At 34.6% G+C, this 144179-nt stretch overlaps 2 long non-coding RNA genes across 4 annotated transcripts, besides 6 other annotated features; both read right to left on the bottom strand.

The window, feature by feature from the left end:
- Positions 11656–12464: an enhancer, noted in NCBI's record as "OCT4-NANOG-H3K27ac hESC enhancer chr6:94545145-94545953 (GRCh37/hg19 assembly coordinates)". NCBI's record gives its function as "activates a minimal SCP1, AML or CMV promoter by ChIP-STARR-seq in naive and primed H9 embryonic stem cells {active_cell/tissue: H9 hESC(naive and primed)}" and the evidence as "EXISTENCE:reporter gene assay evidence [ECO:0000049][PMID:30033119]".
- Positions 12465–13274: an enhancer, noted in NCBI's record as "OCT4-NANOG-H3K27ac-H3K4me1 hESC enhancer chr6:94544335-94545144 (GRCh37/hg19 assembly coordinates)". NCBI's record gives its function as "activates a minimal SCP1, AML or CMV promoter by ChIP-STARR-seq in primed H9 embryonic stem cells {active_cell/tissue: H9 hESC(primed)}" and the evidence as "EXISTENCE:reporter gene assay evidence [ECO:0000049][PMID:30033119]".
- Positions 17323–18133: an enhancer, noted in NCBI's record as "OCT4-NANOG-H3K27ac hESC enhancer chr6:94539476-94540286 (GRCh37/hg19 assembly coordinates)". NCBI's record gives its function as "activates a minimal SCP1, AML or CMV promoter by ChIP-STARR-seq in naive and primed H9 embryonic stem cells {active_cell/tissue: H9 hESC(naive and primed)}" and the evidence as "EXISTENCE:reporter gene assay evidence [ECO:0000049][PMID:30033119]".
- On the bottom strand, positions 57488–59786 carry LOC124901496 (uncharacterized). Its single transcript, XR_007059928.1, has 2 exons — positions 59731–59786; positions 57488–57790 (listed from the first exon to the last, which is right to left on the bottom strand). It is a non-coding gene; the product is annotated as an uncharacterized LOC124901496 (long non-coding RNA).
- Positions 60046–60571: an enhancer, noted in NCBI's record as "NANOG-H3K27ac hESC enhancer chr6:94497038-94497563 (GRCh37/hg19 assembly coordinates)". NCBI's record gives its function as "activates a minimal SCP1, AML or CMV promoter by ChIP-STARR-seq in primed H9 embryonic stem cells {active_cell/tissue: H9 hESC(primed)}" and the evidence as "EXISTENCE:reporter gene assay evidence [ECO:0000049][PMID:30033119]".
- Positions 60572–61096: an enhancer, noted in NCBI's record as "OCT4-NANOG hESC enhancer chr6:94496513-94497037 (GRCh37/hg19 assembly coordinates)". NCBI's record gives its function as "activates a minimal SCP1, AML or CMV promoter by ChIP-STARR-seq in naive H9 embryonic stem cells {active_cell/tissue: H9 hESC(naive)}" and the evidence as "EXISTENCE:reporter gene assay evidence [ECO:0000049][PMID:30033119]".
- Positions 61097–61623: an enhancer, noted in NCBI's record as "OCT4-NANOG hESC enhancer chr6:94495986-94496512 (GRCh37/hg19 assembly coordinates)". NCBI's record gives its function as "activates a minimal SCP1, AML or CMV promoter by ChIP-STARR-seq in naive and primed H9 embryonic stem cells {active_cell/tissue: H9 hESC(naive and primed)}" and the evidence as "EXISTENCE:reporter gene assay evidence [ECO:0000049][PMID:30033119]".
- Positions 71271–143874, bottom strand: TSG1 (tumor suppressor TSG1). Of its 3 annotated transcripts, NR_015362.2 has the most exons (10): positions 139164–140889; positions 127598–127728; positions 123777–123868; positions 111219–111270; positions 107442–107486; positions 103661–103775; positions 89694–89783; positions 79675–81876; positions 72552–72663; positions 71271–71723 (listed from the first exon to the last, which is right to left on the bottom strand). It is a non-coding gene; the product is annotated as a tumor suppressor TSG1 (long non-coding RNA). The 3 variants fall into 3 exon arrangements; NR_152794.1 differs by lacking the exons at positions 71271–71723; positions 72552–72663; positions 79675–81876; positions 89694–89783 and adding exons at positions 101133–103184; positions 143699–143874 and having other exon boundaries at positions 139164–139175; NR_152795.1 differs by lacking the exons at positions 71271–71723; positions 72552–72663; positions 79675–81876; positions 89694–89783; positions 139164–140889 and adding exons at positions 101133–103184; positions 129127–129588.
- Between the last annotated feature and the right edge of the window lie 305 nt (positions 143875–144179).

Below are 144179 nucleotides of genomic sequence, written 5' to 3'. Positions count from 1 at the left end.
ACAGTTTTTGCTCATACCGAATATACCTGGGTGTCTATGATCATTGTATTGCACATAATGTTACCACTGTGGGTGATCATTATATAGCTTTGTTAAGGCTGCATGTAAATACCTTGCACGCACTGAGGTTTAAAAAACTGTCTGTGGTGCATGCATTAATCAGCATTTATTTTTAATGAAAACAGTGATTTATAGAGGAAGAATAAATGAAAGGTTTTGTAAATGAAGAATAAAATTGTCAATAGTCTAAGTCTTTAGCTTAGATTCCTATCTGGAATTTATCTTCTTACATGTATAGTCAGTGTACAGTAATGTAATTTTAGTCTCCGAAATTCTTAATTTTTGAAGCATTTCCACTATGCTCACGAATCCTTCTGTAATATTAGATTCAAACAATTGCAATTACACAAAATTTGTAAAATTTTAGCACCAAAAATATACTACAGACACTATTTTACATAGGTTAAAGATTACAATATATAAGCTTAAACAAATGAAGTACTTATGCACAAATAAAATGAATCTGCTAATGATGGTAGAAAACTAATTGTCTCACAAATATTATAGTATTATTTCTGAAATATAAGAGCTAGATAGAGAGACAACTAGCTCAGGTCCCAGCATTCTTATGTTCCTTAGCCTAAATGACTAAGTGGACATCACAATACAAATGACAAATATTGTTCCCTTAATTTCTATCAGCATTTTGAAACTACATTAATCAAGACAAAGAGTAGTTCTTTGTTAGTGAGTGTTTCTATAGCACATTCCTGAGTTCCTAGAGTCAAAGAGCAATAACAAATAGAAGATATGTATAATGGCTAATATAGAGTGTCAACTTGATTGCATTGAAGGATACAAAGTATTGATCTTGGGTGTGTCTTTGGGGTGTTGTCAAAAGAGATTAACATTTGTGTCAGTGGGCTGGGGAAGGCAGATCCACCCTTAATTTGATGGGCACAATCTAATCATCTGCCAGTGAATATAAGCAGGCAGGAAAACGTGAAAAGGTGAGACTGGCCTAGCCTCCTAGCCTACATCTTTTTCCCTTGCTGGATGCTTCCTGCCCTCAAACATGGGACTACAAGTTCTTCAGTTTGAGGACTCGGACTGGCTCTCCTTGCTCCTCAGCTTGCAGGCAGCCTATTGTGGGACCTTGTGATAGTGTAAGTTAATACTTAATAAGCTCCCATAAATATACATACCTACATATATATATATATATATATATGTGTGTGTGTGTGTGTGTGTGTGTATATATATATATATGTGTGTATATATATATATATATATATATCCTATTGGTTCTGTTCCTCTAGAGAACTCTAATACAATATGATAATGCAATAATAAGGCAATATCAAATTAAAAACTAATTTCTTCAATAAATTCTGTCTTTAAAATTAACCCCATATGGTTGTTATACAAATTTCCATATGGTACTATTAATTAAAATATGTGGAAACTCTTCTGATAAAAATGTTTACATAGCCATTGGATATGCCAGAGAAAAAATATTTTTATTATATGGAAACTCAATAAAAATGATTCTATGAAATTTGATAATTACCCTTATTCACAGGACAGTTGCTCTAAAAATGCTGGCACTTTCTAAAATTGTATCTGCTATCAAAATACAAAGAGTAGTTATCATTCTATTCATTCAGAGCCTTACTGTATACTGAAATACATGCCCATTCATCTCCAAATCTTGCAATCATTTCCTAAATTACTTAGAATCTGTCTTCTCCTTCTTAACTATTTGAGTTTTGACTCAAGTTTTATATTCTTTTCCCTGAATCACCATTGTAGTTTCCTATACAGATAAACTTCCTTCAGTAGATGACCTACTTCCTGAGATGGCTTAAAAAAAAATGATTTTTGTTTGTTTGTTTGTTTTTCACTACACCAATACCAAACTGTTCACACTTTTCTGGACGCAAAACGTAATTTCACATTTATCTGCCTCATGAACTCTTATTTAATATTCAAAGACCTAATGAAGACATTTTCCACTCTTATGAAACTTTGACAGTTTCCATAAACATTGCCTCTCTTTTTATGTATATTTATGATTTACATTCCTTCAGCAATCATTTATTGAATTCTTACTTGGGGTCAGTCCCGGTGCTGGTTTCTGGGTAATCCCTGCTCTGTATAAATGTCAATCAGATGGAAATCAAAGATGCATGTCAGTTATGGCTCAATGTCAAAAATTCTGTACTGAAATACAAGAGGATGCTATGCTATGGTGCTTATTTGTGACTTCTGTTTCTCCTACTGGACTATAAGCATTTTGAGGAGGGAAATTATGCTTACTCATTTTTCATTGCCAGCACCAAGAATAAAATACCTTGTATATTGTATATGTTGAGTATTCAATGTGAATTGAAGATCTTTGTTTTATATGATTTGAACGTGGTTTCAAAGGAAGGCCTGCAAATAGGTTTTGAGGAATGATAGCATCAGTGGAACTGGGGCAAAGGCTCCCAAAGCCACTACAGGCATTTCTCTTTTCTAACACTTTGAGTTTTAATAATTTATACAGACAATAATTATAAAGCTAACATTTGTTGGAAGCATACAATATTCCAGGCACCATTATAAATATTTTACATATATTAACCTATTGACTTTTTTAATGCTCACAAGTTCCATATAAGCTGAGTATTCTTATTATGTAATATGTTTCCACATTTATGACTTTATAAATGTGGAAACATAGTTCAATAATGTACTCAAATTTTTGTAACTAGTTAGCAGCAGAGCCAAGGTTTAACCTTGGCAGTCTAGCCATTCCCTGATGTACCTTTCCCATGCCTTTGATGGTTTCTGCCTTAGGGCCAATGACACTAGTGCTAGGTTTTTCTGACGAATGCTATCAACAAGCACTTTTTCAATACATAGGTCAAAACTGACGATTAGCACACTTAAGATTATGTGAGCTCTCCCTCAAAATATTCTATCACAATTGTATCTTTAAGTTTCTATTAATAAATATCAGGGGTTAACAAAATTTTTATGTTTTCTTTAATTCTCCATCTTGAAGAAAGATTTATGAAACAAGCTTTGCTATATTAATTGAATTAATATCAGTTTAGACAGGTGGCCGATACATTAAAGGTTATATATCTTTAAAATTTAACGTTTATTAAATTGAATTTGGTTTATAAAAGTGAGTACATTTGATTTGTTACCTTAGAGAAATTTTCCACATTTTAACCCAATATTGTATTTTTACATGTTGTTTTATATTGAATCCCTTTTCATCTCAGTGTCATGACTTATTAAACTCAAAATATATTTTGGGCCCTGTGAGTGAAGGGATATAAGCTTGGGAGCTGTGTTGATCTTACTCTGGTAAGCAGTGGGTTGCAAAAGTTGTCTTTTTAGTTCTTTTATCACCATATAAAAACCACAGTGGGATTATTAAGCAGTTGAAAATTGGAGGCTATAAAAAATTAAGCATGAAAATAGAGTTGCAGTAAAATAAAAACCTTCATTTTAAATATGTAATAATATTTAAATGAACAATTTTTAGGTTAGTCATAATACATAGCAAATAGCTGAGCCCAATTTAGGGGAAAAAAAGCAGGAAGAGCAATTTGTGTACTAAAAGGACCATGGTTTTAATAAGCTCACAATCTGATGCTACAATATAATTCATTAGGCCATGGAAGCAAAATTACAAGGATATGGGTCGTATGCTAAGATTTCCTGCCCAAAATGCTCTAAGTATTATAGAAATTAGGAGTAATATTTGTATAGTGGCTTCTGTCTTGTTCACTATTTTTTTCTGTTATTTTTCTTCTCTCATTTATGGAATTAAGACCTCCCTCCTAACCCTTAAAGGAGATAAATATGTATGTAATTTATTAAGGATAAAATAATAATTGTAGTACTTAAGGGAAACAAAGCAGCAAATAAGCATTGAAAGTAATTCAAGGTAGCTCTCAGCAAAATTGAGAAACTGGTGGTATTGCCAGTAATAATTCTCACTGGGCTCTGTGTTCCCCTAGGCACCTGAGACCTGTGCCCTGGCTCCTGAGATTCAAGGAAATCCCTTTACCCCATAGTCAATACACACATATGTATAAAGAGACAACCAATTAGGTATTCTATTTTTACACAGCATGCCATGTGTAAGCATTTCCTGGCACCTTTTCTTCCAAATGTTTATTTGTCCCTTAGAGTCTTTCTCCCTATCAAGAGCTATTTGGAAAGTTTAATTCCTGTTCTATATTACTTGATGTTGTATTTTTGGTATTATTTTACAATAATATAATGTGGAATTTAATTGAATGCTTTAAGAAATAAAATATTAATGAAATAGTGAATTTAAAAGGAGACCCTACCTTTTAAGGTTCCTGCAAGGAACATCTTTCTGCTATTTTCCTTTTCTTTGTGAAATTTTCTTTAAATTCATCACTAACAAATATTTAATTTAGTCTACTCTTTAGAAGTCATTTTACTAAAATTCGTGAAGAATGAAGATGCTGACCATACTGAGAATTTAAAATACAGGAAAACTGGATAGATATATACTTATGATGTTGAAAAAGCAATTTATACAATAAAATAAAAATAAATTCATCTGATAAATCCAAAGATTTCCCCTCAACACATCACTACAGATTTTGCCCCATGAACGTATCAATGATAGATGAAACAGGAAAACAAAATGAAACAAAAACACTTTTAAGGGAGTTAAGGAAGTAGGACTGGGCAGAAGGACAATATGGACTGTGATGCATTTGCAAAAAAGGACTTGGCCGGGCGCGGTGGCTCACGCCTGTAATCCCAGCACTTTGGGAGGCCGAGGCGGTCGGATCACAAGGTCAGGAGATGGAGACCATCCCGGCTAAAACGGTGAAACCCCGTCTCTACTAAAAATACAAAAAATTAGCCGGGCGTAGTGGCGGGCGCCTGTAGTCCCAGCTACTTGGGAGGCTGAGGCAGGAGAATGGCGTGAACCCGGGAGGCGGAGCTTGCAGTGAGCCGAGATCCCGCCACTGCACTCCAGCCTGGGCGACAGAGCGAGACTCCGTCTCAAAAAAAAAAAAAAAAAGGACTTAGCAAATGCTGCAAAGGATGCTGTAGAGCTGAGATGACATTTTAGAGTTGTTCCAAGTTAAGGGGCTCACATATTTTATTCCCTCATGAAACAATCATTAGAAGCAGGCAGTCCCTGGGATAAGGCCATAAACTTAGTTGAGGCAGGTCACTTTGGTCAAGGAAATTCATGGGCAGGGACTCAACTGTGAGCTGTCAGCAGTCAGCTCTTCAAGCAGCTGGGGAATGAATTTCCCAGTCCAGAAGAAGGAATTAGCATTCATTATAGCCCACCACATATGAGAATAGCCTTTTCAGGAAGATGGTTATTGTCATTTCCTGGGAAAACTAAGAGGAGTGGTAGAGAGGTGACCTACAGCCCTTCCTGTCGGTGCTGATTTCACTGACAATCATCATATCCTTCCTCTACCAATCCTCCAAAATCTTCATCTTCAGAGGCCACCTCTGTTTATCTAAGTGGCTTACTTGATGGCATGTTCAGACCAAGACCTTGAAGGTTCTGAGTCTGAGTCACCAGGCCTTTTTTTATGCTGTTGCTTTTACATCTGTCAATTTATCAAAATTGATCAAAGAAACACTGAGAGACATTCAAGTGAATGAATCACTTAGGTATCATATATATTTTTTTCTGACTCCATTGTGAATCAGAAACAATATCTCCTTAGAATACTAGAATCAATTACCTCTGTAAGAATCGTGAATTCTTTTCTCTTCCTGGTCTCTTGGCATAAGGAGATCAAATATACTATGCAGTTAGTAATTGGTTAACATGAAACTAGATACTTTCTGTAATTTTCCCTGGTGGAAGCATATATCTCTAGGAACAGAGACACATAAACCTGCAGAGCCTAGAGTTTTGGGGAGGAAAACAAATTATCCAAGTAGATCACTGGAAGTCATTATGAGTAGGATGGTTCCTACTTATGTCTGTCAGTTCTTGAACCTATGTGTTCAACTTCTTAGGGATACAGCATTATGTAACAGTTTTTAATTCAGGATGTATCCAGCATCCTAGAGGATGGCTCTTTATCCTAACAGTGCATCATCTCTAAGCTGGTGCTTCAGCTATGCCTCTGTTATTCTATTACTCCAACATAGTTGCAGTACATAATAGAGTCAATAGTGACCATATGCTCACTGGTACATCTTTTTTCTGATAAAAATGTTACTTTGGTTCTCTGTAAGACTGTGGATCCAGTGTTCTAAGGCTCTTAAAGAGTGATGTTGCCTTAGATCCTTAGGTCCTTCAGGTTGAAATTTATAAACTTGAAACGTATGTTGATTCCAGTCAAGATGAGTCATTGTTCCTTCCAGGGTAAAAGGGGTACAGTGTAATAAACTGGACACCAAAAAGCTGGTTGGTCCCCAAGAGATAATGGCATACTGAGTCTTTCTGATGTGAAAATTTTATGTTTCCATTTGACTGTACCATCAGAGTGCTCAGACATTTTGACAAATATTATTTTCAGTGTGTCTGTGAGGGTGTTTCTAAATGAGATTAACTTTTTTTTTTCTTTGAGACAGGGTCTTACTCTGTCGCCCAGGCTGGAGGGCAGTGGTGCCATCTCAGCCCACTGCAACCTGCACCTCCCGGGTTCAAGCGATTCTCCTGCTTCAGCCTCCCAAGTAGCTGGGATTACAAATGCCTACCACCACACCCGGCTAATTTTTGTATCTTTAGTAGAGACGGGGTATTGCCATGTTGTCCAGGCTGGTCTAGAACTCCTGACTTCAAGTGATCCTCCTGCCTCAGCCTCTCAAATTCATAGGATTACAGGCATGAGTCACGGCACCCCGCCAAGATTGACTTTTGAATCTCTAAACTGAATAAAGTAGGTTGTCTTCCTTGGTATGAGTGGGCCTTATCTAATCAATTGAAGACCTGAATAGAAGAAAAAGGCTGATTAAGAGGGAACTTCTGCTGCCTGACTGTTAAACTGAGCAATGGGTGATTTCCAGCCTTCAGACTGTAAGCAAATCATTGACTCTTCTTGAGTCTTGAGCCTGTCGACATTCAGACTGGAATTTATATCGCTGGCCCTCCTGATTCTCCAGATGGCCAACTGGAGATCTTGGGATTTCTCAGCCTCCACAACTGAATGAGCCAATTTTTTATATAGTAAATCTTTATATGCATATATACGCACACTACACACACATACACATGCACATATATACATACATACATTCCATTTATTGTTTCTGTTTGTCTGGATAACCCTGACTAATACAGTTTCTGAGCATTGGCCACTGAAAGATATGCTATTTGTCATTGGCTGTAACTGAATCAGCTTTAGGAAATGGGAGTGCATCCTCTTGGGTCCACTTATTACATCCTTTAATGTCATCATTGCTACTTGATTTATGTGTCCATTGTGCCAAACTTGAAGTCTGGCTGATGGCAACTTGTCAAAACATACTTTCTACTTGGGTTTTTAGTGATATATATACACACATATATACATATATATATGTATATATGTGTGTATATATATGTATATATATATACATATATATATATTCTCTAGTGGGCATTAACAAAAGAAACAATAATCTTCAGGCATTACACCCACAGGACCCTCTATGACTCATCCCCAGTCCTCTTAGTCCATTATTTTTTGAGAGGGTGTTTGTTTTATTTTATATATTACAAGGTTTTAAAATTCCTCTATTTTGCAAATTTGTGCTGTCAATGGAGAATTTGAAGAATTCCCAAGGCCTGAAGAGAACAATGAGTCAAAACTGAGCATCATGCTCAGTTATGGAAACAAATAGGTTTATTACTAGACATTGTTAAGGCGATTGCTATCTATAACCTCTGCTTTCTTTCATCCAAGGTTGGTAACTTCCACTCAATGACAAGGGCACGACATTTTAGTTTAATTCTTCCAATCTTTTTCTTTTTAATTGCAGTTAATAAGAACCCCACATAACATAAAATTTACCATCCTAATCATTTTTAAGTGTACATCAGTAATGTTAGGTATACTCGCATTGGTGTACAAGAGATCTCCAAAACTTTTTCATCTATCAAGACTAAAATTCTATACCCATTAAACAACTAAAATTTCTCCCTCTGTCCAGCACCTAATAAGTAATATCCTACTTTCTGCTTCTATGAATTTGACTACTTTATATACCTCATATAAATGTAGGCATACATATTTGTCTCTCTGTCACTAGCTGATTTCACTTAGCATAATTCCTCAAAGTTTATCTATGTCAAAGCACGTGACAAGATTTCTAAGGCCAAATAATATGCCACTCTATGTGTGTACCACATTTTGTTTATTTATACATCTATCAAAGGACATTGACTTTGCTTCCCCTTCTTAGCTATTGAGATTAATGCTGCTATGAACATGAGTGTTCAAATATCTCATTTCTGCCTTTAATTATTTTAGAGATATATCCAGAAGAGAGATTGCTTGATCATATAGTAGTGTCATTTTTAATTTTGGGGGGAACTACTATACTGTTTTCCATTGCAGTTGCTTCATTTTATAATCTACTAAAAGTTTGAAAGTATTCCAATTTCTCCACATACTTTCCAACACTTGTTTTCTGCTTTGCTTTTTTGTTTGTTTGTTCATTTGTCTGTTTGTATTGATAGTAGTTGTTATGGACAGAAATGTATCCCACAAAATTTATATGTTGAAACTCTAACCCCTAGTACTTTCAAAATGTGACTATATTTAGACACAAGTCCTTTAAAGAGGTGATGGAGCTAACGTGAGGCTGTTAAGGTAGGCCCCAATTCAGTCCGACTTGTATCCCTATAAGACCAGAAAATTTGGACACAAACTGAAAGACCAGGTATGTGCACATACAGGGATAAAAATGGGAAGACACAGAGAGCAGATGGCCATTTGCTAGTCAAGGTGACATGGTTTGGCTGTGTCCCTACCCAAAATCTCATCTTAAATTATAATTCCCATAATCCTCACACGTCAAGGGCAGGATCAGGTGGAGGTAATTGGATCATGGGGGCAGTTTCCCCCATGCTGTTCTCATAATAATAAGTGAGTCTCATGAGATCTGATGGTTTTATAAGCTTCTGGCATTTCCCCTGCTTGCACTCACCCGTCCTGCTGCCCTGTGAGGAAAGTGCCTACTTCTCCTTTGCCTTCCACCATGATTGTAAGTTTCCTGAGACCTCCTCAGCAATGCAGAACTGCAAGTCAATTAAACCTCTTTTCTTTATAAATTATCCAGTCTTAGATATTTCTTATAACAGTGTGAGAAAGGACTAATACACAAGGAGAACAGTATGGGGAGAAATGAAACATGCTGACACCTTCATCTTGAACTTCTAAGCCTACAGAACTTTGAGAAAATAACTCTCTGTTGTTTAAGCCACCCAGTCTGTGGTATTTGTTATGGCTTCCTTAGCAAACTTAATATAGTAGCCATCCTCGTGGGTGTAAGGTGATATCTCATTGCCGTTTGGGTTTGCATTTAACTGAGGACTAATGATATTGAGCATTTTTAATATGCCTGTTGGCCATTTGGATATCATCTATGGAGAAATTTCTGTGCAAGTCATTTGCCGATTTTATAACCAGGTTATTTGTTGTTGTTGTTGAGCTGTAAAGAGGTACTTTTTAATATATTCTGGATACTAACCCTTTATCAGATATGTAATTTACAATTTTTTTCTTCTATTCAGAAGCCCATGATATTTTATATTTTCTTCTTCCAAGCCCCTAAACGGCCCTATGCAAACAGGATATTCATCCAAGTTACTCAATAAAAGTGTTAAAGAAGTATTCCAACTACAGAGTATAGGCCTCTAGACTGCAAAGTGGCCTGCCTTTTTTCAGGTGAAGTTACTGGTGAGATAAAATACTTTATTTTTGATTTTGAATGGGGATATCCTGGCATTCTCAAAAATGCTAACTTTTAAAATCTTTATTTAAATAATGAATCTCTGAATCATCATAGGATTTATCAAAGTACCTTCTGAGTTCCAAGTAAAACAAAAATAATATTTTTTAAACTTTTGTTTTAAGTTCAGGGGTTCAAGTGCAGGTTTTTAACATATGTAAACTTGTGCCATGGGGGTGAGCTGTACAGATTGTTTCATCACTCCAGTATTAAGCCTACTACCTATTAGCTGTTTTTCCTGAGCCTCTCCCTTCACCACCCTTCACCCTCTGAAAAGCACCGGTGGGTGTTATTCCTCTCTATGTGTGCATGTGTTCTCATCAATTAGCTCCCACTTATAAATGAGGATATGTGGTATTTGCTTTTCTGTTTCTGTGTTAGTTTGCTAATGATAATGACCTCCAGCTCCATCCATGTCCCTGTAAAGGACATGATAATCATTCTGTTTTATGGCTGCATAGTATTCCTTGGTGTATATGTACCACATTTTCTTTATGCAGTCTATCATTGATGGGCATTTAGATTGATTCCATGTCTTTGCTCTTGTGAATAGTGCTGCAATAAACATACACATACATGTATCTTTATAACAGAACGATTTTATATTCCTTTGGGTATATACCCAGAAATCGGATTGCTAGGTCAAATGGTATTTTTGTCTCTAGGTCTTTGAGGAATTGCTACACTGTCTTCCACAATGGCCAAACTTCTTTGCACTCCCAACAACAGTGTATAAATGTTCTACAACTTTGCCAGCATCTGTTATTTTTTTATTTCTTAATAGGAGATATTCTGATTGGTGTTAGATGGTATCTCATTGTGATTTTGATTTGCAATTCTCTAATGATCAGTGATGTTGAGCATTTTTTTTTTTTTTGTATGATTTTTGGCCACACGTATGTCTTCTTTTTGAAAAGCGTCTGTTTTGGGTTTTACATTTAAGTCTTTAAGCCATCTTGAGTTAATGTGTATATATGGAGTAAAGAAGGGATTCAGTTTCAATCTTCTGCATATGGCTAGCCGGTTATGCCAGCATCATTTATTGAATCGGGAGTCATTTCCCCATTTTTTTTTTTTTTTTTTTGGTCACGTTTGTCGAAGGTCAGATAGCTGTAGGTGTGCAGTCTGATTTCTGGGACCTCTAATCTGTTTCACTGGTCTATGTGTCTGTTCTTATAATAGCACTATACCTTGCTGTTTTGATTATTGTACCCCCGTCATATAGTTTGAAGTCAGGTAGTGTGATGCTTCCAGCTTTGTTACTTTTGCTTACAATTGCCTTGGCTATTAGGGCTCTTTTTAGGTTCCATATGAATTTTAAAATAGCTTTTTCTAGTTCTGTGAAGAATGTCAATGGTAGGTTAATAACATTGAATATATAAATTGCTTTGAGAAGTATGGTCATTTTAATGATATTAATCTTTTCTATCCATGATCATGAAATGTTTTTCCATTTGTTTGTTTCATCTCTGATTTAGTTGAGCAGTGGTTTGTAGTTTTACTTGTGGAGTTCTTTCACCTCCCTAGTTAGCTGTATTCCTAGGTTTTTTATTCCTTTTATGGCAAAGATTAAAAAAGACAAAGAAGGGCATTACATAATGGTAAATAATTCAATTCAACATGAAGAGCTAACTATCCTAAATATATATGTGTGTAACACAGGAGCACCCAGATTCATAAAGTTCTCGGAGACCTTCAAAGAGACTTAAACTCCCACATAATAATAGTAGGAGACTTTAACACCCCACTAACAATATTAGATAGATCATCAAGGTAGAAAGTTAACAAAGATATTCAGGACCTGAACCCAAAACTAGATCAAATGGGCCTGATAGTTATCTGCAGACCCTGAAACGATAGAATATATATTCCTCTCATCGCTGCATGGCATTTCCTCTAAAATCAACCACATAATTGAAAGTAAAACAACTCCTTAGTAAATGCAAAAGAACTGAAGTCACAGAAAATGGCCTCTCAGACCACAGCGCAATCAAATTAGACCAAGACTAAGAAATTCACTCAAAACCATATAACTACATGGAACTCGAATAACTTTCTCCTGAATGACTTTTGGGTAAATAATGACATTAAAGTAGGAATCTAGTAAGAAAAAAGCACAACATACCAGAATCTCTGAGACACAGCTAAGGCAGTGTTAAGAGAGAAATGTATAGCACTAAATGTCAGGCCTCTGAGCCCAAGCCAAGCCATCGCATCCCCTGTGACTTGCACGTATATGCCCAGATGGCCTGAAGTAACTGAAGAATCACAAAAGAAGTGAATATGCCCTTCCCCACCTTAACTGATAACATTCCACCACAAAAGAAGTGTAAATGATCGGTCCTTGCCTTAAGTGATGACATTACCTTGTGAAAGTCCTTTTCCTGGCTCATCCTGGCTCAAAAAGCACCCCCACTGAGCACCTTGTGACCCCCACTCCTGCCCGCCAGAGAACAAACCCCCTTTGACTGTAATTTTCCTTTACCTACCCAAATCCTATAAAATGGCCCCACCCTTATCTCCCTTCGCTGACTCTCTTTTCGGACTCAGCCCGCCTGCACCCAGGTGAAATAAACAGCTTTCTTGCTCACACAAAGCCTGTTTGGTGGTCTCTTCATATGGACGCGCATGAAATTTGGTGCCGTGACTCAGATCGGGGGACCTCCCTTGGGAGATCAATCCCCTGTCCTCCTGTTCTTTGCTCCATGAGAAAGATCCACCAACGACCTCAGGTCCTCAGACCGACCAGTCCAAGGAACATCTCACCAATTTTAAATCAGGTAAGTGGCCTCTTCTTACTCTCTTCTCCAACCTCTCTCACTGTCCCTCAACCACTTTCTCCTTTCCACTCTTCAATCTCTCCCTTCTCTTAATTTCAATTCCTTTCATTTTCTGGGAGAGACAACGGAGACACGTTTTATCCGTGGACCCAAAACTCCGGCGCCGGTCACGGACTGGGAAGGCAGCCTTCCCTTGGTGTTTAATCATTGCAGGGACGCCTCTGATTATTCACCCATGTTTCAAAGCTGTCAGACCACGCAGGGACGCCTGCCTTGGTCCTTCACCCTTAGTGGCAAGTCCCGCTTTTCTGGGGAAGGGGCAAGTACCCCTCAACCCCTTCTCCTTCACTCCTAGCAGCAAGTCCCGCTTTTCTAGAGGAGGGGCAAGTACCCCCAGCTCGTATCTCTGCGCCCCAATCCCTTATTTCCGTGCCCCTACCTCTTATTTCTGCGCCCCATCCCTTATTTCCATGCCCCGACCTCTTATCTCTGCGCCCCAACCCCTTTTCCCACTTTTCTGGAAGGTAAGAACCCCCGAACCCCTTCCCTCCATTTATCTACTCTCTCTTTTCTCTAGGCTTGCTTCCTTCACTATGGGAACCTTCCACCTTCCATTCCTCCTTCTAGTCCCTTGGCCTGTGTTCTCAAAAACTTAAAACCTCTTAACTCACACCTGACCTAAAACCTAAATGCCTTATTTTCTTCTGCAATGCCACTTGACCCCAATACAAACTCGACAGTAGTTCCAAATAGCCAGAAAATAGCACTTTGAATTTTTCCATCCTGCAAGATCTAAATAATTCTTGTCATAAAATAGGCAAACGGTCTGAGGTGCCTGACGTCCAGGCATTCTTTTACACATCAGTCCCTTCCTAGTCTCTGTGCCCAGTGCAACTCGTCCCAAATCTTCCTTCTTTCCCTCCTGCCTGTCCCCTCAGTCCCAACCCCAAGCATCGCTGAGTCTTTCTAATCTTCCTTTTCTACAGACCCATCTGACCTCTCCCTTCCTCCCCAGGCTGATCCTCGCCAGGCTGAGCTAGGTCCCAATTCTTCCTCAGCCTCTGCTCCTCCACCCTATAATCTTTTTATCACCTCCCCTCCTCACACCTGGCCTGGCTTACAGTTTCGTTCCGTGACTAGCCCTCCCCCACCTGCCCAGCAATTTACTCTTAAAAAGGTGGCTGGAGCTAAAGGCATAGTCAAGGTTAATGCTCCTTTTTCTTTATCCCAAATCAGATAGCGTTTAGGCTCTTTTTCATCAAATATAAAAATCCAGCCCAGTTCATGACTTGTTTGGCAGAAACCCTGAGACACTTTACAGCCCTAGACCCTAAAAGGTCAAAAGGCTGTCTTATTCTCAAAACACATTTTATTACCGAATCTGCCCCGACATTAAATAAAACTCCAAAAATTAAATTCCGGCCCTCAAACCCCACAATAGGATTTAATTAACCTCGCCTTCAAGGTGTACAATAACAGAAAAAACTTGCAATTCCTTGCCTCCACTGTGAGACAAACCCCAGCCACATTTCCAGCACACAAGAACTTCCAAACTCCTGAACTGGAGCGGCCAGGCGTTGCTCCAGAACCTCCTCCCGCAGGAGCTTGCTACACTTGCTAGAAATCTGGCCACTGGGCCAAGGAATGCCCGCAGCCCGGGAGTCCTCCTAAGCCGCGTCCCATCTGTGTGGGATCCCACTGAAAATCGGACTGTTCAACTCACCTGGCAGCCACTCCCAGAGCCCCTGGAACTCTGGCCCAAGGCTGTCTGACTGACTCCTTCCCAGATCTTCTCGGCTTAGCGGCTGAAGACTGACACTGCCCGATCGCCTCGGAAGCCCCCTAGACCATCACGGACGCCGAGCTTCGGGTAACTCTCACAGTGGAAGGTAAGCCCGTCCCCTTCTTAATCAATACGGAGGCTATCCACTCCACATTACCTTCTTTTCAAGGGCCTGTTTCCCTTGCCTCCATAACTGTTGTGGGTATTGACGGCCAGGCTTCTAAACCTCTTAAAACTCCCCAACTCTGGTGCCAACTTAGACAATACTCTTTTAAGCACTCCTTTTTAATTATCCCCACCGGCCCAGTTCCCTTATTAGGCTGAGACACTTTAACTAAATTATCTGCTTCCCTGACTATTCCTGGACTACAGCTATATCTTATTGCCGCCCTTCTTCCCAATCCAAAGCCGCCTTTGCGTCCTCCTCTTGTATCCCCCCACCTTAACCCACAAGTATAAGATACCTCTACTCCCTCCTTGGCGACCGATCATGCACCCCTTACCATCTCATTAAAACCTAATCACCCTTACCCCACTCAATGCCAATATCCCATCCTGCAGCACGCTTTAAAAAGATTAAAGCCTGTTATCACTCGCCTGCTACAGCATGGCCTTTTAAAGCCTATAAACTCTCCTTACAATTCCCCCATTTTACCTGTCCTAAAACCAGACAAGCCTTACAAGTTAGTTCAGGATCTGCGCCTTATCAACCAAATCGTTTTGCCTATCCACCCCGTGGTGCCAAACACATATACTCTCCTATCCTCAATACCTGCCTCTACAACCCATTATTCTGTTCTAGATCTCAAACATGCTTTCTTTACTATTCCTTTGCACCCTTATTCCCAGCCTCTCTTCGCTTTCACTTGGACTGACCCTGACACCCATCAAGCTCAGCAAATTACCTAGGCTGTACTGCCGCAAAGCTTCACAGGCAGCCCCCATTACTTCAATCAAGCCCAAATTTCTTCCTCATCTGTTACCTATCTCAGCATAATTCTCATAAAAACACACGTGCTCTCCCTGCCAATCGTGTCCAGCTGATCTCTCAAACCCAAGCACCTTCTACAAAACAACAACTCCTTTCCTTCCTAGGCATGGTTAGCACGGTCAGAATTCTTACGCAAGAGCCAGGACAACACCCTGTAGCCTTTCTGTCCAAACAACTTGACCTTACTGTTTTAGCCTAGCCCTCATGTCTGCGTGCAGCAGCTGCCGCTGCTTTAATACTTTTAGAGGCCCTCAAAATCACAAACTGTGCTCAACTCACTCTCTACAGTTCTCATAACTTCCAAAATCTATTTTCTTCCTCATACCTGACGCATATACTTTCTGCTTCCCGGCTCCTTCAGCTATACTCACTCTTTGTTGAGTCTCCCACAATTACCATTGTTCCTGGCCCAGACTTCAATCCGGCCTCCCACATTATTCCTGATACCACACCTGACCCCCATGACTGTATCTCTCTGATCCACCTGACATTCACCCTATTTCCCCAAATTTCCTTCTTTCCTGTTCCTCAACCCTGATCACACTTGATTTATTGATGGCGGTTCCACCAGGCCTAATCGCCACACACCAGCAAAGGCAGGTTATGCTATAGTACAAGCCACTAGCCCACTTCTTAGAACCTCTCATTTCCTTTCCATCGTGGAAATCTATCCTCAAGGAAATAACTTCTCAGTGTTCCATCTGCTATTCTACTACTCCTCAGGGATTATTCAGGCTCCCTCCCTTCCCTACACATCAAGCTCGAGGATTTGCCCCACCCAGGACTGGCAAATTAGCTTTACTCAACATGCCCTGAGTCAGATAACTAAAATGCCTCTTAGTCTAGGTAGACACTTTCACTGGATAGATACAGGCCTTTCTTACAGGGTCTGAGAAGGCCACCGCAGTCATTTCTTCCCTTCTGTCAGACATAATTCCTCAGTTTAGCCTTCCCACCTCAATACAGTCTGATAACAGATGAGCCTTTATTAGTCAAATCAGCCAAGCAGTTTTTCAGGCTCTTAGTATTCAGTGAAACCTTTATATCCCTTAAGGTCCTCCGTCTTCAAGAAAAGTCAAATGGACTAAAGGTCTTTTAAAAACACACCTCACCAAGCTCAGCCACCAACTTAAAAAGGAATGGACAATACTTTTACCACTTTCCCTTCTCAGAATTCAGGCCTGTCCTTAGAATGCTACAGGGTACAGCCCATTTAAGCTCCTGTATAGACACTCCTTTTTATTAGGCCCCAGTCTCATTCCAGACACCAGACCAACTTAGACTGTGCCCCAAAAAACTTGTCATCCCTACTATCTCCTGTCTAGTCATACTCCTGTTCACCGTTCTCAACTACTCATACATGCCCTGCTCTTGTTTACACTGCCAGTTTACACTGTTTTTCCAAGCCATCACAGCTGATATCTCCTGGTGCTATCCCCAAACTGCCACTCTTAACTCTTGAAGTAAATAAATAATCTTTGCTGGCAGGACTATGCTGAATCTCCTTAGGCACTCTCTAATCAGATATCCAGAGTCATCCCAATTCTTAGCCAAAACCGTATCCAGGCCATCACCAGTCATTCTATACGACAAATGTTTCTTCTAACATCCCCACAATATCACCCCTTACCACAAGACCTTCCTTCAGCTTAATCTCTCCCACTCTAGGTTCCCACGCCGCCCCTAATCCCGCTTGAAGCAGCCCTGAGAAACATCGCCCATTCTCTCTCCATACCACCCCACAAAAATTTTTGCCGCCCCAACACTTCAACACTATTTTGTTTTATTTTTCTTATTAATATAAGAAGGCAGGAATGTCAGGCCTCTGAGCCCAAGCCAAGCCATCGCATCCCCTGTGACTTGCACGTATATGCCCAGATGGCCTGAAGTAACTGAAGAATCACAAAAGAAGTGAATATGCCCTTCCCCACCTTAACTGATAACATTCCACCACAAAAGAAGTGTAAATGGTCGGTCCTTGCCTTAAGTGATGACATTACCTTGTGAAAGTCCTTTTCCTGGCTCATCCTGGCTCAAAAAGCACCCCCACTGAGCACCTTGCGACTCCCACTCCTGCCCGCCAGAGAACAAACCCCCTTTGACTGTAATTTTCCTTTACCTACCCAAATCCTGTAAAACGGCCCCACCCCATCTCCCTTCACTGACTCTCTTTTCGGACTCAGCCCACCTGCACCCAGGTGAAATAAACAGCCATGTTGCTGTGTAATTTATATTAAAAAAAGAGGATTAATTGACTCAAAGTTCAGCATGGCTTGGGAGGCCTCAGGAAACTTACAATCATGGCATAAGGGGAAGCAAATATGTCCTTCTTCACATGGTGGCAGCAAGGAGAATTGTAGACAGAAGATGGGGAAAGCCCTTTATAAAATCTTCAGATCTTGTGAGAACTCACTCACTATCATGAGAACAGCATGGAGGTAACTGGCCCCATGATTCAATTACCTCCCACTGGGTCCTTCCCAGGAAATGTAGGGATTATGAGAATTACAATTCAAGATAAGATCTGGGTGGGGATACAGCAAAACCATATCACCTACTAACTAAAAAGGCCCAGATCTAGACAGATTCACAGTTGAATTTTACCAGATGTACAAAGAAGAGCTGGTACCTTCCCTTCTCAATGTATTTCAAAAAATTGAAGAGACTCCTCCCTAACTCATTGTATAAGGCAAGTATCCTGATACCAAAACCTGGCAGACACACACACACACACACACACACACAAAAGAAAACTTCAGGCCAATATCCTTGATGAACATCAGTGAAAAATTCCTCAACAAATTGCATCTAGTGGCACATCTCAAAGCTTATCCACCACAAACAAGTAGACTTCACCTCTGGGATCCAAGGTTGGTTCAATATATGTAATCAGTAAATGTGATTCATCACATAAACAGAACTAAAGACAAAAAAAAAAAACATAGTTACCTCAATAGATGCAGAAAAGGCTATTGATAAAATTCAACATCCCTTCATGTTAAAAACTCTCAATAAACTAGATATTGAAGGAACATACTTCAAAATAATGAGAGCTATATATGACAGATGTACAGCCAATGTCATATTAAATGGGCGAAAGCTGGAAGCATTCTCCTTGAAAACCAGCAAAAGAAAAGGGTGCCCTGTCTCACCACTTCTATTCATCATAGTATTGGAAACTGTGGCCAGGGCAATAGGTAAGAGAAAGAAAGAAAGTCATTCAGCTAGGAAGAGAGGAATTCAAAGTATTTGTGATTGCAAATGGCATGTCTTATATCTAGAAAACTCCATCCTTTCAGCCTAAAAGCTTCCTAAGCTAATAAGCAACTTCAGCAAAGTCTCAGGATACAAATGTGTGCAAAAATCACTAGCATTCCTGTACATGAGAAACAGTCAAGAAGAGAGCCAATCATGAACAAACTCTCACAATTGCCCCAAAAATAATATTAATAATTTTTAAGAGCTAGGCACTTAGTATTACAATTACAGAACATCAAATATAAAAGTAATATTAAACGCTTGCAGTGAATAGAGATACATTGCTTATGGGATATGTGACATCAAAGAAAACATCAGAGACTTTGTTAAAGGCAGCAAGACAGATTTTATTCAGTTTATTTAAGTTTGGGAGACTGACTCCAGTATAAACAGCTTAAATTCAACTAAGACAAAGATGGCCGAAGATTTTTTTGTCAACTTTTATTTAAGTAGTACCAATAGGTAGTTTTTCAACCCCTCCTCTCTTCCCTCCTCTCCTGTTTTGTAGTCCCCAGTGTCTATTGTTTCCCTCTTTGTGTCCATGCATACCCAATGTTTAGCTTCCAGTTATAAGAGAGAACATGCAGCATTTATTTTTCCATTTTTTGCATTAACTCACTTAGGATAATGGCCTCCAGTTGCATCCATGTTGCTGAAAAAGACATGATTTCATTATTTTTTATGGCTTTGTGATTACATCATGTGTATGTTCCTCATTTTCTTTATCCAATTCATCTTTGATGAGCACCTAGGTTGATTCCATGGCTTTACTATTGTAAAATAGTGCAGTGATAAACATACAAAGCCATGTTTCTTTTATTTATTTTCCTTTGGATATACGGCCAGTAGTGGGATTGCTGGGTTAAATGATAGTTCTTTTAGTTGTTTGAGAAATCTCCTAACTGCTGTCTAAAATGGCTGAACTAATTTATACCCGCACTTGAAGTTTTTCAAGAGAAAAAAAAAAGAAGAAAAAGAGACAATGGGAAGGTAAAAAAGGAAGAACAAAATGGACTGGGGGATCTGGAGATATCAGGAATTACAAGAAGGGGTCAAATGAACAATTATTAAAAATGTTTTGACAAAGTCGGTAAGGACAATTGACAATTTGCAGTTTGGCAGCATTGCATTTTATTGAGCACAGGACTAGAGTCACCTTTAGGAGAATGCACAGGACTCAGCACAGGACTGGAGTCACCTTTAGGAGAATGACCTAGAACAGGTGGAAACCAGAGTAAAGTTTGGTCAAATCTGTTAGCACAGTGTTCAAAAAAGTCCCTGATGCCATGTGGGAGTTCAGGTTTACATTGATAATTGACTGACAGCAGAATTTTTATCAACAATAAATACCTTAAAATTAAGGAGTAATATCATCCACAATGTCCAATAGATATTTTTTTAAACCGAGCTAGACATGCAAAAGAAAATTTAATGACTAGGAACAGACCTAAAAAGTACTCAGATGTTTCATTAATATAATCTGATGAAGGAATTATTTGGAAACTATATTAAAGCACCTATATATTATACCTGAAAGCATATTAAAAATAAGATAGAAGAATGAATTTGAAAAAGCATCAGATTAAAACAAAGATAAGAAAAATTAGAATTTCAGATGGACAAAACAGAAAGGATATTATATGGAAAATACTTGAAGAAATATTGTTTGAACAATTTCAAATTTGATTAAAAGCATTAGCACCTTCATTTAGGAAGTTCAGCAAACACTATGCAGGATAAATCAAGAAAACCATATCTAGGTAGAGTATAGTCATAATAGTCCTAAAACAAGAATTAATAAAAGTGTCTTTAAATATCCAGATAAAAAATACATTACACACAGGAGAATGTGTGTAGAAACAAGGAGCTGGGAAGACAAAAGAAATGATATAATTGGAGGGTAAAAGAAAATGCTTTCAACTTAATACTCTTTAGCCACCAAAAATATATTTTAAAAATTAAGGCAAGATGAAGGCAACACCAAATTACTGAAATTTGAGATAATTATATCACCATAATCTATAGAAACTGCATGCTGGATTTTGCAAATGCTAACACAAAGTTTTTCAGGAAGAAGGAAATTATATCAATGGAGATTTGAATCAGTAGTAAAGAAGTAATAAAAAAAAGCATTTGAAAATATAAATACATATTAGCTTTTATATTATTCAGTTATTTAAATTTCCATAAGCCCTGTAAAGCAAAAATTATCATAGGATACTGTGAGTTTATAAGTATTTTGAATAAAACAAAGAAAATAATAACACAGAGAGTATGCAAGTAGAATTATATGGTTTTAAGTTTCTTAAATGTGAAATGGGTCGTATTAATTCAAGATGGAATGTGATAATTGCAAATGCACATTTTAATCCCTTTAACAATATGACCACCATCGAGAGTTACAGATAAAAAGCCAGTAGAAAAGACAGAGTGGAATATTAAAAATTTCTCATTTCCTAAATGAGGTTAAGATGCTAGATTTAAACCTAGACCATCAGAAATTACATTAAAATGAACAAAAACATACTAATTAAAAAACTGAGATTGTCAAACTGGAAGGATTGGAGAGGTGTCATTTCAAAATGATAAAAGGGTTAATCCTTAAAATGTACATGCACTTAATTACAAAGTTATAAAAAATGTATAAAGCAGTGATTGACATAACTAAATGAGAAATAAAAAACCACAGGCAGAATTAGAGATTTAAATATTCTTCTCTCAGTAATGATATAACAAGTGGACAAAATATGAATTAGGAAATACATTAGTTTTCTATTGTTGCTGTAACAAATTATCACAAACTTAGTGGTTTAAAAATCACAGATTTATTACTTGTCAACTCTGAAAGTCAGAAGTCCAAAGTAAGCCTTATGTAAGACAAAATCAAAGTGTGAGAAGAGCTGCAGTCCTTTTGGAGGAACCCACAGAGAACTCATTCATTGTCTTTTCTAGGTTCTAGAGGTTGTCAGCATTTCTGGGCTCACAGCCACATCACTCCAACTGTCATTACATATTTATTGTAACACCTCCTTCTCTTAGTTTCCTACCTCCTTGTGAGCCCTTCTAATTACATTTGCCTACCTGGATAATCCAGAATAATCAAGAGCCTTAACTTAATCACACCTGCAAAATCCATTTGCCACATAAATTAACATATTCACAGGTTCTGGGGATTAGGACATGGAAATCTTTGGGGGATCATTATTTATCTTACTAAATATACAGTATAATTTAATACTGTTTCCAATGAATATGCAAATAGATATTTATAGAAAATTTTATTTAGCAACTTCAAAACATATATTATTTCAGTGTTCATGGAACATTTATCAAGATAGACCATATACTAGGCCATAAAATAAATCTTCATAAGTTTCAAAGGTTTGAAATTATTTAGAATATGTTTTCTAACTACAAGTAAAATGATTAGAAATATATAAAAACAAAACAATGCATCTAGAAAATTCTCAAATATTTCAAAATTAAGCAACTCACTTCTAAATAACTCATAAGTAAATGGAGAAAACACAAAGCCAATTAGAAAATAGTTCACCAGAATGATAATGAAAAGACAAAATATAAAATATATGAAATATTGCCCAATTAATCTTTACAGAGAATATAAAAGCTTCATATACAAGGAATAAAGATCTAAAACTAATGTTCTAAATGTCTACCTTAGTAACCCTAGAAAGTAAAGAGCAAATTAAACCCCAAAGTAAAGACAATGAAAAATATGTTAGAATAAAAATTAAAGAGAAAATAAATAGGAAAATTAATAGTCAAAAATTGATTCTTCAAAAAGAGTAATGAAATTGGAAACTCCTAATAGACTATTTTTTTAAAAAGTTAAAATACAAATTAACAATATCAGGAATAATAAAATGGCCATCATTACGGATTCCACTCTTATGAAAAGAGAAACAGGAAACATTAGTGTCTCAGTACATAAAGCTAAGTCCATTCCTTTTATAACAAAATAACAAAGACTAGCTTCTTGTTAAAGAACATAAATTTATTTCTCCAGTTCTGAGAAGTTGGACAGTCCAAGATCAAAGTGCTGGCAGATTAGTGACTGGAAATGACCCACTTTGTAGTTCATGGATGGCTGTCTTTTTGTTCTGTCCTCACATGGTAGAAGAGGCAATCAAGTTCTTTTTGGCCTCCCTTAAAAGGGCACTAGGCCGGGCGCGGTGGCTCACGCCTGTAATCCCAGCACTTTGGGAGGCCGAGGCGGGCGGATCACGAGGTCAGGAGATCGAGACCATCCTGGCTAAAACAGGGAAACCCCGTCTCTACTAAAAATACAAAAAATTAGCCGGGCGTAGTGGCGGGCGCCTGTAGTCCCAGCTACTTGGGAGGCTGAGGCAGGAGAATGGCGTGAACCCGGGAGGCGGAGCTTGCAGTGAGCCGAGATCCCGCCACTGCACTCCAGCCTGGGCGACAGAGCGAGACTCCGTCTCAAAAAAAAAAAAAAAAAAAAAAGGGCACTAATCCCATTCATGACAGGGCCACCTTCATGACCTAATCACTTGGCAAAGGCCCTCTCTCCTAGTACCATTACATTGGGAGCTAGAATTTCAACATATGAATTTTGAGGGATCACAAAAATTAAGACCATTACTATTAGGAAATTCTTTATGTATAAAATTCTCCAATTTAGATAAAGCAGACAAATATCTTGAAATTACAACTTACCAAAATTAATGAAGAGAAAATAGAAAATGTCAATAGTCCTTATGTGCATTAAAATAAATTTATAATTTAAAACCATTTCAAAAAGAATATTCCAAAACCGGAAGCATTAAATGATAAATTATATCAAATGCTTAAAGAAAATACTGTCAATAAAGGTGAAAGAAATCTTCCCAGCTTGCTTTATGAAGCCAGCATAACCTGATAAAATAAGCTGACACAGATATTATCAGAAAGAAAAATTACTGTCCAATATTGTTTGTGACATAAAAGAAAAATCCTCAATTAAATATCAGCAAATATAAATGCATCTATTATATGTAGAAACGATAGTAGATCACTAGAGAGTGTGATTTATCCCTGAGATATAAGGTTATTTCAACATTTGAAAATCATCCAACAATATTAGGAGAATAAAGAAGAAAATCCACAGGATCATCTCAATAGGTGCAGAAAAGGAATTTGACAAACTTCAACAAGAATTTACAATAAAAATTCTTAGCAAAGTCAGAAGGGAACTTCTCAAATTCGATGATGGTTGTCTATTAAAATCATCTACAGCTAACTTACAAACACTTAATAGTGAGACAATGAACATGTTTTTCTTGAGACCAGAAATAAGTCAAGAAGGTATACTTTTACAACTTCTATTCACCACTGCAGTGGAATTTCCAGCTAGGCAATATGGCATCAGGAAGAAACAAAAGTCAGAAATTTTACAACAGACTGTGTAAAAATCTACTTATTCACATATTCAACTCTATATAATTTCTGAAGCAAAACCGCACTCCGTAGTGTAGACGGGTGCCATCGATGTAGGCAACCAAAGGAGATGCAGTTTAAGTTGGAAAATAATGGAAAAAGAGCCTATTAAATTGCTGGTTATTATAGAAACATAAATTAACAACTACATACAAACATACACAATTTAAATAATACTAAATATTTACAAAAATAAAAATCACTAGAACTAATAAGTCAATTTATCAATGTTTCATTAGAAAATATCTGTATTTTAAAACAATTGCATTTTACTTTTACTAAAGAAAAAAATAGGTAATAAAAATGAACTCTTTGCAATAGCATTAAAACTTATGAAATACTTAGGAACATAATATATTAAAAAGTATATACATCAAAATCTATAAAGCAGAAAGAAATTTAAAATAACCTAAATAAGTGGAGAGACCATGTTCATTATTTGGAAGACTCAATGTTAACAAGAAGTCCATTCTTCCAAATCGGTCTTTAGATTTAATGCCTTCCTAATCAAGTTCAAGGAGGGTTTTTTACAGTAATATTTAGTGAAGCCACAATTTACATGATAAAACAAAGGACCTATAGGAGCAAAAGAATCTTAAAGCAGAAAGGCAAAATTAGAAGACATTCTATCTGATTTCAACTCTTACCATAAAACTACAGAAATCAAGACAGTGTAGTATTGGGTAAAAAATTGCACACTGAGTAATGAAAGAGAACAGAATCCAGAATGGACCCACATACATACAATGTATTTTGGATGATGGCACTAGGATATTCAATGAGAAAAGTACAGTGCTTTCAACAAGTGTTAATGGAACAACTAGGCATCATTATGAAAAAAACATTCAAACTTAATTTCTACATCACACCATATTAAAATTATTACTTTAAAATAATATGTAAGAATAGCTTCCTAATGCAAAGACACTGAGACAAGATTAAATTTTACATGTTTGAAATGTAGGAGAAGCCCAGTCTGATTCAAGGGTAGAGAATGTATACAGACTAGATTGTGTAGAATAGGCAGGGAGGGACAAGATCATGTAAGGTTTTATGAACCACATTCAGGAGATACATTTTGTTACATGTATAATTGGTAGCCGTAAGTATGATTTTAGCCGGGGAGTGATGTGATCTGATTTATGTTTTACAGAGCTCACTCTCGCTCTGTGGAAGGTGGACTGCAGGGAGACCAATGAGAAGGTTATCATATGCCCTGAAGAGAGAGAATAACATTTGGATTGGGATTTTGATAATGAAAATGGTTAGAAGTGGTTAGGTTAATGATATATATTGATGGAAAAGTTTTTTAAAAAGTTGCCAGTGAATTAGAAATGGGACATATAAAATGAGAAATATCAGAGCTGATTAAAAAGGGAAAATATCAGAGGAAAGCTGATTTGTTGGGGACATCTGATCATTCATTTCATTTTGTCTATAGAATAGTTGTAATTACCTGTAGGCATTTAAGCCTAGGGTCAAGTAAGAGTTTTGATCTGGAAATATACAATCAAGAATGATGAGTGCCTAAACCTTACCTGAAATTTAAGACAGGAACATTGGAGATGGAAAAACAATAAATAAGGCTAAGAAGAAATAAATAATTAGGATAAAAATTGACTAAGGCTCAAGAATATAGTGTTTAAAAAAAAATGGAATGGCTATTTTTTTTCAAATTTGCATAGAGGTTGATTGAATAAATCCCTGATTCCAGAAAGATACAGAACCCTTTGATTAACTTCAGATATAGATATTCAAATGTCATGGGGGTGTAAGTGCTAATGAAGAGACACATTGGCAAGCAATTTGGAGCAGAGCAGCAAAACAAATTTAAGAGAAACTTTTCTGTTGAATTAAGAATGTTAATGTTTGTTTCATATAAAATGTAACTTCAATAATTGTTTTAGAGTCTTGACATAATCAAAAGAGCAATTGGGGAACATACATTAGGTGACTATATCTATATGGTGGATGGAGGAACTGATGTGGAATCAGAAGCAGAAGTATAAATCAAATTGATATTATGAAAGAAGGGATACCAGAACAAGGTACTTAAATTGACTGAAAGAAAATAATCATAGAAGGCTCTGACTTCTTGAGAGACTGGAGATTTTTGAAATAATATATATAGGAAAATAAGTTAAATAATGCTCAGATGTGTTTTATTTCTCATTAAAGAAGATGCAAGTGGTAATGTGCAACAAGGACTAGGAAATGCTGCACTGAATCTAAAGAAAAAGATGAGGAATTGGACTGCAAAGGTTAAAAGTCAATTCGTAGAAGTGATCACCTGAGCCATATAAGTAAAGAAAATTGCCCAATTTAAAGAAAATAAACTACAGAATATTGAAAAACACTCATTGTGGAGTGTGAATAACTAGAAAAGTCAGCAATAAAGTCAGAGATGCAGCAACAGTGTCACAATAAGAGAAAACATTTTAGCTCCTTAGGCAATACTTCATTTACCAGTTCTGTGACCTTGAAAAAAAATATTAACTTTCCTACATTTTACAAGAACTAATAACTACTTCATACGGCTAAAAATTACATTAGATATACTTACAAAGCACTAAGTACAATTCCTAGTAAAAAGCAAGCACTGAATACTTAAATATAATTACAAAAATGTAAATTTAAATTATAATAACAAAAGTTGTTAGAATATTTAGTCATAGATTTATAATGGTTAACACTTACTATATTTGAGGTGGATAATGTCTAATGATGGCCACTATCAACTCCTTCCCTCCCAGTATGATATGCCACCAATTAAAGATGAGACCAAAGATGTGATCTTATCTCCCTCCTCTTAAATTTAGCCGACCTTAAAGACCTGATTAAACATTAACAAGTGGAAAAAGAGACTTTTCAGGCTAGATCATAAGAATAGTTGTACATCATGAATCTCTTGGAAACTTACTTTTAGGTCACTTCCTCTGAGGACCTAAATGCCATGTATTGAGAGTTCTAGCTATGTAGGGAGATCATATACAGGTACAATGCTTAGCCTCAACAGCTACAGCAATAAGCAGCCATACAGTGAGCAATTTTTAACAACCAGTCAATTCTTCAGATGTCTTCAGTCCAATCTTCCTTTTGAACTACACCTGCATGAAGAACTCAGTAACAATCACCTTGCCAGTCTTATCACAAGGAACTGAGAGATAATCATAAATGTTGTCTTAAGCTACTAAAATTTGGAATGATTTTTTTTCCACAGCAAAATGGTAACTGATTAAGTGTTTAACACTCATAGCAGAAAGCAAAAACCAAAACAAAAAAAACTCCACATCGCCAGTCAGTTTCAGTGAATATCACAAAACTTCCCCTCATTCTTAGGCTTTAGGAGATTTTCCTGCTTTTGAATTTTCCTTTCCTTGGATACTTCTAAGTTCATAATTTCCACATTGCTATTCTGTTGAAGATTTCTTGTTCTTCTCTGCTTTATCAAAATCTCTACTTCTTACATTTTTTCCCCAAGCAGCACATTCTATACAAGATAATGTCTCGTAAATGAAGATAAAATGAAATACTTAAAGGGAAATAAAAAGTATGTTTCTGGCCTTGTATTATCATGCTAAATTTCAGTTAGAAAAAGGTATATCACAATTAAATATGACATACATATTTATTTTATATAGTTTGTTGTATATTAAGTTCTGATGAGGAATATAAGTTCTATTATCTTATTGTTTCTACAGTAAAATATATTTCAACATAAAGAACTTGACTCAGCTTAAATCATTAAAATAAAAACATTTTATAGTTCTAAACAACTGCATAAAAACCTAAGTTTTATTATTTTATTTGAAGTTCTATGTCCACAATACTACCATCATAATTTTAGAACTTTTGAAACATTCATTTTAATCTTCGGCTGCATTGATAATTTTTTTAAGTTAATTCAATCATATGCTTTCAAAAAGATTTAAGTATTGATTATTACTTAAGATAACTTGAAAGTATGATTCTATGTAATATGAGACAACTTTTGTTGAAAAAATATTTTTATCTATTTTCAAAAATGTAGAAAGCCCTTTTAAAAGCAGGATCACTAAAGTATGCTTACGTTTATTTAATGACAACATTCTGATCAGGTTTTCTTTTCTTTTTTATACTCCTTTAATTTTTGCAGTTTTCTTTAGATTGTGCCACCTCCTGGTCTAGCTGTTTCTTTGTGAATTTCGTAATAGGCTCTCTGTTTGAATTCTATGGTGTTATTCCAAACATTGCTGCCTTCTTTTTGAAGTATGTGGCTCACATTTCACACAGATCCTTTATGATGATTTCCTTGCATAGTGGGAAGTTTTTGACGTGAAGGTTTACTGGAGTCCCTTGGCTTTCAAGTTGGCTCAGAGCAGATGGTACTGCTAGAGAGAGCAACAACACAGCTTTGGGCTTGAAAATGTTAGTGTACACACGATGCTTTTTCCCCTCAGGACTGGTATGATTGATGGGACTTTGGAACTAAAAACTGAGAAAAGTAGATCCTTCACAATTGGCTATTTGCTAGCAAAAAAAAAAAAAAAAAAAAAAAATTCTCGAAGAGGAATAGGACATAGTTCATTGTTTCAGTGTCAACTATCAGTCCGCTGCCATCTAGAGTGGCTTGCCTCTAAAAATAGCTTTAAAATTGCTGAGTTTAAGGGAGCCTGTAATAATAAATGTAGGGAAAATGAAATAGTTATTTAGACCCAAAACGCCTTTTAGCATTTCTATCATACAGAATGGAAACTAAACTGCACTTAAACTTCTGCTCCAAAAATAAGAATAAAGGAAAGAAAAGAGACATAAAGCTTAAGTACTGTGTTTTGAAATTAAAGTGCACCTAAAGGAAGGGTTAAAATAGGCAATTTAGAGTAAATAATTGAAGCAATACTGTTATTGTGAGGACTGGCATGTGTGTATATATATATATATATATATATATATTTACACACATGAATGATGGCTATGAGGAGGAAGAGAGAGAAAAGAGACACTCAGGTAAATTCTTCATTATAGTGTATAATATTTTCCCATAAATCATAGAATTGAAGTATTTAAGCAGAACGAATAAAGGTTATGCAGGTAATTATACAGAACCAGCAAATGGAGATAACATTAAAATTGTAGTAGATTGTTTGCTTTCAGCAATGTTATTGCTAACAAAATAATATAAACATGTGTTTCTTAATCAGTTTATTTAGTAATTTATTTTAGCTAGTGAAGTGGCTACATACTTCTTATCAGAGATTGTGTCAGAAAATTACTTTGAAATACAAAATACTATTACACAAGTTGAGAGAGATCTTTAGTTATTTAATATAGGGTAAAGTGACACTGTGTAAAAGAAATCTTTCCTTTAAAAAAAAAATTATACAGATTTGTTAAGGCTCTAAGGCATCAAGGACTGGGTTTAAATGATAGACCAGGGAGATTCCACTGAAAATCCAGTGACAGGGAAGTAATATAGTGTAGGATGGTGACCACTATCAACACAAAAGCCAAAATTTGTGGGGTGGTATAAGTACAATTGTGGCCAATGCTGAAAGCTCCTTTGCACCCAGCAAGTCTTTTCACTCTGTTTTTTAGTAATTACTCCATACTAAGTGTTCTATGGTCATTAGTCCCTGAAATCTTCACAGCAACCATATGAATTGTTTGTTATTATTTCAACTTTATATATGAGAAAACTAAGATTTAGCTATGTGAAGTATCTTGTCCAATAAAAACAGTTATTAAGTAAAATTACAACACAGGAAAACAGATGTAAAAGTCATAATTCCTGACATATACAAAGATTTCATGCAGTGCTAATCAATAAATGTAGAGATCTTTATGTTATTTACTACCATATTCCCAATGTCAAGAATAGTGCTAACAGATACAGCATGAATACATGGAATGAAGAGTGAAATAAGTGTTTTTAAAGATAACATTTCGAATTATAGAACAAGGATACTAAATTATTATATAAATTTAGTAATATATATTCATTAAAATGTGATGTTGAAAAATAGAAAGTACAAAATACATACTTTTATAGCATCACAAACTCAGTGATTTCATAATATGTAAAAAATAAGGTTACAGAGCAATATTACACGTTAAAATAAACTAAAGCTTCTTCTTTTAACAAATTATTGTAGCCTCCCAAAATTCATCTCAGATATATTCTTCTCCAGGAACGAATTTATTTATTTTCCATGAAGATAGGATTATCTTTTCTAGATAACTGGAAACACCACATACACACAAAAAGATCTGCCTTTCTTAAGCAGTAGTTATTCATTATTTAGTTTTGAAATTATTTCACATTTTGGCATTTTGATAATAGCAATTTATCAATAACTAGCTATAACCAAATATATGTTATGTCTAAATTAGATCACTTTGAGAAGATGAATGGAGAATGTGTGGCTTGTATCTTAGAATAAGCAAAGTTTAAGTTTATGTGAAATTGTTTGCACTTATGAAACAATGAAATGGCAATTAAGTGTGCTGGGAGGTACAGTTTAATTTCAAAAGATTTCAGAAAAAGACAAATCACAGGAGAACCCCAGTGAAGAGTGGCTTTGAAATAAATGTAAGGTACAGAAAGATAAGATGAGCAAAACGGTGCAAGCCGAGAAGTCAGCTAAAATAACAATTATTTTTCAAATATAGGAAATGAAGAATATTCCATGGGGAAGACAGTGAAGAAATCAGCCAGGATGGATATAAAGACATCAAAATGACTTTGAGATCTATAAAAAATAGATGCCAAAATTTGTATATTCTACCGATATCCAGGTAACACAGTCCATTTGTTTGCACAATGTTTATTTTTTCTTTACTCCTTGCTAATTCTTCATTTCATCTAAAGCTACATGAACACTTTGACTTTTCCTACTCTTTACCAACTAATTCATATGGCTTCACTTTAAAACAAAAATAAGAGAATTTCATGGATTAGATATTTATGGCATTGCTCTTAATTTTGAGTTTCAGTTTTTAAATTACAGAAGAATGTCAGAGCTAGTGATTTTTGGAAAGAGGTATTGATACAATTATACAGGAATTATTCTGCTAACATAAGTAGAATAATCTGGTATGTTCTTTTCTCTAAAGATACTCTGATTGATATGAGAATGCCATAGAGTATTGACAAAGAGAAAAAAAGTTTCTGCCAAATTTTCAAGCTATTTAAACATGAGTTCTGTTTCATAATTTTGCCTACAATCTCTTCCAATAAAAATGTTATTGTCTCAGAATAAATGTTTAATACCTAAAGTGTTCTTTGGTCTCAAAGTGTCAAAATGTTAACAATGTGATTTGGTATTACTGACTTTTTTCTATCAGCATAGCTGAGAACCACTGATATAAAATTTCCATATATTAAAAATATATTTTCTCTCATAACTTTAAAAAGTCTTCATTTTTCTGATTAAGCACTGAAACTTTGACTTTTAATTCTTCTTTTTTGAATTCTGATTATTCAAGATAGGTTATTCACACTTTGGGCAACTCACTACATTTCTGTGGCATATCAGAAAAGTCCTTTTTCTTGGTCAGCTTATTTTAGGAATCCTATAAATATGTCCAAACTGCAATACAATGTGCTCATGAGTTTGATATGTTTATACATTTGGATAACCTTTTGGATAACCATTACTACAATCATCATATAGAAGATTACCATCATCCCATCTCCAAAGTGTTTCCTTAATACCTGCCCAATCCATTCCACCTACACTCATCATAATGCTAAACTTCATTTATCATAATGATGCTATTCATCTTTAATAGATTTTCAAATAAATGGATTCATACATTTTGAACTCTCTTGTGTATGGAGTCCTTCACTCAAGATAATGTTGTTGAGGTGCATCCATGTTATTGCATGTCATCAATAGTTCATTTCTTTTTATTTCTGAGCACTATTTCACTTATGATCATACTGTTAATTTGTTTATCCATTCAACAGTTATATATATGTTGTTTCCAGTTTGGAGTTCTTTCAAGTAAAGCTGCTGTGAACATTCATGTTCAAATGTTTGTATGGACAAATGTTTTTATTTTTTAAAATGTCTAAATTGGAGTGGCAGGGTCTCATGGTAAGTATATGTTTAGCTTTATAAGAAAGTGCAAAACTGCTTTCCAAAATGTTTGTATATTTTTACAATCCCACCAGCAATGTACAAGAGTTCCAGTTGCTCCACAATCTTGACAGAATCTGGGTTTTGCCAGTCATTTATTTTAGTAATTCTGTGTATACAGACTTTCCTCTTTAAAAAATTATTTGTATAAATTTAATGGAGTATAATCATAATTTTGTTACATAGATATATTGAGAGTGGTGAAGTCAGGGCTTTTAGTGTATCCATCACTGGAATAATGTACATTGTACCCAGTAATTAATTTCTCTTCATCCACCCCCTCCTACCCCCACCCTTCTGAGTCCCTATTTTCTGTCATTCCACACTCTACCTCTGTGTGTACACATTATTTATTTCCACTTATAAGTGAGAACATGTGGTATTTGTCATTCTGTGTCTGAGTTGTTTCACTTAAGATAGTGGCCTCCAGAGACTTTTCTATCTTATATTAAATTGCATCTTCTCTGATGACTGGCATTGAACATCTTTTGTGATGAATTTGATCTTTCTAATATCTCATTTTGTAAACTGTCTGTTAAAAATTTTTGGTTTTTTTTTCCTGAGTTTATTGTTTTGTTATGCTTTATTTTATTATATTTTATTGTGTGTTTATTGTTTTATTATGTTTTATTATTGTTTTATTATGGAGTTTTAAATAATATCTATATAATTTGTATTCAGCTGCTAGTCAAATATATATATAGTAAATATTTTCTCTCAGTTGGTTGCTTGCTTTAAATTGTCAATGATCTTTTTTTTTCCTTTTTTTTTTCCTTTTAAGACAGGGTCTTGCTCTGTTGCCCAGTCTGGAATGCAGTGATACAATCATAACTCACTGCAACCTCCAACTTGTGGGCTTAAGCAATTCTCCAGCCTCAGCCTCCCAAGGTGCTAGGACTATAGGCATGTGTCACTGTGACTGGCTAAATTTATTTATTTATTTTGGAGAAATGGAGACTCACTGTGTTATCCACGATGGTCTCGAACTCCTAGCCTCACGCAATCCTCCTAACTCAGCCTCCCAAATTACTGGGAGTACAGGCATGAACCACCATGCCAGGCTTGTCAATTATATTTTTAAAAGATTTAATATAATAAAAAAAGCATTTAAAATTTTTTTCATTGGCATTTGAGGTGCTCTACATTTGCACAGATCCAGATTTCCAAATGTTATTATTATGATTCTACCTGAATAACCTCCTTTGATACTTTTGTGCTTATATGCTGACAGTAAATTCTTTCAGCTTTTGGTTGTCTGTAAAAAGCTTTCTTTTACTCATATTTTTGAAAGATATTTTTCTGGATATGGAATTCTAAGTTGTTGATTTCTTTTTTCAATAATTTAAAGACTTGACTCCATTATCATCTGTAAAGCATGATTTGTGATGATTAGTCAGCTGTCATACATATTTTTGTTTTCATGCATTAATAAGTAATTGTTTCCTATTTCACCCATGCTCACCCCAGCTGCTTTTAAGATTTTATGTTTAGCGCTGGTTTTTCAGCAGCTTGATTATTATGTGCCCAGTGTGATTTTCTTCATTTTGTGTGTGTGTGTGTGTGTGTGTGTGTGTGTGTGTGTGTAATTTCTTAAAATTCTTGGGCATGGGTTCAACATAGTTCATAAAATTAGAAAAATTCTGGCTAGTAGTTTTCAAATATTTTGTCTATAGCCTTATTTCTCTCCTTCCTGTACTTTACTAAAAGATAACCAATTCTATCTTTGGTATATTTTTTAAAATTTACTTGTGTGCTTTGTTATGTATTCACATTCTCTAATCTTTCTTCTGAAACATGTAATCTCCAATTTATTTCACTCAAAGTATGTTTAATTTCATATATTACATTTTTATCCTTAGAAATTTGACTTGTGCCTTGTTGTAACTTCCATTTACCTTGGCATGTCCGTCCTTTCATCTACCTTCTTGAGAGTATAAAGTCTATTTATAAAAATAGTTTTAATGTGCCAATATTCTAATTCTATAATCTGTGTCATAGGACTATTTTTTATTATTTTATTACCTAAGAAAATAATGATATTAGTTAGCCCATATGTAGTCTCATTATTTTCCTGAGTAAAGAATATCTGAATACAGATGATATTTTTATATACATTTATATTTTTTCTCAAGATACCTGGAAAACTGAAAGCTCAATACTGACAATGTTTATTATTTTATTGATAATAATGGTTACATTAACAAAATTAATTGAGTTATTAATATATTAAATAGTTATCTTCAATAATATATTGTAGCCCCACTGGACTTGAGCCTACAATTTTAGAATCAAAGATATGTGAAATACAGTCCTTACTCTCACTGAGTTTACAGAGGCCAATTTGTTAGCTTTTCAGCCTCTAGGCTGAATTTCATTTATTGTATATAGAAAGGCTTCTGTCTGAGCAGCGTAAATGGTAACTGGCAGCATAAATAAAATTTAATTATGTTAATTAGGTTATTGGTTAAATTCTCATTTTATTATTGGCTGCCCAGAAACTTAAAGCCAAATCTGTGGTCTCAGTTTAGCATGTAGATAGAAATTGTATATTAATTTCAGCCTCAATTATGAAATAATTTATTTCTCAAATATAATTTTTATGAATATATTTCATTTATAATTTTGTTTTCTGTTTTTTACAATCTTTGAATTTGCCTTGATTGTCATTCCATATAAGACAATGTATAAATACATTCATGAATGTATAGGCAAACATACAGGCATACCTTGGAGTTATTGCAGATTTGGTTCCAGACTACTGTAATAAAGTGAATTTCACAATAAACCAAGTCACATAAATTTTTTGGTTTTCCAATGCATATAAAAGTTATGTTTACACTAAAGGCAATTAAGTGTCCCATATGTTTATGTCTTTTAAAAGTAAATATCTAAATTAAAAAAATACTTTATTGATAAAAATGCTAATGATTATTTTAGCCTTTAGTGAGTCGTAACATTTCCTGGTGGGGTCCTTCCTTCCAAGTTAATGGCTGTTAACTTATGTTGGTGGCTGCTGAAGTTTGGCGTGTCTTTGGCAATTTCTTAAAAATAAGACAACAGTGATGTTTGATGCGTCAATTTACTTTTCCTTTCTGAAATATTTCTGTGTAGCAAGGGATGCTGTTTGATAGTATTTTACCCACAGTAGAACTTTCAAAATGGGAGTCAGTCCTCTCAAACCTATGCCTGCTTTATGAAGAAAGCTTATGGAATATTCTAAATCTTTTGTTGTCATTGCAACAATGTTTACAGTATCTGCAACAAGAGTAGATTCCATTTCAAGAAACTACTTTCTTTGTTCATCAACAAGAAGCAACTCCTCATTTATTAAAGTTTCATCATGAGATTGCAGCAATTCAGTCACATCTTCAGACTCTACTTCTTTTTTTTTTTTTTCATTATACTTTAAGTTTCAGGGTACATGTGCACTAATTCCATTACTCTTGCTATATTCATCAAATCTGCAGATACTTCCTCTGCTGAAGTTTTGAACTGTTCAAAGACACCTATGAGGGTTGGAATCAACTTCTTTCAAACTCCTGTTAATGTTGATATTTTGACCCCTTCTCATGAATCACAAATGTTTTTTATGGCTTTTAGGACAGTGAATCCTTTCCAAAAAATTTTAAACGTACTTTACTCAGATTCATCAGAGGAATGACACTCTATGGTGCTTTACAAAACGTATTTCTTAAATAATAAGACTTAGTTGAAATTATTCCTTAATTTATGGGCTGCGACATGGTTGTTGTGCTAGCAGGCATAAATACAACATTAATCTTGTACATCTCCATCAGTGCTCATGAGTGCCCAAGTGCATTGTCAATAAGCAGTCGTATTTGAAAGAAATTTTTTTTTTTTTTCTGAGCAGTAGGTCTTAACAGTGGGCTTAAAATAGTCAATAAACCATGCTGTAAACAGATGTCCTGTCATCCAGGATTTGTTGTTCCATTGATAGAGTGCAGAGTCAATTAAACATAATTCTTAAGGGCCCTAGGAGTTTCAGAATGGTAAATGAGAATTGGCTTCTACTTCCACTAATCAGCTACATTAGCCCATAACAAGAAGTCAGTCTGTGTTTTGAAGCTTTGAAGCCAACCATTGATTTCTCCTTTCTAACTATAAAAATCCTAGATGGCAACTTCTAATTGAAAGCTGTTTTGTCTACATTAAAAATCCATTGTTTAGTGCAACTACCTTCATCAAGTATCTTAGCTAGAGCTTCTGAATAATTTGCTGCAACTTCTGCATCAATATTCATTGCTTCACCTTCCACATTTATACTATAGAATTGGCTTCTTAAACCTCATGAACCAACTTCTGCTGGCTTCCAACTTTTCTCTGCAGCTTTCTCACCTCTTCCAGCCTTCACAGAATTGAACAAAGTTATGTCTTTGTTCACAATTAGGCTTTGGCTTGAGGGAACGTTGTGGTTGGTTTGATCTTCTATCCAGACCACTAAAACTTTCTCCATATCAGCAATAAGGATGTTTTGCTTTCTTATCATTCATGTATTCACTGAAGTAGCACTTTGAATTTTCTTCAAAAATTTTATTTTTCATTCACAATTTGGCTGTTCGGTACATGAGGTTGAGCTTTCAGCCTATCTCAACATTAGACCTGCCTTCCTCACTAAGCTTAATTATTTCCAGCTTTTGATTTGCACTGAGAGATGTACAACTCCTCTTTTCACTTGAACACCTAGAAACCGCTGTAGGATTATTAATTGGCCTAATTTAAGTGTTGTTGTGCCTCAGGGAATAAGGAGGCCCAAGAAGAGGGAGAGAAATGGGGAAACCACTGGTTGGTAGAGTAGTCAGAACACACACAACATCTACTAAGTTTGCCATCTCACACAGGTGTGGTTCACCTGGTGCCCCAAAACAATTACAATAGTATCATCAAAGATCACTGATCACAGATCATCATAACAGATATAATAACAATAGAAAGTTTTGAAATAGTATGAAAATTACCAAAACATGACAGAGACATGAAATAAGCACATGTTGTTATAAAAATGACAATAGGCTTGCTCAGCGCAGGTTTCTCACAAACCATTAACTCTAAAAAGTATAATATTTGTGAAGCACAATAAAGAAAATGCAATAAAATTAGATATGCCCACAAAACTGTAAACAAATCATTTAAAATAATATATTCTCAAATAGGTGTTAAGAACATAGAAATAAATTTAAAAGTTGACCAAATGTTTACATTAAAACTGTGTCATGACAAAGATATGTCCTTATCAGAATAGAGCCAAGAAGTTTCATTTATTCTAGGTAAGAATATAAAAAATTAGTAATTATAATTGTGAGATACTGGGTTTTTAAAGAGACTAGCAATTTAATGGAAAAACATGGTTGTAAAAGGGCACATAACACATTAATTTTATTGAGTCAAATGGTAAATCATCTGGGGGAGATAAATTAACTTTCTTACTGCACACATATACAAAAGAAATTTTAGGTTGATTAAATTCTTGAAAGTAAAAGATAATGATCAGCTTAGTAATATTTATATTACATTTAGGGAGACACAATGATCTTTTATATGCATAATTTTAAAATGGGAAAGGCCTTTCTATGGCATTAAAAATTGAGAAACCAAAAAGGTAATATAACAGGTTTGATTCAGTAGTTTGGAAACTGTCTGCATGACATGAATTACCCATGGATGTATTTCAAAATAAGCAATGGACTGAAAAAGTTTTTAAGACAAATGTAACAGACAGCTTAAATCACCTATAATACAAAAAGAATCATATATCTATAAAAAAGTCTAGTAGAGAAATCTGTAAAGTATATGAACAGGTAATATGAAGAAAAAATAAATAGAATATAAATGTCACAGGGAGGTTAAAATGCATATCAGGAAAACATATTTTAAAACAATAACGTGATAATATTTTTTATCCAACCATTTTGTAAAATTAAACTAAATCCAAGGAATTATACACTTTTAATTATTTAGTCTTTGAAATGTAAAAGGAAATAAATTTTAGAATGACTTGAGATCTATTTGGCAGTATTAATAAAAATGCAAATTACAAAAATTATTGATCTAACCATTCTTCTAATAATATATAATATAAAAACTAGTTCAAGTGCTTAAGTATATATTAGAATGTTTACTTGAACGATAATAAAAATTATAATTAAAATGTTCAGTTAAAAAGATATATATAATAAAAAATAAGAGAGTAATTCTACTAATAAATAATAGACACTAAAAATGTACAAAAATCTGTATTAAGATAGATGTATAATAAATTGTCAAGGGAAGAAACAAATTACAGAAATATGTGTGTGTATGTAGATATACATACATATCTGTATATGTGTATAGGTATATGTATATGTTTGTGGAGATAAAAAGATAGGTAGTTATATTTGATAATATTGAGTTTTAAATGTTGTTTTGCCAGCTGTTTGAAATAGAAATATTCATCAACATTACTAACCCTCAATTGTGTTTAATGCTTTGTTTCGTTTATTAATTATCTTTGCATTGAATTGAATCTTTGAACTGAATTTTCATATAAATGAATTGAACTTTTACCAAATACATAGGTGTGAAACTTTTTGCCTGGTATATAAAATTTGAACAATCAAATATTAGTCCTTTTTCAAACTATTTTTTGCAACATCATATTTTATCCATAAGCTTATGATTAATATAACATGTTTCTAATTATTTCAATCAAATAACCTGACAAAATATATGCAAGTCACAATTATTACCCCAACAAGGAATTTTCTATAATATATATATGATAATTTTTGATTCAATTTTTTAATCAAAATATGTAGATATTGCATTTGTGCTTCTGTTTGCAATATTAATTTTTGAATTGTTTCTTCAAAATTATTTTGTAACAATTTATGAGAGAAAAACTAAAAGCAACTAATCAAAATATGCCTAAGCAATATTATAATTGAATATGAGAGATATTCTCAATTCTGATAATAATGAAGTAATTTGCATTAAATTAAGTACCCTTCTATTAAAAAAATACAAACTAAGAACACAACTTCAAACATACACACACAAGCATACCTACTTGAAGGTACTGGATAGCAATAAGATGCAGATGGAAACTAGAGAAACATGACCCTTGAAGGAATGGAATGGAATTTAGTGATAGCCACATAAATTTTCTTCTGAGAGATCTCACCATACGACACTGCGCATGTTGGCTGGAATTTAAAAATTTATGGAGATAGCTTGTTACAATGGGTAGAAATGTTTAAAGTTTGTAGTATGAGACCATCAAAGGAGATGAAAATTGAATAGGAAAATTATACAAAGAAACAGGCCAAAAAGGAGACAACAAAAGTCTGTGTATAAATTGCCATTAAATTCTTGAGTCACAAAGGGTTGACTACACATGGGGAATGCTCCAAATGTCCAGTTGATAGCTGGAAATTTGAAAAGTTGAGCAGATATTTTCAGCTTGTGTCTACCACAAAGAATACAGAGTTTGGAACTTGAGTCCCACACATATAGAAGAATTTTACAAACATCTTGTACCTTCCAAGTAAAACCCCATAATTGTCTTGCTTTAGGAGTAAAACTATATGTGGAGACTGAAAATTTAAAATGAGGAGTGAAAGCAAAACTTAAAGACACTTCCCTATAAAAAGCATCAACCCAAACCTACAAGTTTAGTGTGGTCAGCCAGTACTAAGTGTCTGGTACAACAAAACCAATGCTCTTCAGAGGAAGAAAACCAAACCCAGAGTTTTCATAGCGTAATGTTGACAGTATCTAGTATGAAGTAAAATATTGCCAATTTATATTTTCCTCTTTTTATATTTCCTTCTGCTTCTTTCTCTTCTTTTCCCTTCATAAAAAATTAGTCAAAAACGTATTAGGTGAAGCCAAGTAAACAAAACATCCACATTTGGGAAAGTGGGGAAGGAAGATTCACAGTTATATAGAGCAAATATAGGAGGCTGGCAAGGATGAGGAATAAGTCAATGTAGGAAGGCTTCCTGGAGTGAAGTGTCAGAGTTTAGCATAAGCGAGGCTTCCATGTGGTAGGGAAAGGCTGATGCAAGTTTTTAAGCCCAGATATGATGAGGAGGATCACGTGGAAAGATGATCTGAGGTTCCTACAAAAAGGCAACCTGGTGTACTTTATACTAATCCAAATGGGATAAGAACAACATCCACCCATGGAGGTAAACAATGAGAGTATGAGAATTATAAACTGTGGACAGGTAACCTGCTCTGATGAAGAAGACTTCTCCAGAAGAAGATATTTGCTATGGAGGGTTGGGATGCAAATGGCATAAATAAGGCTTCCAGATGAGGGTGCAGCCTGGCAGTGTATGGAGGGAGAATATAGGGTGGACTAGCCTGTTGGCAAGTGTTGAAATCAGAATTGAGAGATTGAGAAGGACTTCATCACGATGTGGTCAGTGAGCATGGGTTTTGGAATCTAAGCAGGGTGAGGAGGGAACTGTATTAGTCTTCTAAACCTGTCATAACAAAATACCATAGAACAGGTTAAGCAACACAACTTTTGTTTCTCACAGTTCGGGAAGCTCAAAGTCCAACACCAAGGTTGAAACCAGTCCACCTCAGGGGTCAGAAACAAAACAAAATAAGGTTTCAGCTGGTTTCTCCCTGAGACCTCTCTCCTCAGCTTGCAGGTGGCCACGTTCTCTCTGCATTTTCACATCGCTTACTCTTTGTGCACAAATGACTCTTATGCCCCTCTCTGTTCTTACAAGGACATCAGTCCTAATGGATTAAGACCCTACCCTTATAACCTCATGTAACCCTACATTCCTCCTGAAAGATCTTAACAACATACATAGTCACAATGGGGGCCAGGGCCTCAACTTACTGATTTTAGAGGGGGACACAACCCATTTCACTACATTGGATGTAGATACAAGAAACTAGGACTGTATCAAGGAAAAGAGGCCACCCAATGGATAGATATGGTGGTACAGTGTTAGATCCTAAGTAGGTCATGGAGAACATTCATATTGATAAAAGTGAGGTGGGACTGTGGCAGTAACAAGAACTTGGTTACTTTCTTAGAGGTTGAACAAACAAATTAAATATAGTAAAATAATAACAGCCAGGTATATCACTGCCAAATAATTATATTACAAATAGAAAAAGAGAGAAAACTGGAATAAATATTGAGAAGTTGAATTAGGATTAGAGGTATTGGTATTAATTTATAATTTGTACATACATGTTGTACATATGTATACATACATTTATAAATATAGAAGCACAAGTACATGTTTGTACATACATTACATATATTTCATGTCGATCCTTGAACAATGCAGGAGTTGGGGCACAAACCCCTGTTCCATCAAAAATTTGCGTATAACTTTTGACCCTCCAAAAATCTAACTACTAATAGCTTATTGTTGACTGGAAAGCTTACCAATAACAGAAATAGTCATTTAACACATATTTTGTATGTTATGTGTATTATATATTGCATCTTACAATAAAGGAAGCTAAGAAAAAGAAAATGTTATTAAAAGTCATAAGGAAGTGGATGTATTTTTACTATTCATTAAGTAGAAATGGATCAACATTAAGCTTGTCATGGGGAAAGGATTCCCTATTTAATAAATGGTGCTGGGAAAACTGGCTAGCCATATGTAGAAAGCTGAAACTGGATCCCTTCCTTACGCCTTATACAAAAATTAATTCAAGATGGATTAAAGACTTAAATGTTAGATGTAAAACCATAAAAACCCTAGAAGAAAACCTAGGCAATACCATTCAGGACATAGGCATGGGCAAGGACTTCATGACTAAAAAAACAAAAGCAATGGTAACAAAAGCCAAAATAGACAAATGGGATCTACTTAAACTAAAGAACTTCTGCATAGCAAAAGAAACTACCATCAGAGTGAACAGGTAACCTACAGAATGGAAGAAAATTTTTGCAATTTTACCCATCTGACAAAGGGCTAATATCCAGAATCTACAAAGAACTTAAACAAATTTACAAGAAAAAATCAAACTACCCCATGAAAAAGTGGGCAAAGGATATGAACAAACACTTCTCAAAAGAAGACATTTATGCAGCCAACACACACATGAAAAAATGCTCATCATTACTGGCCATCAGAGAAATGCAAATCAAAACCACAATGAGATACCCTCTCACACCAGTTAGAATGGCAATCATTAAAAAGTCAGGAAACAACTGGTGCTGGAGAGGATGTGGAGAAATAGGAACACTTTTACACTGTTGGTGGGACTGTAAACTAGTTCAACCATTGTGGAAGACAGTGTGGCGATTCCTCAGGGATCTAGAACTAGAAATACCATTTGGCCCAGCCATCCCATTACTGGGTATATACCCAAAGGATTATAAATCATGCTGCTATAAAGACACATGCACACATATGTTTATTGTGGCACTATTCACAATAGCAAAGACTTGGAACCAACCCAAATGTCCATCAATGATAGACTGGATTAAGAAAATGTGGCACATACACACTATGGAATACTATGCAGCGATAAAAAAGGATGAGTTCATGTCCTTTGTAGGGGACATAGATGAAGCTGGAAACCGTCATTCTGAGCAAACTATCGCAAGGAAAGAAAAACCAAACACTGCATGCTCTCACTCATAGGTGGGAATTGAACAATGAGAACACTTGGACACAGGGTGGGGAACATCACAAACCGGGACCTGTCCTGGGGTGGGGGGAGGGAGGAGGGATAACATTAGGAGAAATACCTAATGTAAATGACAAGTTAATGGGTGCAGCACACCAACATGGCACATGTATACGTATGTAACAAACCTGCACGTTGTGCACATGTACCCTAGAACTTAAAGTATAATAAAAATAATAAAAATAAATAAATTAGACATGACTAGCAGATTACTGTTTAACAATAATTGTTAAATAGGTTGTTGCCCTTCCTTGATAACTAAGTATATGGATCGTTTGTTTTACTTTTGAAAGGCGGTTTTCCTGCTTTCAAGTACGATGTCTGAATTCAAACAAAAGTATCTGAGAAATAATTGTACCTTAGCAGAATGTTAGATATTATATAGCCACTGTCAAAAGAGAGAATAATAATAAATTGCATAAGCATATGGTAAGCAAAAAAAAAAAAAAAGCTTGTCATTCTCTTTGCCTTCATTTTGAGTGGACTGAAGAAGGAGAAAAAAGAGAAGAGCTTGGTCTTGCTGTCTCAATGTTGGCAGAAAAGGAAGAGAAAGGTGGAAGGGGAGGCAGGAAAGGCAGGTACACTGAGCTTTTATTGAAAAATATCTCCATATAAGTGGACCCTTACAGTTCAATCCTATGTTGTTCACAGGTTAACTGTACACACACACACACACGTATGTATTACACACACACATGTATATACACACATATATATATAACAGATATTTATGTCTGAGAGCCTGACACAGGGACACTATAGCAGATATTTTTTACTAAACACAAATCTTCAGTTTAAAAATATATAAATCATTGGGTAAATGGATAATTCCAGGGCTGGGACATGGAATGTGTAAGATGAGTTAGAAAATAAAGAATTGCTCAAAGATTGATAGAACTATGTCACAAGGAACAGAAGTCAGCTTGAAGTGGCCTTCAAATCTTACAGTTTGAGCATTCAAATAAATAATGACAGTAACAGATTATATTTCATTGAATGAAATAAGAAAACCATTAATCCACATAAATTAAAATCGTGTGACACCCAGAAGGATGCAAAGAGAGCACAGTATCACTGCATTGCTATTCCTTCAATGATGCACAACTTGAATTTAATCTGAGAAAATATCAGATAAATTCAACTGGAGGATATTCTACAAAGAAACTGGATTCAAAAGTGTCCAGATTATAAACCTTTTAGAGGACTGTTCTAAATTGTAGAATCTAGAGAAGTATGACAACTAAATGCAATGCACTAGTCCAAACAAAATCTTTTTGCTAGAGGTATGTTGAAACAGTTGACATAACTTAAATGGGGTCTCCATCTTGGGTGCTAGTATTGCTATATTGTAACAGTCAGGTTAATTTCCTGAGTTTTATGTTTGTATTATGATTATACAGGATAATGTCATTGTTGATAGAGAATATCCACTAAATTCTTTAGCGGTTTCTTCATGCTGACATGAGGAAACATGTCAGCAACTTGCTCTCAAAAGATTCAGGTGAATAATTTATTAGCGCTGAATTTGAAACTTCTCTGTAATTTTGAGGCTGTTTTAAAAATATATACTGTGACAAGAAACAAGAAAAAGTGACCCATTGACAAGAGAAAAAGTCAACAGATGTATTCCAGGAAAGCCAGATATGGGATTTGGCAAAAAATGAAAAGTAAATTAGCCATTATGAATAATATTAAGGACTTAAAGGAAAAGACAAATAAACTGATGAAAATTCTCAGTGGAAAAATAAGTATAAATTGTGGAAATTCTAGTACTGACATGTGCCATATCTGAAATTAAGGAGAAAAAAGTCATGGTTGAATTTAATGGCTAATTTGAAAAAACAGAAGCCTTTGTTTGTTTGTTTGTTTGTTTATAAAGAGTTAAAACATTGAACAGGACACCAGTAAGCTATAGGAAATATAAGGAGTTCTAAAATAGATTTAATTAAAGTTCTCAAAGAAGAGAAGAAATAAACTGCAATATTAACATTTTTGAAAATATAGTAGCCAAAAATTTCACAAATTAAATTAAAATATCAATTTACAAAGCCAGAAACCTCAGCAATCCATGCAAAGATAAACACAAGGAAGACTACACAGAGGTTTTATTGAAAATCAAAGATAAAGAGAAATCTTTGAAAGCAGCTAAAGGGAGAAGATATATTACCTACAAAGAAACCATGATACAAATAATAGTGGATATTTCATAAGAAATAATAGAGTCAGACAGACAAGGTAATGAAATCACTACAGTGCTGGGGGAAAATCATTTCAATTATGATTTCTATATCCAGTAAATATTTAAGTCAAGAATACAGGTGAAATAAAATCATTCTCAAATAACAAGTGGGAGCAATTGTTGCTGACAGAATTGTACTACAAACAAAAGTAAGTTTTTTAGGTTGAAGGAAAATAACGCTACATAGAAACTCTGATCTAGACAAGAATGAAGAAAATAAGAAATGACAAATATGTACGTAAGCATAAATAATTAACCTTTTTCTTCAATTTTTCAAAAAGAGCTAACTCTTGATCAACTTCATAACATTGTATTTGTGCTTTAAAAAGTGTTGACGTAAAATATATGAAAACAGTAGCATTGCCAGGCGCGGTGGATCACGCCTGTAATCCCAGCACTTTGGGAGGCAGAGGCGGGCGGATCACGAGGTCAGGAGATCGAGACCATCCTGGCTAACAAGGTGAAACCCCGTCTCTACTGAAAATACAAAAAATTAGCCGGGCATGGTGGCGGGCGCCTGTAGTCCCAGCTACTCGGGAGGCTGAGGCAGGAGAATGGCGTGAACCCGGGAGGCGGAGCTTGCAGTGAGCCGAGATCGCGCCACTGCACTCCAGCCTGGGCGACAGAGCGAGACTCCGTCTCAAAAAATAAAAAAAAAAAAGTAGCATCAAAAGTGGGAGTAACTTATAGTATTTCAAGACGTATCCATCTTATATGAAAAGATAAAATATTCTAGTAAATAATAGTACAAGATTGTATATGTAAATCCTAAGAATAGTTATTAAACACATAACACAAAGCAGTATGGTAAGAACTCTGAAAAGGTATTAAAATGAAATACTATAAATTATATTATTAACTCAAATGGTGACAATAATTGAGAGACAGCAGAACAAGTGATAAAAAAAGATAAAGCAAATTAATAATTACAGTAAGTGTAAATGGAAAGCTGTCCAATTAAAATTCCTGACTAGACAAAAATGAACATAATGAGAATTAGTGCAGGAATGAGTTAAGACTCCTGGAACTGTTGGAATAGAATGGATGTATTTTGCATGTGAGAAGGATATGAATTTTAGGGGACCAAAAGGAGAATGCTACAGACTAAACTGTAAATTGTGTCTCCCTCAAATTCATAAGTACAAGCCCCAACTCCCAGTGTGGCTGCATTTGGAGATAGGGTTTTTAAGACATATTTATGGTTACATGAAGTCGTAACATAGGAGCCCTAAATTTGAAAAGACCAGTGGCCTTCTAAGAAAAGGAAGAAGAAGAGCTCTCTTTTTTTCTACCCATGCACATACCAAGGAAAGGCCTTGTGAGCGCACAGCAGGAAGGTGGATGCCTTCAAGCCAGGAAGAGAGCACTCACCAAACCCTCACTATGCTGGTACCTTGATTTCAGACTTTCAGCCTCCAGAACTGTGAGAAAATAAATTTGCATTGTTTAAGCCATCTAGACTGTGGTATTTTGTTATGGTAGTCAGAGCTAACATGAACTTATATTTATTTTATAACAAGACAAAATCAGTTTTATATCATACTTAATGGTGTTATATTACCAAAAGTTAATCCTCTTCTGGATTATGTTTTTTTTTTAATAATTTGATTTAATGGGACAAATAGATGTTTTAAATTAAGAATCGAGGGTAATACAAGGATTGTTAGAACAAGTAGTAAAACAAGTAAAACCACATTTCTCCTTCTCATCTCTTCCATCCCTCACCTTAAACTCACACTATGAATGATTTTTTTTCTCTCAGATATAGGATTGAATAGTTATTACACTCAGGTAAGCTGTTATCGCTAAGATAAGTACACTTATATATACTATCCTTCAGATAAGTACCATTATATGTACCTGAGGACAACTGTATATAAGTACACTTTGTATTGTGTACCACTTATATATATATATTTGTCCTCAGGTACGCTCTTATCCCTCAAATAAGTGCACTTATATGTAGATATATATATGTATATATGTGTGTGTGTATACATATATTTGTGTGTATATATGTATACAAATACATATATAGAATTTTAGATGGATGGATGGATGGATGGATGGATGGATAGATAGATAGATAGATAGATAGATAGATAGATAGATAGATAGATAGATAGATAACCTTCATATCCTGACTCTCACAAGCTGGAGGAAAGAAACCAGGTGTAAATTCAGTCTTCCCATTACCAGTTCAGTATTTCATGCCCCACATATATAATGAGATCTGTAGGTAGCATTTTGGAACATTCTTCTGCTATAAAGATATCTTTGTGACTCTAACTTGAATATATTTTGTCTGTTGGTATAGCTAAGTATTAGATACTTGAAACATTTTTTGTTCATTTAGAATATATATATATATATATATATATATATATATATATATATATGCACACACACATAGTTAGTAGTAGTTGAATGATGTCTAATTTGTTTTTTCTCAAACAATAGGATAGTAGACTAAGCAAGGCTAGCGCTAAGTAGCTTTCTCTCCAGAACTTAGTTCCTTCGTTGTCTCTGGACCTTAGGTCAAGCTTTGCATGGGTCAAGTGATGACTCTCCACTCATCAGAAGTGGAGAGTTTTTCCATTAGTTTTCGTTAGTTTTTCCATTCCCCTCAAAATAATAAATGAACAACTTAGCCCATCCAATGGCCTGGCCCCAATTACATAAACTACCTTTGTAGCCACATTTGCATGTCAGCCTCCCCAATCTTGTTCCCTGGTGGCTGAGAACTGTGTAATTACCTGGACACTTCATATGTTTCCGGGTGTTTGCACCTAATTCCTTATCCAGCAATGTTCTCCCTCCATCACCCACCTATCAAGAATATCACAACTGCACTTCTGCTTTAAAGCATTCTCATCATCAGATTAAATATTTTATGCCGTTGTACTCCCAAAGCATATTGCTTGTTTTTCTGCCTTCCTCTGGTTCTACTGGAATGAGATGCTTATAAATGTGTCCACGACTTGATGAAAGAAAATGTATCTTGTGTCTTTTCATTATTTGTATTCCTACAGTAACACACACACGGGCACACACACACACACACGAGTAATGCTTATTAAACAATAAGTTGAAATTGCAAGTAACTTGTCTCAGTTATTAAATAACTTTCTGTTCATTGAAAAACATTACTCATTCTGATTACCACAGGAAGACTCACAAAAATTCAAGCATAACATTCCAGCCAAGACTTTAATCTTCAACTAAGCACATTCCCTGGAATCTCAAGAGAGACTAAGTCTGAAATATATTTTATGTGAGTTTATCACCCCTAAGCTCCTTATTAGCATGAGGTCTCACAGAGTTTCTAGATGAGAAGGTCATTTTAAAAATTATTCAGCGTTATTGTATAGTTCTTTTAAAAAATAAATTGAAAAGATATGATGGAAAGGAAATCTGGAGGACATTTGCTCTGAATCCCAGCAGTCTTGACTTAAGTGATGGGCATACAGGCTTCAAACACTGCCAGTTGGAGCAGGAGGCAGTTAGGAAGACACTGATTTTTGTCCTGGCTCTGCCTGTAAGATATGATCTATGCATGGCAAAGAACTTGGATAATTTGTCAGGTAATAACATTTCTTTTTTTTCCAATATACATGGTGGGGAATTAGATATAGAGAATTATAAAATGATAATACGGCTCTAAATCACCCTCCTTTATACAGAAAGATCAGAGCATAACTTTTTGGGGATTCTAATCATGACTTAGAATATACTGTGCCATCTGGATTTGGAATTGGTTTCAGAGTAAAGAGAGTTTGAAGTTCACTAGAAATGAAGCAAATGCTATCTAATGGTTAGAAGTTTGCTATAAATGATTCAGGTTCAAGTTAAATATTTTAAGATGAGGCTGAAATCCATGGTTTATCATATTTCATTTAATCTGAGATATTATCTATTGTAAAATTCACCAATAATTTACATACAAGCAAAAATGAAAACCCACTGGCAATTATAGTTCTTATACATTTTGCTTGTGCTATGCATTTGGGTTTTGAAAATATTAAAATGTGCAAAAATGTGATTCTTAGAAGCAATAAAATATAAATGTGTGGGTATAAATCCATTCTTATTTATCATATATTCACCAAAAACTCAGGATGTTCAAAACTAAATATATCTATCACAAATATGTACTATTTTCTCCTCTTTTTTTACATTGAATAACAATTCTTTCCTCCCAGTGTTTGACCCACTTCCTTCTATTACTCCCCATCTCTTATTGGTCATAAAGTTATTTGTCTCCTCTATTCTCTCTGCCCAGTGTGTTCTTTCTCCTTTCCTCATTGTTTGGCTGTTTTTGTACCCCATGTCAGACCTCACCTTTGATACTGCTTCCTTTGAAAAAGAAAAAATCCTGAATGTGCCAAGTCTTGATTAGTTGATCTTTCTAGTTCTCAGCATAGAACCCATAAATTTCCATTCATAACACATATCTTCTGTTGTCCTCAAACATTTATTTTTCTGTATCCAACACTAAACACAATTTTTATAGGGTCAAGGATTGTCATTCTGTTTCACAATTGAGTATCTAGAATATACCAAATGTTCCACATGTATTAATTGTTGCATGTCACTCAATGATTAAAAAATAAAAACAATTTGGAATTTAAAATATAAAAGTGATTTAGTTTTCATATATTATGAAATATAGTATGTACAAATAAATACGTTTTCAAATTGGAAAAGGAACAAGAAAAAAACAGCACAACATTATGCAAAAGAGAAGTTATTTAAGCGTCAAATAAAAGATAAAATGTACTGATTCCTAACACATGCAAAGTATCTATTTTATCAATTTTGCTTTTATGCCAGACACACACTGTATATAACAGAGGAGAAAGTTTTATTTTAGCAGTTTAATTGTGCTTCCCAACTCCAAACTACCCTTTCAATCTTTTGGGAAAATGACCAATAACCTACATTGATTGCATTTCTGCTTCTGTAAGGCAAGAGACTCTCAATGGAGCCTGTAATCTCTTTGGGTCAGAGAATTAAGAATATAAGTCCATTTCTTTCCAAGACATTGTTTTAGGAAATGCAAAAGGTTAAGTATGTCTCTTGAAGATCTTACTTTAAAATGAAATTGAAATCACTATAAACAGACAACACATTTTAAATTTTTTGCTAAATATTTATTTTATTTTTAATTGACAAATAATTGTATGGATTTATGGGGTACAATGTGATGTTGTGATACATGTATACATTGTAGGGATGATTAAATCATACTAATAAACATTTTTGTGGTAAGAACACTTAAAATCTACTCTCTAAGCCTTTTTGAAATATACAACACATTATTATTAGCTATAGTCACCATGCTGTGCAGTAAATCATTAGAACTTACTCGTTCTGTCTAACTAAAATTTCATACCCTTGACCAATATCTCCTTTGTCCCTGTTCATCCTTCGCACCTCTAGTCCCTGGCACCCACCATTCTACTCTCTACTTCTATGAGCCAGACTTTTTTAGATCCAACATGCAAGTGTTATCATATAATACTTGTTTTTCTGAGCCTGGCTTATTTCACTTAGCATAATGTTCCCTAGATTCATTCATGTTATAATAAACGACAAATTTCCTTATTTTAAAGGCTAAATAGTATTCAGCTGTGTATTTTTACATTTTCTTTGTCTATTTATCCATTGATAGGTACTTAGGTATTTTTCACATCTTGGCTGTTGTGAATAATGTTTCCATGAACATGAAAGTGCAGATATCTCTTCAACATACTGATTCCCATTCCTTTGGATATGTACCCAGAAGTGGAACAAGTTTTTGGAGGAAGCTCAGTACTGTTTTTCAAACTGGCTGTAATAATTTGCATTCCTGCCAACAGTGTATAAGAGTTTATTTTTCTCTATATCCTCTCCAACACTTGTTTCTTGTCTTTTTGATGATAACCATTCTACTTGATGGGAGGTGATATCTCATGCATAATTTGAAAATATTTCTCTCTAATCTATGTGTTGTCTCTTCACTCTGTTGTTTCCTTTATTGTGCAGAAGCTTTTTAGTTTGAATGCAATCCAATTTGTCTATATTCACTTTTGTTGCCAGTGCTTTTGGGATCATATCTAGGTAATCATTGTCCAGACCAATATTGTGAGGCTTCCCCCTATGTTTCCTTCTAGTAGTTTTACAGTTTCAGGTCTTATGTTTAGCCCATTTCAAGTTGAGTCTTGAATATGGGGTGAGAAGAAATAGAACTATCTTATTTTTTGTTGGTGGGGGTGGGGTTTATTTCCCCTTCATTCTATCAAACTTCTTGCATTGTAGCTTTCACAAATAAATATTTATTTAAAATAAAGTAGTCAATTTTATAGAATTTGTATCTATCGTGTAAATTTATTATAAGGGTTTCTTCTTTTTGAGATATAGTATAAGAAATTCCTAGCTGGCTTTGTTCCTCTATAATTAGGCAGTTCAAATAGTGGAAATAGTATAGTCTCTAGAGCTCAAATTTCTTTAAATATACATATAAATATAGTAATATTGGGTAAATCAGTTAATCTATGAGCAGCAGTTTCCTAATCTGTAAAATAGAGGTGATATATGAAAAATTATAAATTTTAGAAGTAAAATTAAATGAGATTTATAGGCGAAATTTCTGACACTTAAAAGTATGAAACAAAGCAAACAAAACAAAGTAAAACAAGACTGATCTTTTTAAAATCATAGATATTTGGTGAAGTGTATCTTAATATTACACACACACAAAAATAAGACTCTTCATTTTAGCTATAAAAAATAATTCAGGTGTACTAGTTGATGTGGCTTGGATTTGTGTCTCTTCCCAAATCTCATGATGAATTGCAACCCCCATATCAGAGGAGGGGCTTGGTGGGAGGTGATTGGATGATGGGGGCAGATACTCCCCTTGCTGTTCTCATGATAGTGAGTGAGTTCTCACAAGATCTGGTTGTTTAAAAGTGTGTTGCACCTCTCCCTTTGCTTCTATTCCTCTTCCTCTTCCTCCAGCCATGTAAGGCATGCCTGCTTCCCTTTCACCTTCTGCCATGACTGAAAATTTCCTGAGGCTTCCACAGCTATGCTTCCTGTAAAGCCTGTGGAACCATGGACCAATTAAACCTCTTTTCTTTGTAAATTACCCAGTTTCAGGTATTTGTTTATTGCAGTGTGAGAATGAACAAATATGCTAGTTATATTCTATATTAATGTAGGTGGCTCATTTTTCAAAATTAAAAGAGCTATTTACTAGACATTCATAATGATTTCTTTCTAAAATAGATTAAGACTTAAATGACACATGAGATAACAAACACCCCTCATAAGCATTTCTTTATTGAATGCAAGATGCTAGAAAAATCATAGGATAACATTGTGATAGAATATAAGAGTGTATGTTGGAACAGGCCAATATTTACCTGAAAAGAAAATTAGCAAAAAATATCACCTGGTGTTACCCTATAGCTGCTTATTTATTTTTATTTTTTCATACTACAGTTGTCTTAATTTTTTTCATACTACAAGTTTTATCCTCCGTGCTCCATTAGAAGTAAAGGGCTAGAGTGACAAAAAAATAGTTAAATTTTTTCTTAATTTTTTTTTGTTCCTGATCCAACGTGTCACTTTTTTTCTTTCTCATTTTTAACATGATAGATATTTTTGTCCTTTGGGTAAAGTATTTGATTGAACATTTAAGTTACTTTTTTAGATCTTCAATTTGCACTGATTCATCTCAATAATGCCATGGCTTTTTCACCTCCCACTGCCACTAGCTTTAATATATCCCAATGTTATATGTAGCAAACTCACAAGGGCGGATAAATTTTTGTGCACTCTGTTACTAAGAATCATAAATGATCTTAAATATTTTTGCTGAAAATACTCTTTTTCTTTAAATTGTGAGTATTTGCTATAGTCTAACTGAATACTTCAGCACCTTGCACATGCTAAATATTCAATGAATTTCTCTGGTTGATACATTCATGCAACATCAATTTTTAAACTGTTTTAAGTTTCAGGTCACAAACACATTTGTCATGTTTCTTCTTTTATAAAGATTGTAAGTCATTAATCTGTCAAATAATAGTATTGGATCATGTAAACTTCTAATATTCTTAAATCTTGAAAGTTTTATTAGTCAATGACTGTAATAGTTTAAGGTTGATACCACAATACTGGACATAACCAATGGGCTCATGAATCATTGAGTGGAGATGAGGAGTTTATGGCTAATCTTATTTATTCTTTTAAGTCTTGTACACTGACTTCAAGGAGGAAGTATGACAAACTTCTGTACTGAAAACTGTAGATCCTGAATCAGCTGCACTGGATATAGCCTTTAGTATACTGATAAATCATACTGGCCTTGCTTTAAAAAGTAAAAACTTCAGTTTGTTCATCTCATGTTAAGAGAAGCAGATGAAGAGTGGAGAATACAATTGTCTATCAAAATGCTCTCAAAAAGCAAACTTGTATACCTCTGTTAAATATATTATTTTATATTTTGCTTTTTTACACTTTCTTGAATTTGGAATCCTCTCATAGTAAGTTACCAATTTTTTTTGTTATGAGCATATAAACTAAAAAACAAAGGAATAAAACTAGGGGGAATATAAATATTAAACCATGATGCTGAAAAATCACATGGAAATGTAAAACAAGGAGGTCTTCTGGTTTAAAATACATTAACCTTAGAATAACATATTTTAATCAACATATATCATTCTAGATTTAGAAGATATAAGAGAACTTATGTTTCCTTTATGGTGAATTTTGAAAATATCACACTGACAGTAGGGAATAGATAATTTTTGAAAAGAGAGAACATGTAATAGTTATATCATTTACACACAAAGTAATTGTATCTTTATTTCACTTATTAACAATGCCAAAATTAAAATCTGACTTTATATCGACATATTATTAAGTAAGAATTTAGACCAAAGACTGATGATAATTCCTTTTAACACAGAAAAGTCATTCAAAGAAAAAAATGTCCAAAATATGATGACTGCAGAAATCAATGCGAATGAAAGTAGGAATACCTTGAGAGTAATAAAACACTAACAATTAACAAAAAAGAAGGATCCCTAAAATATACGATTTAGAAAGAAAAATTACAAAGTTGCTGTTTGATCACATTTAGAATAAAGTCTCCACTCAATAAGCTAATTATAGCTAGAAGACAATTAAATGTAATCCCTAGTGAATGAGAGGAATAAAAGAGAGATGGTGAAAAAGTAATTTATTTTCTGTGGCCAGTATACTGAATGCTTTTTATAGAAAGACTATAATGATAGAGAGCTGAAAGGAGCCTATCTGAGAAGTAAATGGAAGTAAGAAACTAACTTGGAAACCACAAGGATGTCACAAGTATGTTTTGCATAGCAAGGCTTTGTATGCATTTAACAAAAAGAAATCATATTAAGGTTATTCATAATACCTCTGTCACATAATAAGAGTGTGACCCTGGACAAGTTACTTAGCCTACTAGAGCTTCAGTTTTCTCATCTGTATAGTGGACATAGAAATGGCATTTTTCACATAGGGCTTTCATGGGGAATAAATGAGAGAATGTTTTTATAGTGACCAGGGCAATGCTTGACTCACAGTATGAATTAAATAAACATTTGCAATGCTATGTGGGTTTTTTTTTTTAAATTACAGAATAATATTTTTTTTCTGTTGGTAAGCCTAGCATTTCTTATCTAAACACAGTAACAGCTGCATTTATTCAATGTTTCTTCGCACTCAAGGTCCTGTGTAACCTGAACTGCTCTGTAACTCTGTGAGTTATCGCTCACTCTCTCCATGCCACACTGCTTCTTCTTCTTCTAATACAACGTATTCCCTCTGTCGGATCTTTGCACTGGCTGTACCATTTTCTCAAGGAGATCCACATAGCCATCTTCTTAACTTATTCAATTCTGTCACCCACTAATACTACACAACATTGCATATTAAAATTTCACAAGTCACATACCCAGAACTCCTAAGTCCCTTACCTTGCTCTACTTTTTCCTTTCCAAATCACTTTCTAACAAAATTATTTGTTTATTAATATCAATTGTTCATTTTCTGTCTCTCCTCTTGAAAATGTAAATATCATTAGCTGTAAAAAAAAAAAAACTATCTCTGCTGTTTATAGTATAGCCCAAGAATGGTATTTGATTCATGGTATGCCACCAATACATTTTTGAAGTGGAATTAAATATATAAATCATGTCCAACTCATTAAAAAATAAATACAGGTAGCTGGGCACAGTAGCTCACACCTGTAATTCCAGCACTTTTGGAGGCCAAGGTGGGTGGATCACTTGAGGTCAGGAGTTCAAGACCACCCTGGCCAACATGATGAAACACTGTTTCTTCTAAAAATACAAGAATTAGCCAGTCATGGTGGTGCAGGCCTGTAATTCCAGCTACTTGGGAGGCTGAGGCAGGAGAATCACTTGAACCTGGAAGGCAGAGGTTGCAGTGAGCCGACAATGCCCATTGCACTCCAGCCTAGGTGACAAGAGCAAAACTCAGTCTCAAATAAATAAATAAAACAATAAATTAATCCATAAATCAGTATTAAGTATTGCCAGTACAAATTTAGAAATAAACTGAGAACATAAGAATTGCTTGTTCAAATGTTCATACCTAGTAAATGACTGAACTAACATTTAAACCCCAATAGGTCTAAACCCATAGTGTTTGCTTTATTTGCAATGCTATAATTTTATCTCATAAGGAAAAGTAAGAAGGTTCTTTTATTGCCTAAAAGAAATTCACTGAAGCATTATGAAACAATAGGTTCTATATTTTGGCACCAAAAATTACATGTACTCTAGTCTTTCTCTCTTTACTTCTAGTACTTACACTGTGATAACACTAGTAGTGAATAAGTTAAATACAGAAGTCAGTAATAGAGCCAAAGAGGTGATAGATCAACTTGAAAATGAAGGAACAACGGAACAGCATGGAAAATGTGTATAACAGAAGAGAAAATGAAGAGAGGTCTACAGTGTCTATTAATGGGAATATTGTCCAAAACTACATATATTCTAATTTTTCTAAGATCTGATATAGTTCTCACTCATGAATGTCAATGTGTAAATTTTTGTTATACTTCAAAGCTGTTATTTAGTGTTCTAATTTGCCATGTACCAGAAAATACAAGTATATAATTAAATAGTTGTTTAATATTCTCCCCTTAAAATGTGGAGGGAAAACACTCAGCTTATGCATGAGAACTAATATAAATTGTACCTGGTGTATAATTGTAATGATATTAAAAATATTGTCCATAGATGACTTTCATGATTAATAAATTAATGTTATTCTATACCACTTCATCATCTAGGTTTGCATTCCACTAGCCTATGCACAAAAAAGATTTTGCCTAGTGATTAAGAGGGTAGGTATGATTGAAAACAGACCAGGATTTGAGTACTGGCTTCGTCACATCTTAAATGTGGGGCCACAGGATGGTTATCTATTCTCTCTAGGATTCTGTTTCTTCAGTTGTGAAATGAAGTTGATTCACATATCTGCCCCAAAAGAGACACTGTTAAAATCAAAGAAAATAATGTTTTCAAACTAGTTGGTAAGCATTCAGTACATGTTAGTTTTCATTTTTCTTACATTGTTATACTTGATTCATCATCAGATACTCTTAATATTTTTCTCCTTTAAATACCAGAGTATAAGCTTAGATTTTTATGAAGTTTCTCGTTGTTGATGGTGGTGGTCTTGTGGATGTTAGATATTTTTTCAAAATAGTCATAAAACATTTGACAGAATTAAAGAACCTCAAAGTGGACCTTACAAAAAGAAGTAGAAAAATAATTAATGGAAAAACACTTGCTTGGGAATTAAAAAAAGAGAGAGAGGTCATTTTTATGACTCTCATGAATCATCCTAAATGGATTATATCCAGGCCAACATTAATTTGTATGATTCCTCTGCTGAAAAGGGACTATAGCAGATGGATTATTATTATTCATATCCTTTACAAACAATACCTGATAAATGCCATTAGTATTACAAGTTCTTTGGGATGCATAAATTTATATTGTGCAAACTCAAACAAACCACTGGGGTTTCTATGTGTCCAAAGTGTTAGTGAGCATTGGTCCATATACTTCATTAACATTGTTTTTTAAAAAAGACTAATGAAATTGAGATATAAATTGTCCCCACTCCAACTCTGAATAAAAGAATACTCATCACAGAAAACTTGCATTATTTTCTTACCACTTAATTTATTTTTTAAATTTTGTATAAAGTCTACAGCTGAAATTCATTTTAATCTTCATTAAATGCTCCACAACTAATACTTAATTTCATATAAGTTTAGGTTCTCTATGAATACACAAGGAAAACTTCTTCAATTATTCTGTCATATATAATTAATTGCTGTATCAATATAAACTGATTTTTGTTTAATTGAGGTGGTCTCCATTGGTGAGTTCTCATTATCCCCTTGTAATTAGCAGCGTTTCAAGAGCCCTTTGAGGTGAAGACTCACATCTTCTTAACAGACAGCTATAAGGAGAGAATTCCGTTTAGATTTCAGACTGGCAAAAGGGGAGTGCCAACCAGTTAGCACTGTTTTTATCCACAAAGAAAGCATGGAGGTACCAAAGAGCTATGATATATTAGTTATAAAGGGCTATTTATGAATAGTTAGTTACAAAAAGATAAGATTTTAAAAGCTTTACTAGAAACACATCGTTTTTATAAAGTGTAAGTTTTTCAGATAGAAGTCACTTTGAAAGAATAAAATAATTATTCAAATTCTCTCTTCGGAACTTAAAATTTCACTACTAGTGTAGGGCAAGGAAAAGTGAAATGTGTTTTATTCCCCTGAGTACATAAATAAGCTGATATTATGTGCAACTGAATCAACAATGAGCTCATGTTCAAGTCTTTCTCTCCAGTGAAATCAGTAGGGAGTCATGTGCTCATGCTTCTTAATGGTGTCCTTATAACTAGAGATTAATTTCAAGTTTCATAATAAAAAATTTAATTGTAGATAATGTTATATGTAGAATCTTGTCACTTAATTGACTACCTAAAAATTTATTAATTAAGTTTTGAAGCAGAATTATTAATAACTACATGAAGTACACATTATTAGTTATTGGAAGTTATGAGCCTATATTTTATTTCAAGTATTATCATTTGATATATATATATATATATATATATATATATATATATTTTTTTTTTTTTTTTTTTTTTTTGAGATGGAGTTTCACTCCTGTTGCCCAGGCTGGAGTGTAATGGCATGATCTCGGCTCACCGCAACATCTGCCTCCCGGGTTCAAGCGATTCTCCTTCCTCAGCCCCCCGAGTAGCTGGGATTAGAGGCACGCACCACCACGCCTGGCTAATTTTGTATTTTTAGTAGAGATGAGGTTTCTCCATGTTAGTCAAGCTGATCTCGAACTCCCGACCTCAGGTGATCCACTCACCTCGGCCTCCCAAAGTGCTGGGATTACAGGAGTGAGCCACCGCGCCTGGCCCATTTGGTATATTCTTGATTAATGCTAAGTATGCATTCATACAAAGATAGTAAGATCCATAAGGACTATGTCCATCCTGTTTTCTTGAACTTACCATGGAATTGGTCATAATTTTTATAAGTAAAAGAGTAACTGTTAAATGAACATTGAGTCCATTTTAATATGGGTAAATGGCTTAAAATAATTAAGGAAAGATTCTACAAATTTCTTGTGAATAAGCCAAGAATAGAATCCAAGACTTTGGGTTTGGCTTTGTAATCAGAAGACACCATCTGATTTGTCTTACATGTCACACTATGTTTAAATCACTTGTGCTATTCAGGAGGAGGAAAGAGAGAGAGAGAGGGAGAGAAAAAGAATGTGTTAGGAGACCAAGGCAGGCGGATCACGAGGTCAGGAGATGGAGACCATCCTGGCCAACATGGTGAAACTCCATCTCTACTAAAAATACAAAAATTAGCTGGGCCTGGTGGCACACACCTGTATTCCCAGCTGCCTCAGGAGGCTGAGGCAGGAGAAATGCTTGAATCCCGGAGGCAGAGGTTGCAGTGAGACGATATTGCGCCACCGCACTCCAACCTGACCACAGAGCGAGACTGTTTCAAAATAAAAAATAAAAATAAAAAAATAAAATGAAGGAAGGAAGAAAGAAAGAGAGAGAATGTGAGCAAGTGTATGCCTAAATTTTAATTCATCTTTCTTACTGAATCAGCTCTTTCCTCAATGTTCTTCCTTAGTTATTTCTACATCATTTAGGTCATTTTTATCCATCATGTGTCTTTTCTGATCATTGAGTCCATGGATGAAGCAATAAGTTAACAATTATTATAGAAATTGCATTTAATTTTTATTATTAAAAATCAGTAAATATTTAGTAAAAACATTGAATATGTTAAATGAATTAATTTAATAAAATTAGTCTATGCCCCGGTAAGGAGTAGCTTTTGCACCACCTACCTTCAAAAGAAGAGGGAAGACATTCTGATTCGTAGTGCTGGACAAGGCTTGTAATCACTACTGCTTCTAAGGAGCAGCTATTTAACCACACAGTTCACCAGGATTAGTCAGCCTCATGCCATGCTTGTTTAACATGGTAGCTTATGTTCCAACAGCATCATGGTGAAGCCTATTCTCAGAATGCAGCCTTCAAAACAGGACTGTGGGTTGAGGAGTAGGAAGAAGGTTCACACTGTTGTTGCAATGCACTGTAAGTCTGTCCTCCAAGGACATAAGGTTCTTTTCAACCTGTGGAGGAAAACCTGTGTGTTTTCCACGACAGATGGGGAGTGGGAGGGAAAAAATGGTGTCCTTCTTTGTGTACTCCCTTTAGCTAATATTGCTTGGATATGCATACCAAACAAATATGTTTGGGAATAGAGTGGCATTGAACTGCCCACACGAATAATTGAGGGTGAGGGTCAGTGCCAGCTCTGCTTTCTATGCTCCTGTTTTAGTTGAGTGAGAAAGTGTAGGGTTCAGCAAATACGGGGTAATGAGCTACAGGTGAGTTTTTTGCATAAACTGAGATAAATGATCAGTTTGAACAGAGTAAAAATAAGGATGAGGAATTTTTTACTTTAGAGCTTGCTACAAATGCCTCAAAAGTAAAGCAACAGTCCCTATCCAAACATTGAGAAGTAGGCAATGTATTTTAAAGTAGTGACTAGTGTTGTTCATATGCCTTGATATTAGTAATAATATTTGGCATGCAAGCTCTCTGTTGCCTAGTTCACTGCACTCTATAATTAGAGTTTCTCATTATAAGAGCAATAACTCAGGATTCAAATAAACAACTCAGGATTTTGACATTTGTGGAAAATAGTACTGAAAAATCATTACAAGAAAAAGAATATTAAATACCTATAAGTGAAATATGGTCAACTTAGTCACCTACTGAAGAAAATGAATAATTACATTTGTAAAAGCAAATTACAAAGGGAAAAAATGCAGCCCGTTAAAATACGGCTAAATCACTTTTAATCCTATTGTTATGGCACTCGGCTTTGTGGCAGAAATTAAAGTATCCTGAGAAGAATTTCTTACCAAGAGAGGGTTAGCATGTTGAAGAAGACAGTGTTTTGGATTATTCTACATATCTCTACTATAAATAGGATACTTTTAAAAATGCTGTTTTGAGCTATTCAAGTGAGTTAGTGATCATCTATGGCAGACTTCACAATAATGATGGACTGACATATGAATAGAGGAAAGGCTTATCATTTTAGATGGACAAATCTTGGTGAATTCAAACTATAACCTGTAATCTTTAATTTAAACTAGCCACTTAGCTGGTAAAGGTAATGATTTGTCATGCGGCTTATTCATTTACTGTTAATCACCAGGATTCACATATTTGAAATCCCTAGCATTCAGAAACCTGTAAGAGGATTCATGCACGTGTTCTACTTTATGCTCCTGATTTGCAAAACAATGAGGCTGGTAATGATGTGAAAGATTTAACTGGCTCTCCTTGTGTCTCCTCTATCTGCACTGATTGTTATTTGTAAAGAGGAATCTTCAGAAGCCTGCGGTTCCCACAGGATGCTGAGCAGCCAGGCACTGGGTTAAGAATGACATCCTGTGTCAGGGATCAGATATCAGTCAGTTAATAGCTTTGCACTTAGAATTGCTGAATATTTTTTTCTTGTTAAAGGCCAATTTTTTTGTAAAGTTATTTTTATGTAAAGTTATTTTCATAGTCATAATATAATGTAGACTGGAAGATTCTTTGAAAATAGCAATGGTTTAAATGATTTCTTTAAAGCAAGATAACTTTCTATTTTATGTATCAAATCAGTTCATAATTTATATTTATGCAATCCAGATTCAAGAAACACAAAACAATTCTTGCCAGTCTTTGCACTGTGTATTCAGATTTTGCTGTTATTTTACAAGACTTATGCTGTAAGAAGAATTTGTTTTAGTAAAATAAGAGTGAACTATTCTTTTCCCTCATTGTCAAGAAGGTTATGTTTGTTCTATTTCCACTTTCACTTTCCAAAAGTTATTTTAATTATTCCAAGGAAATGTGATATAGTCACATTTTAATTTTTTTTCCTAATTACAAATAAGAACAAAAAATTCTCAAGTATTAAGATGTGAAAAACTATCGTAAGTAGGTATGTCCTGTCAGTTTTAAAATCTTAAATGATTTAATAGGTAAACAGTAAAAAAGTAAATTTCTGTTAAAAAAAAAAGAAAAAAAACCTCAGGGGCAGGATTTAAAATGGACAGACACAGTTTAGAAAATGATGTTGTCTTAATGGTGAACCTGCACACGCACACATACACACACACACACACAGCGGTACATAATGGGGAAAACATTAAAAGATTTAGCCAAAAATTGTTTTAGGGATTATATAATTTGGAAAAGGAAGGAAGGGAGAAAGGGAAGGAGAGAGGGGATGGAAGAAAGGAAGGAAAAAAGAAAGAAGGAGGGAAGAAAGAGGAAAAGAATAAAAGATTGAAATAGTGACAGCCTTCTTATTCCAGAATTCAAAGTAGACTCCCTTCACCTCCAAGTGAAACATGGACCTTAAACACTGGTAAAAATATGGCTACCGTATTCAGATTGTTACTGGTTTTTCAAAACCCAGCACCATGAACCGTAAAAACGAATAAAATTTACATCTGCCATTTTCTTTCTCTTTCTGTTTCTCATTCCTTTCTCCCTTTTCCTCCTACACAGCTTCTGTGCTAGTGCTTGTGTTTCAGTTTCATAATCTGTCCATTGTGAATTAAGAACATTTATTTGGCAGTTTCTCCTTACCGACGGGGTGCATGATATATTGGCCTCTGTGACACTGAGTCAGATCCTGCTCGGATTCCTACAGTTACTAGTAAATACCATCACTCCTGAGGCAAGCAAGAGTGCAGAATCAGAAACAACAGCAGATGCTGCATCTGTTGGAAGGGAACACAGTTAAGAAGTGTCGATGACTCAGTGACAGTTCTATTGATTTTTCTTTCTTATTTTTTGATGAGGATATGATGCAAAACAAATGCCTTTGCAGTGGAGACTTCAGGGCAATGAGATTTAAAAGTTCCTATTTTTTTTTTTACCTTGTTTTGTGAAATGTGATGCTACAATTACTAATGATACTGCAATGTTCATTTTTAGTTCCTTATCTGAGGGCCCAATAGCTGTCATCGTTTAAATGCAGAAGCCAGGCCTTGCAGTTGTTTTCTAATTTAGTTTGTAGTTAGTTTCTCAAATGATTTGAACACAGTTTTTGTTTGTTTGTTTGTTTGTTTTGTTGTTGTTGTTGTTTAACACACTCATTATACCACAGTGCCTGTTTTATCCTCTGAAGCTGTTATTCGGTCCATTTTAGCCAAATAAGTGGCTAAAAAGAGTAACAGTTTTGTTTTGTTTTGTTTTGTTTACCTTGGTGACTGCAGTATTGCACTGTTATACTATTAACTGTCAATTTTTAAAAATAAATGTACAAGGTCAGAGTTGTCTGCTTTGGTCTGAAATGTCCCTAGGTGTATAATTAATAGGAAATTTACTAGAAACATTCTACTTCCCTTCTCTCAGGGAGTTTTGTTTGTTTGCTTGTTCTACTGCTTGCCTACTTGCTAGCCATAGAGGATACTCCTGAGCATATGAAAAACATATGAAAAACATATGAAAAAAATCCCCCACAGTCATCTCCCCAACCACACCTCCCTTTGGCCAAGAAGGCATCTTTTAGCTAACTAAGAAATCACATTTTGTAAAACATAAGCTACTTTCACAATCGTGGTAAAGCACATAACTTTTTTAGACTTCTGTCACATTTTGTGAGCTTCGTTCCTGCTTTTTCCGTGGTTCACACCATTAACTAGATGAGTAGGTGACCAACTGAAAAATCACTAAAGTGCACTTTACCAAGAGTCCTGTTCTGTGTTGCCCATAGCATTAACAGCCATTTTTGTTGTTGTTATTTTAGAGGGATGAAGACATCTAGAAAGAGTAAGCCATGTGTATTCTGGGAAATGTCCCATTTTATGTATGTCTCCCAGCAGGATATTTAAAAGTTGTTTCAAAATTCCCTTATGATGAATTTATATTCACAGTGTCAACAAATCTTTACTGAATGACTGCTGGATACATGGCACTGCCTCACACTACAAGGAATAAAATGATTTAGATTATTCATCATTAAAATCTATTCAGTGCAATTAGAGAACCACCATATCAACAGAGTGCCTGGAGGAAGAACTCACAAGTATAGAGCCCTTAATCAAATGTAGGTACTACTCTGAGTGCTCTACACACATTATCTATACAACTCTGTGAAGTAGTATCTAATAGTCCCATTTTAAAGATGACGGGCTTAAGATTCAGAAAGTATAATTCAGTTATGGGATTGAGATTCAAATTCATGTCTTACTGATGATCAGGATTCTCTTATGGTCAAATGCCTTAGAAGTTTGAGAAGAAATATATGTCTGGCCTAAAAGGTCAAGGATGCCTTCAACAGAACCTTTTCAAATAAATACAGGGTGAATACTTAAGATAGCTAATCATACTGGAGGAAACTGAGCAGCACTGCTGGAATAATAAAGAGAAATTTGTATTTAGGGAGAAATGGATGCTTCCTAACTGGAGCCTGTAGATAGGCAGATGATAGATAGATAGATAGATAGATAGATAGATAGATAGATAGATAGATAGACTAATGATAGATAGGTGCTTAGAAATGTAGTTTCACATCAAAGTAAGGAAATCATTGAATGCCATAAAAATGTCATATTGCACTATTGTGAAAAAAGGTGAAAAAACAGAAATCTATATATTTTAATATAAATAATTTAATAAATCCTCCCTATAAGTAGTTCTTTCTCCACCAACTATATGAAAAACTATGAGCACTATTTCCACCTCAATAAATTAATCACACATTTTATGGATGAATCATATTTTATTCAACCTTTAGTTTCTTTATATCTATTTGGTTTCTTCCATTTTCTTTTTTTTTCCTTAAAAATATTCAATTGAATATCTTTAATCATATACTTGTATATATGTTCAATTACCTCCTTAGGAAACATTTCTAAATTTGGATTGCCAGGTAAAGAGGTTTTAATATGTTTTATCAAATTATTTTATAGAAAGTTTCTACCAGTTTAGATTCTTACTATGCCAAGTTAATTTTCCCTGAATATCACTTTCAGAACATCATTTACATACTTAACAAACGCTTTCCTATTTTCCTAACCTAAGTTGCTGAAGATGTCATCTTTATCCTTATCTCCACGTGCTAAATATTCATATAACACCCTCCCTTTTGTATCTTTTCTTCAGGTTTATTGCATTCAAGTTCTAGATTTGTTTCTGCATGCAATCCAGCCGACAGCAACTTTTCCTGAGCTATCTCCATTTCCTCCATTTATCTATTTATTTATTCAGCCATTCACATATTCACTTATTCAACAAAATTTATGAGCACCTGCTGTATGTTGGCATTGCACATACACATTGGATATAACATTTAAACTACTCTTTTGATCCTTTTAATTGAAAATGTGATGAAATAATTATTTAAAAGAATTTTTAAAGACTCCACTTTCCACTATTTTTAATGACTATTTTTTATCTTACCTTTCAGATTTTACCCATGTGCATATTTTAAAATACTGAATTCAAATGACAAAACCCTTCATGATTTTATTTAATATTTTAATTTGATACTTATTACTACCTCATATTGTAATTTATCTTTTACTACATATTAAGCCTTTACATTCCAGTTTTAAACTCTTGCTGCTGAAGAGAATGAAATTGATATGGATGAAATGTGACTAGATAGAATGAAATAAATAGATGTGTTAAGTCTCTTTTTTCTCTCTCCTTCAATCTGAAGCATATCTAGATGTGTGGATAGCAGTTACGCTATAAATAACCTAGTCATCTAAGGGATAACAGGGGTCAAAACTTAAAGAATAAAAAATCATATATTTTCAGCAACAAAATGATCTAGGATTAAGTCAGAAACATCATGCATATTTTTCCTGGGTAGTTTGGCTGTCTTGTTTGCTAAGAAAGAATGAGTCAGTTTTCATATATTACAGGAAAATAATATTTGCCTTCTAAATAGCTGACACTGGGTTTTGCATTTCCTAGAGCAACGAGGAAGAGTTGCCTGCAAAAGAAGGGAGATGAATTAAATGGTTCTGAATGTAGGCCAGAATCTTAGAGAAGATATTGCAGCCTGTAAGGTAATAGCAATGTAAAGATACTCAGTTAGTAAAAATTATTCCAGAAGGCTTCTGTTTAATGACTTCCTGGGACCACATATCTTCACATAATGTCAAACAGTCAAAAAGGTGTTTTTACATCTTTGAGGGAGAAACCAACTAAATGTCTCCCCAAATTCCCACACCACCACTTGTCTAGTTTGGAATCATAATCTTCCTGGATTTCTCAACTACTAGACCTAACTCTAATCTGAAAAAGTCTTTTAGAGATGGTGTTGCTCCCACCCCCAAAGACTCTTTGAAAGCTATATTGCTCCTTTGGAGCTGTCCCATGGCTGAAACTCAATCTGAAAGTTAAACAGTCCCTATAGTATGTCAATGGCAAAGAACATTTATATGGCAGCCCTGTATTCCTATGACAACTTATGGAGGTCCATCCTTAGGTCTCTAAGAACATTATCTACAGGAGAAGGTGCTGTCCACGGTTAACACTACACAGCCAATTCCCCACTTGTGTGGCTGTGGGTAATTCCTGACAAGTGCCCAATTGCCATCTTGAAATGGGGGACATTTGGAGCAGTACATGCTCCTATAGTAAATGATTAATGTGCATTTTTCTGATCCTGACAGATTCCAAAAGAAGAGTAGATTGCTAGCCATAAAACTAAGCAGCATCAATGTGACATTACTGGAAGAATCCGAAAGTCTTTGCAGAAATGCTGTGCTTACTCCAATGTTTCTCAAAAACCAGCAATTTTAAAGAGACTAGGGTCAATATAAATGAAATAAATGGAGGCTAAGATAAAATATGTCAGAAAATTTGCTGAAAGGTTATTTTAAGGTGGCCTGTTAAAAACAATAATGGGCCATTAGGCTGTCTTGTTAAAGGCATTAAAGTCACAGGCACGATGTATGAGTCACATGGGCAAGATTTTCCATTTTATATATAAAAAATTCAATATTAAATTTCTGGTAAAAGTACAATATTAGTGTTTCTGTGTATATTATTACAAATCTTATTTAAATTGTAGGCAGAAAAATAAGCAAAGTAATTAATGCCTGTAGAGATGTCCTATCTAAATGTTATATAATTAATGTCCCAATATAGATTTTAATGTATTTTATTTATAATTAAGTATGCATTTAAAAATATTTTTGGCTGATCACTTTACACTCAGGTATACTGACTCTCTTTGTCAAAGACATCAGTAATTAATTCATTTTTAAAGCAAAATTTTGAGCACCTTCAATGAATAGGATAACTTACTAGCTAATTGAGGATATAAATGATGTATACAAAACGGTCATCTCATCATCTAATCTGGAATTAGAGACAGGTGTTTTATGTGTGGGGTGTGTCCCCATGAGCAAAGCTTCATTTATTTTGTTCACTGCTGAAACTCCAAGAAACCTCAACAAAATCTAGCACAAAGAAGACATTTGTTAGTAAAAAGAATCCTTGCTTAAATCTTGCTATTTTGAAAATTAATTCTCGTAGGTTCTTTCTGATTGTTATCCATTATTTTGGAGCCTAGATCTTAAATCATTAATTTAGTTGTTTTATTTAATTTTGCAGTAACAACACTGAGGAAATCTTGTTTCTGTTAATTTTTATGGGCTACTGATTATAAAGAAAAAATAATTTTAAGAAACATGAATCTGTCTGTGGTGAATTCCCTTGGCTAAGAAAACTGGCCTTTGCTTTTTGAATTTATTTATTTATGTATTTATTTGTAGTCTTAGACTATTGGTGTCATAGCATCAACGGTTAAAAATAAACAAAACATAGATATAGATAACTATCATTTAGATACAATCATTTATGACCCTCAGCTCAAACTCCCTCTTCTTTGTTATGAAAACTCAGGATCTGTAAACGGCCTTAGCTATTTTAATTAAATATCTTCTATCAAAGGTACCATATGGGAATTGTTGGGTTTGTCTGTTTGTTTGTTTGTTTGTTTTGCTTACAATATTTATAATGCCACAAACTGCCCGTTTAAATACTTTCTAAATGTCTGCATTGTCATATTTTTAATCATTAAAATTAATTGAATAAAAAAATCTTTATTTTCTATCCAGCAGTGCTCAGGAGTTTTGAAAGGAGCTGACTCATGAGCCATGTTCTGGGACACTGCTGATTCTCAGTGGGCAAGCTGTACTGTGTGTATTTTGGAGCTCCATAACACAGACTCATGCCTTGAATGGGGGGATGCCGGGAGGGCTGGGATGCTTGGAGAGAAAAAGAAAAGAAACAGAATATGGCAAGACACTCTACATGCTAAAGCTTACAGATGCTTTGATTACAGGAAACTTACGTAAATGATAACAGTGCGCAGAACTAGACGTGGAAGAAGGGAAAAAATATGGGATCCCGACATAGGCCTTTGTACTCATAAAATCACGGGTGAGACTGCTGAAAACAACTGTTGGGAGTTTTATGATTTAATCCCATTGACTGGATCACTGAACAGGGCATTTTTCACTTCCAGTTTTCGTGCTTTAGCTGACCTACGAAATCTCATGGTTTTGTTTGGTGACACGTGCTTTTAGGAAAACTTGTTATTTCTGCTGTTCTGCACTGCCCTGTCTCCACTGAACTGCCTGATCTCCTGTGGAATTTACAGTTTCAGCGCAGCCAGCAAATGCAGGGAAAGAATGTGTGCTTCATAGCTGGAGTGCTCCTGATAACAGTCCATTCTGGTATCGGTGGCTGGAAGAGAGAGGGACTGCCACCCAGTGTTTTTACAGTGCCTGTTTCAGGCAGCTTCTAAATTGACAGCGAAGGGTGGAGTGGGTAGGGGGAGAAACAAGAAAAAAAAATTCCCTGTCTTTGGGGTGGGGGAGATAATTCTAAAATCTCTGAGAAACTTAAATATGGTAATTCCCTATTCCAAACATACACAAGTCACAAGCAACCTTATTCTTTGGTTTCTAGGCACATTTTTGAGTTTAGCACAATAGGGAGAAGAAAATTGGAGGTTAGCGAATCCAGTAGGGCAAGAGGTGAAGAGGACTAAATTTCAGTCAAGACAACAAGGAAAGTACAAAGAATACAGTTTCTCTTTCATGTGCTTTGATCGTCTTTCCTGTTTTACCCTTAATGAATACTTTCTCAAAACTAAAAATAAAACACTGCATTCTATTAAATTGTGCTCTTCCTCTAAGGGAATTCTAAATGTGTAAGTGTATGTTTCTCTTCCATGAATATGACTATATATTTTCACATTTTATATATATATATATATAATTTCATACATATATACTTGCATATGTATATTTTTCTTCTTCTGGGAGCCAGAGAGTGGTCAAGAGAAAAAGGGAAAAAGAGTCCATGCTAGAAACTCAACAAGTAAATGTTAGTTTCTTTAAACTGCTAATGACCGCTGGGCGAGGTGGCTCACACCTGTAATCCCAACACTCTTGGAGTCCGAGGCAGGTGGATCACCTGAGGTCGGGAGTTAGAGACCAGCCTGATCAACATGGAGAAACCCCGTCTCTACTAAAAATACAAAAACTTGGCCAGGCTTGGTGGCACATGCCTGTAATCCCAGCTACTTGGGAGGCTGAGGTAGAATTGCTGGAACTCGGGAGGCGGAGGTTGTGGTGAGCCGAGATCGTACCACTGCACTCCAGCACGGGCAATAGGGCGAAATTCCATCTCCAAAAAAATATTCGAATGACCAAACATAGTGAGGAGTATCAGAAGATTTACAGTGGTGGCATAAAATTGTACACATACCACGAGAAGCAGAGGAAGGTAAGGCAGATCGATATTTGTATCTTCACTTTGTGCTATAGAGTATGCTTTCTCCCTAGCCCCACATGGTAGCCCTTGGAAAGTAGTAGATTGAAGAGGAGACAAACATTTCATGTGAACAGTTAAGGTGTGCCACGTGTGTATGCTCAGGGTGAAACTTCATATTTCATTCTAGGTAATGTGCCCACAAAGTCTCATATTATTCTAATTGGAGAATAGCCAAAGAAGAAATATAATCCCAAATATTTTGATTTGACTTTACTACCCTGCTTTTCCTTACACAGAGGACACACATGTGTGTCCTCATACTGCATGAATACAGAGCTGTTTTAACATTTCTTGATGCTAGCTATAGCTTTCTTACTCGTAGACAGGACCTTCACCATAGTGGAAGTATGCTAATATAAACATGGTCAGTGACTGTAGTCATTACAAATAAGTTCTTTTCAACTAATTGACTAAAATAATCATATTAATAAATACATGATACTCGTACGCACAAGTCACCTTTTCTCCCACACTGATGGCTTTGATTACTTTGACAGACTAAGATGCACTAATGATACAAATTAGAAGCAAAAAGAATTAAAAAGGTGTTTAACTCTGATGCCAGGCTGTCAATTTCCTATAGTGCTACCAACTTACAGATAGATGATTAAAATTGTTTCATTTAGGAATTTTGAATATTTTAAAAATTGAATGGGTTTCTGGGGGAGGAAAAAAGAAAGAAAAATCCTTGCTTAGCTAATTAGACATCCTATTTGATTTAACAATAGAGCAGGATTATTCTTTGAGTGTTGAGATCTTCCTTCATTACTACAAGAGCCTACATTTTGCTATCTTTGCTCATTGTGCTTGTCTCATTCCTTATGTTTAATATTATTGCTACTTTTTATTTAGTTACGAGTTTATAAAGAACAATGATTTTAATTTGTTTGTAAAGCAACTATTTCCAAAACATGATGCTAGATACCATGGGTAAGGCCCAAATACATGAAATATGATTTATCTCTCTGAGGGTAAAGAATCTAGCAAAAAAAAAAAAAATGAAACATGCACACAAATGACCATGTATATTGTAGAATCTTGAGAATGACAAAATAGCACACACAAGGTACTTTGGCTGCATGGAGGAATTTAGTCAGACAGCGGAATTTCAAGCCTTAATTTAGTTACTCTATATCCACCTTGAGAAAGTTACTTAATTCATTTGGGTGTCCATTATATTATCTGTAGGTTGGGGTAAATAATAGTTCTCTCTCAGATATAAATGAATATTAATTGAGTTCCTAAATGTGAACTATTTAGAACACAGACTGGTGCACACTAAGTGCTTTTATGATACCCAATAGTTCACCCCAAAGATCAAGTATATATTTCTGTGGATTTATAAAGTTCCTTCTCTACTGCATCCACTATACTATAGCTTATTCATCATTATCTTCCCACTAATTCAATAAGGTGAATATTTATTAAATAAATGAACTTATAAAGGGATGGATGAATGTTTGATCATCAGTTGGTTATTTAGTTGTTTAGAAGCTCTAGCAAGATCTGCATCGCTATCTCTATGGGATGGTCACCTTTGTCTAAAGATGCAGTATGAGAAAGCATGCAATAGGGAAAGCCGCCCTCTATCCAAACCGTCAAATAAGCAGAATCAGTTCTGGGGGAAGGTGGCGTGACACATCATCTTATATTCTAATTTGTTGTAATAAATGTTAAAAAATAAAAACTCTGAAAAAAGCAATAAATAATTATCATCTTCAATTCTAAAAACAGAGTTTGCTTAAATAAGTGAGTGTTCTTCGGTGGCTATGGCTGGTGGAGGATGAGGATGGAGTAATGAAAAGAGTCCCACACAGTAGGTCAGAGTCTTGACATGCAGACGCACTCTTGTTGTTGGTTCTGTGATCCTAGCAAGTCAGCTCCTGTACTTCCTTGTCAATTAGGAATATTTTTAATATTCACTTGGTTTCTTGCGAGAAAAACATTGAACCACCTGAGTGTACAAAGAAGTCACGAAAGTACTGGCTTTCATATATTCCCAGTCTAGTGAAAGAATATGCACTTGAAGAAGCAATGTTTGTTAGAACAAAAATACTCCCAAGGACCAGATTTGACATATAAAGACCTACTTGAGTTGAAATTTGGGGTCTGTCACTTACTAGATAAATGACTTTGAATAAATGACTTAATGCTCTGAAATTTAAATTTTCTCCCTTGTTAAATAAAATTACTTGCCCTAACTATGTCAGAGGTAGATATTTAAAAAGCATTCCCAAGTACTCTGTAAGTGTATGAACATTAATTAACCGTATTATAAGTTTTTAAGTGTGGAAGATGCTGTCACTATAGGAATATATAACGGTTAAAAACTTTTAGAAAAAATTTTTAGAAAAATAAGACTCATTCACATGAAACAACTAATACTATCAGATTCTATATAAGTGGTCACAAATGTAAGGTACAAGTATTAACATTTTGGTGGTTGAAAAGTGTTTAAGAACAATTTCTAAGATAGAGATGAATGTAAGCTCAGTCTTACAAAGGAATACAATTTTATTAAATCTTCAAAATCAAAATGTATTTCAGAGAATTCCTAAGTTCTAAATTTCCAGAAACTGAAAAATTAAGTAATTTGTTTCAGTTCCCTGGGTTTGCTATATCAGATTCAAGAATATTCTGTTTGAATACCAAAGGCATCCTGTAAATTCTTTGGCAAACCTCTCATTAGATTGAATTTTACATGACTTTTGATGAGGGAAGTCCCTGGAAAGTAACTGATTTAGGACAAATCAGCCCAAATAGTCTTCTTGGCCATACTTACCAATTAATACATATTATTGATGTTATTAAGGACCATCTTACAGTTGAAAAATAGATCAAACAACAGCCTCCTCAGGATATAATTGGAACACTTTGATCTCATGGAGATGATGCTAATAAGAATGATAATGAAGTGGAAAAGACAGTTAGTAACAATAAGAATTATAGTATTTAATATTCAGTGAGTTCTTATGCTGGGCATATTGCATGATAACTGACATATATTACCTTTTTTAATCTTCACAGTATTCACAATAAGAGAGTGAGATGTGCACTATACATTTCCATAATTTTATAAAAGAAAACAGAGGTACAGAAAACCACACTTTAGTTAGGTAGTTAATAAAATGTGGTGCCAGACTCCAAATTTGGAATTTTCTTCCAAGAATTGTAGCGGACATTGTTGTTATATATATTTTTTTTATGATAAATTTTATCTCTCCCCTTTTGTGTAGCAACCAGTTCCAGAATTGGCCTAAGGTAATCAATAATGTCATTTTCTAGCCCAAAAGATATAATCCTTTATTCAACAATTTTTAAATATTAATTAAGCATTTACTATAAGTCAGACACTATTTTAGATACTACAGAGAGGTTAGTGAATTGAGCAGTAAAGATTCCCTGCTTTTTCTGCCTTTAGGGATTTCACAAAAATGAAGAGATTGACCTATAAATAATAAACATATTAAAGATCACAAAATAAGAGATTGACCTATAAACCAAAAAATGTGAGCATAATAATAATGTAATGGTTATGATCATGAACTATCAAATTAGAAGTTATAAATTCAAATTACTTTTCATCACTTTCTAACAATGATCTTGGAAAAGTCACTTAACCTCTCTGAAACCCAGTTTTCTCATCTGCTAAATAGGGATAATAGTATCTAATTCTAGAAAAGGTCTTTGTGTGATATGAATAATATATATAAAGAGCTTAGCATAGGGCTTTAAATAAGTGCTCAGTGGGGTATCTATTTTTAAATATATCTCAAATGTAAGTACAAAAATTGACGTAGGGGGCATTACTCCAATTTGCCCCTTCCAGTTCATCACACTCTTTTTGCCCATAATTTAAATATATCTTAAAAACAAAATTTGCTCCTAGAAGCCTTTTAAGATTAATTCAGCTCACACAAAGATTTCTTCACCAACATAATCAAGTACTAATTCTTTTTTTTGTTGTTTTTTGTTTTTTGTTTTTTTGAGACGGAGTCTCGCTCTGTCGCCCAGGCTGGAGTGCAGTGGCGCGATCTCGGCTCACTGCAAGCTCCGCCTCCCGGGTTTTCTCCTGCCTCAGCCACCCGAGTAGCTGGTACTACAGGCGCCCGCCACCACGCCCGGCTAATTTTTTATGTTTTTAGTAGAGACGGGGTTTCACCGTGTTAGCCAGGATGGTCTCAATCTCCCCTTGAGATCCACCCGCCTCGGCCTCCCAAAGTGCTGGGATTACAGGCATGAGCCACCACGCCCGGCCTCAAGTACTAATTCTTAACTCACGGGTCTTAAAATTTTCTTAAATTGATTTTGATTTGTATTTGGAATTTGGTCATTGTCAACCTCCCTTTTATATTGGTTCAAGAAAGAATATCTGACCCAAATAGGACATTTACATTTTTTAATGGATTCTGAGAAAGAAGACATCTTGTGAGTAATTCTTGACAGTGGGGTGGTTGAATGTAAAGTCTAAATCTATACTGTCATTTTACCACTACGAGAGAAGTCAGTCTGACGATAAGCTGACCCTGCACAAGGCCTGCAGAGTGATGACTCCGTGAGCAGTTAAGGCAAGTCAATCTTGATTTCCACCCTATCCCTGGATCTTCCAGTTATAAAAGCCGAAAGCAATCAGCCAAATGCAGAAAAACAAAACCCACTTTTTTTGTCATGTATCGTTTAAGTCAGTCTGAGTTGCTTTCCTTTTAAGTGAAACACAGAGCCCTAACAGATTAAAAAAAAAAAAAAAAAAAAAAACTGGCTCCATTGTTGTGGGATAGAAAAAAATCAAAGGGTGAATATATTTTTCATGCCTTTTATTCAGCCAGGTGGCACAAATTAAAGGACCAAGTTAATGCCAATATGTATGCTCAAATCTGTATATTGAGCCAATCTCAGACTTATGACATTAACACTGTACAAGCCTGTATTACTTCATGAAATGAGAATGCTGAGTCTTTGATTACAGGGCCACTTTAGCCTTTAAACACTGCTTACCAATATTTATGCAATCAAATGCTGAAATTTAAAGTCTCAATCTTGGGGTCTTTTCCCCTTTGCATGTGAAAATTGCGGTGGGGAAATAGTAAAATGGCTCACTACCAAAGACATCGTTTTATGTTTGAAACCATTTCAGAAAGTTTTAGCCTAACTTATAACTTTTTAAAAAATTGTTGGCATGTGATTTTTTTGTTGCCTCTTACTTGAACAGGAATATATTAATAATGTTACAGAACTGACATCATCTTCTTATCTCCAAGTAACCTGTGGTGTTTGTATGTATGTTTGTTTTTGCTGCAGTTTCCTAAATACACCGAAATGGAATTCTGATGTGGGTTGACTCACATAATTGCAAAGGTTCTTGTGTGATTTTTTTTCAGTTAAACATGTCAGGGAAGAAATATAAAACAAATAATAAAATGGATGCAAACACTCATCAATCAAGAGCTGCCTGCCACTTCAGTGCTACTAGAAGGGCCCTCAGAGTGACAGCACAAATGCATGTTGGCAGGCCAATCAAAGCTTTAGAAATAAAACAAAATGTTTCATACCGACCCCTCAACTCTCTAAGGCCGTGACAGCCCAGTTGCAATTTCATTTTTTACATTAGTTTTGAATTTCTTTATTAAATCATTTTCATTCCGATCCTTTGGCTTTCACATACATGCCAATACCATTGATGGCAATAAAAAGTAAAATATTTATAATCTTTGGAGAATGGTGTTCTTTAAATATATTTGTGACTTGTATTAAAGCACAATGATAATATTGGCATTTTTAAAATTTTCACAGACAGTAAGTTATGTAATCGCAACATAAAATAGGACTTTAAAAAACAAAGAAAGGGGCAAGAATGAAAAAAGCAATTATTTTTCTCATTTCATCACTATTCTAATGCCAATAATCCATAGTTCCTTTTTAAAATTGTATAAATATAAGGAGATATAACTCAATAGAACTGCTAAGATTAACAACTGCACTTAATGTTGTTCTTAATGTACCTTAGTCTTGGTTTGTGAAGCCCAAATATTCATGCCAAATTTATTTACAGTGGAGTTACTTCCCTTTATTGGTTCAATCATAGATTGCCATCCTAATAACAAAGCTTCCAGCATGATTTGTAAAGTTTTAGATCCACCATTGGTCTAGTTTGGGACATATGAAGCATGGCAGTGAAAAGAAGGGATCTTGTTAATGCATAAGGATGAATGGAAATTTCCATTTCGTTTTTCATTTCAAGCTAGGAAAGCAGATGTATTCTAAGAGACAGCACAACTGAACTAAATTCTTCTTTGCACCCAGCATTCTCTCTTGAGGCAATATACTTTTCCTTTTTTCCTAAATAATTCACAAATTGCTTCCGCACAGAGGCCAAACCAGGTCAGAACAAAATTCAATTACCTCCTATCACCATATTCTCCTCTTACAAGGGAATGCTGTGGGTATAAGGTTTGCTATCTTAATCATATGTAAAGGTTAAATGCCAAACATAATTATAAAATTTGGGGGTCAGGATGATAGCATCTGATATCCTGTATGTTTTATTTTATTTAAAAAGGTATGCTCAGTCTTACCTCTTATTTATCTATCGTAATAATTCTTCATTAAATCCTTCCAAAACTGCTCTTTTCCAGGGTTTTTCTAATTATCTTTACCTACACGCAGACCACAAACCATGCTTTGTGTCACATTGGGGCTCATCAATATGTCATATCATGTTCTGTCACTTTACAGAACACAGTATGATAGATGAGATTTCAGAACGAGGCACTACATTATCTCTTGGCACAATAAAACATGAAAAGAAATAGATTCCTCATCCGAATTTTTCCATGTATTTGCACTTACACACACCATATGGGTTTTTCCATAAGATTTTGAAAGTTCATTAGAGTTAAATAATTTTAAATATATACTATTCTAGACATTTACTTTTTCCTTTCCTCTTTATAATGAAGATTTGTGATTCTAATTAAGATCTGTTCTCAGTGATGAAAAATAAAAGACGGATACTAAATTCTTGAGATAGTAAGTTTACTATTCATTTACTTCCTGTAATGTTTACATCAGTCCAGTGAGTTAGGTATGATAAAATGTATCATTCTTGCTTCAAGATAAAAATACAGAGGCACTGAGAGATTAAATCATGTAACTTAAAGTCAGACACTGTCTAAGCAAGGTCTAAAGAGGCTTTTCTACTTCTCCAACTGACCAGATGTACATGTTCAAGGCAAGATTATTCTGCACATATGTTGAGAATTTACTATGCTACATATTAATCTGTGTTATTGTCATATTGTATAAACACTTGTGTGGTGGGAGAACTTTGTTCCCAATGGCCTTTGACCCCTGTGTTATACCTATTAACATGTTAAGTGACATGGCAAATGGAACTTTGCAGATGTTGTTAAGATGAAAGTTCTGTTGACCACAAGGTAGTAAGATTATTCTGGATTATTCAGTGGGCCCTATATGATCACATGAGTTTTAAAAGCTAAAGCCCAGCACACATGAGGACTCCTACCAGTTGTTATAAACCAAAGATTAACAATTATATTGAGCAACAACAAAAAAGCCAATTCAAAAATTACATAAGCCTAGAAAAAGAAGAATAGGGATGAGTTTGACAAAAAAGAAAGTTGAGAAGCCCTTCCTTCAACACTTTCCTCCACACTGCCCCTTACTTTCAGTCTTGACAGTCTTGATGTGACACAGAATTTCTTGACATCAGCATTGAATGGAACCATTAAAGAGTGAGGACTTTCTAGGTAAATAGTCTGCAGCATCCTGGAAGATTGTCTCCAGCCAGCCTTTAGAAGTTAGCCTGGAGTGTGATATTCCCCTTGTGGTGGGGTGGGGGGAGGGGGGAGGGATAGCATTGGGAGATATACCTAATGCTAGATGACGAGTTAGTGGGTGCAGTGCACCAGCATGGCACATGTATACATATGTATCTAACCTGCACAATGTGCACATGTACCCTAAAACTTAAAGTATAATAATAATAAAAAAAAGTTAGCCTGGGACTAAACTATGTACAAGATAGAAATATAGTATCAGAAGCAGTAGAATATTATCAAATCTCACACCTGTAAGCAGACCAAAATGGCAGCGGCAGCCAGAGAAGAGGTGTGGGGACACAGAAGTCATAGTGGGGACAGCATGAGCCACTATTGTGTGATAAAATGATCAAAATGCAGGCACTTGGAAATCTCAACACAAACCAGCTCATTTGTGAAAGTCCTCTTTGGAGCTGAAGTTGTTAGTAGTGCAGATGAAACCCTAATCATTCTGGAATTCTCAAAATCAGAAAACATCATTAGTTCTGTTTTCACCTGTTAGAGATGGAGAAATAATTATTTACAGCAGCTGCTGCCACCCTTACCTCTCCTACTCACAGAAGATATTGCAAATTCATCGCTATGCTTCTTGCTGCTGAGCCATAGCAAGACCTTGCTGTCCATCTCAGCACAGCCCTCTAGAAAACCGCTGCCACTTAATAGAAATTTCCATATATCAAAAGAATATTAAATTTATCAGACTTACCTTGGTATGAATACTGGTTTTACCACTTACTGTGTGTCCTTAAGTCAGACAGCAAATCTTTCTTGGCCTCAGTTTATTTATATATATATATTATATATATATAATTTTTTAACTTATATATATAGTTTATATATATATAATTATTTATTTATATATATTTTTATTTATATTTTATTTATTTATATTTTTATATATTTATATATTATATATAAATATATATTTTTATATAGCTTATTTATATATTATATATGCATATATAATATGTATATTGTATATACATATAATACATATATATAGTTTTAATACATACAATATATAATACATATACATATTAAATATATGTAATACATATAATAATACATATAATATATAATAGTAATACATATAATATGTATAAATAATGTACATATAATAATACATGTAATATGTATATTATATATGAATAAACAGTATAATATTATATATGTATATATGTATGTATAATATATAATACATACATATATACATATATAATATATATAAACAGTATATATATAATATATACGTTATATGCATAATAGGAATTGTAACTATTCCACTCTGTTATGTTCTTACAGACATCAAATGAGTTAATTTATGCTCCTAGAACAAGGGTCAGCAAACTAGAGCCTACAGGCTAGAGCCTATGTCCTGCCATTTGTTTCTGTATAACTAAAGAGCTTCAGAATGGTTTTCATATTTTATTTTATTTTATTTATTTATTTATTTATTTATTTTTTTTTTTGAGACGGAGTCTCGCTCTGTCGCCCAGGCTGGAGTGCAGTGGCGCGATCTCGGCTCACTGCAAGCTCCGCCTCCCGGGTTCACGCCATTCTCCTGCCTCAGCCTCCCGAGTAGCTGGGACTACAGGCGCCCGCCACCACGCCCGGCTAATTTTTTGTATTTTTAGTAGAGACGGGGTTTCACCGTGTTAGCCAGGATGGTCTCGATCTCCTGACCTCGTGATCCGCCCGCCTCTGCCTCCCAAAGTGCTGGGATTACAGGCGTGAGCCACCGCGCCCGGCCATAATGGTTTTCATATTTTAAAATGGTTGAAAGAAATCAAAATAAGAATATTTGTGGCATGTGAGAATTACATGATATATAAATTTCAATATTCATTAGGTTTTATTGGAACACAGCCACATGCTTTTGTTTAGGTATTGACTATGGCTGTTTTTGTGCTATAATGGCAAAGTTGAGTAGTTGCAGCAGACACCATATGGCCCACAAAGCCAAAGTATTTCCTACATTGACCTTTACAAACAAAGTTTGCTGTCTCCTGTTCTAGAATGATAATGGGTATTTTTTTAAATACTCTAAATTGCTTTTAGCTCCCTTACCTTTTTCATTTCTTGTTTGAGAATCCATCTGAGAGCAAAAAGGGCTCCAGGACCAAGAATGGGAAATGTTTAAGACCTTGCAATAGATCCACAGACATATACGCAAAGCCAAATATTTGCTGTTATTCTGTCCTACTTTTATTAAACTGCGAACAGCTCATCTCAGAGATAAATATTCATTTGTAGATGTAATGTATATTCCAATGACTCTTGCCCACAGGTGCTAAAGATAAGTCATAACTACTGAAAAAGTGCTCATAAGAATTTCTCGAGAGCATACTACCCACACACAAACAAATATGATAAGTTTACTAATCAGCTATCACACTGCATTCTCTACTTCTTACTTTTTAACTGTAGCTCAATCTCCTGGAGGGCACCATGACCACTTAGAAGTCCCATCTCTGCTGATTCTCACAGTTTCTCATGCTGGGCTCTGCTTTTGACCAGTGTCACTTGTGTTGGGTACAGCTGTGGTTTCTGAGCCTTCCTCTTACACTTGGCATTCTTGCCTAGACTGATGCGTATCTACTCACGCCAGGAACAGCAGCTTACCTTGTGGATCTATATGTACACCAGGCACTGCCACTGCCTGCTACATTAGAAGCAATATGTTTCTTCATAAATACTGTGCTGCTGAGTGGAGAAGAATGTTTGTCCCTCATTTTTATGCTACATTCTACTAACGAAGCTACTTGGGTTCCAATAACTGAATTTAGTGAGTATGACTGCAAACTGTTTACAAATCATTTCTCATGTATAAATCATGCCCTGCCCTCTCTACCCCAAGATCCGACATGAATGACTCTAATTGTGGAAAGGAGTCACGTTGGATGGAGGAACAAATCCATGTTTCAGAACAGTGCTAGAATCTGATTCACCACTCCATCCCAATACAAAGGCTTTGTTTTAAGGCCAAGCTTCTCATATCTGAATATTTCTACCCTGAGGATAGTATGCATTTCTCCGGAGGCTTCAAAGTTCCTAATGCAAATTGACTTTTGGCGAGTCAGCTCCATAATTTCTTCAGGGATGTTTGGTCAGGTATGAACTACAGTGGTCACCCAGCTATTAGCGGATTCTAGATGCCCGCTATGCAGGATTGTCTTTAAAGTAGTCATAACAGAGTTTCAATAAGGAAAAAAAAGTTGGTACCATTAAGTGTACCAACTCTGGAAACAATTGCATAAACTTCTCTTCTGTCATACACAATGTTTAAGATAATAAAGCCTATGCTTATTAATATTTAAACTTATGCTTATACTTATTTTATTAATATGCTTATTAAGACCAAAGATCATGCTTATGATGTTTAAAGTCCTTTTTAATACTTCTTGTAATGTAGAGATTCTGAAGTTGTTCTGGCTTTACATAGTACTGAATTTAGTAAGAAAATACCCTGTGGAAGACCCTGTGAATTACAGTCCCAATCCCTATTTCTCTTTTATATACTTTACCAAGAGAATTACTAAAGCTCAGGACTACAATGTGCCCAGCTAAATACTTATTATACCTGCTTTCTTTGCAGACAAATGTGACCACAACACTGTTTTATTCAATGAGTTGTCAACAGTGGTATACTGGGAATTTTGAGAAAAAGATATTTTCTTTCCTGGTAGAAAGGAATAGACAGAGCTGGTACCATGGTCTTCTTCTGACCCTATCTTCTCCCATTATACAAATATGTTGTCTACAGTCATAACAGCAATTTGGTGAATGTGAGGTGAACAAGCATACAAATGAAATACATAAGACAGTGAGTAAAAGGAATAGAAGGAACTTGTATCTCTGCAAACATTGTTCTGCTAAAACCAACATCTGCAACCACTTCCAGACTTCTTGTTATGTAAGAAAAAAATTTGCTTATATTTGTTTTATGTTACTATTGTCCAGTTATTCTTCTATTTTCAGGTTTAAAAAAGTTCCTAACTGATATACTAGGTTTAGCCACATAGAATTGCTGATGTTAACCACATTTAAGTTATAACAATAATAAATTTCATATGGTCAATGTAATATAACTTATTTCATTTGTTTTAAATATATGTCATTGAGCAAGACTTCCATCTGGTATCACAAAGCTAAATATAAATACGAGTTTCAGTATATAAAAGTATTTCTTTACAATTCATAGTAAACCAATTTCCATCTTTACTGATGTTCGTTGTGCCAATGATATGAAACACTGGATAAAACATTCTCCTAAAAAACATAAAAAAAGAGAGATAGGGAAAGAGGGAGAGAAAGTCAATATCAACACTCAAGTGAAAATTTAAAATATAATAATCAAGGCTAAGATGTACATAAACTCAAATACATTATTTATTGTATATTCTCTGTGTATTTCCCAGAAATTAATTTTGAAAATATGTTCTAAGGGAATTGTACAAGATAATGACAAACAACCAAAAAAACTCTATTACAACATTGAATATAAGAACAATGTACTACTTGGAAACAGAATAGGTAAGCAAATTCTGGGGCATCCACTACAATGCCCATTATGTAAAAAAAAAAAAAAAAAAAAAAAACCATAAAAAGCTTAAATTGGCAATTAAAGTTACACTCGATAACACATATATTGCTGTTCCTTTCAAATACTATCCTTTTCTTATAGAATTATGTCTACTTTGTTCTGGGAAATGATCTATCATAATTCTGTTCTGACTTATTTTTTTAAATGTGGGATCAGAGAAATCATAAATAGTTCTTTTTGCCGATAAAAGCTATAAGATAGGATGTTCAGCCTGAGCTAGATATACAAAGAGGAATCAAAAACATGTCAGAGAGATTCCAGCGATGGTTTGAGTGTCTGGTAGTTCTTGAAACTAAGTAAGAGCATTCATCTTTTCAGAGACCGAAGGTTAAAATTTCCTTCAGTTGTTTGATATAAGCTTTTATCTTTCTAACAACTAACTTTTTCCCCCCTCAACCAGTTTGATTTCCTGTTCTGTCACGTGCATACAAATGTATCTTGATATAATCACATTAGAATGTTGGGTGAAAAAGAAAATACAGCTGGACATAAAACTGTACTTACATGTACAAAGACAGCAATTATATGTAATTAAATATACAAAGTAAAATGTTGTTTAAAATTCTACAAAAATTTTGAACTCATTCAAGTAAATAAATATTATTGAGCACACACTCTGTACCAGATATGCATGTCAGAAACTGAAGTTACAAGTAATTTTTGTCTTTTGGTATTAGGATTATTGTTAATTTTGTATGTCTTGTTTTTCTTTCAAAATGTTATAAAATAAATTGGTATTTTTAAGAAAATATTCATAGTAGAGAATGGGGGAAAATACAATTTTTGCTACACTATGCTTCTAGTGTGTATAAATGTATATAGGTATAAAAATTTTAGTTTTAACAAGTATGCTAAGATATTATACTGTTAAAATTATAAAAAATGAAGACAATAAGACATTAATTTTATTTATCAGGGTTTCCTAACCTGTGTGCTGAGGAACACAATGTGCTTACAAATAGGTTAGAGGAGTGCAGAGTTATGATACCAGCCTCCCTCATAGCTGAATGGAGATTGGGTGGCCAGATGCCTAAGCTGGTTGCCACAAAGTAAAAAGAAGCTTATACGGTCCACGTCAGTAAGCTATAGATTTATTATTACCTTATAGGTGGGCTACAATAGATGTTTGGGAGCATTGCTTTATGTGATCATCTTGGTTCTTCCTCTAGTTAGGATGTCCACTAATTTTGAGTATTATATCTCTTTCCATCAAAATAGCAGATGGACAAAATGTAAAATCCATCTGCTCAAATAACTAGAAATCCTTGAAAGAAAATAATTAATTAAAATAATTTTGAATGCAAGTGTGAGTTGCTAAAAATGGAAGGGAATTGAAGAGAAAAATGTAGGAAAAAATGAAATACAATTTCTAAACTGTCCATGGTTTCAGAAAAATTTGGTGTTCAAAACATAGGGATTCTGTTTATTGTTCATATGGGAGCTAACGTCTGGGTGTTTATTAGCTCCTAAATAGTCAGTGCTCAAAATAAATAAATAAATAAACATTTGTAGGAAAGTAGGAAAATATACCCAACAATTGGCTCAAATAAAAGATAATAATATTATTTTATTTTGCCTTGTCCCTGGGTAAAACAAAAATATGTCTCTTCTGAGAAATCAAAATCCAAAAACTTTATCTTGAATAGATTTAGGTTCAGAATTATCCATGAGGTCTGCATAACTCCAATAAAAAATTAATGATAAAAATTTGTACCCTCTAGTGATAAATCTGGGATATTTGGCAGAAGCATAGAAAAGGCACTCAGGAGATAATTTCCACAACCAATACTATAGGGATACCAACACACACATATACTAAGAAATAAAGTTAAGTTAAAATATAATGACAAAATTTACAAAATGTAAAAGAGAACAATCTACTTGGCCCCTGAATCAACAGACTCAACAAATATGGCAAACTCAGCCCCAAGAACTCAATGCAGTACAAAAAAATAAAAAACAATATAAAATAAATAAATATGCTTAAAATAGTTAATAAAATAGTTTTAATAAAATCTCTATAAAAAAGACATTTAGAAAGTATAAGACCATTTGTAAAAGAGCAATATTTTCATGTTTCCTGAGAAACTCATTAGATGGGATAAACACCATTTAAGGAACAATTCAGGATGAAAATGGTAAACCTTTAAAAACCTGGAAAATTTACCAAGGTGAAACACAGAGTGATAAAGAGGTGAAAAATATCAAAGACAGTAATACACAAAAGTCAACAACTTTCTTGTATACAAGCAGTGAGCTGGCAGTATTTGAAATTAAAAAAATACTATTTACATCAATCCTCCAAATAAAACACTTACGTATAAATCTGATAAAATATATTAAATGTTTACATGAGGAAAATGACAAAACTCTAATTAACAATATCAAAGAAGACCTAAGTAAGTGGTGAGATATTCCATGTTCATGTACAGGAAGACTCAATATTGTCAAGATGTTAGTTCTTTCCAACTTGAGTAATAGATTTATTGCAATACCAATCAAAATCCCAGCAAGTTATTTTGTGGACAAACTTATTCTGAAGTTTCTATGAAAGGTAAAAGGTCCGGATTAGCCAAATCAATAGTGAAGAAAAAGAGCAAAGTCAGAGGACTAACACTACTGCACTTCAAGATCTAGTATAAAGCTATAGTAATCAAGACAGTGTTGTTGAAAATATAGATGAATAAATCAGTGGAACAAAATAGAGAGCCCGGTAATAGACCATGTGATTCTAGTCAACTGGTCTTTGACAAAGGGCCAAAGACAAGACCTGGTCAACCAGACATTTACATTAAAAAAACATGGACTTAGAAACAAACTTTTACACCATTCACAAACATTAACTGAAAATGCATTATAGAACTAAATGCAACCCACAAAACTAAAAAAAATACAATACAAAATAAAACTGTAGGAAGATAACACAGTAGAAAATCTAGATGATCTTGGGTTTGGTGATGATTTTTTTAGCTACAATACCAAAAATACAATCCATGAAAGAAATAATTGGTAAATAAGACTTCATTCAGATAGAAAACTTCCATTCTGCTAAAGACAATGTCAAGAGAAAGAGAAGACAATCCACAAACTGGGGACCGAGGGAGGGTACATGGAAATTCTCTGTAATTTGCTCAATTTTACTGTGAACCTAAAACTTTCTGAAAAATAATGTTTATTAATTTTTAAAAAGTAAGAAAGGAAACAAAAACAATGCATATTTATTATCTACAAAATATGACAGCAGAAATAAATCCAAATACATCAGTAATAACAATAAGTAGACACAAGCCAATGTCATCAGTTGACAAAAACTCTCAAAATGAACTAAAAAATAGAAATCTGTAATATGATGTACACTAGAATTACACATAAAACAAAATGACAGGGAAAGATTTTATATGAAAGGATATAAAATGATGTAGGCAAATACTCAAGAGAGGAGTTAACATAATGATATTAAGCAGACAGTTTTGAATTTAAGACAGGACCATTATTATAGATAAAGTCAATACTGTACACATGATTAAAGGAACAATTTGACAAGATACTATAATTCAGAACAAGTATGAGCTTCAAAGAGAGCCTCAAAACATATCATTCAAAATTTGTCTGTATTGTGAGAAAACTGGACATATCTTAAATTAGTATGGGAGATTATAATACCACTCTTTCAGAAACTAATTCATCAAGCAGAACAAAAATCAGAATATAAATGATTTAAACAAAACAAATAACAAGTTTAGTCCCCACATATTGGCATGTATATATAACTCTTTCACCTGTATGATTAGTGAATATACATTGCATTCAAGCAAGCATTTATTAAAGTTAACCATATATTAAACTATAATACAGTAAATACCAAATAGCATGTAGGGACTGTACCTACTATAGGCAATACTTTAGAAAGTAAACTAAGACATAGCCACGCCAAACAATAATAATAATTATAACAGCAAATAACAATTATAGTAAATGCTGTATACTAATTACACACATACATGTTATCACTTTAACACAAAATATGACAAATTGGTATTTATCTGAAATCTTGTTTCCATTTTCTGGAACAGCTCTTTTCTTACTTCTAATTGGATGTTAAATGTTATATGATTTATTATTATTTCTTTAAGATTCATAAATGTAAACTTTTTAAAAGGAAAGCATAAGTAGGACTAAGGAAAAATTAGCCATATTTAATAATAAATAATGTCATACTGTCTTCTAATCCATGATAAGGTAAGAAATTTTATCCTTTCTGTTACCTTTTCCAATAATATAGTAGTCTCCCCTTACCCACGAGAGTTAAGTTCTAAGACTTCCAGTGGATGCCCAAAACTGTGAATGGTATCAAACTCTCTCTATAGTCAGCCATTCATATGTGCGAGTTCTACATTTGTGGATTCAAACAACCATGGATCAAAAATACAGTATTCACAGAAAGCAAAACCCACAGACATGCAGGGCTGACTTTTCATATCTGAGGTACCACAGTGCCAATTGAGGGACTTGAGCATTGAGAAATTTGGTATCAGTTGGAGGTCCTGAAACATCCCACACAGATATCAAGGGAAGACTGTACTGTTTTTTTCTATACATGATATAGAATGATGCAATTTAATGTCTAAATTAGGCACAGCTAGGAGATTAAGAACAATAACAAAATAAAATAAAACAATTGTAACAATATAATGTCATAAAAGTTATGTGCATGCAGTCTCTGTCTCTCAAAACATCTTATTGTACTGTACTCACACTTTTAGATCACAATTGACTGTGATAACTAAAATCACAGACAGCCAAGCAAAATCACAAATAAGAGGGAGCCACTGTATTTGCCTTAACTGCCTTCAGCATTTAGGACATCATTCTTTATTTTTATTTAGAGGTAAAACTAAATACAATCAATCCTAAGATTCATTGTGATTTCCAGCTCTGTTTTTAACAAGTCCCCATTATGCTGATTTCTTGTGTCAGTCTGATTGATAACATCAAGCTAAGCAGCCTCTATGCAAAAGCATTTGAGCATGAAATACTTAGCATTTTACCTTCCTGCAACAGCAAATTTTAAAACTTATGGGAATTATTCTCAAAAACGCCCATATACTCTGTATCTACAGCCCTGTTTTGGTAGGCCAGCTTTTGCAATCAAGTCCTTTGCATCTATAAATTCATCATATAGGATATCCATCTCTAAAATAACCATAATTTTAAAACTCACATTGAATGTCATCAGAATTTAAACTTTTTTTTTTTTTTTTTTCAGGAAAAGTGGATTTAAAGCAGGGAGGTAATTAGAACTTGTGAAGTTTAAAGTAAAAGCCAGTTAAGTAACAGTCTTAGTGAAAAAAAAATTGAGAAAAGTCCTGTTTATCTTTACCTTTGCCATTTTCTAGTCATATATTTTGGGGCTCTAAAGCAGTCTTATTTCTATTTTAAAAGGTCATGTTTTCCCAATATGTATTTTTATCACAATCTACACATAACAACAGCAAATACTTCAGATGCAGTTAGTTCATCTTTTTTTAGACTGCTCATGGCTTCTACAAAAGACCATCATAGAATTTTGGGGGAACAGAACATGAACTTCTGTTTTACTCTAATCATTCTCTTTTGTTTTTGTTGTCAATGTATTTCCAAATTAGAAATGGACACTATTTTTCTCATACTTTGAAAATATACTTTTACAGGAGATTTTAAAATTGTTTCTATGGTGGGCAACATGTAGGCCACATGTTTAGGACATTATCTACTCTTACTTCTATGAACTGAAAATTTTATTGTGTGGTTATGCACATTTTGAAGAAATGAAAAATGACAAAATACATTCATTATGAAAGCCTCAATATCAAAGATAAGCAAATTACACCTCTTTTTGTAATCTTGCATAGAAAGCATGCAGGACATTTAGCTAAGTAAGAGGTGTTCATTTTCTGTGGTTGAAATTTATGGAGGAATGGAATTTGCCAAAACTTGTATTTGTAATTTTTGCTGAATATGCAGGTAGATGAGCATGGCCTAGTTTGTATTTAAACAAAATATCAGCAATCTATTCTTTTCTGGTTTCTGTGGTTTTATTAATTTTTTTGTAGAAATTAAGCTCTGTATTTGATTTTACAAACTGAAGTACTTAAGAGTACCCTGTTGTTTTTGTTCTAATGATCTGACATATCACTTGATATACTGTAAGAAGGCATGATCATTAATATTAATAAAATCTGACAGAATCAGCTCTACACTATAAGAGGCTGATGTCAGACATTTTAGTTGCAACCTCTGTATCAGGAAATGTAACTTTACTCATTTTCATAGAGCAGTCAAGGGATAGATGTGATATTATGCATTGTGTATGTGGTATGTCCACGCTAATGCGGCAGCCACTATTTTCAATAGACCATCTGTGTCTTTTGGTGAGATGAAAAACATTTTGATTGATTTAAAATTACTTCCTGGTGTTGGCTTGTGAGATTCAGTCTTCACATATGCTTTCTTCACCTCCTCAAACGCAGATTATTTTCTGTATATTTTATAGTAAGCTCTGTTTTGGTTATTTACCTTCTGAATCCTCTTTTAGATATTCTTCCATCTGCCATTAAATTGTACAGTCATTTAAGCTTCTTTTCCATTGAAGGCTAGGTCATTTTGATGTTGATATTATATTTGTTCTCGTTTCCATTATGGGAATTGTTAGAAAATCTAGTCACAATATTCACAATGTTAACAACTAAACTAGTATTATCTTGATACAAATCATGATAGTTAATCCATCACCAAAATCAAGGACAAATTATGCATGCTCACAAATAAAACACACTTAAGTTATACAGTTAACTTGCTTCAGTCAGGTGATACAACACTGGATGATCCATTATTAGAAACTGCAAAGCATGATTGCCAACATAGGTGGCCAGGGAAAAAAATAGCAACAGGGACTATAGAAAGCAGATGGTCCATGCTGCATCCATTTAATGGTAAAACAATGCTGCTTTCAACCCCTATTTTTTGTCTGTCTTAGAACTCCTGTACCTTTCTCCCAACTTTCCATACCTATTGCTGAAAAAATGGGTGTTTTTGAGTTTCAGGGAGGGATTTCCAGGTTGTAGAACTTTTCAGTGCTAAAATCAAGACATTCCCCATAAAATGAATAGTGGGCCAGCCCAGCTGTCCATGATGCAATAATATGCAAAATTATTACAGTAAAGAAAACATGTTCCTGATCCCTATGCATTTGCAAAATTTAAGGCACGTTTCTCGATTTCTAAATGTATCTTCTGAATTCAGGTATTGAATTTTAGATAATCCACTAACATTATTCACCATATTAATATACTAAAGGAGAGAACTATAGGATAATGTGACTGAGTGGAGAAAAAAAAAGTAACACAACATTCGTTTATAATTAAAACTCATAGAAAACTCCTAGAATAAACTTGTTTAACTTGGTAATGTGTAACTAACAATAAAACATAGAGAATATACTTACTGCTGGATTTCTGGAAACATTATTTTTAAAATCAGAAGCAATACAAGAAAGTTCATGATCCTTGTATCTATTTACGTGACACTGGAAATTCTAGTAAGTATAAGAGAATAATAAAAATCTTGATGTGGAAAATAAAATAGCATTATTTACAGTTTCTAGATAATCTATTAGAAATAATAAGAGATATATTCAGTTTGAAGAATCTAAGAAAAATTTCTGAAATCAATAGCACACTTTACCACAATAAAACCATTAGGAAATTGAAGTAATAAAAATACCATTCTCGATACAATCCCAAGTCATAAGATTTATGGAAATTAACCCAAGATTACATGTACCCAGAGTACATGTTCTTTATGAAAAAAAGTATAAAACTTGATTAATGGACATAAAAGAAGGCAAATAAATGGACATATTATAACTTATTGATAAATTAGAAAATTTGAAATCATAAAGATTGCATTCTCCCCAAGCAAAATAAGAAATTAAATACAATTTCAATCAAAATCTCATCAGGATATTTTATGAACTTGAAAAACTATGCTAAAATGTGTATGTAAATACTAAGGGCCAAGAACACCCAGCCAAATTTGGATATTTTCCCAACAAAATATCAAAATTTACTACAAAACTAGACCACTTTTAAGAATCCTATAGAAAGGAGGCAATGTAATAAATCTAAGAACAATTACGGAGTCATGTGTTACTTAATGACAGGATATATTCTGAGAAGTGTATCATTAGGCAATATTGTCATTGTGCAAACATCATTGAGTGTACTTATGCAAACCTAGATGGTATAGCCTACTAAACACCAAGGCTATATGACTGTTTTGCTTCTAGGCTTCAAAACTCTATAACATGGTAATGTACTGAATTCTGTAGGCAATTGTAACAGAATTGAAAGTATATGTGTATCTAAACATATCTAAATACAGAAAATGTACAGTAAAAATATGGTATAATCTTATGGTACTATCTTGTCTAAGAAGCCCATGATTGACTGGTGCATGTGGTACATTACTTTATACTTATGAGAGATGGCATTTTAAACCCCTGAGAAATAATAGAATATTGGCAATCTATAGAAAAAATTAAAATTGAATTCTAAAACACCAAATGTATTAAATTCCAAATGGATTTAAAATGTAAGTGTTAAAATTATTATAATATACTTTGGAAGATATCTATATAATTAAATGACATTTACACTTAAGATTTTATATCAATGAGCAATCAAACAAAAAAATGATCAACCAAATGAAAAAAAGAGAAAGCCTAGGGAAAGTGTTTGTAACACATAAAATTAACAAAAATACAAAATTGAGAGACTATCAAAGTCCTATAAATCTATTAAATGAAAAGGGAAAAACACCCTTCCTCAATTAAAAAAAAATGAACAAAGTTAGGAAAAGACAATTTATAAAATAGGAAAATCAAACTGAAAATATCTTCAACTTCGTTATTAATTAGAAAGTGCAAATTTAAATTTCAAGGTACCATTAAAACCATGTGAGGATTAATAAGTTTGAAATCGTTAATAAGTTTGAAAACACTAAGTGTTGACAAAGCTGTGGGGAAATAGAATCTTTTATGCTTTCCTGGAGGTAGCGCAATGAGACACAATAAATTTTGAAAGCAAAATGACAATATCTAATAAAGTTGTAAACTTGCATGAACTTTATTATTTAGTAATTTACATCCGTGAGTTCACAAGGGAATAGAGTTAAGCATGTTAATTGCATGACTATGTGTAATAGAAAAGAGAAGGAAGCAACCTAATTATTCCTCTGTAGAGCAATAGATAAATAAGTGGCTTAAGTACATGCATTCAACATAGGTGAATAGTAAAGAATAATTAAAATGAACAAACTAATTCTATTTTATGAAGTGTGGATAAACCTTAAAAATATTCTTGAGTTGTAAAAAGGAAATTACAGGCCAAGCACGGTGGCTCACACCTGTAATCCCAACACTTTGGGAGGCTGTGGCGGCTGAATCACGAGGTCAGGAGTTTGAGACCAGCCTGGCCAATATGGTGAAACCCTGTCTTTATTAAAAATAAAAAAATTAGCTGGGCGTGGTGGCACTTGCCTGTAGTCCCAGCTACTTGGGAGGCTGAGGTAGGAGAATTGCTTGAACCCAGGAGGGGGAGGTTGCAGTGAGCCGAGATCCCGCCACTGCACTCCAGCCTGGGTGACAGAGTAAGACTCCATCTCAAAAAAATAAATAAATAAAATAAAAAGGAAATTACAAAGCAGTATGTATATAATACTTTTTTTGTATGTTTAAACCATACAATAGAACAATGTTTATGGATGCATGTATATCTACCAAGCGACCAAAGCATATAGCAGATTGACATTCACCAATTTCAGGTGAGTGTTCCTTTGTAGGGATTTAGGAAATGGGTAGGGAAGGTGAAAGTGAACTTTAGTATACCTGTCACATTTCACATCTTTGCATGAATCAAAAATAACAAAATGTAAACATCTTTTTGGTGATAGTTGGGGGTATATTGCTATCCATTTAATTGTTTCATGGTTATTTGAAATACTTTGTAATAAAAATTTGGTGTACATGTATGTGTTTGTGTGTCCCTGTGTGTGTATATTTCAGACAAAGGAAAGTATGAACTCCACTGAATTGTTTGCTGATTATTCCACATATAGTTTATTATGCCTAGCTATTGTACACTGATTTGAGTGTAATATTTTAAGAGAGATGTTGACCATTGACAAAAGAAGTACCTCGACATGTACTTGAAGAGTAAGATAATGATTAATTGAGATAGGTACCTAACAGTATTTTAGTATCTACTGTATTCCAGATTTCCTATATGAGTGTGTAATTAATGTGTGTATATGTATAAATCAAATAAGTCAATATGTAGAAAATGAAACAACTACAATTGCTGAAGCCAGTGTTAAACCTACTTATCTTGATGAAAATATCCATGGTATTTTCTGTAATTCATACTTCCTTTCTGAAAGGATGTGAGGCAGGATGGTACCGTGGAATTACCCTGAAGGACCGGCAACCATGCAAAACTGAATACATGTCGCCTTAACAAGAAAATCTTGAGAGTTATTTTGAAAAACTTCCACAAGGAGCAATAGGAAAGGAAAACAGATTAACGTATTTTTGGTTGTTGAGACATCCAGATAGGATTAATCTGTGAGTAACAGTTAGAATGAGGAAAATATCAATTCACTAGGTATTGTTCTAGTTTCCAGTGGCTGCTGTAACAAGTTATCACAAATGTGGTGGCTTAAAACAAAGGAAATTTATTCTCTTACAGTTGTGAAGGCCAGAAACCCAAAATCAGTATCGTTGGACCAAAATCAAGGTGTTGGCAGGACTGTGATCCCTCCTGAGACTCTAAAGGAGAATCAACTTCTTGCATTTGCGGGGATTCTACTGGTTGTATCCCTCCAATCTCTGCCTCTATGGTCACAATGGCTCTCCCTCTTTCATAGCGTGTCAAATTTCTCTCTTTCTTTCTGCCTCCCTCAAAAAGGATACATGTGATTGCATTTAGGGACTACTCTGATGATGGGGGATATTCTCCCAAATCCTCTTTGCCATTTTAGATAACATTCATAAATTCCGTGGATTAAGATGTGGACATCCTTGAAGGACCATTATTCAGCCTACCACAGGTATGAAGCGACATTTTCACAAACTACTATGGACTCCTAATCTTTCTAATTGTCCGCCATCTCTTCACCCTTTTTCTGATTATGGGCACACCAATGTTGTGAAACACTTCTCCCAAACTCCATATAGATCTGATGAGAGGAGTCTAATTATAGCTCTCCACTTCTCTAGGATTGTGCACATGGTGTGGGTTTGTATCACATTTCAGAGGTGAAGATTCATACACCAGTGTGTGGACTCATGGCCCATGTCTGACTAATTGGACTTTATTATCTACTGTTATACGCAACCATATATGAGAAAGACTCTCTTTTCCTGGAATCTATAGCTAATCTGATTAAACTTTAAAGCTGGTAGTAGTCCGGTTCACTATCACAGGGAGGAAGCATAGTGAGAGGAGAAAAGAATGAGAGTAAAAAAAAGGCCGGGCGCGGTGGCTCACGCCTGTAATCCCAACACTTTGGGAGGCCGAGGCGGGCGGATCACGAGATCAGGAGATCGAGATCATCCTGGCTAACACGGTGAAACCCCGTGTCTACTAAAAATATATACAAAAAAATTAGCCGGGCGTAGTGGCGGGCGCCTGTAGTCCCAGCTACTCGGGAGGCCGAGGCAGGAGAATGGTGTGAACCCAGGAGGTGGAGGTTGCAGTGAGCCGAGATCGTGCCACCGCACTCCAGCCTGGGCGACAGAGCGAGACTCCTTCTCAAAAAAAAAAAGAAAGAAAAAAGAAAAAAGAAAAGAAAAAGAAAAAAAAAAAGAGAAAAACACCCCAAAGAATCAGAATGAAAAGAGTCCTCTTGGCATCAACTTTTGCCTCAAGTCAGTTCCATTTCTGACTTCTTTAGTTCTGTGAGGGAATTAAAACCCTGTTTCTGACTTCAGTTAGGCTGAGCTGGATTTCTAACACCTGAACAAAACTGTTTATTCTGTGGGGGAAGCAATTCACAATGAATGTACGATTGGACAGGAAGATCTCAAAGTTCCCTTCAAACTCTACAACCTCTTGCTTCCAAATATGCTTAAAAAAACCTGGGTAAAATAAAAAAAAATCAAAATATTGTCAGTTACAACACTGCACTTTGTATGACTTTTCTGAAACGTGGTATGTATAACACAGTTATGCTACAAAGTCACTGTTGAAGAAGAGGATACAATGTCAAACACAGAGGAACCTAAGCTTTTGCTTGCTATGGAGGATATCTCAATTATCAGTAGAAGCTGTAAAAATAAGCATCCATAAACCAGCTTCCAAATAAATAAAGAAACAAACAACTAGAGAAACAAATACTCAAAGTCCAGCAGCTATCCCTGAGAGTCCTAAAATATCTTGAAATTTCCTGAAAAAATTGCTCCAAATGATTCATTTAAATTCTGTTCCCAATTAATATTTCCTTTATCTCATTTCTTAAAAAAATTCTAGAATTCTGTATCAGAATTTATAAAATTTTATGTATGTGGATACTATATTGTCCAATTCAATAAACACACTGAAAAATGTCATACTATTGCTCTTATATGTTTATATGTTATTTAAGAGTTGATAAGATAGTTTATTTCTAGCCATTTATAAAATAAAACAAAAAAATTAATCAGGCCCTTGTTGTGGAACATAACTTCCTGTTATAATATTGTTTCCAAGGGGATATCAGAACTCAGATCCACCATTTCAACCTATAATGCCTTTTCCAGGAATGGAAACATAAGAATATTTGAAATATAGTTATAAAATATTACTTTTAAAACACAATTTTAGAAAGCATGAGATACCACATTCTAATTGAAATTAAAAACACCACCACTGTGATGTTTGGACAAATAATAAATAGATCTTGATACCTTAAATGTTGTCCCCAATCATCTAATGGATCACTCTTGAGATAATTAGCCCAAGAGTTTAAGTTGAATGTGAAGGATCATGATATTAATTAAATATGTACTTGTAAGATTTGTAAAGCAAAACATTATCCACACTGACATAGCAGCTCTTGTTCTTTGCGCAATGTGGAATAAAGCTGCTTTTTATCATAAAGAAAAGACACTGGACAAAAGATTATGTTTCAAAAGAAGATTGGTTGTGGTGAGCAGGTGGATCACTTTTGCACCCCTTTCCCATTTAATAATAAAAATTTCAGTTTATTTAAGGTATCTAAGTTTTAGCACACAGCCAAGCCTTGTATATAGCTGCCCATACCCCCATTTCCTAAGATAGGCAATATTTGACTTAAGTTAATCAGTATATTCTATACTCATGAGCAGCATAGAGGCAGACATATGTTGTAAACATTCCAATCGTGAGGAATCTCAGAGTTTTCTTGGAATGTTAAGACAAAGCATTCTCTCTTCCTCTGCATGCTGTAGTGTGTGAAATGTGAAAACTGGAGCCACCTTGAGGAATGCTGCCTGAAGTTTAAACCAACATGCACAATTAAGATTACACACACACACACACACACACACACACACACACAGAAACAAGCACACATAGGCCAGGACACTGAAATAAACTATAAACTGTCCCTGAAATGTACCCTATCTTTCGACTTCCATTGATGAGCCAACAAATTCTCTGTTGTTGGAGCAGTCTGAGTCAGATTTTCCATAACATGTAGCTGAATTCATTTTCTCAGATACAATCACCATTAGTAAATTAAGCATATTATGTTACTAGTATCTTTACCTCCAGTGTTTAAAGAATAACCTTTACATGAATGATAAATTATTGATATTAAAACAAAATTTAAAGTGTATCAACAAAAGAAAAAAATAGTTAAATCTAATTAACCAGAAAGTCGAGGAGAAGAGGAATTTATTTTTTTGAAATGTTCATTGTGTTGTGTTCACACAGGTTTCAAATAATATGGATTTATTAATAATATTTCTATGTTAAATCCTCACGAAGCATCTATGTATTTAAAGAGAAAGAACAGCTTACTTCAACTGATCATGAAATTATTCTAATTTAAGGACTAGTCTTAATGTCTAAGGACACTCAAAATGGGTCTTACTGTAATGGGACTCCTTAGACACTTCTCAAAGAAAGAGTTGCCTGGCCTTGGAACAAAAGAAGAAAATACAGATTCACTCAAAACAATAGTCTCTTAGAGTTTCAGGAGTAGAAATAAATTAAAATAGTATATAGATTTAAATTTTGCTGAAATTACTAAAACAGAAATGAGACAGGTCAGAGTAAATTATGACAGTTATGTAAGAAGAATCATGCATGTTTAAGCCTCAGAAGTATATTTAGCATCCCCTTTGGTATAAATGGTCTCTTGATCACTAAGAAACTGGGATACATATCTTATCTCCCAACTATAAGCAGGCATCATGGTATAGGAGAATATGCCCTTTCTGTTTTCTGCATCTATGATAAAGAAATCTCTCCCTATAATCTCTGCTGTTCCAAGAGAGTATAAGTAAAAATTTCCTCTCATTCCTGCAGCTCTTTCAGGCTTTAACCCCTCCCCATAATACAGTAGTGACTTATTCTTTAATCCATAAAAAAGCTAACATTTGGACCATTGCTGAACCTATCTTATCTCAATTTGTTCAGAATCCTTAAAGGTCAACTTAGAGGTCAAGTCACATCTTCAAATTCCAACAGAGAATTTATATGTACTTTGAACCACTTAAAACTTGTATTTATATGCTCACATTTTAAGTATTGAATGCTTTTTGATGAGTAATAATTTCACCAGAGAAAAAAGAGATTTCAAAAAAGAACACAGAACTAGATGATTATTTATAGGGAAAAAAGATAGATGTAAAATAATGTCTAAAGAGAAGAGCAGGAATGTGGCAGGATTATAATGTAATAATACTGTGTTATATCTTTGTCATAACATTAATAATGTTAAAATTGTACCCTAGCCATCCACTTTGTTATTAGATTTTGATTTGGATTATTACAGCAGTTTCTATGTGTTAGCTGCTTACACTGGTTCACACATTTAAATCTATGCAAGTATCTCATTTAATCTTCACTACACTCCATAAGAATATCACCAACCCCATTTGATAGATACAAATGTGAAGAATAGTGATAAAAATATCTGCCAATTCTAGAGCACGAGTGGGAGATAAATATAAGAATTATTTTACAATGCATAGGCTTTCACTATAAATTATACATTTTACTGCTTAACATGAACTTATGATCTTCTATGAAAAGGAATTTTCAGGGTTATCAAGTTTCCTAGGAAAAATAGTCAAAAGTTCTCTTAACGCTTTAAATAAAAAGAGCCCTATAAAATGTGATATTTTTAATGAAAACACATTATTTAATAGGGTTTTTATTAGATCTTAATTATAACATTTGAAAAACAATGAACATATAATTGAGTAAAACCATTCACTGTACTTTTGCCAAGAAGCAGTGAACATAATCCATGGTATGTCTTTGTGCTTGTTTCAGTGTTTGGATTGTATTCGAGAAAATAAATAATATTAAATCACAAAATGACACATACAGCTTGACTGAGTCATTAAGTTTTCAGTTAGACTAGCAAAGAAATAAAACATCTCTTTCAGATTCATCAGAATTTTTCAGCATAATTTTTCAATCCTGAGTCCACAAAGCACAACAGCATTCCCCATAAAGTTATGGTGGAGAGGATATGTTTAATTTACTTTTCTCCAAAAAGTTACTGTAAAACAATACAGTTTTAGACTATAGTCTCATAGTACCCTATCTTCAATTCATTGCACTTTACTATGGCATTCCTCCATTCTTTTTGTGCCTCCCTCTTCCTCTCTATTTATCCAAAACTTACCCATTTGTCAAGTCCATTATTTATCATGCCTGGAAAAGTTACTTAATAATTCATGCTAAGAACTAACCTTTTACATTTTATATCACCAATATTAATAATTTTTCACATATTAACACCATTGTTCACAAATTAATGTGTATTTTATAATCATAAAACTTTAAGTTCTATGAGGATATTGATTTTTAAATTAATCCTACCACAAAACATAACATTTTTAGGTTATAATAGATAATATATGTTTACTAAATTGAATAAATTGCCTCCATGAGATAGGTGGGTCCAGCCAGAGTGCATCCATTCAAACCTCCCTTAAGATAAAGCAAGTTCTCATGACTCATGTTATTGTAGAATGATAGATGTGAATGCAAATCTTTTCTCTCATCTTTTGCATAACTTCAAGGAAATTCCTGTGGCAAACTCATGGATCAGATAACAGAGAAGATTCTATGATTGCTGTAATTACAATTCTATTATTGCTGTAGTTCTATTTTATCTAAACACTTTGCTACATCTTGATGAAGTTCTGAGGCATTTCTTATAATACCAATGAACTGATGTATACAGGGAAACCTCCTATTCCAGACAGCTGATCATGACACAAACAAGATAAGATAAAAATTCTCCTATCATCTATTATAAAACAAGAGCTAAATTCATATAATACAGACATAATTATTTTGCTTTTCCAGTTTAAAACTGAAAACCACTATGGTTTTCCTATTTGAATATATAATATAAGTCCTCTCTCTCACATAAGTATATCTGAATGGATGAGGAAGACCACTCTTCCAATGATGACCAATCCATTAATCGACTGAATCAATCAGACAGTCTCTTCTGACAAACTGGAGACAAAGATTCTCAAAAGATAAGAAGACACTTAAGACAGAGAAAAAAGCTAAAACCAATCTATTATCAAAATATGATAGTCCACTTTTTTTTCTTTCTGATGCCATAATCGGCTTTTATTCTATTAATATTTGCATAATAAATCTCACTTTACTTGGGCAACATTGAGTAGGCTTATGGTCATTGAAATTAAACAAGACCCAAATATTAGTATTTATTAGTTGTGTTGGAATTGCAATACATTCTCAGAGAAAACCTAGAGAATGTAGAATTACTTTTAGGTCAAGTTGGCCTTATGTCTTAAATTGGGAAATAAGAAGTTTTCATCTGTAGTCACTTGACATTACATGTCCACTAAGGTTGTAACATTGGGGAACCAAACACTTTCTTCCATAGGATAGTCCAAATGGATTAGTAATACAGAGATATGTGGGATAGATAATTACTTATCAAAATACTAGGCAAGATTTTGAGAAAATAATTAACTTAATTGCTGGATTGGCAGTATTAACACACAAAAAGAAACACACCCATCTTTCAGTAAGAAGCCTTTACTACCTATAGTCAACATGCTGAGGTCTCTAAAAAACAAGTTCAGAAGGAGGTCCACATCATTTCTAAATTTTTCCCAACATTTTCTATTATGATAACTTTAAACATACAGGAGTATTATAGGAATTATACTATAATATCTGCACACCTGATGTCTAGATTCAGTAATTGTTAAATTTTAACTATATTATATACATGCTATGTACTCAATTGTTTTAGCAAAACTTGTTTTATACATTTGCTCATAGGTTTCAGATGTCAGATTTCTTTTTCTCTAAATCCTTCATCATGCATTTTCTAAGAATAAGATATTTGCCTATAGAAATGTCATTTGCATACTTAATAAAATTAGCAGTAATTTCCTAAAATCATCTAATATCCAGTTCTTACTCAAAAATTTTCTAACCTAACAATTTAGCATGAAGCTGATAGAACTAAGAAAAACAAATAATAAAATTCATCACTATGGTAGAAAAAGAGACTCACATAAGTAGCTTATTTGTCTAGGTAGAAAACATTGGAAAGTAGAAAATATTTTGAAATGTATATATTGCAAAAAAGTACATTTAATCAATTACTTAAAAATTTCTGTAAAAAGTTAAAACAGCTAATTAATGTTCCCCCAAATTGAAAATGGAAATAATAAAAACAAAAAAGATTTAAAAATTGAAAAAGGAAATAGCAAATATTATTTTAAAAAGAGCAGAATTTCATGAACTAGAAAACCAACAAATGAGAAAATATAATTTACAAGTCCAATTTTTCTTTTTTAAAAAAATTAATAACATTAACAATCCCATAAAACTGGACTAAAAATAGGTATTAAAAGGGCCCAAATGTTAATAGTAACAATGAAAAGGATAAAAACATTACATCAATAAAAGTGGTGAAAAGAAAATGAGTATGGTAGATTGACTGCAAAAATGGCTTCTATGCTTTTTCCCTCTGTCTTTTCTTTCACAATGTGACTTTGCAGGTCCTCCTATAGAGAGGTTGATTCTACTTCCACATCCTTTGAAGTAGGTCTTGTAGTTTTCTTGACCGACAAAATGTGGTGTAAAATGTTGATGTGCGAGTTCTAAGCAAAGGTCTCAAAAGGCCTTCCATGCTTCTAATCTCTCTCCCTCTTTCTGTTGAGCCCCTACTTTCTCCTTACGAACAAGCTCAAGTTGGTCCAAATGGATGAGAAACCATGTGAAGCAAAACCATTTGAGCCATAAAGGCATAGCTGAGGCTCCAGACATGTAAGAGGGCCCAGCCAAGAAAAGCAGAGCTGCTCAGCTTAACACAATTGACTGCTGCTGCGTAAGTGATCCCTCCAAGCCCAGCTCAGACTACAAGAACTGTGCCATGTTGCCAAGCAGAAAGTGCAATTCCAATAAAAACAAATTAAATAAACAAATAAGTAAACATGTAATAGTGAAAAGGCAGAACCAAAATTCTCACTATTTGCACATAACATGATGTCTTCACACAGAAAATCCCAAACAAATCTACATTTAAACTAAAATTAATGAATTTATGTAGCTCACCAGACCAAAAAACAAAACAAAACAAAACAAAACAAAAAAATCAAATCCATCCACACAAAGCAGTATATATTGTTTTAAGCCAGTAAATCTTAAGGTAGTTTATTTCACAGGGTGATTGTGGGAATACATAATCAAAAAAATCAGAATATTATAAACAAATTTATGCCAATAAATAGAAAAAAATAAATAAAATTCTTAGAAAAACAGATTTTCAAAACTGATAGAAGAAATAAAAAATCTAATTAGAATTGAATTTAAAAACCTATTAGAATTGAATCTAATTAAAATAATTATCTGGATAAAACTCCATATCCAGAAGAAACTCTGTACTCAAACCTTTAAACAAATAATAAATTATACCAGTCCTAAATAGCCACTTTTATAAACTGAGAATATGCCACATTCTTTTTATGAGTCCAGCATAACCTTGATACCAACATCCTAAAAAATAATTATTTCATCACTAAGTACAATGATAAACAAAATATTATCAAGAAAAATTATCAATTAATAAAATACAATGTATAAATTTTAAAAATGAATTTATTTCAGGACTTCAGGGGTGGCTTAAAATTTTTAGATCAATTAATACAATTTTCTAAATTAACAAAAAAGAGAATTATAATAATCATCTCAAATCCCATTTGTAATATTAAATAACAGAAAACTAGAAATAAAATAGAGTTTTCTTAGTCTGAAACAAGGCATTTATTTTAAAAATGGAAAGAATTATCAGATTTAATGATGAAATAATGAAAGATGTATGACTTCTGTAATGAGATAAGGATATCTCCTATGACCCATTAATAATTATCTGGCAAAGCCTAGCCAGTACAATAAGCCAAATAATTATATTGCAGAAATAAAAATCAACTTATGTGCAGACATGATTTTTTTTCATAGAAAATTCAAAAAAATATATACCTCAAATTATTGGGATTAGTTAATTGAGATGATCACTGGACTGGACATGAAGCTAGTATAAAAATAAATTGTAGTTACATATACTAGCAACAAACGGAAAGTAAATTTTTTGTTTGTTTGTTTTTAATGATACCATTTATAATGGCATGGATCTAATGAAGGCTGTGGAAACTTCAAGTAGAAAATAAACCATTGTTAAGAGATATTAGAACAAATAAAATAAATTGGGATATGCTATATTTATGAATTAGAAGACAATTCTCTCGTATATATAGATGCAACATAATCCCAATAAAAATGGTAGTGTTTTTTGAAGGGGATGGGAAATGACAAGCTGATTCTAAAAGATATGTAGAAATGCAAAGCAGGAAATAATAAAGTCAGTCTCGAATAATTGCAAATCAGCAATTTTATACTAATAGCTAAAAATCATCTTATAACACTTTACTATAAACAGTGTGGATTGAAACAAGGATTGATAAATAGACCAGTGGAACAGAATACAGGGTTTACAAACAAACCCACAAAAATGGAGAAAACTAATCTATGACAAAGGAGAAACTGTAGAGCCATAGAGGAAGCTTCATCTTCTCAATAAATAATGCCACCTTAACTGGATATGTATATAAAAATAATGTTGGCACCTATGTCAGACCATATGCTAGATTTCATTTTAGATGGCTTGAATTTCCAAATGTAAATAAAAAGTTAAAATGCTTTTAGAAGACTTTGAAGAAGAATTTTTCCAAGATTGCAGCAAATTCTTAAAAAAAAAGTCATTTTTTTTGTAGATTCAGGAGGTACATGTACAGGCTTGTTACATGGGTATATTGCATGATGTTGAGGTTTGGGGTAAAAATGATCCTGTGTCCCACATGGTGAGGATAGTACGCATGTTTTTTAATCCTGTTTGTCCTCGTAATCTATTGAGGCATCTTTATGTCCATGAGTACCCAATGTTTAGCTCCCACTTTTAAGTAAGACCGTGTGGTGTTTGGTTTACTGTTCCTCTGTTAATTCACTTAGGATAACGGCTTCCAGCTGCATCCATGCTGTTGCCTCAAAGGACATGATTTTGTTCTCTTTTACGGCAGCATAGGATTCCATGGTCTATATCTACCATATATTTTTTAATCCATTCCTCTTCCCTTTTGATAATCACCTTGGTTGATTCCATGTCTTCACCATGGTGAACAGTGCTGAGATAAACACACAAGTACATGTGTCCTTTTGATAAGAATTTATTTTCTTTTGTATATATAACCAGTAATGGAATTGCTGGGTAGAATGATATTTCTCTTTTATGTTCTTTGAGAAATCTCCAAACTGATTTCCACAGGTGCTAAACTAAATTACATTCCCATTAACAGTATATAAGCATTCCCTTTCCTCTGTAGCCTCACCAGCACCTGTTGTTTTTTGACTTTTTAATAATAATCACTCTCAGTGGTGTGAGATGTTATCTCACTTTGGCTTTTATTTGCATTTCTCTGATGATTAGTGATGCTGAGCATTTTTTTCATGTGTTTAGAAACTTAAACAATTCAACAAGCAAAAAACCAATAACCTCACTAAAAAGTGGGCAAAAGACATGAACAGACACTTCTCAAACGATCACAGCAAATTTTGATGGTGTACCATTTGTATCCCCCAGCCCTTCTCTGAATACACCTACCTGTATTATGGACTGGTTCTGTATGTGCAGATAAATTTTCACATTAAGCACTGAGCTTGTCTTCTCTGTGTCAAGATTTTCTCTGGCAATATTGCTTGAGGTAATGATGCTACTCCTGCTAGGAACAATAATATTTGAATCAGCACACCATCTATGTTTTACTGGTATTATTTTCCAATTTTCCCAATCAGTATAAGCTAATTAGCCTCATAAAGGTGTGTGTTGTAGCGGAACACACTATACTTCTTAGGAAATATACTTTTTATTGAATTCTGCAGAAAGCAGATATTGTTAACTTTCCCCATTAGTGATGATAAATTTGATTACTTCATTAAGGCAGTGACCACCAAATGTTTTCCATTATTTTTAAAAAATGTTTTTCGAATTGCAAATAATCTGGAAGTGACATTTTATGATCACATGAATCCTCCTCTCCAAAATAATTCCCCTTCAATTTTAGGTGAATGATAATTTTTGCCTGAGTCAATCATTTCATTAACAGTTGAAAAATGTTAATTTTTTAAAAAATTTATTACCTTATGTTGTTCTGTAAAAATATTTTCCTCACCACTTGGGATTCACTGTATCTCCTCATTACACAAAGTAAATGTCTGGTTTCCATTTAATTATCAATTTTTAGAGTAAGAAATTGGTGTTGTAACTACTTTTGAAGATAGAATACTTGTTATATTAATTTGGTTTTATTATTCTTGCCTTTTTTTTTTTTGTAGAAAATCATGGCTTTCTTTTTCTTATTCTTTGAGGGACAGGGTCTCACTCTATTGCACAGGCTAGAGTGCAGATCACAGCTCACTGCAGCATTGAACGCCTGAACTCAAGCAGTCCTTCCACCTGAGGTTCCTGAAGCGCTTGTGACTTTTTATTTCTTCATCCTTTCCTTCTCTCTCTCTCCCTCCATTCTGTCCTTCTTTTATTCACTTGATTCTTTTTTTTTTTTTTTTGACTTTTAAGTTCAGGGGTACATGTGCAGGTTTGTTACATAGGTAAACTTGTCATGGAGATGAGTTTTAGAGATTATTTTATCACCCAGGTATTAAGCCTACTAACCATTAGTGATTTTTCCTGATCTTCTCCCTCCTCCCACCCTCCACCCTCTAATAGGCCTCAGTGTGTGTTGTTCCCTTCTATGTGTCCATGTGTTCTCATCATTTAGCTACCACTTGTAAGTGAAGACATGCAGTATTTGGTTTTCTGTTCCTATGTTTGTTTGCTAGGGATAACAGAATCCAGCTCCATCCATGTCCCTGCAAAAGACATGATCTCATTCTTTTTTATGGTTGCATAGTGTTCCTTGGTGTATATGTACCATATTTTCTTTATTCAGTCTATCCTTGATGGGCATTTAGGTTGATTCCATTTATTTGCTTTTGTGAATATTGCTGCAATGAACATACATGTGCATGTGTCTTTATAGTATAATAGAATTATTTATATTCCTTTAGATATATACCCAGTGATATAATTGTTGAGTCAAATAGTATTTCTGCCTTTAGGTCTTTGGGAAATCACCACACTGTCTTCCACAATGGTTGAACTAATTTACACTCCCACCAACATTGTATAAGTGTTTTTATTTTCCTCCACAACCTCGCCAGCATCTGTTTATTTTTTCTTTTTACTTCTTAATGGTAGCCATTCTGACTGTTGTGAAATGGTATCCAATTGTGGCTCTGGTTTGCCTTTCTCTAATAATCAGTGATATTGAGCATTTTTTCATATGAGTTGGCTATATGTATATCTTCTTTTGAAAAATGTCTGTTCATGTCCTTTGTCCACATTTTGGTTTTTTTTTTTTTCTTGTAAATTTGAGTTCCTTGTAGATGCTGAATGTCAGACCTTTGTCAGATGCATAGTTTGCAAAAATTTTCTCCCATTTTATAGGCTGTCTGTTTGCTAGGTTGATACTTTCTTTTGTTTTGCAGAAGCTCTTTAGTTTAATTAGATCACATTTGTCAATTTTTGCTTTTGTTGAAATTGTTTTTGGCATTTTCCTCATGAATCTTTTGCCTGTGCCTATGTCCTTAAAGGTATTGCTTTCCAGAGTTTTCATAGTTTGTGGTTTTACATTTAAGTCTTCAATCCATCTTGAGTTAATTTTTGTATATGGTGTAAGGAAGGGATCCAGTTTCAATCTTCTGCATATGACTAGCCGGTTATTCCAGCACCAATTATTGAATAGGGAATTCTTTCCCCATTGTTCGTTCTTGTCAGGTTTGTTGAAGATCAGATAGTTGTAGGTGTGTGGTCTTATTTCTGGGTTCTCTATTCTGTTTCATTGGTCTATGTGTCTGTTTTTGTACCAGTACTATGTTGTTTTGGTTACTGCAGTCCTGTAGTATAGTTTGAAGTTGAGTAGTGTGATGCCTCCAGCATTATTCCTTTTACATAGGATTGCTTTGGTTCTTCAGGATCTTTTTTTGTCCCATATGAATTTTAAAATAGTTTTTCTAGTTCTGTGAAGAATGTCAGTGGTAGCGTAATAGAAATAACACTGAATCTATAAATTCCTTTGGGCAATACAGCCTTTTGAATGATATTGATTCTCCTGTTTAACTAAAATCTTGTATCCTTTGACCAATATCTTTCATCCCAATCTTCCACCTTCTCCCAATCCCTGGTAACCACCATGACACTCTCTCTTCTATGAGTTCAAAGTTTTTAGATTCCATATATAAGTGAAGCCATACATTACTATCCTAGCTTATTTCACTTAGCATAATGTTCCTCATGTTTATCCATGCTGTTGCAAATTGCAGGATTTTCTTTTTTAAGGCTAAATAGTGTGCCATTTTTGTGTTCATGTGTATACATATAGAAATGTATACCATACTTTCTTTTTACATTCATTGACTGATGGACACTAATGTTAATTCCATATCTTGGCTGTTGGTAAACAATTTCATAATTAACATGGGAGTGTAGTTACTCTTTGACATATTTTATAAATATTATGAGTTCATATGAAAGTATCCAAATTAAATTAGTTATTACAAGTTGTTAGTAAATTTTCTTGAACTTATATTTGTATATCTTTTCTATTACATTTAAACTTTAATTCCTAACAATATTCATATAATTACTTGTTTGCTTTATCCTATATTTATACAATTATTTGAAATTGTATTATCAACATAAATATGAACAGTAACCTAATAAGTAAGTGTAAGATTATTTAGCAGATTATTAAATGTACTATGCTACTAATATCAGAATTTGTTTGATAAAAATCTGCCTCATGCAAGTGAGCACAGAAAAACAATCTGCAGAGAGAACAAATAAAAAGACAATTTAAAAGAGAAGTGAAGATGTGAGACCATGTATCCCTAGGTATCACAGAGAATATCCTTGGTTCATTTTTGATTGATGTCTTTCTAAGTCTTTGTTTCAGGATACCCTGAGACCTATTGCTTGATTCATCTTTGGTTATTATGACATATATTTTAATACATTAAATATTTTAAGAACAAATATTTAATAATAAAAATGTTAATATTCCATCATCACCATAGTTTCTTTTTTTTTTTTCTTTGCATGTTGTTTGTTTGTTTCTTGGAAGCAATTAATACCTTGAAAAATTAAAAAAAATTCATTTAAAAGTTGATAAATCTAATAATTGGGGCTATGACAAAACTAGCACAAAGGCTCACAACTAGGATAAATGAGTACTAGGTTTGTTTAACACTATACTGATATTATCCTTTAAAATATTAGACATTTTCTATTTTCCCAGATGATCCAAGAACTTATTTTCAAGGCTTACCTTGTCTCTTTGGTGTGAAGTAAGTTCATTACCAGAATTTTTTTCCTGCAAAAGATTTGACCATTGAGAATATATCTTATGAGCAGAGGAGAATATTTTGGAAACTATACAATTGTGAAAAACTATAGCTCAAATGCATTTGACCTCTTACAGTTAATCCAAATAATTAAGAACTAAATATGCAAGAATCACTACAGGCATGAGCATCAAAATAGGTCTGTTTCTAGTGATACCAACTTAGCAGCAGGAGTCATTGGAAAATAACCAGAAATTTTTTGCTTTTTACTGTTTTCAGAAGAGTACAACTCTCTCAGCATTAAGTTTTTCATGTCAGCCAAAGCAAAAAGAAGGAAGAACCAAAGCTTTCCCACATTTGCTTTACTTTATGCCTATCTCATATGAGAATTTTAGCAAAGTTTTCTCTCTGGATTATAAAAACAGAAATCTGTTTGTGGTAGATAAGTGGGAATCTATATAAGAATATGTATAATTATAGCAAAAATTAATTAGTTGGTGATTTATAAATTTTACGTGCAGTTTGTCTAGAACTTTTATGGTAATCATGACATTAATATTTTAGGAGTCAAATAATCCACACAACACAAATCTATTTTCAGTAACTTTTAGTACCTCACATGTTAACTTCTAATTGTTAATTTTACCTCAGTGCCCTACTAGGACCATTTCCTCATTTGTATGCAGTTTTATAAAGTTTTTGGAATATTTTAGACTTGTATTTGAAGAACTATTTTTTAGAATATTTTAAAATTTACATTGCTGAAAAGCAATTTAAAAGTACATGATAAATGATATCTTTAAAACAAGTTTCAAGTTTTGATAGAAGCAAGTAGTTAGTGGCCAAAAAGTGACTTTCTTTCTATGACAATTCCAGAATTATATGTAAAGCCATGGACAATAATATTAGCTGTTACCTGCACAAAATGTGCCTTATTTTCCAAGTCAATCATTTATCTTTTATGGATCAATTTCTAACTTCATTCAATAAATTTTTTCCTTACTTTCAAACTGCTTACCTTACATTACCTTCTAGCAAATTGTGATAATATTGTTACTCTTAAGGCAGATAGATTTAGAATTAGTGTATCCTCATAATGTAATATTTTACTATTAAAATATTATATTAGTACCATATATATCAACTTTTTAAATAATTAAATGAATGTTTTAATATAACAGTAAAGAGTATATAAAATATAATCATATGATTGATATGAGATTGATTATTTTTAAAAGGAAACTACCATTTCATTGATAGAAAGAAGCAAATTGTGTAGAGTCATTTTAGGATTAAGCACCTGCAATATATTCTGATATCCAAGAACAGAACTAGGCTGAAGCTAAAATGAAGCCTTGTGTGATCATTTTCAGCATTATAATTTTCTGCAAAATTTGAGTGATTTGCAAAACTGTGATAGATTTCCCTGAATAGGATGGTGGCAAAGGCTTTGTAGATTCAAAAATAGTTTTGCTGAGGCAATGAGAAGTAATACTATCAGATGAGAAGTTGGTTTACCAAGCTAAAAAAAAAAAAAAAAAAAAAGCTGAGAAAAATTTTGCCTCTAAACATTGCAAAGTCCTACTTCCCTTATTTTTGTATAATTATTTTTCATTTTGCTCTTAATATTTCTCTACTGAGGAAAAATATAATTGTATTTGCAATTCAATAATTAAAGTTGTCATTAAACAATAAAAATTTTATAAATGTAGTTATCAAAAGTGAGTTTACATTTCTGGAATGATTTGAGAATGTTTCTAAGCTAAAATATATAAATGTTGTCATTAAGCTCCCGCTTATAAGCGAGAACATGCAGTATTTGGTTTTCTGTTATTGTGTTAGTTTGTTAATGATAATGGCCTCCAGCTAATACCTGAATGATGAAAAATTCTGTAAAACAAATCGCCATGACACAAGTTCACCTATGCAACAAAGCTGCACATGTGCCCCTGAACTTAAAATAAAAATTAAAAAAAAATCTAAATTAAGAAAAATATTTTTAGATGCTGGGCTTTTGAATACTTAACACAGGACAATATCTCATAAGCATGTTTTCACCTTCTCTGAAGTAATATTACCCTCTGTTTTTGCTAATGCTTGAAAAAGTTACTTCATGTAAAATTTTAATATTTATAGTTGTTGATAGGATGATAAGGCTCCTATCATAAGAATATCAGCTACTTCATTATGATCAGAACCAGAAGTCCCAAGTACAGGCAAATCATAACTTTCTTCAAAAGTGTATAGCTTAAACAATTTCTAACTTTTTTATAATTGTAATATCTCATTTGAAAACTTTCAGTTCTGATATATTTTTATTTTTCCTACAATTCTTAGAAACTGTTGAAGGGAGCATAAGCTTCCCAAATGAGCTAGAATTTCCATAAACAATAAAGACTCTGAGCAAAACTTATTCCTTGACTCATTTAACTGTAGACCCAGTTGAAGCTTTCAATCAATTATGGTTTTAATTTAAAGTAATAAAAATAACATCTTCCTAAAAATTAAATTGAGGCAACTAAATATTTTGTGTCAGTTCTAGAATCCTCATGAGATATCATAATACTTGGTCACTGACAATAGACACTGAATTTACATGTAAAACTTAGAGGCAAAAGGCTTCATATCCCATTATGTGTTCCCTCAGTCATGAAACTGAGACTTTTTAGAAACTGCAGTATAGAGATTTCATGCTTATTAAGGAAGGCCAAAGTGTGATGATCCAATGAAATGTGACCAGTTTGGAGGGAAAGAGTCACTCTTTACAAATGGTGAAGGATTTAATAATTTATTTAAAATTTAGGAACATAAAGAATGTTAATAAGAATCCTACAATACATATTCAGCAGGCTAAACTGCTTAAAATTATGCCAGTAAATAGATTATTTTTTATGTGGCAGGAATTTGTTGTTTTAAACTAAGTGCTGGAGAGAGAAGAGGTCACAAATGCACTTTTTTTTTTTTCCAGTTTAGGCCATAGGTTTTTCTTGCTTGAATCCTTAAACAATTCAAGGATTCAGCAATTTGGCTGTGGTTTAGGTTCTTAATTTCCTGCCAAACTTCTTGTTGTTCAGAACAGGCAAAAATACATCTATTTTGATCATAATTATGCCAAGCATCTTTAACAGCCTATACACAAGACATAAAGAAAAAGTGAAAGGAAGATGCTGACTTAATTCAGTTGAAGACTTAATTAGGAACTCAATTCTATCAGACATTTAATATTGTATTTTATTCTCATATTTTTCTAATAGAAAATAATGGCATGGCAATTGTATATGATTATGAATAGCTATTTATGGAACTGGTTCTTGCGTCTACACTTAATTACATTTTGTTTGGAGGTTAACATATTACAACTGTAGCTTTTATTTCAATCTATTCTTATAGTTTTTCTTTCTCATTAGGACTTAGATTGCTGGTTTGTAGGATCTCTTGCTTATGATTTTCTCTATTTCTGTTTTCTATTTCTAGGCCTATTCTCTAGTGCATTATTCTTGATGACTTTTAAGTCATTTACGGTTAGAAGAAAAGCAATAATTCATTTTTGCCGTATGCTGGTCTTGATAAACAATGTATTTATATGCTAAATAAAAACATGCTGTATATTTTGTGATTCCTAATGAATACATTTGATTTTTGTTTAGCTTGTCTTCTGTCTTTACCCTGCTATCTACCTATTCTGCTACAGGATCATAATTCCTAAAGCCTACCCACCTCAAGTCACACAAATATACATTGAAATAATCATGGATATTCACCATAAACATGGAATTGTTCAGTATGTTTCATCGCTTCATGTTTCTTCCTATCCTGCAAAATAATTTAGAGTCATTCCTTTATTTACAAATATCATAGAATTAATGCATTTTATGTAACCAATAATAAGTCTCAAGAAAGATGAGACTAGATTCATGTTTCCATTAACATCCTTACTTGACAGCAGCATGATTTCTGTAACGTCTAACACTATACCTGACCTAATCGTTTTCACTATTTAGTAATCCCTTGCTAAGTACTTTACAAAGTTACTCTAAATTATACTGGATGAGACTATTTAAATAAATAAATCACATAATTGCATTTTATTATTATTTTATATTACCTAGAAATGAAGTCAATATTATACTTCATAAATTGAAACCATGTCTTGCTAACATGTTATGATATTCCAACCAACAAATAGGTTCTTATTTTTACTCATGGGATTCTGTAATCAATAACTGGCTGGTAAAGAATATGTCGAAATCAATCAAGTTGTAGATACACACTCAATGGATGGATGAAGAGAGGCACTAGGTCTGCTCATAAAATTGCACTTTCCATCTGACAATAGAAGCTATTTTTTCATTAGAGTTCCAAATATCTCAGTGTTTGGGGAAGTCTCCAGGTAATATATGCAGTGAAGAATATTACTAGGCACTGGGAAACAATAGGCTTCCATCAATCAACATATATTTGAATATGAACAGCTTTTAGGGAAGCTTTGGGTATTTTTTCTTTCACTGACATTGATGTTAATTAAGTATCATAATTTAATGAACCCCCAAGAAGATTGACATTTGTACAATTAATCTTCACCTGGCACACAAACCTGATCCTCTGAATCAGAATTTCAGACAACAGGTACTGCCGCTGTGCACATACAATTCTGACACCGACTTGGCTTCTAAGTCTCCCATTATATTCCTAAGCATGGCAGCATAAAATAAATGAAGCTAGACAAGGCTTCAGACACAATCTTGCTTTACTCACTTGAGATGAGTATATAGAATGAGTAGGGACACCATCAACTCTGCTAAGGTTTACTAAAAATCCAGGGCAGCCATGGTGGGATAACAAAATAATAATTTATAAAATGTCTTCCATTATATTTGCATATGTTTTTACATGCATTCTCATTTATTCTAGATTCTGGTTAAGGTATTTGCTTTTACCTGCTCAAATTTACCGAGTAATTTCCCACTGGAGGACTCATTACCTCTGAATTTTTATTCCGCCTTTGTTTGGGGGATAAAATGCTCAGCTTTCTTAAAATAGTCACTGGCCAGATAATAGACTCACAATGAATGGCTTACTCCAGTGTTTTTCAGCTTCTAGGGTGACGCACTGATGGGTTTTTTATAACAATTTGTTGAAGTGTAACTAGCATTTGTTTACTTATGGAATGGAATGGAGTAGACTAAAGTAGACCAGAATAGAATAGAACAGAATAGAGTGAATTGCACATAGCAAAGCTAAGTGTTTTTCAGTTATATAGATGTGTGTGTATCTGCATTAGATTGTAATGCAACATGTATTTTTGCATGTATTTATCATTGTGGGTTGCCAAGTTAAAAACATTTGAAAGTCACTTGCTTTTTCTAATCAGGACTCACTCCAGGAGACAAGGTATTATAGCCGAACTGCATGACTGATATGTAAGTGAGAGAAGTGAAATGGATAATGAGAAGACAACTCCAATGCCTACAATGATGAAATTGTAACATGACCCCAATTTTTAACCTCTCCCCTTAAATTGCAGATAAGATCTATGGATATGATGAGATTACTCCTGAGATTAGGTTACTTTTTTTTTTGAGACAGAGTCTCGCTCTGTCGCCCAGGCTGGAGTGCCCTGGCATGATCTCCGCTCACTGCAAGCTCCGCCTCCCGGGTTCACGCCATTCTCCTGCCTCAGACTCCCGAGTAGCTGGGACTACAGGTGCCCGCCATCACGCCCAGCTAATTTTTTTGTGTTTTTAGTAGAGACGGGGTTTCACCGTGTTAGCCATGATGGTCTCGATCTCCTGACCTCGTGATCCGCCCGTCTTGGCCTCCCAAAGTGCTGGGATTACAGGCATGACCCACCGCGCCCAGCCGAGATTAGGTTACTTTATAATGCAAAGATGAATGGATTTTGCAAATATAATTAAGGTTTCTATTGAGTTGTATTTGTGTTAATCAAAAGAAAGATTATCCTAGGTGGGTCTGACATAATGACATGAGCCTTTTAAAAAAGGATCTAGAGGTAAAAGAGAAGAAGCAGTAGTAGATTTGCTTTCCTTGGCCTTTGAATATCAAATTGCCATGTGGAGAGGGTCATGTGGCAGGGAATAGTGGATAAGTTCTAGAAATCAAGAGCTTCTATCCTGCTACTACAAGGAAATGAATTGTAGCAACAACCAAGGAGCTGAAAGGAGATTTTTAACTTCAGATAAGATTGCAGTCTCGCAGCTGACACCTTGATGTCAGCCTTGTGAGACACAGAACAGAGGAACCAGTTAAGGTGTGGTCAAACTTCAGGGGAAAAAAAAAAATCCTGAGGTAATACATGACTACTAAGTTACTAAATTTATGAAAATTTGCTATACAGCAATAGAAAACAAATATAGTTGTCTATCTAGATTCTAGAAGCATGGTATCCCTTTTCTTTGTCACAAAGCCCTAATTGATCACTGCTGGGAGAGACAACATTTGTTTTTACTATCCAGTTGAGTTTCTGCAGCCAGATCTATAATTAGTAGTTCCCTTCACACTAGTGCATGTCAAATGAGTGTCTTTCCCCTCCTGACTTTTCATTATATGCCCTAATCCTTGTGAAAAGCACAGGGAAAAATATACCTGGGTAAGAAGGAGCTTTTGGAATATAATCCTCACATATTTGTAAAGTAGATAATATTAACCTGCTTTGCAGTGAGAAAGCTAGAATTCAGAGGGGTTCAGGGAATTTTTTTTTTTTTTGGAACACATAGCTGCTATAGCTAAGTCTTAGAGTCTCTCTAAAATTATTATTTTCTCATTCAATTTCTCTCTTTTTTTTTTCTTTTTGAGACAGAGTCTTACTCTGTCAACAGCCCAAGCTGTCTTGCAGTTGCTTGATCTCGATTCACTGCAACCTCTGCCTCTTGGGTTCAAGCAATTCTTCTGCCTCAGCCTCCCGAGTAGCTGGGATTACAGGCGTGCACCATCATGCCCAGCTAATTTTTGTATTTTTAGTAGAGATGGGATTTCACCATGTTGGCCAGGCTGGTCTCGAACTCCTGACCTCATGATCCACCTGCCTCGGCCTCCTAAAGTGCTGGGATTACAGGTTTGAGCCACTGTACTCAGCTCAATTTCTCAAAGCAATAAAAAATTTAATTTGTTCACTGTAAAGCAGAGTTCAAAGTAAGATTAGTTGTGTGATTTTAGCAAAGTTACCTAACCTAGCTGAACCTCTATCTTCACATTTCCATATTTGGCACACACGTGTGTCTGTGTGCGCCTGGGTGGTGGGGGGAGAGAGAGAGAGAAGGACAGTGGTATTTAGCTACACTTCAGAGTTGGAAATTAATGAGATGACTACTGAATACATATTTTAAAATTACTTTAATCACTGTCCAAATTCTGTAAGCTGTCTTTATTATGTAACAAAACAGTTTATAATTTAATTTCAAAGTTAAAGTGGACTAATATCCCCCAGCAATTCAGTAAAACCTTTGCAATGCAATTTTTCAATAACTGAAAATTTAGGATGATTTAAATAGAATGAGATCTGAAATTAAAGAGGGAAAAAAGAATAAGCTATGCATACTAATAGAGAAGAGAAGATATCCAGAAGAAATTTAACATATTTAAAAACATTTTATTGTAATAAGATATTATTTACTATAAATTATCCTTAGATAGGTTAAAAGATCTATACCTAGTAAATTTTTATTAAATATTGTCATAAATATTTGTGTACCTGACTTTACATTGAGTAACTATTTATGTTATTTGAATTTGTCTAATTGAATTTGCTTCCTATAATTTATTTGCCACTTTAATGAGTTTTTTTGTCCAAAGCTTAAAAGTTGTAAATCAAAATTATCTGAATATGTTAAAACTTTAAAATGTCTAAGAAATTTTTGTAAAAATAAAATCTAAATCTAATTTCTAAATGATTTTTACCCTTTCCCCCGAAAAGAATCAGTTCTCATGGCTTAAAATTGTATACAAAAAGCATCATCTGACAAACAGTATTTAAAACGGAAAACAATCCATGAATATGGATCTTAGTAGAAGTTAATTGTGCACTCACAGCACACATCTGCACTAGATAGAAGCTAACCCTTTCATTAGTACAGTAGAATAAGAAGGTGCCTGCTTTTGCAAATCCAAATTAATGACATTCTGGTGTCTCTGTATGTGTACATTTATGGTTTGCATGTCTTCACTTATCAGGGATCATGGTGACAATGACTACATGACTAATATTCCCTTTTACATTCATCAGAATTTTTTTTGCCAAAATTTATTACAGTACCTGATATATGGGAAAAGATTTTTCTTCAGATTTATAGTAACTGTTTTTAAACACTGATTGGAAGGCGTTTTTGTTGATTTTTAAAAATAATTTGTTATATCTAATATTGATATTTACATTTAATTATCACAGCATCTACTTCCAAGGGTTCTTCCAAATTCTTCTACCTTCTTTTGGATAGAAAGAAAGAAAATATTTTAGTACAGCTGTGCAATGTGCTTTGGTTTTAAACTAAGTGTTATTACAAGAGTCAAAAAGTTAAAATTTTATGAAGTTTATAAAGAAAGAAAGTTACAGTACATTAAGATTAATATATAATTGAAGAAAGAAATTTCTTTATAAATTTAGTGTAGCCAAAGTTTGCAATATTTATAAAGTCTACAAAGTGTACATTAATGCCCTGGACCTTCACATTCACTTACCACTCAATCACTCAATGACTCACTAGAGTAACTTCTAGGACTGCAAGCTTTCTTTACTCATCGTAAGTACCCTACACAAGTGTAATATGTTAAAAGACTTTAATACTGTATTTTTACTGTAACTTTTTAATGTCTGTACATAATTGCACATAATTGTACACAATTTCTTACCATTGAGTTAAATTGGCCATAAAATTCAGTACAGTAACATGCTGTACAGTTTTATAGCCTAGGAACAATAGGCTACACCATATAGGCTGGGTGTGTACTAGGTTGTACCATCTACTTTGTGTAAGTACATGCTGTGATGTTCTGCAATGACTAAATCATATAATGACACATTTCTCAGAGCATATTCCTGTCATTAAATGACATATACTTATTTTACATCTTGTCTGGCAATTTTGGCTATTCTTTTCAGAGTAAAATCTCTGAGTTATGATTACTAAATAACCAGGTGATAACACATTGTTTTTCCAGATGAAGAGGAGCTTGGTAGAAGAGTATATTAATTAACATTTGCCACAAAATCTCGGTGACTTTCACAGCAATAATCCTCAAATGTTTTGGTCATAGAACCACTTTTTCCCTTAAAAACTAGATCCCAAAGAGCTTTTATTTCTGTAGGAGATATATAAATATATATATTCCTTATTAGAAAATATATTGAATTCAGTTTTAAAATATTCTTATACATAACATAAACTCATTACATGTTAAAATCAATATAATGTGTTTTATTAAAATAACTATATTGTTTAGAATATTAATGATAAGAGTAGCATCATTTTTCATTTTTGTAAATCTCTGCATTGCCTCACTTATTAGAAAATAGCTAGATTTTCATACCTACTTCTACATTCGGTCTGTTGCAATATGTTATTTGGTTGAACTATACGAAGAAATTCTGATCTCACACAGACATGGAATGGGACCTTACAGACCCCTGAAGGGTCTCAGAGACATGTAATTCTATTCCTTTCATTGCTTTCATTTTCACTTTTCTTTTTTAACCAGTTTACACTGATTACCCTTGGACTTTGTTTTCTTTTTTCCTTTAATGCCTTACATATTTTATTTCATTTTCCTTTCCTTTTGTATTGTTCTTTACCTTATTGTCTTTTTAATTACTCCTTCCCTTGCTGACCTCTAGCTCCCTTCTCCACTTTTCCTTCCTCCCCTTGAAACCCTTTCTACCCTGTTCTCTTCAAGTGATATACAACACTGAAGTGTCTTTCTAAACACAGAATTATCTTGAGAGATATTGGGAAGATATGGTATTTTTTGTATCTCCCTAAATTTTTTTTCTGTAAAGAGCACTATCCAGTAATACAGACCAAACCAAAAAAAAAAAAAAAAAAAAAAAGATGGTGAAGGGGATAATGTTTCATTATCCACTTTCCATTAAACTGGGGCTGGATGTAGAAAAGAGTTGAAAGAAAAGAGATTTAGGATGTATTCTGGAAGGAGATGTCAATCCAAATATCTCATCTCATGATTCTTCTTCCAAAATACATCCTAAATCTTTTTTTTATCAATCAACTCCTCTTTTCTACATCTAATGCCAGTTTAATGAATGATTTCCCCTTTTTTGTGGTATTACAGCAGCCTACTAATTGGTTGTCCTACTCTTCACTTGCCCGATCACACTACCACCACCACATTAATTCTCATTCAGTGGCCAATGTGATTGTCATAGATGCTCTTGGTGATCCACTTTGAGGTCCTTTTCCAGCTGGGGCACTCATGGCCCAGCTGTTGTGTCAGATGATAATAACTCACAGCTGACCATGGTCTTCTCTGGAGTATTGACTTACAGCAAATGCAAGTTCCAATGAAACTTTTTGATAAATTCCAACTTCTTCATTATTACCTACAAAATACTCCCTTAACAGGTTCCTGCCCACCAGCTGACTTTGTTTCCTGTCAGCAAGCTAGAAAAAGTCCTTACCTGGGGCATTTGCTCTTCAGTCCAGAATGCTCTTCCCCTAATATTTGCAGAGCCAGTTGGTCATGTTCAGGTTTCAGCTCCAATCTAAACTTCTAGTAGTAGGGACTTTTTCACCACTCTGTCCAAATGTACCTTCTACCTTCCCTTTCTCAGTAACTCTGTTAAGTTACTACAGATGTTTTATATTTTTCAGATAATTAATTACCATCAAAAATTATATATGTATTTGTTTATTTTTATTACATCTCCTTACCCATATTAGACTTTATATTAGTACAAATAAACTTTTGTTGGCTTAATCTTTTGAGATTATATTTTTTACATCTGCAGGCATGTATTATCTAGACTGAAAATAGAACATCAATAGTATGTATCCTTTTCTTCATAAAGTTCATAATCTAGTAAAAGAGAAAGTAAAGATATACAAGTGTATTAGCTGTCTATTGCTGCAAAGCCAATTACTGCAAACTCAATAGCACAAAACAATAAACATTTATTATCTCACAGTGTCTGAGGATCAGGAATCTAGGTGTCTTAGCTGGGTAGTTCTGTCTTGGGATCACTCACAAAGTTTCAGCCACATACTGGCCGGAGCTATAGTTATTATCTCAAGGTTCAATGGGGAGAAGTGAATATGAATATCATTCATTTCCAAGATAACTGATATTGGTGGGTTTCAGTTCCTCACGATGTGGGCCTCTCCAAAGGTTGCCTGAGCAGCAACAATATTGGCTTCCCCAGAGTGAGTAATTCAGGGAAGAGAGGAAGAAAAAGAGAGTGAGAAGAGCAAGAAAGAAATAAAATTCTGGAAGGAAACCTCAGATTTTTATAACCTAATCTTGCAAGTGAAATCTTATTACTTCTGCCATATGCTATTCAATAGAAAAGAATAACTAAGTCTAGTCCTCACTCAAAAGGAGATGAATTAAGCTGTGTATTTTGCAATGAGGAGTATCAAAGAATTTAGAGATGTATCTTTTAAATGACTACAATAAGTTAGCAAGGTTACATTGAAAAATTCCATTAATATAGGCAGAGCATTCTAAGAATTTATAAATATATAAGAACAAGTTAAATTAAAGTGATAAGTAAAGGTTTAAATGAAAAAATGGTTACTGATGCCTTTTGATACATGAATATTTGATAAAAATCACTTTAGGTAGAAGAAACAAAGAAACTGCAGAATTTGATTGAGGAATAGAAAATAGTTTGATCAGGGCAAAATTTTATGTGAGAGAGGAGGATTGGTGATCTGTTGCTGAAGGAAGAAAGCCACCTATTCCTGTTCTTCTTTGATTTACAGATGGCCAGAAAATAATAAAAGAAAATAAAAAAATCTTTGCAAATGCTTATGGCTTAATCAGCATAGCCCTGCTCTTAGAGAAAGTGAAGCAGCAGCAGCTGTGTGAGATGTGATTCAGGATTCCATCCAGTTGCCTGCTTTCCAGCATCCTTACAACTTGCATAGTGCTAGACGTGCATGTATCCTTCCCTCCAGCAAGAAAATGTCTCAATTTTTCAATCGGAGCTTGCACTCCATCTGAGATTGCACCCTATTAAATTTCAATGAATAACTCATTTTATTGACTAATACATCTCAGAAGCATGATAAATACTTTTATGGCCCCTTTTATTGTGCAAGTGCTTTATCAATGTGAATATTCGGATTTGCTTTTTCAACTGAGAGTATGCTAATACATAAAACCAGGCAAATACGTTACTCAGATAGACAGCTAAATCCTGGGTTGGGGTAGAAGTAGAGTAAAGGAATTAGCTAATAATTTTCAAACTGATCGATTAAGTCAAAAGCTCAGACTATCCACCAGATTGAAGCTTTGTTTAAACCTTATTAATTACAAACTTGGAGGACAAAAGAAGACTGACCACAAAAGTTTAGAATTCTCGAAGTGGGCTTAAATTCTTTCATTTATCTTGGGAGGGAGCAAAGATATTACTTTTATCAAAGTTTATACAAGAGTAACCCTAATGGTGAAGTTAAGCTCCTGAGACATTTTATAGTACATAAATCTCCAATATGTGACATGTTTTCTGATGCCTCACCAAAGGCAAACATATTATAAGATGCAACTGACACACTACTTCCAAACAGAAGCCAGGGAACTGCCAACACTTGTAATGGCCAAACATAAAAACGATTAGGTCATCATATCAGATTGTTTGCCCGTTTGTGTAATACTGTTGGAAAATATGTTCTGACAGTCTCAAAAACAATATAATTTTTTTGAGAATTGAGGATGACATAACCTTTTTATGATTTTACAAACGTTATAAAATATAAGATCTATCTAGAGGGTAATTTCACCTTGATTTTCAATTAACCAAACAGGGTAAATACCATTAGTCACAATAACTTTTACAACTTCAGTCATTATCCATCAAACTACTTTGTGGATCATTTCTGTTTTTATAGTTGGAATAAATAAGCATGGCATAAAACACATCAAGTCTTTTCGTCCTGCAGTACCTAAACTCATCTATCTCCTATGCACATTTCAAGCTATGAAGAGTTTTTTGTATATTCTACATCCTTTAAAAAAATGGTGGGCAAATGTTTAACACAGTAAACTAAACAGTGTGGAAATGGAGAAAATTTGTGCTTATATTTAATAAAAATTAAGGGAAGTGTTTATTTAGAAAATATATGCTTTTAGTATTAATCAAGAATGTGCTGCAGCACACTATCAATTTCTTTCTTCTTCTTTTTTTTTTTTTTTTTTTTTCAGACGAAGTTTCACTCTCGTCACACAGGCTGGAGTGCAATGGCATGATCTCCACTCACTGCAACCTCTGACTCCTGGGTTCAAGTGATTCTCCTACCTCAGCCTACCAAGTAGTTGGGATTACAGGTATGTGCAACCACGCCCAGCTAATTTTTTTTTATTTTATTTTATTTTGTATTTTTAGTAGAGACGGAATTTCAGCATGTTGGCCAGGCTGCTCTTGAACTCCTGACTTCATGTGACTGGCCTTCTTCAGCCTCCCAAAGTGCTAGGATTACAGGCCTGAGCCACCATAACCAGCCCACACTATCAATTTCTTTTTCTTTTTGTTTTTTTAAGACGGAGTTTCACTCTGTCACCCATGCTGGAGTGCAATGGCGTGATCTCGGCTCACTGAAACCTCCGCCTCCCAGGTTCCAGCGACTCTCCTGCCTCAGTCTCCCAGGTAGCTGAGATTACAGGGACCCACCACCACGCCCAGCTAATTTTTGTAGTTTTTAGTAGAGACGGGGTTTCACCATGTTGGACAGGCTGGTCTCAAACTCCTAAACACAGGTAATCCTCCCGCCTCAGCCAACCAAAGTGCTGGGATTACAGGCGTAAGCCACCCCACCTGACCCACACTACCAATTTCTAATGCTAATTTGGCACAGTCAGTTTCTAAAGGTTACTTACCAATCCTTAATAAGAAATACACACATTCTAAGGAGACAGCATTTTCTTACACTTGTAAGATAAATTACTGTTAGGTTTATTTGTGTTCCTTGTCCTCACTCACTCACACGTTTGAGCCAATAGCTCTCATCATTAACTTCCGGGAAGGAATAATTAACCCAACGCTTTAAAGCCATCACAGGGGTCTCAATATCCGGTATTTCTCTTCCCAGTCTCACCCTGTGTTTTTTCTCCCTGTTTTGTTTTCCTTTTTTAACAAATTACCCACCATTTTTAACAGCACTGCTTCTGAAATCAGTCAACTCTACTTAAATGGTTCAAGCAATTGGATGCAAAAGTACAGTTTAAAATTTCACAGGCTCTATTTTAAAGAGGGAAAGCAAACTTCCTCAGGAAGAACAATATCCAATAAGGAGTGTGGAAAGTTGCATAAGACAGTCAGTGGTGGAAGGCTTAAAATATAGTTCCCTAAACATCTTTCATATAGACTAGCTCTTCTTTTCTCAAAATTGCTCATTTCTCAAATACTCCATCTTTCTCATAATTCCTTTAAAATGTAGTGTGCATGTATATATATATATATATATATATATATATATATATATAGTGTCAGTATCTGAAATGAAGAAATTACGTTGTGATATCTTACCTTTAATTTTCTATTATTGTTTCGACACATAGAGTATATATCTTATCTCATTTAGAAATACACACAACCCTATGAAAGATCTTTCGGTAGCCCCATCTTAATACTGAGGAAGGTGAAGTTACAGACATTTTTTAAGCCATCTCAAGCCTTTTAGGCATTCAGCCCCACAATGGAACTCAGCCCCCTGTCTCTTTATCTTAAGTTCAGCATTCCTAAGGTGATACCTGCTGGAATCCAAGTATTTCTCCATAATCTGAAAAGCCAAGTTTTCTGCTCTCATTTCAAATATATTTTTTTTTTTGCGACTAGTGCTGTGGACTGAATTGGGTCCCCCCAAGACTCGACTCATATGTTGAAGTCCTAATGCACAATGTGATGGTATTTGGAGACGGAGACAATGAGAGCTAATTAGGGCTACATGTGGTTATGAGGGTGGGGCCCTCATGATGGAATTGTTGTTATAAGAAGAAGAAGTGCAAAAATTGCTTTCTCTCCAACATATTATGACACAGGATGAAGATGGCTGTCTACAAGCCAGAAAGAAGACTTCTACCAGAAATTGTATTGAGTGGCACCTTGAATTTAGACTTTCCAGTTTCCAAATTTGAGAAATAAATGTCTGCTCTAAAGTCACCAGTCTATGATTTTTTTAATAGAAGCCCAAGCTAATATAAACAGTTATACAATTCTCATCTTCATAAATTCATTAACTTAGAAATATAACCTTTTTGGGCCCCATATTTTTCTATTGCTTAAATTTTTAAACAATTTTATTAGACTAATTAATGCTAATGATGTTTATCTGTCTCTCACTTTGATTCCCTTTTATTGATGGAATATTCACTTTTTCTTGTCTTCTTCATGGCTTCTCAGAAGGGCTTAATAATGACTGATTTAATCAGAATGTTTGCAGAAGCAAGTAAATTACGTTGGGTCACTAGGTAGTCAGTTTAAATGAAATTCATAGATACAGAAGAATCACAAAAAATAAAATTAGTTAATATACTAATTTAGTTAGGAAAGTTATTCCAATTCCAGAAACTTCAGTAGAAGTCACCATCCAGAAAACTCACTATCCTTTGCAGGAGATCAAATAAATGGTGTTTTAGTTAAAAAGCAAAGGAAGGTTTAGAACTATGGATAAGTTTCAAATAAAAACTAAATACATTATGTTATATTCTAATTTCTCACTATCATTATTAATATTCAATCATTGTCTTATAATCTGTTTGAATTATTATCTCTTTTTAAGAAGAACATGCTCATATTCATAAAACAATAGGCACCTGTCACAGGTTGGTTTACCTGAAGCAAACACTGATGTGATATTTGGGATTCATGATAGGATTAAACATATCAGATAAAATGTTTAGAATATTTTAATGCTAAAATATTCAAAGGATCACTTAAACTGAGTATAGCCATTGGAAAATACAAAATAATTGTTTTTCCTTCTTTCTTTTTAATAGATGGAAATCTTTAATCTGAAACTCTTCTTTGAGAGGAGTTTAATTAGTAAAATTCTAGTCCCCTCTCTCTTAGCTCATTCTGTCCATGGTAGGTGGAGTGATTTAAGAAATTTATAAATTTGAGAAAGAATAGCTGGACATACCTGGCTTCACTCTGGCCTTCTTATTCCTCTGGGAAGCTGAACAAAGAGAATATAAGTTCTACCCTGCTCTTCCCGGGCAGGCTTCTATGTTTCTGTTTGTGGACAAAGGGTAAACACCAGTGTAATTTTAGTGCTTGCTACAAATAAAAGCATAAAAGCCACATACTAAACTGGCCTCTCTTCAAAATAAAAGAGATATTTGATATTCACCTTTGCTCTTGGTGTAATTTCTCACTATTTCATTATCTAAACATGAAAGTGGGTGTTCTGAGAGTTTTCCTCAGGAACTCCCAATAGCTCTAAAAAATACACAGAACAAAATCTTAATTTGTCTCGTAACAGTGAGTTCAAATTACTTTTCATATGAGTAAAAGAAAAAGGAAAATTAACAAGTAAATTAGAAGAGAATAATTCTGCTTTCACTTCAAGGTAATCAAAATTCTTAGTATCACTATCTGATAGTAACACAACACAATAAATAATGTAAAAAACTGAAGTTTTTATCTACTATGCCAAATATGATTCCTCTGGTTTCTTTTTGTTTGTTTAAGAAAGTATTCTAAAAAGTTAAATTGACCAAATGGGCTACTTATACTGGCATTGTATAATCAGAGTCAGAAATGTTGAATAAACAAATCAATAAAATGGAGCTGTATATTAAAAACAACAAGCAGGGTTTGTCCTAAATGTTTGCCCCATAGCCAGGTTTACTTTGAGCCAGCATGTAAAAGATTTTGTGATTAGGCCCCAAAGCACAAAAATACCAATTAATTATGATGATTAGATATGTCTTCATTAGTAGTCTATAAATAAATCATGCAAAGCATTATGCAGTCAGCTATCCTGGAAAAATATTCTTCTAAAGGGCTGTGAAAACAGCTTAATTAATTATAAATGCTTTGAAACTTAGCACATTATATTTTGAAATGTTAAAGCATACATACATACACATGTTATATATGTTTGGAGGTATTTGTCAATCTGTTTCAGTGTTTCTTAATGCTACTGAGCACTAAAATGCTTCCCAGAATCAAGATGAAAGTGTGTTAAAAATCTGTATTTATTGTTAAAAGTAAAAATGTTATTTAGAACACTTATATTTCCAATTCCTCTCATGTTTTCAGATGACAGAGTGTTTTCCTTTGATATTTAACTTCTATGCTTCCAGAAATACTTTGTAAATGTTCTCCTCTCTTCCCTTCCCATTCTCTCCCTGCCCTCAGAATATATTCCTCATTTATTCAAAAAGATTTCTTCCTGAAAACGTTCCATTATTAAAAAATCTCAATTATGCTTATAATTAACCCGTTTTTTGAAGCTGTATTCCATTCACTCCATCAGATCTTCTGCCCTCCACTGCTCCCTGGTAGACCCACAGGACAACGATCTCTATGAACTGCATCAAGTGTTTCCCTTGCCCTGCAGTTTCTAGTGGAGTTTGGCTAATGGATATCCCTGGCAGGAGATCAGAGGTAGGTAGGAAAATTTATTTTCCTCGCTTCTTTTCTGCAGGTTGATTGTATACCTCTGCCAAAGGTCACAGCTCTTGACGGGTGATGCTTGCTACATGAATCGCTCTACGGGTTTTAGTCCTTTCAGATATAAGGGTGATTACAGGTCTCTCCACTATAACTGGCCCTGGGGTATAGAAATCTCTTTTGATTTCTCTATACCCTGTTCCAGGTTTGTAGGTCATCATTTTATTAATTTCATCTCAAATTATCCAATTTGAGGACATAATCTGTTATATGCAATACCCTGACATGATTAATTTTATAAATAAACAATACAAAAATAGAGTAAAACATGAACATCCTCATTACATCTTTTGATTTTGAATACTGAAAATACAATTCAAATTGGCCTAAGCACCTGAATTGTTCTAGTTCTCTGAGTCAATATATCACATGCAGAAGGATGCACTTTTCTGCATACTTGTGGTTTAAATGGGCCAGAACAGTTCAGGGTAACATCAAGCATGCTTTTGCATATATTACTCTAGAATGATTGTGTATCAGTTAGGGTCCATTCAGAAGACAAAATCAAGTCAGTTATTTTAACAGAAATGGTTTTATATAAACAATTGTTAATTAGGTACTAAAGACTTAAAATGGCAAAAAGAAAAATAATTGCATTGTTATGGAAGGAGTTTCTATAGGCTGCAGCTACCCTACTATGACCGGGTATGCAAACACAGTCTTGGAGGAAGATCTGTGCAGAGCTGAAACTCAGACCTCAGATAAAGTGTGCTGCTTCACCCATGCCTGTGTCTCTTTGCTTGAGGGAAATATCTTATGGGACTAGGACCCAGGCCTCTGAAGAGGAATGCTGATTGACAGCATCAGGGGCTGCTATTTTTGCAGGAGCACATTGAGAGTGATTCTGCAAATGTTGAAGAACTGCAAAGTCAATTAAACATTCTACAGAGACAAACTGCTGCTACCAGCAGGAAGAGGTGAGATGAGGCTAAGGTGATGCTCAATGACAGGAAGCAAATGGGAAGCCAGCACCAAACAAACAAAATGGAGCAAGTCTCTTTTCCCTCTTCCATCCTTACAGCTCCCTCTAGTGCTTTCTACTAGCCAAGGCTAAGAGGAAGGCAGCTGGCAAAGCAGACATGAAGCTTGCAGATTTCCAGTCCAGCTTCACAGCGCAGAGTGTAGAAGAAACAGCGTGAGCTGAGAGGCAATAACTTAGTAACTATGTAAGGTAACAACCAGAGGTCAACTATACTCATTGATTAGAAACACAGTTGCAGGATTCCTACTTTATCAAACCTTATATGAGGCTAGATTTTCTTAACCACAGGAAAGTTTTAGTCCTTTCGACTTTCTACTTGGGAAGTTAATATGACAAAGAAAACAATTATAACAAAATATGAGAAGTGCCATGACAGGAGCTATAATATGAAGCTTTTAGAATGGCATTTCAATTAGCAATGTAGGGTCCAGGGAGAGCATTTGATTGGAGGTAATGTTGAAGTTGGATTTGAATCCTGAAAAGATTCAATAGACAGGAGCCTACTGAGTAGATACTAGAATTAACTCAAAAGCTTGATAACAATATTTGGGAAAACAGGAAGGTCAAACATCAGAAAATACAGGTAATTTCCACTGGAGGAATTTCCTGGTTAGAACACAAGAACCACTCACTCTGTTGTTCCTGAATACCACTGAACCAGACCTACTGTCACTGGGCACAGCTGCCGTGAACACAGCGATGGTCAATAATTTTTCACAGGCCTTTTTAAATTTTGTATTACTTCCTGAAAATTCAAAGTGGGCCATCCAGTAGGTTGAACCTAGTCAGTTGCCCTGCTCTAGGTGCCAGGGGAAAGAAAGAAGAATATATGACCTTTTCAGTCTGACCTTAAATTCTGGCTTCCTCCAAGATTTACATAGTAAGGATTTTTTTTTTTTTTTTTTCTTTGACAGAGTCTTGCTCTGTCACCCAGACTGGAGTGGAATGGAGTAGCTGGGACTACAGATGCATGCTACCATGCCCGGCTAATTTTTGTATTTTTAGTAGAGACAGGGTTTCACCATGTTAGTCAGGATCTTCTCAAACTCCTGACCTCATGATCCATCCGCCTCGGCCTCCCAAAGTACTGGAATTACAGGCGTGAGCCACCACGCCCAGCCCATAGTATGGATTTTAATCCCAAATAAGGTAAACATGTGCATGATAGGTTCACAACATTCCCACTAGCAATTATCTCTTTGGCAACCTAGAATTCATATAAAATCTTTTGCCCATTCTAATCAAAAAAACTTCCTGTCTTGTACTATGAAACTTCCTCTCATAGCAAAAATCCAGTTTACCGGTGTCCCAAAAGGAGACAGTTTTAACCCTCTTCAGTTATAGCATCTGGCTCCAACAGTAGAATCTCTGGATAATCTCCATATTGAACCGAGATCTCCTAGATCCAGTCTTGATCTTGCCATAGTAGTGACTGAAAGAAAGGAAAAGTAGATTTATGTAAATCTTTCATTCTTAGGGGTTCTGAACTCCTGCCAGTTTTATATGTACAGCTCAGTCTTTTACAAATAAATATGGTCACATAAAAATTCCCCATGGGACCAACTGGGGACCCACCCTTCCTGATGTATTATGTATCATCAATTATCTTTCCTCTTGACTTTCAATATCAATTACCCTATACAACACACTAACCCACCTGATTGTTTGCTGACTCAGGTCATGAGATTCTGAATTGGCCAGCTGGCAATGTTTACTCCCATGCAACCATTACTGAATACCCTGGTGTAACATTTCTCCCTTGAATATTACTAGTTTCTAAACCAGTATTCCCATTATTTCAGAGATAGGAATAAAGATATTGTGAATAACTAATTAGGTTTAATTGGAAGATGTACTAATTTCAATTCTATTGTGTACTGACTGAAATAAATAGCAATATATATGTTTCAAATGTTTCAAATCATAGGTAGTATCCTATGACATGATACCTAACTTATTCTTCAATAAAGTATATAAGACTAAAGTAACCTAAGGGCATTACCCCATTTTCCTGCTTTGTTCATAGGAAATTGAGTTCCTTGCTTGGAAGAAATTATGAGAAATATAATGACATTGAATTAAGCATTCAGTTGTGTAAGGTATAACGATGCTGACTTGAGGCACTACATGAATCCTTCACGACAAAAGCAGTAAAACAATCATCAACTGACTTCAAACAAACACTTGTCCAAACAGTTATCCTATAGTATTGTAGGTTTGTATTTACTACTTTTGGTAAAATATCTTGGTACACTGCTAAGGGGAAACCTGTGTTGTTGTGCTTGTGAGTAGCCACTATCTTTTCAATCATGGCCACTTTGTTCATTAAATTCTAAAGTTGCTATAGAAGGAAGATGACCTACATTGGGAGATTAGGTTATCTTGTCCATCTAAATGTATGAGCTGTTTGGCTAGAAATGTCCTTTGCATTAATATGTAGCATGAATATTCTTTATGTTCTGAGCCCATTTTAAAAAATTCTTCCATGATTCTCTTCCCCAATGCCCCACTCCCACCAAAAAAAAAAAATCTGTCATTAGTCCCCCACGTCAGTTCCTTTGAGATCCCTTATCTAGTTTCTAGGCAAACTGGCAGCCATTTGCCGTAAATTCTGGTAAGTTGATATTTAAGGCAATTTGAAACTATTATCAAAGCACAAGAGAAAACTGGACTTCTCGTGGCATTATTTTGCCCATGAGCTCCACAAGTCATCCAGTAGGTTTCAGAGAGAAAATCCTCCCAATTGGCAAAATAGATTAATGTGTTTAATGCTTGTGTCTAAGCATCTCCAAAAGATCTTAGCAGTTCCATTTTCCCAGGGCATCCTTACCTTGGTAAGTCGCGATGGGTGTCTTTAAGAAGAGGTACAAGGAATTTTCATAGTGTATTCTTCAGTGTCAATGGGCTATCAATGGGAGTTAGTGTTCAGGGTGCCAAAATATCTTTCCCTACCAATTCTCTAATTTTTACGTAAGAGACGAGGAAAAGCTCTGAATTCAACTGATAGTCTAATTTTACTATCTCTAATACCACATTTTGTTTTTTGCCAGCTCAGTCCCTGCAGCAACAAAAGATAAGAGATTCTTTTATCTTGATCCTAGAAACTCCATGTATTTCAGTCTGTGCTATGAGCCTAGAATTCAAGGATTTTAACTTGTCATTCTGTTTCTTTAAGCTGTCCATTGATGTTCAAAACAGCTGCCCCTTCTCTAAGTCCATAAATTCCTCACGTACACCCCACTATTCTGTGGTGGGGGCAATTCAATTCCCAAAGCATCACTGCAATGATGCCAGGTGACTACAGACAACAATTTGATTAACTTTTTCACTATTACTGAATTCCTGTCTTGGCATTTAAGCAAGATTTTGACTGGTTTCTGCCCCAGCTATGCCAGATGAACAATTAATAGTTTCCACATTTCCTTGAAAGTATCTGATGCACCCCATTCCCAGGTACCAATTTCTCTCTCAGTTGGAAATTTTGGATGTGAGCAGAAAAAGCAGTTCTAGCTAAAAGGATAATTGTTGAAAGAATGTTGGGTAGCTCACAGAATTAGCTGGCATGATGGGGTACCTGCTAAGAAAATGGGCAGAAAACAACAGAAGCTTTGTAGAGGGAACCACGGCCAAGAGTATGATGAAGAAATACTCTTGTTTGGATGCCCCAGAGGTACTACCAGTGCCATCAACAAGATCTGTTGCTGGATACTACCACTGCTACATACAGCAGAAAATAATAAATGGTGGATCCAAAAGACACAAATCCAAACATAGATCATTATTATGCATGAGAAAGAATGCAAAACAAACAGGAGAGAAACAGAAGTTCATCTCTTGGTGATATACAGAAATATAACAGAGGAAATCATTATTTGAGATTTAAATGGGGAGGGGTTGTGAGAGGCATTTGGGTAATGTGCCATCATCACCCGATACCTTCCATTATGGCCAATAATCAGCTGGATGGCTTTGAAAATATCACTTTTTCTTTACTATAACTGGTTCAATGTTTCTACAATAAAGACAATAATATCTCTACCAAATGATACACCTTGAGGAAAAATTGGTATATATATATATATCACATGGAATACTGCCCAGCACATAGTATACACTTTATAGGTGTTAGTTACCTATTTGTGGTACTATTGAAGTAATAGCAACATTAGAGTCACTTCAAGTTTGAGGAAAACATAATTAAAAATGTATGAGTACAAAGAGAAGGAACATTTGTGCAACTCTTACTGTAATCACTTTTTAAACTGTCACTGTAACAACTTGGTCAATTAAGTATCTCCCACTTTTTATCTTATCCTAAACAAATTAAGCAATAATCATTGCAAAAGTGTTTTTCTCAAAGCTGAAACACTTGTCTTCAGATTAAAGTTTCTTTATAAAAAGTACTTAATATCCTGAGAATAGAAAGAAAATTTAGCTAAGCATATCTAATAAGAACCAAAACACAATATATGTGCTGATAAAACATTAATGGAGATTCCATTAAAATGAGAAATAAGGCAAGGATGCCACTGTGACTACTGCTTCTGCTTCTAGTTAATTTGATTATACAAACTAATACATATAGGATATGTGAGAATGATAGGAAAATATCACTCTTGCAGAAAACATGATTATCTCAAAAGAAAACAAAGGAATTCATAAAACACAAATTTTTAAAAGTAAGCCTAGTAAAACACTTCCAAAAAAATGATTGAGAGCAAGATGGCCAACTAGAAGCCCCCAGCACTCATCTCCCCTACAAAGACAGCAGAAACAATAATATTTTCTAATGAAAATAACGGAAGGAGAGCACTGGAGTACACGAAAGAAGTAACAGAAACCTTGTAGATCAAAGAAGCCCAGGATAGCCACATAGAGAACAGAAGGAAACATCTTGCCTCTGTCACTCCATCACCTAGTTGGAATCCACTTAGAACCAAGGGGAAATTCTTCCTATAGGGAAAAGGTAAGCAAATTCCCCATCATCCCCCATCACCACCTTGAATACCTACAGTCCTCACAGTAGGGACTACTGCAATCCTCACAAGCACTAAGCCCAGCTGAGGGAGCTGCCTGGGATGCACACAGCTGCACCCCACCCCCTGACCCAGAGAAGGCATCAACACTGTGTCCATCCCACTCATACCTCCCAACATGGCCCAAACCACTATCATACTACACCATCTTGGAACCATAAATATTGCTTGGGGACAAATAATCAAGATACCCTTCCATCAGTTAGGCTTTGTCACCTCTGAACCACTCTCACCTCATGGCTCATCACCCTTGGGCCAAGCTTATACTACATGCTAACATATGGGGACAAGTTGCCATGAAGCCATTCCATCGGCTTTTCTCAGCTACTGCTGTGCCATGCCCCTCAGGGGCTAAGCTGAAGCAGTGTGCTACCTCACAGAGAAATGGTACTTTAGCTGCCCAGAGCAGTCACACCCTTCTTGTGCTTGAGCTGAAATGGAGCCCTGACTCATGGGGAATTTGTGCTTTGGCCAAGTCAAGCATCTGTGCATCCCAGAACTGAACTGACATGGTACCCCACATCCCAGGGAAACAGAGGATTGACCGAGCTGAGACACACTCCCATATAGGCCAAACAACTGTAGTACCCTGCTGCTCTGGAACTAGAATAACACCCTAGAGTCTGAGCTGTTGACACAACGTCCTACCCAGGGAATGGAATCATCACTGAGCTGTCCCCTGTCCCCCAGGGCTCAAGTGATTGCTTGCTCTGCCATTCTGGGTTTATTGCTGCCACTGAACCTGAAAACACTGCTGTATACCACCATCTTAGATCCAGAGTCACCACTATGTGATGCTGCATCTTCTGGTGACTGAGTAGCCATAGTGCCCTATTGGATCTCATTCTCAAATTCCAGCTGTACTCTGCTGGGTGTGCTCAAATCTTCAGGGAATCCTCTTTTCCCTGGAGCCAGGGCATTTCTATACCCTGCCCTTCAGGGACAGAATTACAGCTAAAACTTGTCCCCCAGGGCCTGAGCTTCTGGGGGTTCTCAGAGTCACAGATCCTAGCTTTGTAGGCAATCCACATCCCACACTGACTCAGAAACTGAACATATGCCCTGAGACCCAGGTGGCACAATAGGTTCTCTGGACCCTGAGACCAGGACCTCAGCACCACAACCACTCTGAGCACTTGCAGTCTAGAACCCATAACTTCTGAAGCTGATTGTGGGCTGTATCATATTCAACATGAAGAGGGATCCCCTTTGTATATTGAAGAAATATCCCCCTTGGACCCCAAGAAGGAACCAAGACTGTCTATTGTAAGGAAAAATGAGGAGAGAAGAATCCCAAAAGCCCTTGAAACCAAGGGTCTTAACAACCTACACTTCCATAGCCATTTCCATAGACTCCTACAGCCTAGGCCTCTGAGGCATCCAGAGTCATCTCTGATTTTGAGTGCAAATGAAGGAGTTGATAGTATGGCATAGATGCTATACTATCGCATCCACTCAGAAACAGTCAACATACCCTTTCCCTCTGGTACTCTAAGGTCCATCTGAAGGTAAAAATCTTTTTCTATGAAAGCCAATCTAAAATTTGGAGAGGTGATTTTTCTACTGGATGTGCAGACATCAACACAGGGGCACAAACCACATGAAAAAGCAAAGAAGTATACACCGTCAAAGGAACACAATAATTCTCCAGTAGCTTTCTTAAAGTAAAGAAAATTTACAAATTCCCCCCAAAAAACTAAAAATAATAATCCTAAGAAAACTCAACAAGATAAAAGAGAATACATAAAGGTAATTCGAAAAAATCAGAAAAAAACAGTTCATGCTTTAAATGAGAAATTTAACAAAGAGATAAATATCATAAAAGAGAACCAAACACAAATCTTGAAGCTGAAGAATTCAATAAATGTAATGTAAAATATAATCAAGAGCTTCATCAATAGACTAGATCTAGCAGAAGAAAGTACCTGTGAACTTAAAGATAGGTCTTTTGAAATTACCAAGTGACAGCATAAAAAGAAAGAATAATAAAAAATAATAAAAATAGCATATGAGACTCCTGGGACACAATTAAGTAAATTAAATATTCACAGCATCGGAGTTCTAGAAAGAAGAGAGATGAAGATAAGGTCAATAAGCTTATTTAGTGAAATAATTACTGAAAAAACCCCAAGTCTTGGAAGAAATATAAACATCCAGATCCATGGAGCTCAAATATTCTCAAACAGATTCAACCCAAAAAGGTCCTCTCTGAGGCACATTATTATTAAACTATCAAAAGTCAAAGACAAAGAGAATTTTACAAGTGGCAAGAGAAAAGTGTCAAGTGACATAGCAGAAAATCATGTAGACTATCAGCATATTTCTCAGCAGAAACCTTATAGGCCAGGAGACAATGAGATGTTTTATTCAAAGTGTGAGAAAACAAAACAGAACAAAAACTGTCAACCAAGAATACTATACCCATTGTATCTGTCCTTCAGAAATGAAGAAAAAAATGAAAAAAAAATGTTTCTCAAATGAATGGCCTAACATTATGCCTCAAGGATCTAGGAAAAAAAGAACAAACTAAATCAAAAGTTAGCAAAAGGAATAAAATGGTAAAGAATAGAAAATAAATAAATAAATAACAGAAAACCTATACAAAAATAGCTATAAAACTAATGGTTATTTTTTAAAAATACACAAAATTTAACAAAATCTTAGCTAAATTACCTAAGAAACAACGAGAGAAGATTCAAGTATGTAAAATCAGAAGTAAAATTGGATGTATTAAAACAGACTCCTCAGAAACAAAAAGGATGTTGGACTATTAGAAAAATTATATGCCAATAAGTTTGATAGCCTCAAAAAATAGATAAATTCCTAGAAAATTACAACCTAACAGGATTGAATCAAAAAGAAATATAAAGCCTGAAGAGACCAATAACAAAAGAATAAATTAAAGCTGTAATTAAAAGCCTCCCCACCTTCCCCCCACAAAATGCCCAGGACCAGATGGCTTTACCTTTGAATTCTACAAAGCTTTCAAAGAAGAATTAATACCAATAGTTTTAAAACTCTTCCAAACAGTAGAATACTTCTTAGCACATTTTACAAGGCCAGCATGACTATCACATGTGAGCCAAAGATACCACAAGAAAATAAAACTACAGACCAATATCTCTTATGCATATTAATGCAAAATTCTTCAAAAAATATTGGCAAATCAAATTCAACAGCACATAAAATAAATTATGCATCATGATAAAGTAGAATTTATTCCTGGTATGCAAAGCTGGTTTACCAAATGCAAATCAACAAATGTGTTACATCATATTAATAGAATAAAAGGCAAAAACTACCTGATCATAACAATTGATTCAGCAAAAGCATTCAACAAATTTCAACATCATTTCTTGATAAAAAACTTCTAAGACTTTAGGTATACAAGGAAAGTTCCTTAACATAATAAAGGCCATTTATGAAAAACCCATAGCTAACATCATAGCTAATGGGGAGAAACTGAGACTTTATCTTTAAGATCTGGCACAAGGCAAATATGCACACTCTAGCTCCTTCTTTTCAACATAGTACTGGTAGTGCTGTCAAGAACAATTAGACAAATAAAAATAAATAAAAAGTATCCAAACCTGAAAAGAAGAAGTAAAATTGTCTCTATTTGCAGAATACATAATCCTATATGTAGAAAATGCCAAAGATTCCATTGAAAAACTGTTAGCTTTAATTAATGAGTTCAGTAAAATTTCAGAATATAAAATCAATATAAAAACCCATGACATTTTTATACACAGAGAATTGCCTACCCAAAAAAAAATCAAGAAAAGAATCCCATTTATGATAATATTAAATAATAAAATAAAATACTTAGGAATCAATTTAACCAAGAGGTGAAAGATTGTCCACTGAAAACTATAGAACATTGATGAAAGAAATTGTATTAGTCCATTCTCATGCTGCTAATAAAGACATACCTGAGACATGGTAATTTATAAAGGAAAGAGGTTTAATTGACTCACAGTTAAGCATGGCTGAGGGGGGCCTCAGGAAACTTACAATCATGGCAGAAGGTAAAGCAAGCACATCCTTCTTCACATGGTGGCAGCAAGGAGAAGTGCTGAGCAAAAATGGGGAAATGCCCCTTATAAAACCATCAGATCTTGTGAGAACTCACTCACTATCATGAGAACAGCATGTGGGCAACTGTCCCCATAATTAAACTACCTGCCGCTGCCCACTGGGTCCCTCCCACAACACGTGGGGATTATGGGATCTACAATTTAAGATGAGATTTGGGTGGGGACACAGCCAAACAATATCAGAAATTAAAGAAAAAGCCAATAAATAAAATATATTCCATGGTCATGGATTAAAAGAATTAATGTTGTTAAAAAGTCCATACTACCTAAAGCAATATATAGATTTAATGCAGTTCCTATTAATATCCCAATGGCATTCTTCACAGAATAGAAAAACTAATGCTAAAATTGGACACCCAAAAAAACCCCTAAATTGCCAAAGCAATCCTGAGGCAGAGGAGTGGGGAAACAAAGTTGGAAGCATCACATTTCTTGATTTAAAATCATATTACAATGCTATAGTAATCAAAATAGCATGGTTCCAACATAAATGCAGACACATAGATGAGGGGAACAAAATATAGAGCCCCCAAATGAATTGAAACATACATGGTCAATTAATTTGTGACTAGGGCACCAAAAAGACACAATGGTGAAAGGTTAATCCTTCCATAAATTATTTTAAGAAAACCATGTCTTCATTTGCAAAAGCATGAAATTAGACCTTTATCTTACACCATACACATAAATCAACTCAAAAATATATAAAAGGTGGCCGGGCACGGTGGCTCACACCTGAAATCCCAGCACTTCGGGAGGCCGAGGTGTGCGGATCACGAGGTCAGGAAATCGAGACCATCCTGACTAATACGGTGAAACCCCATCTCCACTAAAAATACAAAAAATTAGCCGGGCGTGGTGGCAGGCGCCTGTAGTCCCAGCTATTCGGGAGGCTGAGGCAGGAGAATGGCGTGAACCTGGGAGGCAGAGCTTGCAGTGAGCAGAGCTTGAGCCGTTGCACTCCAGTTTGGGCAACAGAGCGAGACTCTGTCTCAAAAAAAAAAATAATGTATAAAAAATATAAATGTAAGACCTGAAACCATAAAAATCCTAGAAGAAAACATAGATGAAGAGTTCTTTGACATTTGCCTTGCAATAATTTATTGGATATCACATCAAAAGCTCAGGCATCCAAAGCAAAAATAAATAAACTGGACTACATCAAACTAAAAAGCTCCTGCACAGCAAAATAAACAGTCAAGAAAATAAAAAGGCAACCTATAATTTGGAAAAATATTAGATAAGGGGTTAATATCCAAGAGTTATAAAAGAATTCATGCAACTCAATAGCAAGAAAACATATAGCCTGATTTAAAAATAGGCAAAAGACTTGTATAAAAATTTCTCCAAAGATGTCACAAAAATGGCCAAGAGGTAATATGAAAAGATGCTCAATATCACTAATCATCAGGGAAATTCAAATTAAAACCACTATGAGATACGACTTTACACCTGTTAAATTAGCTGTTGTTAAAAAGAATTTCTAAGCCGAGGCAGGTGGATCACAAGGTCAAGAGATTGAGACCATCCTGGCCAACATTGTGAAACCCCGTCTCTACTAAAAATATAAAAATTAGCTGGATGTGGTGGTGTGTGCCATAGCCCCAGCTACTTGGGAGGCTGAGGCAGGAGAATTACTTGAACCTGGGAGGCGGAGCTTACAGTGAGCCGAGATCGCACCACTGCACTCCATTCTAGCAACAGAGTGAGACTCCATCTCAAAATAAATAAATAAATAAATAAATAAATAAATAAAAGAAAAGAAAACAGAAATAAGGCGTGTTAGAGAGAGTGTAGAGGAAAGGGAACCCGAGTATGCTGTTGGTGGGAATGTAGATTGATGCAGTCATTATGGAAAACAGTATGGCAGTTCCTAAAGAACCTACTAAAAGAACTGCTATGTAATACAACAATCCCTCCCCTGTGTATATACCCAAGGGAAATAAAATCAACACCTCATAAACATACCTGCACTCTCATGTGCACTGTAGCATTATTCACAATAGCCAAGCTATAGAAACAAACTAGGTGTCCATCAATGGACTAATAGATAAAGAAATAGTAGTAAAAATGCAATGGAATATTATTCAGCCTTAAAAAAGGAAGAGACACTGCCATTTATTAAAGTATAGATGAACCTAGAGGACATTATGCTAAGTAAAATAAATCACATGCCAGACACAGAAATAAAATATTACTTGCTGGCACTTTAGGTTGCATGCAACCTAAAAATAAAGGTCAAATATATACAGGGAGAGTAGAGTAATTGTTATCAGGGTGAAGAGAGAAAATAACGGAAGTAGATGAAAGGATATAAAGTAGCAAATACATGGGATAAAGGAGTAGAAAGACTGGATGTACACCATGAGGACTATAGCTAATAACAGTGTATTGTATTCAGGAGTTTTGCTAAATTAGTGAATTATAGCTGTTCTTGCCAAGGGGTGGGGGAGGACAATGTGTAACTATGTGAGATGATGGATATGTTAATTTGTTCCACTATAATAACTGTTTTACCATATCTTATAACAACATGCTACATATCTTAAATATACACAATAAAATTTATTTAAGAAGAAATAAATTCCCAAGTGAGAAGAAAAAGAATTGAGTACAATTTCAACAACAACAACAAAAATATATGTCTTTACTAGTCACATGCACAAGCCATCATGACTGGAAAATCTAATGGATATACATAATAAAAATGTAGTGAAATATTTAAAAAAATCCTTTACAGTGATAGGAAAATCTCTAAATTTCCCCTAGATTAATCTGATAAGAATGTGTAAAATCTGAGTGGAGGAAAAATACAACTTTCCTATAAATATAAAACAAATTAAGAATGCTTTTTCATGGATGATAAGCATCAATCTTAATTCTTAATTCTCTGTAATTGTTCATTCTCCTCCAAATCAGCTAATAAATTTAAATAATTCTTAATCAAATTCAAATTTTTAAATTGTACTTGATAAACTGATTCTAAACTAGTTTTGTTTGATTTCTTGCTTATTTTTTTCCTTGAAACCAATTTCTTACATAAAAGTATTATTATTAATATTTTTGTTTTTGAGATGGACTCTTGCTCTGTCACCCAGACTGGACTGCAATGGTACAATCTTGGCTCACTGCAATCTCAGCCTCCTGGGTGCAAACAATTCTCCTGCCTCAGCCTCCTGAGTAGCTGCGATTACAGGCACCCACCACCACACCTGGCTAATTTTTTTGTATTTTTAGTAGAGAGGGGGTTTCACTCTGTTGGCCAGGCTGGTCTCAAACTCCTGACCTCAGGTGATCTGCCTGCCTCAGACTCCCAAAGTGCTGCGATTACAGGCATGAGCCACCACTTCTGGCCGAGAAGTATTATTGAAATTTTGGTAAAGGTAATTATTTGTTGGGTTGGACTTTTTCATTTATTGTAATATTTTAACATCTCTGACCCTCACTTATTAAAGCTAATGATATACCCTCAGTCATTGTGACACTGTAAAACACTTCACACCTTCCAAAAATTCCCTAGTGATATGAACTGACATAGGATTGAGAATTAGTGGTCTGGAAAATATGACATCATAATAAAAAGCCAGACAAGTAAAACATTGTAGCATACACACAGTAATAGACAGATAGGTCAGTAAAACAGAATAAAGAGTGTATTAGTCCATTTTCACACTGGTGATAAAGACATACCCAAGACTGGGAAATTTACAAAGAAAGAGGTTTAATTGACTTACAGTTCCATGTGGCTGGGGAGACATCAAAATCATGGTGGAAAGTGAAAGGCACATCTCACATGGCAGCAGAAAAGAGAAGAGAGAGAGCTTGTTCAGGGAAATTCCCATTTTTAAAACTATCAGATCTTGTGAGACTTACTCACTATCATGAAAACAGCACTTGAAAGACCTGCCCCATGATTCAATTACCTCCCACTGGGTCTGTCCTACAACACAAGGAAATTTAAGATGAGATTTGAGTGGGGACAAGCCAAACCATATCATTCCACTCAAGCCCCTCCCATATCTCATGTCCCCACATTTCAAAACCATTCATGTCTTTTTAACATTCCCTGAAGTCTTAACTCATTTCAGCATTAACTCAAAAGTTCTCAGTCCAAAGTATCTTCCAAGACAAGGCAACTCCCTTCTGCCTATGAGCATGTAAAATCAAAAGCAAGTTAGTTATTTCCTAAATCCAATGGGGATACAGGCATTGGGTAAACACAGCATTTCCAATGGAAGAAACTGGCCAAAATGAAAGGGGCTACAGGCCCCATGCAAATCTGCAATCCAGCAGGGCAGTTAAATCTTAAAGCTCCAAAATGATCTCCTTTGACTCCATGTCTCACATCCAGGTCATGCTGATGCAAGAGGTGGGTTCTCATGGTCTTGGGCAGCCCTGCCGCTGTTGCATTGCAGAGTACAGCCTCCCTCCTGGCTGCTTTCTGCTTTACCAGGCTGGCATTGAGAGTCTGCAGCTTTTTTAGGCACATGGTGCAGGTTGTCAGTGGATCTACCATTCTAGGGTCTGGAGGTTGGTGACACTCTTCTCACAGCTCCACTAGGTGGTGCCCCAGTAGGGACTCTATGTGGGGGCTCCAACCCCACATTTCCCTTCTGCACTGCCCTAGCAGAGGTTCTCCATGAGGGCCCCATCTCTGCAGCAAACATCTGCCTGGACATCCAGGTATTTCCATACATCCACTGCAATCTAGGCAGAGGTTCTCAAACCTCAATTCTTGACTTCTGTGCACTCCCAGGCTCAATATCATGTGGAAACTGCTAAGGCTTAAGGCTTGCACCCCGTGAAGCCATGGCCTGAGCTCTACATTGGCCCCTTTCGGTCACAGCTGGAACCACTGGGTTGCAGGGTACCAAGTCCCTAGGCTACATACAGCAAAGGACCCTAAGCCTGGCCCATGAAACCACTTTTTCTTCCTAGGCCTCCAGGCCTACGATGGGAGGGGCTGCTGTGAAGGCCTCTGACATGCCCTGGAGACAATTTCCCCTTTCTCTTTGGGATTAATATTCATTTCCTAGTTACTTATGTAAATTTCTGCAGCCAGCTTGAATTTATCCTTAGAAAGTGAGATTTTGTTTTCTATTACATTGCCAGGCCGCACATTTTCTGAACTTTTATGCTCTGCTTCCCTTGTAAAACTGAATGCCTATAACAGCACCCATGTCACATCTTGAATGCTTTGCTGCTTAGAAATTTCTTCTGCCAGATACCCTAAATTATATCTCTCAATTTCAAAGTTCCACAGATCTCTAGGGCAGGGGCAAAATGCCTCCAGTCTCTTTGCTAAAACATAACAAGAGTCACCTTTGCTCCAGTTCCCAACAAGTTCTTCATTTCCATCTGAGACTACCTCATCTTGGACTTTGTTGTCCATATTGCTACCAGCATTTTGGGAAAAGTCATTCAACAAGTCTCCAGGAAGTTCCAAACCTTCCCACATTTTCCTGTCTTCTTCTGAGCCCTCCAAACTATTCCATCCTCTGCCTGTTACACTGTTCCAAAGTCATTTCCACATTTTTGGTTATATTTTCAGCAGTACCCCACTCTACTGGCATCAATTTACTGTATCAGTCAATTTTCACGCAGCTTATAAAGACATACCCAAGAATGGGTAATTTACAAAGTAAGAGATTTAGTGGATTTATAGTTCCACATGGCTGTGGAGGCCTCATAATCATGGCGAAGGTGAAAGGCACATCTCATGTGTCAGCAGACAAGAGAAGAGAGTTTGTGCAGGAAAACTCCCGTTTTTAAAACCATCAGATCTCGTGCAACTTATTCATTATCACAAGAACAGCACTGAAAAGACTTGCCTCCATGATTCAGTTACCTCCCACCAGGTCCTTCCCACAACACGTGGATATTTAAGATGAGATTTGGGTGGGGACACAGCCAAACCGTATCGGAGAGTGTGAAATAAATCTATGCATATATATATAAATTTTGCTAGCAGTAAGCATTATTTTTGTAAACATTGAGAGAAAGATTGATTTTGTATAAAATGGAGTCAAAGACAAAAATCATGTTAGAGACTTACCTCATCCAGTATATACACACACATGCACATACAAACAAGTTATGCAGATTGATTAAAACATTAAATATAAATACATACGTAAACATCTGGGGGAAACTACAGAAGAGTACTTATAGAAACTTTATATAAGCAATATCTTCTGTAGGAAGAAAAAAATAGAAAACAATGATAAACTTGTCTACAAAAATATTTAAGATCTTATGCTGGTAGACATCATTTAAAATGTTAAAAGCAAAGTGGCCTGCAGAGTAACAAGAAAAAAATCAGTGAATGATTAATATCCATAATATAAACTGTTCTTATAAAAGATAAGAAATAAAAGTCAATTTAAAAAATAGTAACAAATAAGCCAATGAAGAAAGCATAAAATCAGTTTGACAATTTATTCTTTACTTTTAACTTTTATTTTAGAATCAGGGAGTACATGTGCAGATTTATTACAAACATGTATTGTGTGATGCTGAGGTTTGGAGTACAAATGATTTCGTCACCCAGGTAGTGAGCATAGTACCCAAAAGTTAGTTTATTTCCACCCTTAATCCCCTCCTAACCCTTGTATTCCTCAGTGTCTATTGTTACCATTCTTATGACCATTTATAAGTGAGAACATGTGGTATTTGCTTTTCTGTTTCTGTGTTTGTTCACTTAGGATAATGGTTTCCAGCTGCATCCATGTTGCTGCAAAGAACATGATTTCATCATTTTTAATGGCTGCATAGTATTCCATAGTGTATATGTATCACATTTTTAAAAATATTCCAGTCTGCCATTGGTGGACACCTGGGTTGATTCCATGCCTTTTCTATTGTAAATAGTGACAAACATATGGGTGCATGTGTCCTTTTGGTAGAATTATTTACTTGCCTTTGGGTATGCACCTGGTAACAAGATTGCTGGATCAAATGGTAATTCAACTCTCAATTCTTTGAGAAATCATCAAACTGCCAATGAAAAAATGCTAATCACCACTAATCATCAGAGAAATGCAAATCAAAACCACAATGAGATACCATCTCACACCAGTCAGAATGGCTTTTATTAAAAAGTCAAAAAATAACATATGGTGGTGAGGCTGCTGAGAAAATGAAACACTTATACACTGTTGGTGGGAATGTGAATTAGTTTGACAATTTTTGAAACAAACACACAGACACACGCACACACACATATCCTCTAGGAATATTGCTTGAGAGCAGATGCAAATAAATAAATTTGTTAATTTGTAATGACATCATTACAGTATTGAGACTTCCAACACAGCATATCATTTTACCGAAAAAAAATGTTTTCCAGACAAATCTACAACTTTCTTCAATTGAAGACTAATTCTGATATTCAAAATGTCCCTTCAGTATCAGAAAAGAAAAGCATAAAACAGAAAGAAAGACAGAAGGAGAGAGAGTAAAAAGTAGAGAAGGGAAGGGAAGGGAAGGGAAGGGAAGAGAAGAGAAGGGAAGGGGCAGGGCAAAGGCAAGGCAGAGGGAGGAAGCAGGAGGGAAGGAAAGAGGGAGGGAGGGAAGGAAGGAAGGAAGAAGGTAAGTAAGAAAAAGAAAAAAGAAAGTGAGAAAGAAGGAAGGGAGAAGGAAGGAAAGAAAGAAGGAAGGAAGGAAAGAAGGAAGGAAGGAAATAAAGATGGGAGAGAACGAAAGGGAGTAAACCTAGTTATCTTTTGATGAAATCTATGAGTTTCAAGGCCTAAACAAAACCTAATGTTGAAAATGAGGAATAATTTTTCAAGAAAGTTATTATCAGAAAGGAATAAAAATTGAATTTCTATTCTCTAGAGCATTAATTAGTAGAAGAAAAAATTACACCTAAATGTTTGTAGAGCATTCTTGGAATTAGAAATCCTACAACCACCTTGTTTTTCTAATGTGAAAAAAAAGAGAGAAAAATACCTTTTGGAAATGCAAAACTCTGAATGTATACTATCTCCATATTTCTCCCTCTTTGCTCTCCCATGTGAATTCAAAAGTATAGCTTAGATGACCAGAAGAAAAATCAAAATGATTTAAGAGTTTAATAATACTGTTTTGAGCATTAAAAAGGATAGTAATCAGATAACTAAGTCTAAATAATTGTAAATATATACTAGTTATACATTTTTAATTCTAAAAATAAAACTATAATGTAAACAATAATAACTAACTGTAATAAACCGGGTTTATAAACTAAATATGTTGAGTGATGGTTGGGGAGAAAGTTGAAACTTACCAATTAATTCTTTTAAATAGAAGACCTCAATAGATATAATCTGATTTATCAGGCAGAGCCCTGCATGTAGTGCACAGCAGAGAAGAGGAACTCTGTAAAGGAAACTGAGAAGGGGCAGGCAGACAGGAGGAGAGGATGACATCCTGCAAGCCAAGAGATGGGTGAGGTTTCCAACAAGGGTTTGGCAGTGCCTAAAAGGTGAGAGATCAAATAAGAAAACTAAATGAAAATTATATACTTGTTAATTATTATTAGTGACCTTACCAAAGTAGAAGCAGATTAACAGATTGTAGTATCTGGGGAGAAAAAGAAAATAGATAGCACTTCCAAAAACTTTAATTTTAAGGAGGAAGAGAAAGAGTGTGCTAAATAAAAGGAACTTGAGTTTGAGAGCTTTTGTTTGCTTCTTTCTTTGTTTTAAAAATGAAACAGAATTTTCTACCCTTGTGTAAAACAATACCAAGACCAGACTGTATCTAAG

This window comes from Homo sapiens, chromosome 6, assembly GCF_000001405.40.
Source record: "Homo sapiens chromosome 6, GRCh38.p14 Primary Assembly".
Taxonomy (NCBI): Eukaryota; Metazoa; Chordata; class Mammalia; order Primates; family Hominidae; genus Homo; species Homo sapiens.
Note: the sequence above shows the minus strand (reverse complement) of the source record. Positions and strands in the feature narration are given on the sequence as shown.